Source organism: Thermobia domestica, chromosome 6 (assembly GCF_964235325.1).
Source record: "Thermobia domestica chromosome 6, izTheDome1.hap1.1, whole genome shotgun sequence".
NCBI lineage: Eukaryota > Metazoa > Arthropoda > Insecta > Zygentoma > Lepismatidae > Thermobia > Thermobia domestica.
In genome coordinates, this window is record NC_137459.1 from 34,379,150 (window position 1) to 34,523,328 (window position 144,179).

General features: G+C 36.8%; 1 protein-coding gene across 2 annotated transcripts; it reads right to left on the reverse strand.

The window, feature by feature from the left end:
- Positions 1-7,607: 7,607 nt before the first annotated feature.
- Positions 7,608-118,630, reverse strand: LOC145687924 (mitotic checkpoint protein BUB3-like). 2 transcript variants are annotated; one of them, XM_081761485.1, is made up of 10 exons: positions 118,441-118,630; positions 107,132-107,331; positions 97,648-97,717; positions 91,058-91,209; positions 79,733-79,891; positions 72,066-72,205; positions 42,475-42,620; positions 28,045-28,159; positions 24,049-24,155; positions 7,608-15,115 (listed from the first exon to the last, which is right to left on the reverse strand). In XM_081761485.1, exons 2-10 carry the CDS (start codon positions 107,327-107,329, stop codon positions 14,919-14,921), a joined length of 1,284 nt encoding a protein of 427 aa, XP_081617611.1. In that variant the 5' UTR covers positions 107,330-107,331; positions 118,441-118,630; the 3' UTR covers positions 7,608-14,918. The 2 variants fall into 2 exon arrangements, with proteins under 2 accessions (XP_081617611.1, XP_081617612.1); XM_081761486.1 differs by lacking the exon at positions 107,132-107,331.
- Positions 118,631-144,179: the final 25,549 nt, after the last annotated feature.

A 144,179-nucleotide genomic window follows, 5' to 3' on the forward strand; every position in this document is an offset into this window, starting at 1 on the left:
CGAGCGCCTAGTATAGTGCAAGTGAAAATTGGATTATGTCCCAATACTAGATAAGAAGAAAACTATCAACAGTTCTTTGTAATTGATTAATCTCAAGATAGTTATGATAATCAACCAAATCAATCCCCTTCAAAGTCCCGAACGAAAAAAAATGGACTGATATCGCAACGAATTGTTCGTAATTTTTAGTTCTCTCTATAATGCCGATTTTATTATCTTTCTCGTTTGTTTCCTTTGTTTATATATAACCTCGTTTAGGTCTGGCATTTCTATTTTCTCAATGTTCCTGGAAACACTTTCTGGACATCGCATTCGTTCTTGGAACTTAATACTTGGTATTATGTTAGTCGTCATTTATTGCTCTCTGTCAAGTACACCAAATTGTACATCTGAGTTTTAGTGGTCATAATTGTGTTGTTATGACCATCAACTTACCCGTCAGAAAGTTTCTTAAGAGCAATCCCTTCTGTTTTCTAACATTTTAATTCTTACAGAGCCGGAATATCAGTCTATCATTCGAACAGAGTTGTCATCGTTAGTGCAGGAAAAATCCAGATATACAGATATTCTTTTCGGAGAGACGTGTTAACCCCGTGTTGCGCTCCATCAGTAAACAATACAGTAGTCATAGTCATCAAACCTATTCTCAGCTGTTACGGTATTATGTAATGGTGCAGGCTTAAAGTCTACCTGAGCTTGGGGGTCTGGTCAAATACACCAAATCAAAGCGCATCTCCTCTCTATGCATCGCCAAATTACGCACTTTCTTTGCAGTCAGATTCCTCACTCTGACCCCACAGGAAATATGAGCACGAATCACATACAAGACGAAGCACAGGTAAACAACAACTAATTTTAAAAAATTAGAGGCCCAGATGGGCATTTTTGTTAGGGTTTACACGAAACCAAAATTCTTACTCATTATTATAAACGTCTGTATGTCAAATCTTTGTTGGGAGTCAGATACTCCTTTGTTTGATTATGTGACGACATCATTAACAGATTGTGACAGAAAATATCTAAAATCCCTTCACGATAGAAGAGATCAAAACATCAATTAACTTGAAAAGAGAAATTCACTGCTGTTGACAACTTGCCTGTAGAATTTTACCTCAGCTTTATCGATATTCTTGCTCTTTTTCTCACTTATTCTGAAACGCACAAAGGCCCATTCTAAAATGCTCATGGTCAGATCTGACTCCTTTACAAAGCACTTTAATATTCGAGACTTTATAGGATATTATGAACATAAATGCAACAATACACTGGTTATTTTTGCAACAAATTATTCTAAAACATTCGATAGAATTCAACCTCAATATATGTTTGACGTGCTAGCTCACGTGGATTTGGTGAACAATTATCTATATATATATATGGCTATTTCCAGACGACAAACTAAAGATCAATGTTGGTTTAAGTATCGCAATTCCCTTTAATAATGGCATACTTTACGGTGATAGTATGTCCAGCATCTTATTTAGTTTACCTTTGGCTCTACAGGTATTTGATATTCAGCGTAAATCGAGCGTTCACCTCTGGTGCTAGGGGTCTCGGGTTCAAACCCTGCTCCCGCCAAGTGAACTTTGTGGTGGACAAACACCGTGTGCGTGGGTTTTCTCGGGGTTCTCCCGTTTCCTCCCACTTTCTTCATTCCACCATTTCATTCATTACTCATTATCACCGTCTCCTTTAGCCTAACCGGCATAACCATGGGACGTAAAACTCAAAAATTTCATTTCATTTCAGCGTAAATCGAGGTTCAATCACACCTAAGCTACGATTTGTTTTTATCGAATTATACCTGTATCAGATTCATGCCCATGCTACGAAATGCCAATAATTGGATAATCGAGAGATTAATAAGTATGTGTGTAATCATAATGCATCAATAAAATTGTTCCATTGTTAATGTATTGATTTTTCCTTTCCTTCACATTCTTCCTCTCTTAGATCTCGTAATTCTCTCTCCCTTTAGTTGTCTTTCTCCCAGTGTTTATATTTGCTTATTGTATCGTAAAATAGGGAGAGAGCATATGTGTTAAACGAGAGAGATGGAGAGGGAAAGACAACTGTGGTGTTCCTACATACAAAAGTAAATATTTCTATCTCCAATCTCCTCTGCCCCCCTCCCTCCCTCCCTCTCTCTCTCTCTCTCTCTCTCTCTCTCTCTCCATATATACAGGATGCGGAAAAAGTAACGGAACGGTCCAATATCTCGCGAAATATACAAATCAGCAAAACGAACAAAAACAAAGGTATCCAATGATACCAAACGCAAACCCCTATTTCTTATTGCACATTTCGATTCTCCAGAAAAAGGAACAGTAATTTGACCCACAATTGAAAATAGTGTTTTCACGGATGGCGCTTAATCAACACACAAGAAAGGGGTACCATAACGTTATTAAAATGCGAAATGTCAGTCCCATACTCTGTGACCATACCGTTAGCGTACTGGACTGCGGAGTCAGAGATCCTGAGTTCGATTCCCGCCCAGAGGAACAATTTATGTATTTTTTGTACCCAAATAATGAATTCATAATTTTAACTTCGATAAAAAATAATGTATTTGTTCATAACTTATTTACTTGCAAGAAAATACAAAATTGCGACAAAAATGGTTTGTTTTTGTTGTAAATAACCCTATGAACTCTAACCCTAATAACCTTGTTACTAAGAACCACTTCATAAAGCTAGTTTGCAAAACAATTATCAAAATTTCTATTCTATGTAACTTGAATAAAATACTAATTGAAGTTAAACTGTACGGACTTATTACCTTACCACTCGGTGCTACAGCCCTATGTGGGCTTTAACCTCCTCAACTGTTAGCCTACATTCGTCTCGGTTCTTCAATCTCTTAGTCCATCCTTTTATCTTCGTCTTCTCCAGATCTCTCCTTACCTCATCAATCCACCGTGACGTGGGTCTTCCTCTTCCCCTGTTTGTATACATTCTTTCGTGCAGGACTTTCTTCGGCAGTCTGTCATCCATCATTTTTTCCATATGTCCAAACCATCTTAACCGCTGAACCTTAAATGAATCTAACTGTATCCTGATTCCCCAGTATATCAGCTATTTCCTCATTCGTTGTTCTCCATTCGTTGCCCTCTTTTATGGCGATTTTTTCTTATAATTCTTCTTTCAAATATCCTAAGCATGTTATCATTTCGCTTCGTCATAGTCCATACTTCCGCCCCGTAGGTTATTACCGGCCGAATCATTGTTTTAAAAATCTTCATTTCTGTGCCCTTACTAATTAGTTTACTTATGGACTTATTATTTGGGGAAATAACAAAAGAAAAAGGTTGCCTTGAGCGGGTAGCGAACTCAGGACCTCTGACTTCGCAGTCTCGTACACTAACCGTATGACCATAGAGTACGAGACTGATATTTTATATTTTCATAATGTTATAGTGATCCCCTTTTGTGTTTCGATTTAAGCGCCATCCGTGAAGGCACTGTATTCAATTGTGGGTCAAATAATTGTCCCTTTTTCTGGAGAATCCAAATGTGCAAAAAGAAATGGGGTTCCCTCTTAAAATTTTAAGGTACCCGTACCACCGAAAGGGGTGGAGATAGAGGGTTGCCTTGGGTATCACTGGATACGTTTTTAAAAGCTATTTAACATGTGTTTTTGATCTGTATATTTCGCGAGATACTGGACTGTTCCGGGACTTACATTGGCATTTACAATGTGATGCAGAAAATAGATAATATATCATTAATAGTAACTGAAAAATAACTATTAATTTTGCAATTGCAAGTTAAAGTTGAATTGTTAATGTCTTTTGTTTAAATAACGAGATTCGTGAATGCAATGTCAATTATTAGTTTGTGATATGCCACAGCGCGTTTTATATAAGAAGAAAAGAACTTGATATATTTCTAGCTTAATTTCAAAGTCTGACTCTGTGTTTTTTAAGCCACTATTTACTGTCTGCATGCAGAATTAGATAAGGAAATGCGTAAAAACTAAAATAAGGAACTAACAATTAATCTAACAGTAAATAGTACAGAAGGTTGTTCGCTTTATATCCGACATCGCAGTTTCCATTGCAGCAAACTCCGTCTCTGGATAGGCATAGAAATTCTGTTTCATTCCTCCCTGCAAGCTTTCCATGGATCAAACAGAGTGCGCGGGCGACGCTGTTCAAGACGTCGTTTGAACAGTCCAAATGTGAAAAAAATCCATTGGACTGGGATCTGGGCTTTTCACAGGAATGTCTTCAAACGGAAAGACCCGAATTCGTACTTCCTCTGCCATTTCCTGATAAAAACGTAGTGATGTTCAGGCGGTATGACTTGAAGCCTTGTCCATATGAATAATCACCTGGTTCGCGTCAATTCCATACAATTGCGGGATGTCTCTCCGATAGATAGGTGTCAGAATGGAGTCTTGAAAGTATCTTGCATTCACCTTCACCTTGCGCATCATCAACTTACCTTCATATCCGAGTCACGTAACAACAGTGAAGCCACGAGGGAAACTTTTCCTGGACTGACGAGCAAAGTTGCTGCGCCCCTTTAAATCAATGTCATGGTTTGTGATAGCCCGAATGTGACTACCAGCACGATGAACATATGATTCACCCATTGTGACAACTTTCTTCCATTTGGAACCAGACAGGTACTTTTCATACATTTTCGTGTAGTTCGTCTTACGTTCGGCAATGTGACGCGGTAGCAGGAGATGTACACGGGGCTTCCACACACACTTCAATCTGAGGCACTCGCGAATTGTTTTGTTCACAGTTGACGGTGCGAAGTGGAATCTGTAGCCCATATCACGTTGCGTCGGAGGATCTTCCTTAATACTACTGGTGTCACTTTGCTTGCACCCCTCCTACTGGTGCTTTTCGTGGGTGAATGCTTCGCAACGGGAGTCTGTTGTGTGTAATGGGCCACAATAACATTCGCAGTCATCCCCCGAGTGTTACCCCATTCTTCCGATACTGTTTCACAATGCGTACGTACGAAAACTTAGCATGAAAAAGGACCATTACATAATCCTCCCATTACCGGTTGATTTTCGGGGTCACTTGATAACACTCACTACCGCACCTACAAGGTCGGACACAACACTACTCCCGTCACCAAACCCATAATTCCAGCATGATACGCCAGGTGGCAGCACCGAATCGAAACTTGTCGGATATACAGCAAACAACCTTTTATATAGTAGGAACTATAATATTAAATGTAAGATGGAAGTGGGACTTAATAAACAGAGACCAAGTCATCGACATGCGTTAAACTTTTGTTGTCGTAATGTTGTGTAATGTCAGGAAGCAGAAGAAAACTAAATATACATATATGCATAAGCTACTACCTTACTATTTATAGACTTAAAGTTAGAGTATACTATACATTAAAGTCAGTCTTACCAATGTAAATAATTTATTGATTATAATTTATTCCAAATCAAGTCGCATTGCCGTCACGCGTGTAAAGATGCATTATGAAACACGCTTAGAGTGGTTGGTTAAACTAACTTTAGATTCTTTTAGAAACCTACTTTGCAGATTTTTATCAAACTTCGGTTTCTGTTTAAAAAACAGTAACATATTCTTAGCTTCTGCGAAAGAAAGAAAGCAAGAAAGAAAGAAAGAAAAAGAAAGCAAGCAAGCAAGAAAGAAAGAGAACAGAGAAGTTACAAAAGATACGTTATGTGATATTAGTGTAACTTCTTTGGTGAGCCGAGAGCGACCCCTCTACATTTTCCTCACAGTGAAATTTCCTAAAGATCATAAATAAAATAATACAATTATAGGAGCAACGTAACTGACAATGTTGGAAAATTACGCTGTACCTCGCATACCCCAGGGATACATGTTCCAACAAGACGGGGCTCCTCCTCATTATGCCCGTTGCGTGAAAGAATTTCTGGATAACCATTTGCAGGACAATTGGATAGGAAGGGGAAGTCCTATTCAATGGCCCCGAGGTCGCCCGACTCCTCTGGCCTTTTTCGTTTAGGGATACGTGAAGACTCTTGTGTACCAAACCCAAATTTAAGATTTGGATGATCTAAGTCAGAGATTTATCGATGCTGGTGGATTCTTAACACCTCAAACACCTGAAATGTTGTTGAAGTGAGGTTGAGTACCGCCTTGATATTTGCCGAACAACATAAGGGGCACACGTAGAGGTATACTGAGGTGAGTTGAGTGATTTTTTTCTGGATATAAAATTGTACTTTTCCCTCTTCCCAAAAAACAAAACCCAGACGATTCCATCACTATTGATTCTGGAGTTATTCATATTTCTTGATATATTTTCAACCGGACACACTAACAGCTAGATAGATAGCTGCTGAGAGAGAGAGAGTGAGTTGGAATAAAGGGAACCTGAAGCAGGAATATAAAATGAATTGCATACCAGAAAATAGTGAAAACATACACAGAAAAAAAAACACACAAAGGAAAAAAAAACTTATTTCGTAAAAGCGGTTCCTAGAGAGGGGAAGAGATAGGATGAAAAGAAAAGAAAGAAAAACTGTAACATAGGCAGTGGTGCCCCCCCCCCTTATGTCCATGACGCACCCTCCCCCCAATTGTCTATCCGTAGGTGTTCTTCCATGAAAAAATCTTCTTTTCGATTAATTTTACCCCCCCCCCCCATCAAACATATTTATATAGATTTTTAACCCCCCAAATATTTCAATGACGCAGTTTGCGTCATAGCCCCCCCCCCCTTGTGGGCACCCCTGACATAGGCAATAAACATGTACTTATTTGTTGGAAAACCGAGACTGGAGACAAATATTAGCGCGTGTCTATGAATGGAAGATTTTCATGCAGTCATGCGACTAAAAACTTGAGTTGTGCGACTAACTTGTAAAATTTTTGTAATGTTAATAATTTGTAACCTATGAAAAAGTATCCTGAGTTTCCTTACTGGTCCAGTGGCTAGCGCGCGCCTTTAGTGCACACGATCCCGGGTTCAATTCTCTATGTGAGAGCAATGAACGCTTTACAATGGTTCTGATTCCACTTTTGTAGCTTCACGTCTGATATAGCCTCGGCGTGGAAAAGGGGCGTTAAACTTAAAGCAAACTTTTATCCCTGGCTCTTGCCCTTTATATGATGAAGCTTTTTTAGCGAAAGCGCGCATAGTGTACTTTTAAGTGTTATGATTACATTTGCACTATTTCCTGGCATAACTTCAATAGAGAGAAAATAACGAATTAGTAAACTGTGAAATACTAGTACTGTTCAACTTCAAATAATCGTCCAAATATATGCAACATACTAATGTATTGAAAACGAACATTCGAATAATTTTAACAGAACTCTGAAATACCTTTAACATCTCTTAGCTTAGTGTATTGACAAGATACTTTTAAAAGAAAACTGAATCTTTTGTTTGGTTAGTTCATAGTATAATGCTTAGTTATCAACTTCTATAAATTATATTAGTAGTGAAAGTTTTCAAAACGTCACTTCTGTTTCCAAGAAACTCCGCCATAGTTATTTTACAGCAGCTAGCAAAAAAAAAAAAAAAAATCTTTCTTTCCAAGATTATTAACAAAAGAACACACAGGGTGCGGGTAAAAATATTTGCTGGCAACTGTGCACACATTATATTACACCTCTTAGCAATTTGGTACTTTATAAACTTGTCATTTATTCTCAAAAAATATACATTATGGAACATGCTAATATAGTAAAATGTATCATTAAAAAAAAAAATGTCAACTTGGAACTTCAGGTGAAATGTCACCTGAAATGTTTATTATTTCTGGACAACAACAAACGTAAGTACAACTTTTAAACAAACTACCTCTATCACGTAATTTGTGCCTAGAAGCTACCTAGTTCTTACACGACACGTATACTTTCAAAGAAGACGAGGTCACAGGCATGGTTCCATTTTCACACTAATATCACACTATAATGCATAACATTATCACTGTTTTTAGGTTTGCTTCAATTGCATTTGGTTTACTTTGGTTTTCTTTTAACATTTGTGGTATTGCAATACAGAATCTATAATTTTTTTCATCATTATAACAGTGTGCTGAGCTTCTGATATTTAGACATGTTGTGTTCTTTATTTATTTCGTCGTACATTTCAAGAATATTATCAACAAGGTAAATGTAAAGTGGTTCCTCATCCCCCTCGCCCCCCCGTACATACATATGTTATAAATAAAGGGTTAAGATAACAAGCCATCACAAGAAAAAGAAACGATACACATTACTAATAAACAGGAATTGATAACACGAGATCAGGTATTACGATTTCTGAGACTTGGAAGTCTCCAATGCCGTATCATTCTTAAAATACTACGATAATATTAGATGTAACAATAAAATAATACAATTACACATAATATTTTGGCATAATAAGTCGATATTTTACACTACATATTAAGAAAAAAAAAGTTCTAAGCATTTTACAAAATAGCTTTCACTGATGTTTTAAACACATACATGTTAGAAAATGCATTAGTTTACAACCTATCACTCTAGATAATCATATTTTAGCCATAAATTTTAATACAATTACTACATAGGTCTGATCTTGAGGAAACAAAGTTTAAATGAAAAGATCTTTAAAACTGATTTTGCGTTCACATTATAAAATGGAATATTTCTACATCTTCATCAGAGATAAATAAGACTCAACAGAAAATTGAAAATAAGTCAACGAGGTAGGCAGAATGGCAACTACAATTCCTCATCCTAAATCAAATTACTTTTTTTTATTTTTTTTATTTTTTTTTTTTTTATTTTTTTAATACGATACTTTAATACTGCAATATCCGTAGATTACGCTTAACCGCTGAAACAGAGGTAAAATGAAGAAGCACTTAATAATTTAGAGGAATGATACTCAGATGAAGTGGAAGTAAGCACAAAAAGATATATTCATAAGCTCAGTGGCGGCTCTAGTATTATACAACAGTGAAGTCACATTGACAATGGCGGTGAAACTGGCTCTGCACCCTATGCCCGCGTCCTAAAAACACCCCTTTATTTCGGAGCTTTCAATGATAATTTACTTTGAAGGCATTCTTTAAATCTTAATATTAGGTACAAATATTGTAGGAACAATTTAACATTGTACAGTCAGCGACAAAAGTTCTTTCCGTTTGGTAAAATGTATTTTGGGAATAACACTGGAACGTACGCCGTTTTCACAGAGTTTCAAGGCTGGAAGGTACAGAAAATTACATTCTTTTTAGTTTACTGAAAATTGTACTCAAGTTGTCCTTCTATTCTGAAGTTATTTACGAAAATAATTTCATCAAATAAAAATAACTTTTGTTTCTGACTGTACAATCATATACCCTATACATACAGAACTATTTAACTGAACTTTACATACTGTTTTAGCACAAAGAATCCAAGTTATTCACGAAGTGAAAAACAACTGATGTTGCGAACGATACTTAACCTATTGCCAACAATAATTGAATTTTCTCAATCGATAATGTAAACGAAATCAAATTTATACTTTTACGTCTCATGCTACTGCCCTTTAGGCTAACGACACGGATGAAGTGAAATGAGAATATGAGAACGGGAGAACCCGGAAAAAACCTACGGACACGACATTACACTGCCCAACACAAGCTCGCGTGGATGGGAATCAAACCAGAGACCCCTCGCACCAGAGACGAGAGCTCTACCCCTGAGCCACCGTGGACTCCTGTCAAATCGATTCTGTAAAAATCATTCAGTTACATACCCATTAACAAACATATTAATATATATTACAAGTGTATCACTCACATACATATTTGTCTGTAACTTCACATACTTCCTTTTACAGTAGCACTCTCAGTGATAAATCAATTTAAATGTTAGTTCAGGAGCATTCATTCATTTCCAAAATGATTAAAAGGAAAAAAAGTTACGTAAACATACTCTGGGTGTTATTAAATTCTAAAATTGTGAAGTGCACTAAGAAAGTATTCTGATTTTGTTTTACTTTATAATAATTTGAATGAGCGTCGCAAACAATATTTTGAATTTCTACTGTGGATTCTTCTCGTCGTTGATATGAGTCATTCTTTTGTATAGAGAAGCGGAACAAATCCAGTCCACTTCTCTTGGGTTGAGTGCGTCTGTACAACCCAGCTTAGGCTCCGCCCTATATTCTCTCGCGGTTCAGTCTGCCGAGCGAAACGGATTCTTTTTTTTTCTGTCACGAAAAATCTGTTACTACATTGCACGTAAGGGCAAGCGTTTGAACGGCTGTTACAATGAGGCAGGCGATCGCTAGATAATGCCAAGCCAGAACACGTGAACAGAAAGTAACATCAAGCATCGTGACACACTATGTTGCCGACTTTCTCATAGACATCAATCAGGGTTGTAAACTAAACATTAAAATAACTAAATATTTTCTTCGGTCGTTCCTTCTTCGTATACAAGAACAAATATCCATACATTTTTCTTAATTATTTTTATTCGTATTCATTGAGAAGCTTTGTGACTATATTAGAGAGCCATCCCGCACCAACTGGGTTGTTTTAAAAGTACACTCAAGGATTGTAAACTTCAATATTTATTTGAATCACCGCCACCAGTTCTTAGCTTACTGTAAATGCACTTCATATACGTCTTTACCTCCAATGCACAGCTACAAGTCAATGAAATAATATGACAGGGGAACAATTGTATCCTCGGCTTAAATAAAAATTCTACCTCGTACATATATCAAAACAGAGATTTACAAATTGATTAACATTAGACAAAGAGTGTCCAGATTGTAAAAAAGCTAAATGAACTGCATATGATAAGGGAGGAGGGAAAAATATTCACCTCTAAGATACAAATGAACACAATGCATTTAGTTAATTAAATTATTTACGAAACTGAAAGTAAACTGATCTCAATAGTATTTTTTTCTTTCTTTCTGCATGGCTTCCCAACAACATCAGACAAATTTTATACAGTTCTAAAGAATCAAATTTGAAGTATATATATTTCTAATAAAACCACGCATTCTTTTTCTGGCTTTGCATTTAGGTTTTCAATCCAAGTTGGGAAACTCAATTTCTGTCACACCTTCATTAGATATACATATATCTTCTTTGAAAGTACACTAAATGTTTACCCCACTAACTAGCCTGATACATGAAAGAGTATGGACACATGTATCTTCTAATGAAAATACTATATATAAATAAAATATATATCACAGTATAACCTTGGAATTTTCGAAACAAATTAGAAACCATAAATTCAACATTGCAGTTTTCCATTTTTACTCTAAGTGAGAGCACATATAGTGCGACTATAATGACTAGAATGTTGCCAAGCACAGTCAAATTAAGAAAATAAAAATATTCTCTTGAGCTTAAGATCAACATCTCTCTGCAAGAAACAAGATTTCTGAAACGAAAAGATAAATAATCACCATCTATCTATCTATATACATACATACGTACACACATATATTATGTGTATAGTACGGACTATAACTCGCTTCACACTGGCAGTTTTCTTGTTCTCAACTGACTATAGTAGCAGTAGTTTCTGACGTAATCAATGCGTGCTTCGTGAATAATATCGTTGTAAGAAGTAATTTTATAAAGAATTCAAACCTTGTTACAATTGTAATTAAGTAAATTTGGAATGAATAGAAAGTTAACCAAGAATGAATGGTATTCGCACTTCAAAAGTGGTAATTACATTACCAAAATTACAAATGGAATTTTCTGTCTGCGGAATAGTGAAAGAAAACTTTGTTTCTGAAAATATAGTTGTGGATCTAGAGCATTTAAGAGCACATTACTTTTAAAATTGATAAATTATCATTCAATAGGCTCAGTGATGATGTAATATGTTCTTAATATAATTAATATAATTATATGCTTAAAAAATATAATTAGTGGACTGAAGGTGATGGAGGAAACATCGAACACTTCATTTAGTAATCTAACTTCGTGACTTACGTTGATGTTATAATACAACTTATAGTGATTTCATAGTTGATATATAATTTTATTTCAAATGGATTTCTGCCAACTGGTTTATAGCTCACCTTATATATATCAGCGTTTTTTTTAAGAGATATCGCATCGCAGTTCGCGATACAAAATCATAGAAATGCGGAGCAAACCAAATACTGGATCGCAAAATGCAACACACTGCCCACACTGCCGCTGCCCACTTAAAAATGTGTCGGGGTGTAAGAACTACAGTATCATATGGATGCTGTAGACTTGCTCGGGCTGCCAACTACTTGACTGTGTCACTAACCACATCAAAAAGGCCTCTTACCATGAGCTGTTGCAGCAACATGCTATTCAGTCCCTACGCAGAAATCAACTTTATGCAAACATAAACTTTGAAAGTTCTTTATGTTCTGCATTGAGCACTAAATCCATCAGAAAATAGTATATCTTTTCTGGTCTAAACTGGTCTCTAAAGAAAACAATCAATTTTGCTGTAGTATTGTGTACTAGACACTTTGAAATTACAACATAACTGAATGATTTGTTTCTGTTTTTCCTTTATAGTACACTACAAATGGATAAACAGTAGCTTGCTCACTGGTCTAGTGACAGCTTTACGGCTCATCCTGTGGCACAAATGTGTTCTTTGATGAAAAGTCACAGTAAACAAGCAGCTCTGATTCTTCTATATTTCATGTATGTTCGTACGCTAAAACTTAACCTTCTTTCGAACGTAGCAATATCAGCTTCTGTTATGCGTAACGCTCTGAATAACAAACAACCGGTTCCTTTGCTTGTCAGTAACACAATTTATAAGTTTCAAAACTCTCATCTTCTTCTTATCTTCTAAACAATTCTATTCTCTTTTTCCTTTTTCTTCCTGTAATTCTTGTATTTCAAAGTATATTCTGTTTAACAATCTGTAAACTGGTAATATCAATTTTGGAGTGAACAACTAACTTTCCATGAGGACGAATATCTATGCTATGTCTCAGTTAAATATTTTGTATTGATACTGACACCGATTTCACTGATTGGGTTGGAGTTTGGCATTGCTTTCAGCAGTGAGGCTATATGAGACGTAGACCTACAGTTTAACGTGGAATTCGAATCATATTAGCTCTCATCGGGAATTGAACCCGGGTCTCCCACACCAAAGGCACATATGCTGACCATATACACTAGCCATGATAGAGCTCAACGATACTTACAAACACATTTGCACACATAAGCTACTTTCACTTTTTTTTCTTTCTTTTTTTTTTTTTTAAATTGTTAATGATATATGGACTTTCCCGAAATCTAAAACAACGAAAGATTACAAAACGATCTGTACTATGACATTATGATTTTTTGGTACTATGACATTAACAGTCTAATCTGTGCATATCTTCCTCTAACCTTAGACACTATTGTGGGAAACCAACTAAATATGCTACGAAATTGTAATAGTACAAACATAATTCCAAGTATACGTTCCTGAGGGAATTGTCTCGGATTTAGGCAACAGATACGCCCGTATTTTTCACAGTCATCTAAATTCGATTTAAAGCTAATTACCATGCAGTCCATTTCCAAGATAGTACTTAATCCAACAGTAGACTTCACAAGCACTGTTCTTAAAACAAATATAATTGCATTTTACACTGGACGACGACTACTACTAACGGGTTACAACTAAAAATCTGCACAAAATGTGCGGATTCATAAAATAAAACCTATTGACACAGTCATCTCTATTCTTTGGTATGTTGATAGTACACTCTTTGTCTAATTCACAACATGTTTGCTTTCTTTCAGATGCGAAGTAACTGGTGGAAAATGGCGTCAAAGGAAGAAGTTCTCCGTGCACGCATTGTAAATTTCCATGAAAAACATCATGAATTGGGGAAATCATATTGCGTGAAACACTTTGCTGCTGAAGGTGTGCCAAAAAGATCAATTTATGCGATACTTAAATCCGGAACAATAGAAAGAAAAGCAGGAAGAGGTTGAAAGGCAGCAATTATGACGAATAAAAATAAACAAAGACTGAAAAGGATGTTTGACAAGAGAGACAACATTAGTCAGAACGACACAGCAAAAACATTTAACTGTTGACAACAATACATATCTAAAACATTAAAATCAATGGGAATAAAAGCATGCAAAAAGGAAAAAACTCCATCTTATACAGACACGCAAATAAAAACTGTGAAATCAAATTGTCGTTGGATGGTCAGAAATTACAAAGGAAAATCGTTTGTTTTGGATGATGAAAGTTACTTTAGCCTTTCTAAATCCCAAATGCCCGCAAATGGCATTTATTATTCCTCAGACAAGCAACACACTCCTTCTAATATAAAATATAAAGGCAAGCAGAAATTTGAAAGCAAAGTGATGCTTTATTTAATTTTATTGGACAAAGGTGTGTCGCAGCCTTATTTCAAACCTAGTGGGTTAGCAATCAATCAAGATGAGTACGTGAAGCAATGTCTTCAAAAGATCTTAGTTCCCTTTATACGAAATAATCATTCTGACAATAATTTTATTTTCTGGCCTGACAAAGCCAGCTCTCATTATGCGAGAAAGGCTCAGGAGTACCTCATGTCCCAAAACATCCCTTTTGTGCCCAAAACCAAAAATCCAACTAACTTGCCCCAGTGCCGCCCAATCGAAGATTTTTTTTTTAACAATTGAGTGACAAGGTGTACAAACATAATTGGAAGGCAAAAACTGTTCAGCAGCTTCAAAGAAGAATACGCAAATGTTTAAAAGAAATTGACCCAACTGGCGTCCAAACAGCCAGTGCGTCTATTCCAACACGTTTGCGGACTGTAGCTGATCACGGACCATTTGCAATGTGTCATTAGCATTTTCTTTTCTGCCTATGTATATACTGTAAATAAACATTAAAACATAGTTTCCATTTGTCATCTGGTTGCTTTTATCTTACCTCACATTTTGTGCAGATTTTTAGTTGTAACCCGTTAGTACCATAAATACCATCACAATTTCGTTATATACGGTACATGATCACGCTTGGTCTATGATGAATGTCTTCTGCTGAAATCCTGGGAGGTGGAGGTGTCTCAACCGGAGAATTTACTTCATGAATCATGATCCTTGGCGCAGGAGGGGTCCTTTCCCTATAATGGGTTTCACAGTGGTTTATTTGTTCTCTTACCCATTTTCCGTGAACACATTTTGATCTTCCTGAAAGAATAAAAACACACTAAGTAATTTGTACTGGTGCTGAACAAAATTATGAAAATCTGTTAAAAACGTAGAAGATTTCGCATTTAATACAATCTAATTTTGTAGATGAAATCGCAAATGAGTTAACAATACTGTTATTAGTGATGTAGGAGAGAGAAAGTACTCTCACGTTTAAGTAACCTTCTTTGGAATTAAGGAGATATGGCCACATAGAACATGATTTAAGGTTAGTTTAAAGGGACAAGTTTTGCCGATAGATGTCACTACAGTCTTCGTATCTCTCATGTATTTTTTACCTTTCACGAAAATTCACGATTTCTCTTACAAATTTCAACCTAGAGATTTCAAATTTTTAGAGAAGGAATTCTCTTCATGGTTAAAATGGCTTGTTTGTTGAAAGGGATATCCAAATCTTTAACAATATAACTGTTTTAACAATGAAGAAAATTCTAAATAAGAAATCGGCACGGACTGTTGCCTTCGATAGGTTATGAAGTTCCTTCTCCAAAAATTTGAAGTCTGTACGTTAAAATCTGTAAGATAAATTGTCAATTTTCGTGAAAGGTAAAAAATACATGAGAGAGAGACGAAGACTGTAGTGACATCTATTGGCAAAACTTGTCCCTTTACACCAACCTTAATGCACTACTTAAAGACTAACACATTTCTCAGGCTTAAGGACTTCATACACTACTAAAGCTTATGGATGCGTTAATATATCAAGTAATACTTTTGATAAAGTGGATATTTTCAAAACATCTATGATCAATACTAACACATCAAAACCATATTCACGAAGAAATTAAATGTCGACTAAAAGCAGGGAATTCGTGTTATTATTGAGTTCAAAATCTTTGTCGTCGCGAATTCTGTCGAGGAATTTGAAACTTAAAATATATAAAATGATAATCATGCCTGTTGTTCTGTATGGTTGCGAAACAAGATCGCTTACTCTGAGGGAAGAACGTAGACTGAAAGTATTTGAGAACATCCTGAGACTAATATTAGGACCCAAGAAAAACAAGAATGGGGAATGGTGGAAATTACATAACGAAGAACTGCACGATTTATACCGTTTACAGAACATTATTAGGGTCGTCAAATCTAGGAGGCTCTGGTGGGCAGATCAAATAGCCAGAATGGAGAAAAGTAGGAACGCTTTCAAAGTCTTACGTGGAAGTCCAATCGGAAAACAACCATTAGGAAGACCTACGCGCAGATGGGAGGACAATATTAAGATGTATCTGGCAGAAATAAAAGTACAAAATAGAAGTTGCATCCAGTTGGCTAAGATGGAATGAGAGAAAGATGGCGGAAAGGTGTGGTTCGTGTGAGGATGTTATCCAGAAAAAAGAATATTTTCTACGGTGCAGTGCGAGTTGTGGAGGAAAATTCCACATTGAATGTAGAAACATTACAATTTCTAAATTTAGAAACATGAACAGTGCGACGAAACGAAGGTGGAAGTGTGGAAATTGTATGCTTAATATCGAAGACATACAAAAGGGGAAGTCAGTGACAAGAGCGTCGACTGAGGTCAACAACCAGAGAGGGATGGAGGAAGCGAAGCAGATCCAAGCCACGACCATTTCAAGAAATGGCCGTGCCCAAGCATCAACTCAATCACCAAGTGAAAGTGAGCTAAAAGCGGGGGAGCAAGAGGGAAAAAAAAAACCTGAAGACATCATAAATGATCCTATAGACAACCTTGGTGATAGTTCTCCCGTATCTGAACTTCTGTCAGCTGTGCGGGCATTAAAAGAAAGTGTAATGTTTATGAGCCAGAAGTATGATAAAATATACGAAAAACTTTTGGCATTAGAAAATCTAAACTCTGAAATTGCTAAGGAAAATACAAAATCAAAATATGAAATTGTGAACTTACAATCAGAGTTAGACAAGGCAGAACAATACAACCGACGGGAAAACCTGGAAATAAAAAACGTCCCTTTTAATAAAGGTGCAAATGCCGAAGCAGTTGTAACGGCAATTGCATCTGCTATCGGGGTTGAAGTAGACATTGAATACAACACGCATGCAGTACATTGGGTGCCAGTTCCTTCCAAACCCACACACAAAAATATAGTGGTGCAATTCGTCAACAGACGGAAGCGAGACCAGTTCATGAGGGCAGTAAAAAACAAAAACAAAACTAATGAAAAACTCACGACTCGTTCCATTGGTTTTCAGAATACTGTGCCAATTTATGTGAATGACCATTTGACACAAGCAAGGAAAAGACTACTGGGTATGGCTATGGCGAAAAAGAAACAAGCAAGGTGGCAATTTGTGTGGACTGATTCAAATGGAACGATATATGCGCGAAAATCTCCACAAGACAGAGCAATTATAATTGAAAAATGCAGTGATGTGGAAAAAATATCCTAAGTGCATCTTTCGTGTTTGTATTTAGCTTCAGCCACATGTGTTTAGTATCAGAAAGTGTATTAGTAAACTTGTAGAAGTAGTATAGTTGCTAATTGTTGTATTGCTAGTAGTATTAACAGTAGGAAAATAGTAGTATCGTAGTAGTAGAAATATTGTATAGAATAACTATAATCCTTGTATAATAGACTGTGACATTGAAGATCCAATATTTGACTACGTTCATCCGTTTTTAACCTGTAAAAGTGTAGAACCAAATGAGTTCGACATCCCACATAACGATCAACTTTCACTATTACATCTAAATACACAAAACTTAAATACTAAATACAATGAATTTCAAACATTCTTAAGTCAAATAAAAACTGAGTTCAGCGTCATTGCTTTAAGTGAAACTCATCTTAAACATGAAGAAGAAACAAATTATGTAATTTTGCCTAATTATAATTATGTAAACAAATTAAGAAATTATAATTGCAACAACATCCGAAAAGGACATGGAGGAGTAGGCCTGTACATTAGAACGTCATTAAATTATTTTATTCGCGAAGACTTAAACGAAATTAATAACGTTAACTTATGTGAAATGTTATGGATTGAAATAACCAATCCCAATTTCAAAAAGAGCATTGTCATAGGAGTTATCAATAGGTCACCTGATAAAAATTATGAGGAATTCAAAAATTGTTTAAATTTAATACTAACTAAAATTAATAGCGAAAATAAATATTGCGTATATGCAGGGGACATTAACATTCACTTGAATGATGAGCACGAAAGCGCAGAGTACATACATATGCTAAATAGCAATAGTAACAAAATGTGTATAACGGTTCCCACCCGTATTCAAGGAAATACACGTAGTATAATAGATCACATTGGGACGAATATGATAAATAGTAAAATAGTATCAGGGGCAATAACAACATCCCTTAGTGATCACTTTCCTGTTTACATGTCAACGTCACTGACATTAGGAAATTTAAACAAAAGAGTACAGGAAGTTACTACTCGGGATTACTAGAAAATAAAGCAGAAGATAAAAGAAACAAAATGGTCCGAAATTGGAGTGTACACTACAGCATGCCCATCAAAAGCCTTACAAATTCTTCAAACAACAATAGAGAAGTATATAGAAGAATGCACTGTAACGAAAAGGTGCACTAATAAATACAACATACAAATCCAACCGTGGATGACGATGGCTATACTTAACTCAATTAAAAGAAAGGATACTCTTTGGAAAAGAAGTACTCAAAATCCATTCAATTTAGGGCTTCGTGAAAGATACAAGCAATATCGCAATACTTTAAAGAAAGCTATCTAGAATGCCAAAAACACCTATTATATGAATAATCTGATAGAATCAGGGAATAATATCAAGAAAAAATGGGAGATCATCAAATCGGCAATAAATATTCAAACAAAGGGAAAACATGCGGAAATAAATATCATTAATGAACGTGGAACCCTTATTAATGACCCGATAAAAGTAACAAATGAGTTCAACAGTTTTTTTCGTAGGAGTTGGGACGGACTTGGCGCCCAGTATAAAATCATTACCAGGGGACCTTTCTCACCATATATCTCGAATGTTGAGGCAAGTCTATTTCTCAGGCCTGTTAGTGAAATTGAAATATGTAGCATAATTAGGGCTTTACCTAACAAATCAAGTACAGGACATGGCAATATAAACACAAAAATTATCAAAGATTCTAGTAAGGAAATAGCACCCATTCTTGAACATACAATTAATAGAACTTTAGAAACAGGAATATTCACTGATGGATTGAAAATCGCGAAAGTAATACCAGTGTACAAAGGCGGTAAGAAAACATGTAAAACTAATTACAGACCAATTTCGATACTCCCTATTTTGAGCAAGATATATGAGAAAGTAATCTATTCCAGATTAATAGTTCATAACAAAACATAAAATAATAACTCAAGAACAACATGGGTTTCAGAAAAATAAGTCTACACAACTTGCCATTAATAGTATTTCAAACTACATCTCAGATGCTCTTGACGAGAGTTGTTATTGATCTTAAAAAGGCGTTCGATACCGTAAATCACAAAATATTACTGCAGAAACTACATTGTTATGGAATACGGGGAGTCGCTTTCAATCATATGAAAAGCTATTTAAAGAACCGGTTGCATTACACTAGTATGAATGGACACACATCAACCACAGCACTTGTAAACTGTGGAATTCCTCAAGGTTCCATATTAGGGCCATTACTGTTCCTTTTATATATTAACGATTTGCCATGTGTATTGAAAAATTCCCAGTGCTGTTTGTTTGCGGACTATAGTTATATTCATGAAAGGACCAGGGCTTAAAACAATACAGAAATCGATTAATTTTGAGTTAGACAGATTATCACAGTGGTTTCGAATTAATAAATTAACTTTAAATGTTGACAAAACTAAGTGCGTATTTTTTAGAAACAGACATAAAATGCAAAATATAAATAACTATCCTATTACAATAAGCTCTCAAAAAGTAACAGTTGTTGAAAATATAAAATACCTAGGTGTTTGGTTTGATGAGCACTTCACATGGAAAACCATTGTTCTGAAATCAGGAAAAAAGTTTCGGTACACACTGGGTTATTGTTTAAAATATCAAAAATGTTTCCGGAATATATCGCAAGAATATATTACTATGCATTCATCCACCCATACCTTTCATACGGAATCGAAGCCTGGTATGGAAACTTAAGTGCTGAGCTTAAATATAAGCTCCTTGTTCTTCAGAAGAGAGTAATAAGAATAATAAAAAATGAACATTTTCTTGCACATACAGAACCGTTATTCCATGAACTGAACATACTAAAATTAGATAAACTTTATCTTTACAGGATAAATTGTCTAATGTACAGAATCCTCAAGAAAGATGCAATTATATTTTCAACACAATTTGTTGAAATAAAACACACAGTTAGTACACGTGCAAAGACAAACAGAGAACTTGAAAAACCAAAACCACGATTAAATTATGGCATCAAAAGCATCAGGTACACAATGTATTAAGGCCTGGAATGTCCTTCCCCTAGGTATCAGAGAACTACAAACTTTTAGCAAATTTAAAAAAAAAAAAAAAAAAAAAAAAAAAAAAAAAAAAACAGCTGAACGAGTATTTAAAAAATTGAGACAATACCATGTTAATGTGTCATTATTATTGTCATTATTTTTATTATGAACTAATTAAGTATTTATAACCTCATGTAACTTTGTGTTATATACATATATTAAGTATTTACCCGCCATCCTATAATATGTAAATAAATTCTGAAAGGGAGAACCACAAACAGCAGAAGCTCGGCCTCTCCCTGAATCGCTATAAAGATTGTTAAGTAACTGTTTTGTACTCATATACATATTAATAAATTCTAATTCTAATTCTAAGTCAGTGGAGAGTTTTGGTGAACGCAGAATTGAACCTCCAAGTTCTTTAGGCCATAGAGTTAGTTAGTACATAGAGAATAAGTCAAATGTTCGTTTCTGAGTTTTTTTTTCTTTCTTTTTCTTTTAGATGTACCTTCTATACCTGCAGTTTTAGAATGGGGATTTGTTCTACCTTTTAACGTTTAAAAATATTTGTAAACAAAAATCCTAACGTGAATATTCGGATCGAAGAGGAATGAAAATGAGGAATTACCAGACCTTTACGATTTGCAACTTCTTGACTTGCACTGTACACCTAATATCGTTAGGGTTATTAAAGTTAAGGCCTATCGTGTAGCCAAGATAGAAAACAGAAGAAACTGCTTTATGGTATTGATTTAAAGGAAACCTAAAAATGAAAATACCACTGGGAAGACATAGACGCGGATTGGATGACGTAATAAGATGGATTTGAGAGAAATGGGAATAGAAAGTAGAAACTGGATTCAATTAGTCAAAGGTTAATAGAAAGCTTTTCTAAATCCAGCGTGAACCTTTAAGTTCCATAGGCTATAGGGTTAACTATGTTTGTTTTTGATCCACGGTCAAGTAACAATTACGTTTAACAAAGAAAAAGAGAAAAAAAATCTTATGAATGTAGAAATAGAAAAGTACGGACGTAATTTCCGTGCGTGTCCTTGGCGCTGTTAACGCTAGATAAGCCATTGCGTGAAGAAAAGGAACATGCAGAGGAAATATAAAGGCATTATTTGTACTTTAGTTGTAACCTGAATGACGCGATAGGGCTTACAAAAAGTTGCTGGATCTTTGCTATATTACCTTCTTGAAAAAAATATTATGTTTCTGACTGACAGCTGACTGCTTTGCGCACTACAAGAAAAGCAAATTTAAACAGTTTGTGCTTCCTTTTGTTCTTTCTATCATTCATTCTGGATATCCGGAAGTGAGTATTAACCTGAGGTAGAAGTATATAAATGTTATATGCAACGCTCGAAATGGGTCGTGTACTCCGACACATCTTTACATTAATTTTCATACCAGCACGTTTCATAGTAAGATCGTATAGATAAATATTTTAACTAAGTGATACACTTGTAAATTCATACACACAAAAAAACATATACTGGCACTGGTGCTTCATATTTCTCGTTTCGAGCACTGGTTACACATGTAATGTTTCGAAAGTTAGGGCAATAATGATTTTAATGAAAAGAATAGAAACGGAATACCGTTCCTTTGAATTTGACTACTCATATTTGAGGTGTTTAGAGCACAAGAGAATTAGTCAGAAAAGATTAAGTACGGTAGGCTTACGTGCATGGAAAACTTAACACTTATTTCTATATTATAAGAGTTATTTACAATATCTGGACACAAATCTTGTATACCTTAAAAGGAGCTTCAGATAAAGATAAGCTTTGAAAGTATTTTCAGATAGGGATAAGCTCCGAAAGGATCTTCAGATAGAGATAAGTTTTGAAAGGATATTCAGATAGAGATACGTTTTGAAAGGATTTTCAGATAGGGATAAGCTCCGAAAGGATCTTCAGATAGGGATAAGTTCTGAAAAGATCTTCAGATAGAGATAAGCTCTGGAAAGATCTTTACAAGCTTTGAATTGATCTTTAGATAGAGATAAGCTCCGAAAGGATTTTCAAATAGAGATAAGCTTGGAAAGGATCTTCAGATAGAGATAATCTTTGAAAGGATTTTTAGATAGAGATAAGCTCTGAAAGAGCTTCAGACAGAGATCTAAATGGTGAAACACCGTAGTTACAATAATCAAATAGGCATATCTCAAAATTTGCGATTTTGTCTTAACACCGGTGATGATTTTACGAGATCTTACAATCGCTCCACCTTCTAATCCACTCGATATCTCAGGAATGAAGCCTCCATTTCCTATGACTTACAGATTCTTACAGACAATAATCATAATAATAATAATAAAGTATGATATAAATTTTCATCATAATATTTAATATCTTCCTCTTTTCACTGATACAATATTTAATTCCTCATTTCTCAAGCACCTCATGTAAATATTTACAGTGTGCTTAACGTAAAATTCTTGAATTCTTCCTCTTTTACATTAGTTTCCTAGGTATCTACTATTCAAACACTTATTTCGACATATACACACACACACAAATCCAGAATCCCTTGGAATGAAACCACCTTGACAATTTACGGAAAATTCATTTTCATCTTACTAAACTATGTCATGCTTATATTAGTAAGTGACTGAGAAAACTTAACACTATCTCGTTTTCCCACAATACAGGACAACATCGGGATGCACAAGAATATCCAATTGTTCAAGTAGTGAAGAACTGAATTCCAGTCTCCCATATGCTGGATAATATTCCATTCCAGCTTGTGCCAAGTAGACTTTGTGGTGAACAAACACCGTGTGCGTGGGGTTCTCTCGGAGATCGCCCGTTCGTGCCCATTCTCTTCATTTCATTTATTTCTTCTTTGAAATCTTTGAGTTTAACGTCCCACGATTATGTCTTTCAGACTAAGGGAGACGACGATTACGGCAAGTGAATGATGAAAGAATTGGTGGAATGACAATGTGGAAGGAAACGGGAGTACCCCGATAAAACCCACGAGCACGATGTTGTCCACCACAAACTTACTTGACCGGGGATCGAACCAGGGACCCCCACACGCCAGAGGTAAACGCTCTACCACTGAACCATCGTGCCCCCAGACTTTCATTTCTCATCGGCACCGTGCCATTTAGCCCATACGTCATAACCACGGGACGTAAAACTCGAAGATTTCATTTTTTTTTTCAAATCGTCACAGCAGATTAAAATCGAGAAAGTGCTTGCACAGTAGCGACATACCAGTATGTAAGCGTTAAATAAGCAAGCGACAACGAAGATGACATCTATTAACGTGACTCTATTAGGAATTAGTGTGACCGTTTATAAATAAGATATCGAATTCAGTAACAGTGTTCTAGATGTATGAAACTGACGCGAATAAAATGTCCGATTTTGTTGTACGTGTGATCTCACTCGGTTCATTCACTTGTTGCGTTACAGATGGTGGTTTCTCGTAAGACGTAAAAAAGCACCAACCCATAATATAACTTTCCTTTAGGTTTAAAACTAACTTACTAGAACTGTGGTTCTCAATCGCACTGCTAGTTTCCCTTTCCGGGACTGTTGATCTTGCATTTTGCTGCCTGGAGCAGGGCTCTGGTCTCCAGTGATCATGACGCTCCCTACAATACCATACGAAACAAATTTGAAAATACATTAATATTTAGTATTACAAGAACGAAAACTTGTTTAAGTACTATTACAAACTGTGGTCGTTATACTGAATAACTGTTAACTCAGACACGTATAAAACACATGCAACACAAATTATGTATTCTCTTATGAAGAAGGAAGGGATATATATATATATATATATATATATATATATATATATATATATATAGATAGATAGATAGATAGATAGATAGATAGATAGATAGATAGATAGATAGATAGATAGATAGATATAGATATTGCTGTCAATCAGTTGGACTATGTTACAAGGAAAGTCAAAGATATATTAATACTGAAAGCAAGATTTAATGTTTGAAACGTTCAAAGATTAGGCAGAAAAAAAAATCAAAATTCTTTTCATACAGTAAAGAGCTCAAGCCGGATTTTAATTATGAAAAAAAAACAAGCTACGAGAAATACGAAATAAAACCTCATTGCTTGTAACTCCTCCGTTAACCGATAAAGTATCTTAATGATAAAATACGAGGGCGACTCAAAACTTATCTACACTTTTGTCATAACTTTTCTTACATTGCTCACTTTGTCTTCTGTCCTCGCATATTTTATTGTTTTACTGTTGTGGTAATGCTGTGAAAGTGTGATCTTAATTCTTCCATTTTTCTTCCTTCTGTTGCATGGCTGCTCCATTAGAAGTTTGCAGCAAAGAGAAACAACGAGCAGTGATCCGGTTCCTCTGGTCGGAGGGTGTCAAAGGGCAGACATTCATCGCAGACTATCATTGCAATATGGGAGAAGTGCACTAGCACTTAAAACTGTGTTTTTGTGGCTCGAAAAGTTTAAAAGTGGTCGAACAAGTGTAACGAATGAAGAGGTAGCAGGACGGCCATCAACCTCTACTACAGATGACAACATTCAGCAAGCTTGAGAGATGGTTCTGGCGAAGAGGCGAATCACTATCGATGAGGTAGCAGCTGCTTTGAACATCAGTCATGGCTGTGCCCATCAAATCATCCACGACGAGCTCAGATTTCATACTCGTAAGGTCAGACTTAGACGTGCAAAATGCGGTGCAAAACTGGCTTCACGACCAACCGAAAACCTATTTGGAAGGAATACGTAAGCTCGTTGACCGTTGGGCCAAGTGCATTGATACGGAGGGAGATTACGTAGAAAAATGATGTGCATAATGTAACCCTAGCTTCATGTAAATAAACTGTAGAATGAAAAGTGTAGATAATTTTTGACTCGCCCTCGTAGTAACATGGCCAGTTTCTTTATGTGTACATGCAAATCATATTAAATATATTACAAGTGAGTTTCGTTTCACAATGTGAATCTACGACAGACTTCCAAACTATGCGCATTCAATACTCAAGCTTCAAGTAGTACATCCATAACTACTGGTTGCAATAAAGGATTAAAACTAACACTATCCGAAGGAAGGAGCTGAAATGCGTGCTGTAAATGAGGAAAAATCCTAGGGAAAATCCTCACTCAGGGTGAGCAAACTATTGCACGCATTTCATAGTGTCCTTACCAGAAATCGAAGCCGAGACTGCTCGCACCAAAGCGAAAGCGTTAGCGACTACGCTAAGCGGGTCCACTCTACGGAAACAAATATTGAAACCGGCAGTACTACTAAACTTCAGTAGTAGTAGTAGTAGTACTAAACTTCAAGCACTTCCACTTTTCGAAGTGTGTTGTGGGTAATTGGTAAGTTCTTTTGACATGCTGAATCGATTGCAAGAAACGTTTGTCGCTATTTTGTACCGTTTTTGTTCTATGACGATAAATGTTGAAGCTGGAAATTGTTGATTTCAACCACTTACGGATTGAGTGTTAACGGAGGAGATGGAACCTATTTTTAGGACACTGGATCGACTGCTGCAAAAACAAAACAGCTTCTCGATCTCTCTCACGTTTCTGCTCTGATACCTGTCGACACATGAACGGATATACCCGTTCTATAAGCCTTCCGACACTTATGCATAGTATGGCGTGGAAGACCCGGGTTCGATTCCTGGCGGGAGCTCATGTGGTTCGGATTCCACGTTAATCAGTAGGTCCACGTCTCATATAGCCTCGCTGCTGAACGGGACGTTAAACTCAAAATCAACTCAACTCAACTTATGCATAGTAAAGTTGGGAAGTCTAAAAGTGATACAATCATTAATTTATTTACTACTAAAACCATACAACGTTGTTAGCACTCCTACTGTTATTTTATTTAAGGGAAAATGAAGAATAAAATCGTGGGGTCAAAATGCCTTATAAATTCATTACTCTCTTTAAATTTTGCGTTGACTCAAGAAGGAAGGCGAACTCGAAGGAATACGACCATTTTTTTTTTTTTTTTTTTTTAATGTTTACGTAGATATTGCACTAAGATATAGGGGCACTTCTCTTAATTTTTAGGTACATTAGATATACTGAATTATTACCCTAATCCGTGTTACAGATACACAACGTTACGATACGAGTCCTTAATAATATTTATCAACTCGTATCTAATAATATTTATCAGTTTATATATGGGGCCTCATCTACTTCGTTTACTCAGCCATTATTTTGCTATCTGACGTAGAATTAATCCGCTTTTTTTATTATTATTATTTTATTTACTTATTATTATTATTATTATTATTATTATTAAGGCCAAAATTAGAATTTGATTCTTTAATTTGGAACAGCATTTTCAAAACTTTGACAAACAAGACAGAATTTGTCCAAAAATGTTTTATTCGACTGCTATGTTTTAAGATGAAAATGAGCTACTATTCACATATCTATGAATATTGGAATGATTATTAGAGATTGGAAAGTCTTATGAATAGAAGAAAAAAAATCGACACAGTACGCATGCAAAAAATAGTAGATAATGCTTATATCAGTGAATATTGTGTACAAAACAGGTTTTAAAGTAACCAATCATAGCATAAGAAACAGCACGATTTTAGTTCCTCTGAATTCGAAATCTGAAATTTTGACAAGATTGACAGATTCTTTAAGCTCATTTTAGACTTACTGTATAAAATAATGTGAAACGTTCATGCGATCTGACTGATAGTGTTTAACCAATGACGTTTAGAAACATTCAACCAAAATGTAATTTTAAGATTGCCGTTCTTAGCTTGTCGATGTTTTAGATATATGGAGAGGAGTAGTAGTAGTAGTAATAGTAGTAGTAGTAGTAGTAGTAGTAGTAGTAGTAGTAGTTGTTGTTGTTGTTGTTGTTTTAATTCAATCGCAATGTAAGGCTCTGATACCACGTGCTGTACTTTTGCCAAAAGCTGTTCGCGGCACTAAAATAAAGATTATTATTATTTTATGAAAGATATTAAGGTTTAATGTAAACATTTTTAATTAAACGTATACATTCACAAAATAAAATGACAAAATGTAATATAGTAATATTAAGGTGTAAAATCAAGCGTAAGAAAGGGTATAATACAAAAGCATGGTAGGTTTTGTTATATCTATCATTCAGTTAATACTACAAAAAATAGGGATTGTTATTAACTTTTCTTTAATAGTTTGATAGTTATGATTTAAATCTTTGTGTCCTTCATATTTTTCAAACATGCTGTTTCACTTGCTATTACACGTTTCGTTCACAATGAACGATCTAGCAACACGTGTGGTGGAGCCAGTAGTTTCCACTGAATATCCTTGAGTTAGCATAGTTTACGCAAACAACTCTGTCGTACACAACTGGTAATAACTCATTCTAATACGTCTTCTATTGATTATGGATTCTCCTACATACATCAGGGTAAGCAGATACGTACATACATAGTTCACTGACACACATATAAAGATATCACTGAACGTAAATCTAGTCTGCAAGCAAGTACTCAATAACAAATGTAAAATTACCTCACTCGCGTGTACTCATCTGGGATGTTAGTGACGAATATATCGCACGGTGCAGCATTCTTCATCGTACTTCTATTCTGACATACAGGCATGCACCCGATTGCCAACGTGGACCCTACAAAGAAATAAACAGAAAGTATCCCATGAAGAACAAAAGTGTTTCGGGTCTGTCGTTCTTGACTTCACATTTTTTCTCCCTAATTTTAAGCGACATATTACATCTACACCAGTGCCGGATCTATAAACCACAAGACCCCGCGGTGGGGGGGGGGGGCCGGACCCTAAGGGGCCCAAGGGCTTTCAAAGGTTCCCCTGCACCATGTCTGTAAATACTAATTTTTAAAACACTTGAAAAAGAATGATATTTTCACAATAGCTTAATTACTTGAACTAAGTAATGAACTGCTAGAACTGACACCGACGCACGAGATGTCTTTTACTTTCAGTAATCAGTCTACCCAAAGGCCAGATTACCTAAGTATCTCAGCAATGATATTTAAAATCAAATCATCCATTGCCTGTCTTTCAACTTAGAAGCTAATTTGTTGAAGGGAATTAGAAGAGTGTCATTTTTCTCATTAATCATTAATTAAGGGTCAAACGAGTTTCATTATTATCTATGTAAATTTTACAGAAGTAAACGATAGCTTAGAAAGCGAAATTTCTAGACGGGTCGAGATTGAAGAAGTGTTCTTAGGATTTTCTCTTATAAGAAATCCAACTGCATCCAGACTTGCAACTCTAGCGTTAAGTCATTTGGAGAAATTGGGTTGTCTATGAGAAAATGCAGAGGGCAGGGATATAACTGCGCTGCTGTGATGACTGGTGCTTACTCAGGTATTCAGAAGATACTTCAGGAAATTAAGGAACGAGCTATATATATTCACTGCGCAGTACATAACATAAACCTTGTCATTCATGATGCCATCACAGATGTAAAGAAGTTGCCAGTTACTTCACAACGCTCCAGGATTTGTATATATATTTTTTGGCCAAAGTATAAATAGGTGAGATATTCTGTCATCATTGACAGGAGAATCAGATGTCACTTTGAAAAAGCTTAATCCAATCAGATGGGCCTCACAGTATGAGCCCATTGTAGCTATTAGGTTGAGGTATGCTAATGTAATGAAAACTCTGAAAATTACCACTCACAAGTAAGAAGGTTAACGAGGTATTAGAAACCGAGTGATTTGCGAAAGTCATGGGTTCCTTCGATTTTGTGTTTCTGACTGGTGCTGTCAAAAATAGTTTCACAACTGAACATCACATCACAACATCTCCAAACTAAGCAAATTGACCTTGATAAAGCTTTATGCACTTTTGAAGAGAGCCGAGAGGAATTGAAGAAACTGAGAGAAAAATACAATCAAATAAAACAAGAGACCACAGCTGTTGCTGCGAAGTGGAAAGTCAATTGTGTGTTCGTAGGAAAAAGGCAACCCAAAGTGAAAAAAACATTTCGATGAACTGGTAGATCATCATCAGTTTTCGTACACGGAGGCTTGCTTCAGGGTTAACGTTTACAATAGACTTCTAGATATCGCGCACAATGAAAGAGAGAACCGTTTTACATCGTTACAGAGAATTCTTGATGAAATTTCAATTATATTCCTGTCAGTACTTGTGAACCTTTCAGACGAAGAAATTTTAATTACGAGTGAAAAACTACAGAAGAAGACATTGGTCCGTAGGTACCATTGGAACTAATTTCCCTTCGCACTGGACTTGAAAACCATATTTCAAAGTTCAACACTGTTGTTGAATTGGCGGTATTACTATACGTCGAGTTTAAAACTATTGCCCCAAGTTATCCTGAAGTTTTGACTACTTTTGCTTTGTTCCTGACTTTACCCGTAACTGGTTTCCGTTGTAAGATCATTCTCAGTCGTAAAGAGCATCAAGAGCTATTTAAGGTGTTCAATGACACAGGAGAGAATGAGTGACTTGGGAATGTTGGTAATCAATCATGAAAGGCTTCAACCATTGAAAAGAGAGATCTTATACGGGAGTTTGCAGAGATGAAGTTGAGAAGGAAGGAGTTCTTGTAAAACGCAAGTATTTGAATCTCTATTCCATAGCAAATAGAGCAGTAGGAATATTTCATTAAAATATACCATTAAAAATGTATTAAATATAGAGGGGGACCCTTTCAAATATTCTTGCGGGTGGGGGAGCGGCGAAATTTATAGATCCGGTACTGATCTACACACATGGTTTTATAAAGAATCAAACACTAAAAACAACAGAAATATATTATTTTCTTCGCTTATAGATAAGAAATAGTCCAGTCATACTGAAAGAAAAAGAGATCGCCGTGTCAGGGACTGTATGACTTATGACGGTGTTTTTAGTAGCTGCAGCAGAGGCTTCCAACCTCTTCCTCACCTCTTTCTTCCCTACCGAACAAAAAACCTGTCCCTATCGAAATCAGATTCCTGTGGTAATTCCGGAACAAATTTTATAGAGGTGGTTGTTGTGTACTTCAGATTATATGCCCGTAGCCAAATTGCTTCTACAAAAATTGTTGCGTGAGTACCTTATGATTCTTATACATGTATGTTTGGATAGTGCACATATTGGTTCCTAACTGGAAGTCTTGACCTGACTACGGTAGGTCCCATAGTTTTGGAGTTGTGGACCTTTAAAGTTCTTTTTTTTTTTTTTTTTTTTTCGTGTCTTCGGCAGCCTATAACTCCCAAACGAAGCATTTGTGCACCCATGTTGGTCTATACTTTTTGTCTTATCTCGGTGTCAGGAATCACCTTCCAGACGTTGTCGGTGTTGTTTTGAAACACCCTGTATATCCCACGGCGAGCATACTATCCGGAGAAGGGACAAAGGAAAGAAAAAATAGGGGAGGCAGGAAGCGGCCTGGATTCTGTATGTAAGACATCATCCCAGCATTTCCTTGTGTAAATTAAGAAAACCCAGGAAAAACCTGAACAGCTGGTCTGAAAAAGCAGTTACATCTTTTCGACCAAGAGTCCCCACCGTGAATCGAACCCGGGACCGCTTCCACCAAAGACGAGAGCCTTAGTGACTACGCTACGCAAGGCTACTCTAATTATCCTCCAGATGACTGGCTAAATACCATGGTCACAAAATTTGGAAATTTCAAACTACATATGAATATCATTCAGACTCCTAAACATTTTACACCGTAATCTTTCCACAAAATCTTCCCTATAAATAGGTGACTAAATAACTATATTCGCGATCTCACAGCAGGAGCTCTTTGTAGCATTAATTTCATAACCTAAAGTGAAGAATTTTAAAGGCAATCAAATCTTTATTTATTTATGCAAAAAGTTTTAAAATATGTTTTGGCATTATTTCTCAAATAAGGAAGTAAAGGCTTCGCCTTGTACTTCTATATTAGGAAAGCGATCTTGTGACCTCAAGATGCGGAATTCAGAAATAGCTCTTAATGAATACATATAGCAACCAGAATTGCATATATATAGCAGAGTTAACGCAGCAAAAAGGGTGGCTAGGCAGGGACACAGTGTGGTGTCTCTCTCTCTGACAAAAGATTCAGACTGGTCGCGTTCGTCTAACTTTATTGTATATCGTTGTTGAAAAGTCTTTCAGTTGCCGATTTGTGTGAAGAACACTGACGATGGATAGGTATATAGCGTGATGTACGTAATATAAAGTATTTACCTTTGTTTTGCAGCAATAAGTAAGTCTATGCGATACAATGTAATTAAACGTCTGCTTAGTCTCTCGACAGGCACCTTATTATTTCATAATGTAAGCTTTACTTCAGTCATTAGAATAAATATGCTGATATCTCTGGTTTACGGTAATTCAGCATATTTTATTTCCCATGTGTTAGCTCCTCCACTATTTGTTTCATATTAATGTTTAAGGTAATTATTGTTATTAAATTCATCACTTCCACAAAAGGTACTAACACTACTTACAACCCGTCCCCTAATTTAAAACTATTTCTCTCCTAGTTAATTAATATGCAACTCTTATTAGCGCAATCCCAACTATACAGTGTTGGCCATTTCATTATGGTAAACGCGTAGTTACGAGATAACCTGAGAAATAACGTGAATTCTAGAGAATAATTTGTAGTTACATAAACATTTATTTGAATATCTGCATAGAACAATAGTAAACTAAGGTAGATACATATATTTGGTACAGTTAATACTTAATATGTCCGCCTTGGGTCTTGATAATGGCCAATATTCACTGTGGCATGCTCAACGTATTTGTTTGTATTGTCTCCTTGATTGTATCGTTGACTGTCCAAATTTCAACAATCCTGTGCATTAATATTCTTTTATTTGTGCAAACTACATCTTCGTTGACAGTATCCTTTAAAACTTTCCATACACTCTCGATTGGATTAAGATCTTGGCTATTGCCAGACGAGAGAAGCACTTCCAGACCCATGTCCTGAAAACATCGTGTGATATTCTTGACGGTGTGGCACGAGGCGACATCTTGCATGAAGACGCAGTTTCCATCTTGATATCATTCTTCTAATTGTGGAAGCATGATATTTTCAACAAAAGTTAGGTACTGATCACTATGCATGGTGCCTTGAACCTCATAAAGCCTGCCAGACCCCTTACTGGAAATGACACTCCACACCATCACTTTGCTGGGATGCTTGACTTTCTGCACTGTGCATGCTCCTAAGAGTTCTAAATGTTTTCTTCATACAAACCCGGTTTTGCAGTTCATTAGTTCAAGAATTGTTTCGTCCGAGAAACATACCTGTGAACAAACTAAAAACATTCTTGTGTTGAACCTTCCAATACTATGTCTGCTATCAAACAAACCGCAGCAAATTTGACTATTACCTTCCCCTACAAGAAACTGATAAAACAGTGATAGTACTCATCCTTTCCCAGTCCTCTGAAGTCCAGTTTTTGAATTGTTTTGCCCATTGGGGGCGCTTCTTCTTTATAGCACGTGTCAACAGTTGTTTCTTTCGTGGTTTGCGGGCCGGCATACCACGGGTGACATCCAGAAGTCCTAAAATGCAGAAGTCCTAAAAATATGGGCACTAGATCTAAATTTTAGGACTTCTGCACTTTAGGACTTCTGCATTTTAGGATTTCTGCACTTTAGGACTTCTGCATTTTAGGACTTCTGCACTTTAGGACTTCTGCAGTTTAGGACTTCTGCCATTTAGGACTTGTGCCTTTATCATTCACTTGCTTTAGTTCTGAAATTCGCCACCACCACACGAAATTGGGACGATGCAGCAACTAGTTGGCAATAATGTTACGAACGTATCTAATTCCAACAGTAACAGCTATATTTGTACTACTAAGATCGTTATTATCACTATCTGTTCTGCACTTATACACGAATTACAAAATACAACCTATTTCATTCTAAGAATTAATTACATAATTTGTTAAGAAATTCGTTTCTTTTGAATGGAGATACGAAAATCCCAAGACAAATTCCTAAAACAAAAATAAATAAATAAATAATAAAAAAATGTTTAAAAAGCATATTTTACCAGACTTCTGAAACCAAGCAAACATTCAGAATTGCAATATATACTGTGCGGAGCGTATTTTATTAAGAGTAGGACAAAAATCCACCAAAGTTTACTTAATTAGGACAAAAGCTCACTAGACATTTCACGAGTGAACATTAAATACCAACTGTATACATAAAGAACGCAGTAAATTTAAAATTGAGCAAAGAACATTTATTATGCAATACAGTGGGTGACATTAATAAGTCTTGAACGTGTAATGTAATTGTTTAAACCACCAATATAGGATTCTTCGTTTGTTTACTGTAGACTTGAAGTGGTGATATCACCGTTGAACAGCAGATGGCATTAGTAGAGGGGAAAGAGTTCTGAAAGTGGTATTCACCTTAGACAGCTGTTGTGATTTCGAACAACAAGTTACAATCTGAAGTATTGTGTCGTAAGCGGTTACGACATTCAAAGCCTTCAACAGTTCGTATGGGTCAGTTAGAAATGATCTTGACGTGTTTTGTGTATTAATCTTTTATTCTATGAAGTCCTGTAATCGCGGCATAATTTGTAAAGCCAGAGACCTTTCTTCCCGTAAAGTGGAAGTTGTCAAAACACTTCTGGTGAAAGGAAGATATACACAACAAATTGCTATTAGAGTTGGGGTAGGGCAAAAATTTGTGAGTAAAATCTCCGTTGCGATGAGCAAGAAGCAAATGTGTCAGCAAAATAGGCTTTGGAACAGTGGGTGAGATCCAAAGCTATTGCTAAGAGGTATCAAAATACTAAAAAAGATTGGCTCTGGGAAACAGAAACGTAACTTCTAGAGACTTAAACATTAAAATGGCTGAGTATGGTGTAGACATTTAGCCTGAAAATGTTCGAAGGGTTCTTTGTGTTAAGGGAATAAAAGCACTCAGGCCAAGAAAGAAAGCAAAAATTACTCCAATCATTACAAAGAAGCGCCTCGAATGGGCACGTGGCAAAGAACATTGGACTGCTGACGATTGGAGATTAGTGATGAATCATATCTTCGTGTCTGATGAATGTTACAATATGTGCAACTAGTGTTGCAAAGGTCTAGAAAAAACAAAAAGGAAATTTTGGGTAAAAAAACAATTTTTTACCGTTTTTCCCGAACCTGAAAAAAACGAAAAGATTGGGAAAAATTGAAATATTCGAATGTTTCACACATTATGCTTTTAAAATGAAAACTACACTATTTAATACTAGCAGCGTTCACCCCGCTTCGCTGCGGTCACCCCGGAACGCAATAAACTTTGTTACTTAGATAATTTTTACTTTTTCGCTTTCAAGTGATATGATAAAAACCATAGAAGATTGCAGTAAATCTTAACATTATATCGCCTGTCATTTATGTTAACCCGCCCCGCTTCGCTGCGGTCATCCCGGTGCTGGCATATTGTAAAAGTGTCTGTAAAAATAAGCAAATCAATTAAAAAATTTTAAACAGAAGATTCAAGCTATTTTCCGCTGTATATCGCCTGTCATTTATGTTAACCCGCCCCGCTTCGCTGCGGTCATCCCGGTGCTGGCATATTGTAAAAGTGTCTGTAAAAATAAGCAAATCAATTAAAAAATTTTAAACAGAAGATTCAAGCTATTTTCCGCTGTATATCGCCTGTCATTTATGTTAACCCGCCGAGTGACACGGTCATGCGGGTTGCATATAAATACGTTTATTTTTACCTATGATGAACTAATAACAAAGGATTTGTACGTTATGGACACTTGAATGGTCAATTATCTCAAGACACTGGTAATTAAAAATTAAAGTGATATGATAAAAACCATCTAGGGTCCAAATCCTAATAACCCCCCAAAAATGAAAGAAATTGGTTCAGCCGTATTAGCGTGATGAGCGGACAAAGAATTGTACGTTCTCTTTTATATATATAGATTTACTGCTTTACAGTTAAGATCATTGAGTAGTTATGTTTTTTGTATTAGAATAGGGAAATTTAATGGCAATAAATATATTTACACCATTCCTTTAAAGTTAGCACCGTGATAGAATGGAGTTATGGCTACAAAAAATTCTGAAATATAATCGAAGTTAGATTAAATAATATAGACGCATTTAAATTATCTTAAGTAATCTTATAAAGTTACCGTTTCATAGCAGGGAAGTGTTAAAATAACAGGGCCAGAATCATTTTAGTTAATACCAGTATGTTAAAATCAAATATCTATTTTATGGATACACGTATCTTCCTTGTGCTGTGTAAATTTTTGTAAATTTTGAACCCATTGGAAAAAATCTTTTGTTCGGAAATATTGGCAAAACCCGGATAATGTAATTTAAAAACTATTTATTCGCCTGATGCTAATCTTATTTGCTGTAACGTGTCTGCAGCATCTATACATACAACGTATTTCGCTAGCAGGAAAAATAGTTAAAGCAACATCTTTTAATTTTACTTTTTAGTTTTCTGATAAAAAATACCTCTTTATTATTTGTATACTTTTCGAAGAACTCAAAAAGAGAAACGATTTTCTTTACCGCATAAGTGCGTAAATTTGAGCAGCGACAAATATATTAAAGAATATAACATGTGAAACTTCCGTTCGTTATTCTTAAAGACTAGCAGATTACCCGTTCTTCATACGGGGAGAATAGTTTCATTTTCGGTATAAGGAGCGTCAACACTGTCACCAGTGAACTTAGGGACCCCAAAACTATGAGTTTGACACTAGTATCAGTCATTTTGACTTACTATTACATGTCATCCTCTCCCTTTAGGAGTAATAATGGGGGCTGAATTTGGATTTAAACGGCATCGGAAGTGTCACTGTTCATCTCAGCCACCCAGAAAAGTATGGATTCGACACTGATATCGACAATTTTCGACCACTTTTATATACCCACATCTTCTCCCGCCACAAGTTGCGGTGCTGAATTTGGATTTAAATGTCATCGGAAGTGTCACTGTTCATCTCAGGACCCCAAAAACCATGAATTCAACACTAGTATAGATCATTTTGGATCATATATATATCCGCCTCCAAGTTGCGGGGATGCATTTGGATTTAAAGTGCATCGGAAGTGTTACTGTTCATTTCACCGACTCTAAAAACTATGGATTCGACACTAATATCGGTCATTTTCGATCATCTTTATATATCTCTCCGCCTCCAAGTTGCGGAGATGAATTTGGATGTAAACGGCATCGGAAGTGTTATTGTTCATCAAAGCAACCCCAAAAACGATGTATTCGACTATAATATCGGTCACACACACACACACACACACACACATATATATATATATATATATATATACTATTTCATATATATACCCCTCTCCTCTGTCCCCAGGTCACGGCGCTTAATTTGGGTTTAAACGGCATTAGAAGTGTCACTGCTCATCTCAGCAATCCCAAAAACTATAGATTCAACACTAATATCAGTCATTTTTGATCATTTTTTTATATATCACCCCCTTCCCCTCCCTAAAGTTTCGGCGTTGAATTTGGATTTAAACTGCATCGGAAATGTCACTATTTATCTCAGTGGCCCTGAAAACTATGGATTCACACTAATATCGATTATTTTCCAACATTTTAATATACCACCCCCTCCCTTAATTTGCGGGGAAAAATTATTTTTTTTTAAACAGCATCGAACGTTAAACTCAGAATCAACTCATCTCAACTCAAAGGAATTTTGTTGAAAAAAATATAATTACATAGAATCACTCAACTAAGAATCTAAAATTGTACACAATTCCTTTTAAGACTGTAATCACATCATCAGATTTGTAATTTTCACAAACGTTCTTCGTAACACCGGCGTATTTTTTCTTTGTTCTGACTTCATATCCGCCAATTAACTTATTTTTTCCATTTGAACAGCACTAACAAGGAGACTTATGGAAGTGTAATTTACTGATTTGAATGAAACTTTGCATACTTGTAGAATATCAAAAAATAATCGTCACTTTTTTTTAATTTTATTTTTGGCAATGGTGCGGGTTTAAGGGTAGAAACCACTCTTTGAACGTTAGAGGTGGCCTCCAAGCATAAACAGAAAGCAATCATTAAAATAGAAGATTAAATGATACGACCAGCTTACTGTCAAGGAGGTTTTAGGACAGGTGATTCAGAACCTGACGTTGAAATTACAAAATTCAAATTGGCGGATCCAATATGATGATTACAATTACAAAGTCTTCTGGTTTGAAATGTTCTGCATTTAGCCAAGAACAATTATAATTGGCAGGGGCTACTGAGAGAAGGTGCAGACTGATTTGAAACCCCTTTTTGTACTTATTTTAACAGGACGTTTGATTAAATCTATAGCCAAAAAGCTAGAAGCCAGTGCCAATGCACTTGTCGCGAATGTGAAGCAACACATATTGGAAAATTAAATATTTATAACTCTGATCAATAGGTTTAATTTTTAAATGCAGACGGGATGTACTCTAGTGTTTACAGGGACACAAACAGTAGAAAGTGTGGTACAGTCAGTAAATTCTATGACTCGTAGCTACATCATACAGCCTTCAATTTCTGCAAATAGTGTTTTGTTATCACCACTTTTAATTGTTTTGTAGGAAAACAATGGAACATTTGGTCTTATAGTCCAACACAACCTCTTTAAATTTGAAGATATCCTTGTAAAAGCATCAAATCCGGAAAAATTAACATCAAGTCTTGTGAGATCATGGTTCCAAGAGATTTTTCTTCAAGCGTCTAATGCAAAGTCCTTTTTGTTATTAGTTTCGTGGAGTGGTCACAATTCAACTTTGACCTATTTTAAGAACAAAAGAGTAACTCATAATAGAAACAATTTCTGCAGGAACAACTGGTAGGATTCAGCCTCTTGTTGTGTTCTTTAGGCCGTTAAAAATTTTCTTGAGACATTTTTCTGACACTGTCCTTCTCTACAACTATAACATGAATTTACATCTCCGTAATAATATAATTAAGATCTCATCACTGATTCATAATCAGTTTTCTTTTCCTAGATTTGCTAATCTTATTGGGTATGCATGATATAAAAGCGGTTATTGGAAGAAAAACCATCTGTGTTTGAAAATTTTCTTTCAAAGATTGTGCAGCATTTTGCGATTTGTGCACAGTTATTGCCGTAATAAGGTGTGTGTGGTGTACACAATGTTTATGCATCACACACTTTTTTACTATATATCATTACCGTAAAACGTTTTCCCAATCAATTAATAATTATAACATTTGAGGATATAAGAAGTTCTGACATAGAGTGAAGCGAGGGGACTCACTATAAATAAGTAACCCTTGCCAATTACAGAAACATTTAATTTTTATTTTATTTATTAATTTATATATTCTACTTCGTGAATTTATTTCTCCCTAACGAATAATTTTCATTTTGAAGAGTGGACGTTTCGGTGTAAACATTAGAACTTTTACACCGAACCAGCCTCACACCTAAACGTCCTTACACCGAGCAATCCGTACACCGAAACGCCCTGCACCAAAACGTCCTACACCGAAACAGCCGTATCCCAGGAGTAGTTAATTACGAATATGACAATTATTTGCTACAGAAAGACTTCTGTACAAGAAATATATGTGTAAAAATAATTTACTTCAAAACAACACAAGGAAAGCAAAATTTATGACGTACATAACTAAAACACAATATTATGTTACTAATATGAAGTCAATGGTGTGGAAATAGAGAAAAACAGACATTATGAAAGATCTGGGAATCACATTTGGTAGAAAGTTAAAATTTTGTCAACATAGAAATATATCATGGAAAGAGTAAGAAAGGACAATAGGCTTCATTTATTTATTTATTTATTTATTATTTCAGAACGATAGAATATGTATTTATACAAATAACTTGTAAGAACTAAGGCTCTGTAAAATGAAACAGTATATCTAAAACTTTGACTAACAGATTGACAGTATTCTTCTTACGGACGCGATGGTAGCGCCACAAGAGATTTTTAGGACTTCTGCCTGGGTATGATTTTTAGGACTTCTGCCTTTTAGGACTTCTGCATTTTAGGACTTCTGCACTTTAGGACTTCTGCCATTTAGGACTTGTGCCGCGAAATAATTTTTAGGACTTGTGCATTTTAGGTCTAATGCCGTTTAGGACTTCTGCATTTTAGGACATCTGCCATTTAGGACTTGTGCATTTTAGGTCTAATGCCGTTTAGGACTTCTGCATTTTAGGACTTCTGCCATTTAGGACTTCTGCCGCGTCCCCGCATACCACTTCCACAAAGCCGCCTTCGTACTGTTCTGCTACTCAGTTGCATTCCGAATGCTTCAATTTTGAGTTTGAGGCGTTTAGAACAAATTTTCCCCATTTTTCAGGCTTAGGTGGAACAACACACGATCATACTCTGGGGTAGTTACTCGTTTTCGTCTACACTTGCCTTTCGGTTTGGGCTCCCGGAACCCTCAGATTTCAGTGAACGGTTCAATTTGGACACACTTGTTGCGAAACAGACATTGTTTGGGTATTTCACTTTGTGTCATGAAGGTATTCTCCAGCAGAACCTTGATCTCGCCGCGCCTTCTTGGAGGAGGGTCTGCTCTCTTACCCATTTTAATGTCAGAACGTTCAGGCTCTATAAGAAGAAGAAAACAGTTCTTTCCTTATGAGCTTTTACTTGCACACTACATGTAATAAACACCTGCATCAACGAGAAACACCGACAATTTCACAGCACCATCTACCTTGCACCATTTATATTTCTCGACACTTGCTCACTTGTTCATTTAGCCAGGAATACACTTAACCTTGCCAATGCCGTGATGTTTGTAGCATTATTTCTCTACACAGAGACCCGTCAGCCAGCACACATTTCATGGTGGAACTGATGTTTCTGAACGAATTATTCTTGAGGCAATTCGTTTGATGCAATGCTTAGAAACGACGACGAAATACATAAACAACACATAAATTCATTTTACCATAACAATTTGGCCAAGACTGTATATAACACAAATTAAAGGGGTACTTCCGATTGATGTGGAAAGCTGAAATTTGACATGATTGTAGCTTTCCGGGTCTAACCGATAGGAAAATTTGCCAAAGTGAATATTTTTAATTTTTATGGGTTCTAAAGGAGGGATGAAGAATTCCCCCATGTTATTTAAATGGATCTTTTTTTTTTTTTTTGTTTTTTTTGTTTGACCTATAATTTCATATTTCAGGTACTTGGAATTAGAATAGAAACTTGAAATTCGGTATGCGTGTACGTTACCGTTAGCATTACGTAAGTAAATCAGTAACTTTAGAGTAGTTTTATGGAGAACTGAAAAATCTTTCCCATGTTATTTATATGGGACACCATTTACATCTCAAAATTATTGGGCACTTCCTGTAGGACTACAATGATCAAATTTGACATGATTATAGTCTTCTGGGACTAACTGACAGAAAAATTACCATAAGAGAATATTTTTAATTTTTAGGGGGTCTAAAAGGGAGATAAAGAAATTCCCCATGTTATTTAAATGGATCTTTTTCTGGACATATAATCTCATATTTTAGGTACTTGGAATACAAACTTGAAATTCGGTATTTTTGGAAGTTTTCGTTAGCGTTACCTAAAGAAATCAGTAAAAATAAAAATTTTCAACTTTAGAATGGTTTTATGGGGAACTGAAAAATCTTCCCCATGTTATTTATATGGGACATCTTTTCCACCCCAAAATGTTTAGACACTTCCACCAAGATTAGAATGATTCGGCATTTTTGAAGCCTTCCGGGAATAACCTACAGGAAAATGGTCAAAAGTGAATATTTTTAGTTTTTAAGGGATCTAAAGAGGGATGAAGAAATTCCCAAGTTATTTAAATGGCCATTTGGTTGGGAAACAAAATCTTATTTTTAAGTAGTTGAAATAGGAAAAGAAACTTGAAAATCGGTAGAATTGTGGTTTAAGAGGTACGACGTTGTAGGCCGACCAAACGTGGGAGTTTGGGGCAAACCCCCAGCTGACCGAATTCAGGAAATATTAAGAACAAATGCACGAAATTCACTCTTGATGCAAAGGCTGATACATCAGAGATGCGAGGCCGTAGGCCGCGCAAACCGCGTTGATATGGGCGCGGAGCCCCGATCCAGACAATCACATATATATAATTACACGACAAATGACTCCTTATCATTAGAGAATGGAAGTGTCAATTATTTGGAGTGTGCATATATTTAAATGTCAAGTTTATAATGTGGATCTCCTTCAAGTGACATCAAACATCCATGATTAGCAGCATAGGAGAAACATAAATAGCTGCAATCATAAGGCGCCATGTAGCTTTCAAAATTCTAGTTATGAATAATCTTGATGAAAATACAACGCGAAATACAATAGTTCAAACATTGAACACAAATATTGGTGCTGCAAATTACAGCATAAACCAGACAATTGTAAAATGCAAAAACACAAGACAAATCGTCTGGTAATTACTCAAACTAATAACGGTCATATAGAAAATCCAGGCAAAAGGATAAAGGTAATAATTAGAGTCATTTTTCTACGAGCTACATACTGGTACATTCTATCATGTACCTACCTTATTTATTTTATCCATACAGGGGCTACCTTTCAACCCAACGATCACGCGTCAGCGACTCTCCTAACAACGATAACCCGTCAGTGCCATTACCCACACCCAATTCGTTTTTTTTTTTTTTTTTTTAACCGCCTCGCGGGAGTTTTGAGCCAATGACTACCCCCGCAAAACACATTAGTATTGAACCTAGTACAACTGGTAACACACAGGATAGACGTAAACGTATAATCTATCTTTGTTCCGAATTTAGAAATATCCAAGCAAAAACAGCCTACATTTCATCTACCTTTAACATATGGAAGGGCAGTTATGTTAAAAGGCTGTATAGTTAACATTTTTATAGTTACATTAAAGTTTCTTATAGCTGATACATATGCATGTGGACATTTCATAGGCACAATAACAAATGTAACTTACCATCATCACTAAAACACAGTGAACTTATAGGATTTTGGTATCGTTGGAGCTGCGAGACTCGTTTCCTTAGCACGGGATCCCAGATACTTACAAATCCATCAGAACCGCCGGTGGCAAATACATCATGGCTGGAGTTAGGCAAGAATCTGGAAGAAAGAGTGAAGTCAACTTTCACGAACGAACAATTGCTTACATTCTCTACAATTTTCTCGTTATTAGCTACATATTTCATTAAAAAAAAAAAAAAAAAGTAACATTACTAATAACAGCAAATCATAAGTTGCGACTATTTTAAAATACGTGTAAGTTTAACATCTTTAACGAATTATCAAAAACCAAATCATATAGATTAAACCAGTGACTTCCCACCGATATGATGCACAGTTCCAAAGGGTATGCCACGTAATTTTAGAATTTAAATATCATGAAGCACGTAATAATTACTTAAAATCAATTTTGAGACAGACTACACCAGTCAACGCCTCCAGTGGCAGCCATAATGCTTAATACTACATAAAGTCACTATCTTATGGAAACTTGTCTTACATTATTACAATAAAAATTAAATAAGTGCGGTGCCGTGGATGTTCAGTAAAGTGTGTCGCCAGTGAAAAAGGTTGGGAGCCAGAGATTTAAAAATGAAATGAAATCTTTGAGTTTTACGTCCCGCGGTTATGCCGGTTAGGCTAAAGGAGACGGTGATTATGAGAAATGAATGAAATGGTCGAATGAAGAAAGTGGGAGGAAACGGGAGAACCCCAAGAAAACCCACGCACACGGTGTTTGTCCACCACAAAGTTCACTTGGCGGAGGCTGGGATCGAACCCAGGACCCCAAGCCCCAGAGGTGAACGCTCTACCACTGAGCCACCGCGGCCCCCACAATAACTTAAAATCGCTGCAAGATCTTTTAGTAGAATTTTAGCACTGAGTATTTGGTTGTTCATTGCATCCTTCTACCAAATCAGTCTGGAAAATGATGTCCGTGAACCGAGCCCTATTGAGATGAGAACTAATTTTAAGATGTATGCCAAACATTAGCGCCGAATTAGTGATTACTAGGGGCACGAGTTTTTTGCACTAAAAATTTGAAAATGTCGCGTTTCGTTTTTCATATTTCGCGTTTTGTCGCTTTTTCCAAATAATGTTTCTCAGTTTGTAGCTCTAGGGAAAAAGATATTCCCTGACATTCTTACAATTGTTTCTTTTATTCATAGATCATTGCAGAAATAAACCATTAACTACCTAAAAACAAAATACGCTGAATATTTCACTTGACACTGTAAATTTCACTTATACAAAATTGTATTTTGTAAACCAAACTGAAGGAAAATCCTTCCCATCCAGCCGCGATGGTGATAGCTAACGCGTAACATATTCTCTATAGTCGTGTCCTAATCACTCAAAATGCACCGTTCATGCCACGTCCTACCCTTCCGTAAGAGGAAAACTGGCATTTTCAAATTAATGAAAACTTATTTAAAAAAAAAAAAAAAAAAATCGAGTATTGTTAGAAATTTCGCGCAAAACTGTCAATTTCGCGTTTTATTGCACAACGGAAACCAATGAAAATACCCTTAAAATATCATAAAATGTCAAGAAACTGAAAATTAATTAATTCTGACGCATTTCGTTTTATCGCGCATTGCGAAAAACTCTTGCCTCTAGTGATTACGACATACAAAATTAAAATAAGTGCTATTACACCAAATATCGAAAATTATGGAAAATTTGGAAGGTCAGGTACACTCCTAAGTCCACCTATGATTACTGAAAATTTAGTACCGAATGTGTACTTGTACATGAGCACAAAAACGACATTTGTATCACTAGTACAATAAATAAATAAATAAGCTTTGAAATTGTAATATAGCGACACAGGAGGGGGTGGGGGAACTACCGTCCACTGAGTAAACCGACTAGAATAAAAAGTGCAATATGTCAATAAAATAATATAACTCTGAATTTGTGCTGATTAATGAACTAGGAAATTAATGCTATTAATGGAAAGGAGAAAATTGCGCATAATATATTTAGCAGATTTTAATTATATTTATTGTGCAGAAAGCTACTGTACTAGTGCTTATTTATTTACTAGCAGAAATGTCCGTTCTCCGCACGGGTCAGATAAAATATCTATGTACATAAACTGAACAACGAAAGAAAAACTAAACATTTTTAAAATTGAATCTATTTTGTGTGAAGGCATATCCGACAAAGAAAATGTGTTTCCATTGGGATGACTTTAATAGCAAACACGGTTTATACTTAATACAACCATTAACTAACCTGTTTTTAACCATAATAAAACCATCTACTAATAAACAGAAAAAAATGAAAGTAGACAAAACTATGGATTTCACACAAATATTGGTCATTTCAGATTATTTTTACATGTCTCGGCACACTTTTTAGTATGTTCCCATGTCCCCGTTTCTTAGCTGATGGGGACTAAATATAAAAGTAAACACTTTCTTGCGTTTCACCATTGAGCTCAGCGACCCCGAACTATGGATTTAACTCTAATATCCAGCAGGTGGCTCTGGCCTGCATATAATAGTAGCTTAATTTGAAAGTCATTGGTAATGGAAGCGTCACCACTGATCTCAGCGACCGCGAAAACTATGGATTTGACACTAATATCGGTGATTTTGGATTAATTCTAAAACATTCTGGAATATTCGATCAATAATGATTTGTGTAGAAAGAAAAGCAACATTGAAATTGAAAATAAAAATGCACGCATTGTCGTTAAAATTTAACCTTTTTTTTTTTTTTTTTTTTTTAATAGCACAGTAACACCGTTGCTAGGGGTTTTCTCCCTCTAGGACCCCTGCTGGTCCAAACCGAAACCTTCTTCATGGATGGGAGATACAGGGCTACAATATCATATAACTCCCATGGGACTCCGGGTCTTGGTTTCGGGGCCTTTGTGGCACGCACGGACAAACCACACTTACTTTTATTATATATATTGATTTATACTTATTTCTGGACATTATTGGCATCTATGGCCTTACGTCCGTCACGTATGACGGATAACATCCCTTGGCAAGCCCACTATCCGGGAAAAGAGGGAAAGGAAAGAAGAGGTCTAGGACTTCCAGGTTACGTACCATCCCGGCATTTGCCTGGTGTGAATGACGAAAGTCAGGAAATAACTCACTCAGGATGGCTGTCCTGAAAAAGCTGTTACACCTTTTCAGCTTATCACCATCACCATCGGCAATCGAACCCTGGACCGCTTGCACCAAAGGTGACAGCGTAGTGACTACGCTACGCGGGGTCACGTTTAATAAGTTAGTAGTTCTCCCAGCAGCTATTAGCTTGACACTGTAACTACAAGGGTCGGTCAATATATTTTTGCCCTCGTATAGAAAGGTTTTAGCTATTTGTATGCAAATTATGTACGAAATGCAGCAACATCTGATGAGACTAATTGTGTAAATTTTATGCTTCTAGGCAGGGTTGGCTGGTTTAAACCAAGGTGGTTTAAACCATGGTTTAAACCAAAAAACGAAAAATGTTCGTAAAAGTGTGTGTTCGTAAAATCTTGATGAACACACATTTGTGGGTTATCAGTTTTCACTCCCGTATATTATTCGTATTATATTCAGACCTAAATTCCCCATTAATTACTCAAAAAGATTATACTACAAAAGCAACTTTTTTATATAAGTTTATAAATGTTCGTTTTGTGATTTTTTTGTAGCTATTATTATTGTTGTGTAATTGCAATCACAGAAAAATTCTAAATATTGTTTCGTTTCAATGTTTACTATTGATAAAATACATCGAAATGCCGTACTTTTTGTGTGTGTGTGGGGGGGGGGGGTCATACAGACCCCACGAGAGGCATTTAGTGAAATGAGAAGTATCTTTGGTATCTATTTATGTATAAATGAGTCTGAGCCAAAGTGAACTCAAATAATTCGTGTCTTTAGTCACTTTTCTAACTGATATGCAAATTAAGTCGTTGTATTTCTTTAATTTGGACCAATAAAAGTCGTTGTTAACTAACTTGAACTAAATTAGTTCTTCTGTACTCCGTAGTACTTTGAAATTGTCCATATGTAATTCTGTATAATGGTTTCACTTGTGCAACTGTTCATCTTTTTGTCCTTCTGAAATGACTCTTGACAGTTATATTAAGAAGCATGTAAGATCAGTACAACGTATTTTTATCAGGATTTCTTCGTGAGTGAGTCGGCAGACGTATCGTATTTGTGGCCAATTAGTCCTGGTTCCGAGTTCAAATGGAGGACAATTTCTCTCGGATGTAACTCGAGAAGCAGTTTTTATTACGCTTTAAGCTTATGTGACCCCTTCCAGCATAACCCGGATGTTACATCATAACATCAAGGCGAAACAAACTTATTTCTGACCATATATGATATGAATACATAGAGCAAATTATTTAAACCAAATAAACCTCATTTAAACCAAAAAAACCTGGTTTAAACCCAAAAAAACTGGTGTTTTTGGTTTTTTTAATAAAAACCATGGTTTTTGCCAACCCTGCTTCTAGGTTCAAAACTGTTGAAGATATGGCGTCTGGAAAGAGTGATAGTGTATAACTGACACTGGCAAAAGTGGAATATCGCGCGGTCATGAAGTTCCTCCGTCTAAAGAGGATGAAAGCCAAGGACATCTATGCAGAGATGAAAACTGTTTATGGTGAAAAGTGCCCATCCTTAAGCACTATTATAAAGGTAACAAAGAAAGTTCTGTCACTTTTTCACGCACCACTTTCGAACATCGATATGTCACCTAAGACGTACCTAGAGATCAAAAATAGTCCCGATCAGCATTGACGAATTTCTCCTAACGTTCCGGAAGCCCATGGATTCCATTGCGGCAGAACTTGGCGGGGCCGTGAAGCGAAAAAGGTATCAAGTGCATTTTGCACCTCTACTAGGGATTTGAACTGGCGTCCTTTAAGGTGATTGTCTAAGGAATGGAACAGGTGATAATCGGACGGTGCAATGTCCAGGGAGTATGACGGATGCAATAGTGTTTCCCATCCAAAGCGTAGAATGGTTCCCGGGTCATCCTAGCCACATGGGGCTTAGCGTTGTTCTGTAACAGGAAGAATCCTTTACGATTCAGAAATGCTGCCTCCAGAGTTTTGAGTTTTTCTTGAACACGGCTCAACGGCTGACAGTACACAGTTGCACTGATGCTCTGACCAGCTGGTAGCAGTTCCCGATGCACGATGCCACGAGCAGTCTACCAAATACACAGGAGTGTGGACGGCAGACAGCTTCTTCGCGTGCCGATCGTCAATTGGGACACTTGACGAAGCGGTCACCAGGCGGCAGCACGGATGACCACTGCAGTCTTCTCACATACCAGCAAGTACTCGCCCCCATTGTTGTGAAGCAGTCTTTCAAAACAGCAGCTCGACAGCAACCGGCATCAGGCAGAGGACTCCAGCCAGACAGAAACCACCAGATGGCTTATCACCAGGAACTTTTGGACGCACGTAGCTAACCTTTTCTTTATATATATATATATTTACCTGTAGTCAGGGCCCTCAGTTCCCAATAATTTGTAACATTATTAACGAAAAGTTTTTGCTCATATAAACTTTCTCTCATCCAAAAATTTGTTTCTTTTTCAGTAAATGATTCTTGCCACTGTGTTTGATTATGCGTATTGGCGCAATTACTTGTGCTTACTACTGAGGCAAGTGCACCCTCGTATTCACTAGAATACGACGGTTACAAAAAGACCTTGTTCTGGTGCGCTGCTTGATTCGGCTGTTTTGGAACCGGTTCACGGGATGCTAACCTATGATGACGGCGCCGTGAAGTTTCATATAGGACCCACTTCTCATCACATTATAACCCCCCTGTCCAAAAATTAACCCTCCTTCCTCAGACGAGATAGCAAAGAAACACAGATGTCTGCTCGCGTTGCCTTCTGGCCCGGAGTCAAATCATCATCGTGCATTGTCAAATCAACCCATCGATCCAACTTTTACTGCTTCCTAAGTTGATGGAGGTGCTGCCGAATGGTTTCTCCACTCACGGCGTTTGACCAGTTTGAACTCGTAGAGCATACACGCCCTTATGACACTCTGTGGAGGTCCCATGTTCACTTTGTCCTTACGCAAGTTCACGGTATAACTGAACTGCCACAACCACGTAGTATGTTGGATATACCCACACCAACAATTGACCTTCATCTTATCTCCATTCGCATTCAACTCACGGTGTGAGTGCTAATGGAGCACAGAACTCCACAAAAAGCGACAGCACTTTCTTGGTTACCTTTATAAAATATGGAAAAGAGCGGAAATGTGGACGGATGAGTTTGGAGGACTCATCTAGAAAGGGAAGGCCGTATTCAGCGATTGAGGACGATATGATTCGGAAAGTGGAACTCCTAGCGATGGACAACAGACGAATAACCATAAATACTATTGTTAATGAGTTGATTTCCCATGGATCAGTATTCACTATCTTTCATTATCAATTGCACCTATCCAAAATGTCCGCACGGTGAGTTCCCAGGTTACTCATTCCTTTTCAAAAACAGCAACGCGCTTATTGTGCATCGGAAGAGTAGGCTCTCTGTGTACCCAATGAGAACAACTTTTTCGATCGTCTCGTGACAATGGATGAATGTTGGGTATATCACTTTGACTCAGAGACTAAAGTGATAAGTAAACATTGGAAACATAGCAGTTCCCAATTCCATAAAAAAGGCCCGTATGCAGCCTTCTGATAAGAAGGTCATACTTGCAGTTTTCTGGGATCGCAAGGGCATTATTGTTACTTTTAAGAGCTCCTTCGTGGGTAAGCGGTTAGTGTACCCACCTTTGGCGTGGGAGACCTGGGTTCGATTCCCGGCGGGAGCTCATGTGGTTCGGATTCCACGTTAATCAGTAGGTTCACGTCTCACATAGCCTTGCTGCTGGAAAGGACGTTAAAATCAACTCAACTCAACTATTCTTACTATTACCTAACTTATGGCATAGTGTAACAGGAACATATTACAGAGGCCTGCTGGAAACACTTCGCGATGCCCTAAAGAAAAAGCGCTGTGGCATCCTCACCGAAGATGTTCGCCTGATAGTTGGCAATGATCCCGCCCAGACAGCCCAGGAAACAAAGAATCTTGTCCAACGCCTATGATACCGATTACTTCCCCGCCCTCCATATTCACCTGACCTCACACCGTCAGATTTTTTCTTGTTTCCAAAACTGAAACAGTCTCTGAAAGGACGGCGTTCTTCGTCAGATGCGGAGGTCATTGCTGCAATGGAGCACTGGTCTTCCAGCCAGTGTGACACTCTGTACAAAGAGGGGTTGTGGAAGCTGGAAGACCGGTTGCAGAAATGTGTTACATTGGTTGGTGACTATGTAGAGAGAGACTAATCATATGTCTGCATTTCACCCTTTTCCCTCAACCCTTTCACAGTAAGGACAAAAACTTATTGACCGCTCTTCGTATTATATAAAAGAGTAGAAATGTGTGAATCATCGCCCAAGCCATACTACTACGGGTATTAACGTGAAATCGGGGAGAGAATACTCATTTTGTCACTAAAATAAAAGGTAAGGAAGGATTTTTGGAAATACCCACTCTAAGTAGTTAATGAGAGTAAGAATAGTGTCTCACGACCCATCCACCTTATAAATGAAACTAGGAATACGAACTTTTCATTAAAAATAAGGGAACACGTATTTCAGTGTTTTCGAAAATTCCACTCCAAGAGGAGGAAAGGGTGACATTTATAAACTACTTAAATTTCCTTTTGTCCAATCAAAAAGTCCCAAATGTGAAGATTCACTTAAGACAGAGATACGAAATTCGGTATATAACCTTTTAATTTAAAGCAAGGAAGCGCGTATCCCAAAGTTTCTGAAAATTAAACTTCTTAGGGGGAAAAATGAGCCTTTTGAATGAACCTCGCAGTGGACGACCACATGCGTTGGATGACAATGCCCTGAAAGCAGCCATCAAGGAGAACAGTGGTCTAACGTGTGATAAACTTGCAGAAAGGTTCCATGTTTCCGCTGAAACAGTCAGACTGCAGCTGCGTGGGATAGGAAAGTCATACAGGTTACGCAAGTGGGTACCTCACACACTGTTGGCAGCCAACAAGGAACAACGAGTAACAGCATGTTTGTTCTTCCTCACTCGGCACCTAAACATACGCATCTTTGATCGCTTGCTCAGTGGTGACAAAAAGTGGGCCATCTATGACACTTCGAAGCGTACCAGACATTGGTTGTCGCCACGCGACCCTACTCATCACACCTCAAGACCACCTCTACACTCACGAAACGTTCTCTCTTTATGATGAAATTGTCGGCAAGTGGTGCATTACCAGCTCCTTCCACCTGGTCAGACCATCATTGATCATCTCTACTCTTAGCAATTGCAGAAAGAGGCACTGTGCATTGCGACAAAAGGGGCTGGCAGTGGTGAATTGCAAGTGTGCTCTTCCTGCACGACAATGCCAAGTCACATGTGCGTCAGAGCACCCGGGAGACCCTTCAGCAACTTGGCTGAGAGACACTGTGCTACATTCATCGGACCTTGCGCCAACAGATTACCACCCTGTTCCATTCCCTTGAAAACCACTTCCGTGAAATACACTTCGCAAATGAGGGAGACCTGCGGAACGCATTCACGAAGTCCTTTGCATACACGACCGCATAGTTTTATCACCAGAGTATTGTACAGCTGCAGAACGTTGGCAAAAGGTGTTGGTTGCTGATGGAGATTACTTCGAAACCTAAAGGTAAGTACTGTCCACTCTATTGCTCTTTGTTTATCACTGCTCTAGAACAACAAGAACTTTTTTGGTTACTCTGTAAAATACATGAGCATTATTGTCTCTTCAGCAATATAGCAGTTAAGCAGCGCTCCTAAAATCGTCAAAAAATAATTTTAAAAGGAACCCTAAGAATGCTGTATTTTTATAAAAGCCATTGCTCAATGTATCAGTATTAACCGGATCATTAACATAACTTTAAGACAGAAGTGGTGTTAGAGTGAAATACACCAAAATGTGTTCAAAAAGTAAAAGTTCTCCAAAACCCAAGTACAAATAAAACCGTTTACTTGACACTTTATACAGATTACTAGCATCCAAAATACTAGCTAGACAACTGAACATAATAGTTCAGTCTTAATTGCATTTGCATCTACAATGCTCACTTATTCAATGGGACGCTACAAGACAATACCAAACATGCGATTGTTACTTTTCACATGATGATGATGATAGTGATGATATGTTGAGGAGGAGGGGGAAAATGAAATATATCAGTTTAACGTCCTACGATTACGTCCGTTAGGCTAAGGGTGACGATGATTAAGGCAATTGAATAATGATGGAAGAATTGGTTAATAAGATGTGGGAGGAAACAGGAGTCCCCCAAGAAAACCCACGGACCGAATGTTGTCCACCACAAACTTACTTGGCTGAAGATCGAACCAGAGACCACCGTACCAGAGGTAAACACTCTAAGTGGGAGGAGGAAAAGGAGGTGATGGTAGTGGTCAGGATTAGCATTAGGAATTAGATTTCTGAACTTTCCGCATCTATGGCCGTGTTAGCCCATCCTCGGCGATCACACTACCCAGGGAATGGGACAGGGAGGAAAGACGCGACCTGGGACCTGTATGTTATGCACCATCCCGGCATATACCTGCTGTGAAGGAGGAAAACTCAGGAAAGCCTCACCCAGAACGGTTGGCCTGAAAGAGCTGTTACACATCTTTTGACCACGTGTACACACCGGGAAACGAACCCGGCATCGTATGGGGGCGCGATGGCTCAGTGATAGAGCGTTCATCTCCGGTGCTTGGGGTCCTTGGTTCGATCCCAGCTCGCGCCGTGTAGACTTTGTGTTGGACAAACACCGTGCTCGTGGATTTCCTCGGGGTTCTCCAATTTCCTCCCACTTTCTTCATTCCACCATTTCACTCATCTCTCATCATCACCGTCTCCTTTAGCCTAACCGGCCTAATCGTGGGACGTAAAACTTAAAGATTTCTTTTTTTCGAACCCGGGATCGCCTCCAACACAGACGAGAGCGTTAGTAACTACTGTCCGTGGGGCCACAGTTCCGCTACTTCGGAAGCCTATAGTACACATCCTATTTCCGCCATCCCCGTTAGTGAGACACATTAAAAACAAAATAATTCCAGCACTCGTGAGACAGTACCACGCCGCTAGTAATCCCCTAAAGAAATACACAGGACTCATAGTGGTCTGGTCTCTTGTAAATAGTTGAAAAGTGACCAAAAGCACACGAAAAATTGACCAAACTCTCATCGTGCTCCTTTTCTCCTTTGTCAATTTCTCCATCACCTCTCTGTTTGATGTTTTGTTTCATCTTTTCTTCTTTTTGAGCTTCCTAGTTGAAAAGTGACCAAAAGCACACGAAAAAGTGACCAATATCTCATCATTCCTCTTTTTTCCTTTGTCAATTTCTCCAACACCTCTCTTTGTTTGTTGTTTTGTTTCATCTGTTCTTCTTTACTTCTTTTTGTGCTTCCTCGTTTGTTAGGTTTTCTAAGTATGGCTTTGTAGTTACGATAAGCAGACTTAGCAGATGTAAAAAGCTTCTGAGTAAGTGGAACCAGTTCTGGCATGTTTCGGAATTTCTTCATCCCAGACATTATATTTAACTTAGCATTGAGAGGTTCTCAAAGCCATGAAATATTCAAATTCACCTATTCTTACGAAGAACATACAAAAAGCATAACACAATACGAACATGATGAATCACACAAACACACACTCACAACGTCGAGCGGAGCGTTAACTATTACGAGAGAAAACTAAAAGACTATTATGATAGAAGAAAGAATAGACACAGAAGGGTTCTCAACCCCACCTTGAGAGCTTAAGCATTCACCAACCATCCACTGTGCTTTAAAACGAATAAAAACTGAAGTGAGAATAAAGCTGACTCAGGGTGTCTACTAAACTTCCAAAATGAAATTTCGCGACTTTTTTGTGACCTTTTCTTTACCAACCATAAAATTTGTTAACATTCTCAAGACCAAATTTGGGTGCGAATTAGGCCGAATTCCTATGCATGCGAGAGAAGCGTGCTTTGCTTCCAGCGTCTAAAGCCGACAATATACACTTCTGGTAGTGAATTTTGACGTTTTATAGAACAAAATTTTCCAGTCTGTACTTATATTTGTACAGATTTTTAAAAAATCGTGACCGAAAAGCTAAATTTCGTGACTTTTTCTTGACTTTCATGACAGTTTTCTTATTTCGTGACTTTTCCGGGACTTTAGTGATTTTCGTAACCGATAGACGCCCTGTGACTGTTTCACATGTGGCAGCAGGTACTGAAGCTTTCAGAAGAGTAATGAGAAAGAAGTTTCTGCCTTTTTCCATTTATTTTTATACTATTTCTCTTAATAAGGGTAAATAGTGTTTTGCCAATGCAAAACATAAATCACACGAAAAAGTCACTTTACCTCCCAAAAAAGTAACTTTTAGTGACAAATTTTAAAAAAAAAGTAACTTTTAGTGACCAACTTGCAAAAAAGGAACTTTTAGTTATTAAAAAAAAAAACTGACTCGCTATGAGCCCTGAATACATTAAATTCACAATAGAAATGTTACAAAATATCTGAACAAAGCTCATTACCAGCAGTCAACAACCTTAAGTTTTGCAGCACAGTACTATGGTTAAAATTCACACATTAAATTACACTTATACACAAAGTAATAATAGAGCTAAATAAAATGTTAAAATCAAAACCAGCTAAGAATATCTCACTACAAGTGCAGAACATTTAAAAATAAATAAAAAAATAAAAAAAAAAGAGATACAAAAAGCACGTATATAAAACATCAAATTTGACACAATACAAAGGGTACTGGTAAAAGCTAATCACAAAATTTTGTAGTAAAAACAGAATCAAAACCTTTACACAAGTAGTGACAAAACCTGTTTAGTAAAAAAGAGAAAGAAAAGTCAACCAAATTACATAAAAACTCAAAAAATCAGATGTGATTGAAAACCGTACCACCACCGTATTGAAAAAATGTACTTACTGTTTTCATAAGCTAAGTAAATAATACTATGTACCATATAGTGTAAAAATAATGCAGCAATTTCCTAAAAAAGAAATGTAATTGATTAACGTGTACATTAATTAAAAATAAATAAAATCAGTATGATTAGCGAGAAAAATATTTAAGTGTAAATAGAAAGTACATTCTTTCTGCTTTATAATAATAATAATAATAATAATTATAATAATATCATCAGAATTCACTAGATAATTAATACTGTAATGCATAGTAAACGAATATATCACAACCAAAAGGGTTAACAATATATTAGTTTAAATTTGATTTAATTATAAAGCTGTTCTCAGTGCTATTCTTAAATCAAGGAGGCAATATATCGCTAAACATAAGGCGTTAAAAATTAGGTTATATAAATACAAATATGCTATTTAAAATGCCCGTTCTTCAAACAAAACAAAGTTATGGAAAACACTTGAAAAATATATTTTAATAACCTTACAATGTGTATTTAAATCACAAGGAAATGAATGAAAGTAAAAATACTCAAAAATTAATTTTAAACGGTTAAAATATTTTCTTACGTTGGTCACAAAAATTGCTCCTCAGGTGGTCAAAGGCATGGAGATGTGGAAAGGAAATGGGAATACTACCGCATTATCTTTTTCCCAAAGGGGACGAAAGATCACTCTTAACTAGCAGCCTTAATATTGGACTAAGGAAGAAATTGGTCAAGTGCTATATATGGAGCATTGGACTCTATGGTTCAAAGACTTGAACATTACGGAAGTTAAAGAATGAATATTTACAGAGCCTCGAAATGTGCTGTTGGAGGAAGATGAAGAAGATAAACTGGACAGAAAGAGTAACAAACGAAGACGTCTTAAAACGGATAGGAGAGAAGAGAACGCTTCTAGCCACTATCCTTCGTAGAAAAGCCAATTGGATTGGACACATCTTGCGAAGAAGTCTTGTTCATACTGCTATAGAAGGAAAGATGGAAGGAAAGCGAGGAATAGGAAGAAGAAGAACACAACTGATCGATGACTTGAAAAATACAAGAAAATATTGGGAGTTAAAAGAGAAAGCAGAAATTCGAAAAATGTGGAAGAAACATTTCAGGTGACACTAAAAATTAAGGTGAAGAAGAAAGAACTTCATTAGATCCAGGACTTGCCAAAAGAGAGTATACTTAATAATTATAACTACTTTTAAACTCTTGGATTTTCGAAAGCGGTCGGCCACATAACCATTATTTTTTAATAAAAACGAGTTTACATACTGAGTTTCGTCTCCCTAGAATATTCCGCATGACTTTAATTAATTTTGACGCGCACTTTTTGTTTTTATATATAGCTTAAAAAATAACCACCAAAACCAGGTATGTCTGCAGCTGTACTCAGTCAATAATATTGGAGTAAATTAATCCCATCTAGCACTTTTGCGAATATGCATAGTGTGGCAACAAGCCAATCTTTAACAATATATTTCGCAGATATTTATAACACACTACTTTTACTTCTTTCCAGGTTATTTCCGTTGCTTAAGGTTAAAATCTGTCTAGAACCGAAGGGAGTGAATTACCATGCATCTTAAAAAATATGTTTTATAATAAATTTCATATAAACATTTGTCGGCTTTCACGAAACACAGTGAGTGTTTTCTGTAAGATATATGAATTATCGCTATTGTTTGTATTTGAAGTCATTTAGGAGAAAAAAAGGTATATTAATCTCTTTTTTCTTATAGAAACCGAACGATAACGGAAAAAATTACCTCCTCTAAAATTAATTAATCTTTTATGTACGATGGCGTATGTTTATTTTTGAGGCTTAAAAATTACTTCTATTATCTTGGATTCAAGTCAACCAAAGCTAGGATGGAAAGTGAACTCCCATTTTTAAGTAAAAGTTTGTAGGTAATGTTCCTAAATTTTTTTCCGATTTTTATGAAAAATGGTGCTCTAACTTTTGACTTGAATGAACTCCCCGATTCCTTGGGATAAAAATCGGTTAACGGCGTAAACTTTCCCAACTTAGAAACAAAACGTCTCCCACTTGCTTCCATTGTTCACGCCACCCTACATATAACTAGTGCTTATCTGAGTTGGGTAAGATTTACGGATATTGCAAAATGATAATCTATACCAGGGGTGGGAGAGTCGCTTTTCTTTTAAAGCCACATAATGACAATGCTTATATCCCAAGAAATTCGCATATGATAGTTTTGAACAAATCTAATTTTTTGTAACTATATTACTGTTACTAAATAGTTACACCCATATATGAAAATGTGTAACACAATGAAATATTAAAATGATAAAGGAAAGAAGATGATCATTCATTAACTTTCTGTTCATATGTTTCTCGTATTTTTCATACCGCTCATATAATTTAGCATTTTACACAACAACCCACAAAGCCACATTTTATGACTCTGAAGGAAGTCGCCTCTCCATCGACTCTATACTCTTATATAGGTCAAAAAAAAAAAAAAAAAAAAAAGTCAATTTAACTAACATGGGAATTTTTTTTTCATTCCCCTTTTAGACCCTCTAAAAATTAAAAATTAAAATTCACTTTTGGCAATTTTCCTGTGGATTACTCCCGAAAAGCTACAATCATGCAAAATTTTAACTTCTTAGTATTTCCTGAATTTGGCCCAGCTAAGGGCTTCCTCCCCTGACCCCACGTTTGCACGCTCTACGGCCTCGCACATCTCAAACTCACACCTCTATTGAATTTCACGAGTCTTTTCCTATCTTAACTATCTAAAAGACAAGATTTTTTATAACCCCCCCTGAAAAAAACGCCCATTTAACCCAAGACAGCCCATGCTAATTTTACCCTGAAAAGGCCCAAGGGGTGCCTCTGAGAGGCCCAAGGGTTCTCCCTGCTGCGTATACAAACTACCTGAACCCACCGCGACCATTTTTATTTTCCGTTATAAATAGAAAAGGCTAGTCTTTACTTCGCTATGAAATCATTTTGTCAATGGTAATAAAAAATGAACAGTATCAAATAGTTAGAAAAGTTCATATTTCACTAGAAGCCTCAGGGACCATTGGGCTGTCTCGGGTTAAATAGCATAGGGAATTTCCACATCACCTTTTAGACCTCCCAAAAATTAAAAATATTCAGTTTTTGCAATTTTCCTCTGGGTTAGTCCCAGAAGGTTAGAATCATGCCAAATTTCATCATTCTCATCCTGCCCGAACTGCCTAAATATTTTGAAGTGTAGATGATCTCCCATATAAATAGCATGGGAGAGGTTTTTCAGTTGCCCATAAAACCACTCTAAACTTGGAACTGTTTTATCATTTAGTGATTTTGTTAAATAATTCTATAGAAAATGTACAAACATACCGAATTTAAAAATTTAATTCCGAGTATTTAAAACATGAGATTATAGATTTAAAAAAATCATTTAAATAACATGGTTAATTTCTAACAATTAAAAATGTTCACTTTTAGGAATTTTCCTGTGGGTTAATCCCGAAAAGCTATAATCATTACAAATTTCAACTTTCCATGTCAACCGAAAGTACGCGTTATTTTATGTCTGTCAGTTCATATAGTTTTATATATAGTTAGAATATAAAAGAGAAGTTGCTTAACTCATCATCACCCAGACCATACTACTATACGCAAAAACGTGTATTTTGGATTTTGATTTGATTTGATTTTAGAATTCATTTCAGCAGCGAGGCTATATCAGACGAGACCTACTGATTAACGTGGAATCCAAACCACATGAGCTCTGCCGACTATCGAACCCGGGTCTCCCACACCAGAGGCGCGTACGCTAACCGCTTAGCCACGAAGGAGCTCACTTGTAATTTCGAGAGGAAATTAATTTTGTTACAAAAGCAAAAGATAAAGAAGAATTTATAGAAATATCTATCATAAGGAGGTAAAGTAATAAATAAATAAATAAATAAATAAATAAACCGACGGAGTATATCACGTATCTGACGAGTTTATATGAAATTCAGCATATACACTTAAAGTTAAAAATAACTCAACCTATAAATTCACCGTTTTTGAAAATTCCACATCTAAAAGCGGAAATAGGGACAATTTCTATATTAAATGTTTATTCTGAAAAGGCCAAATGTAAGAATCCACTTAAGATGGAGGTGTGAAATTTGCTATGTAAACTCTGAACTAAAAATGATGAAATGCGTGTTCCAGCGTGTCCAAAAATTCCGTTCCTAAGAGAGAAAAGAACGAAATTTCTATATTAAAATTTCACACTATTTATTCAGAAAGGGCCAAAGGATTAGCTAATGATTCAAATTTAGTCAGAATGGTTAGCTTAAGTTGGAGGTGTGAAGTTCGCTACTTTCATTCTTAACTAAAAATTAACGAAACACGTGTTTCAGGGTTTTCGAAAATTCCGTTTCTAAGTGGGGAAAGGGGGCAATTTCTATAATATTAAAATTTCTTATTGTTTATTGAGACAATGCCAAACGCAAGGACTTGCTTAAGTTGGAGGAATGAAATTCGGTATTTAGACTCTTCAACTGAAAATATCGAAATATGTGTTTTTGAGAATTTTCGAAAATTTTGCTTCTGTGTAGGGAAAAGTGGAACAGTATTTATAATATTAACAATTTCCATTATTCAGAAAATGCTTAATGCTTAAGGTTAGTGTAAAGGGACAAGTTTTGCCGATAGATGTTGTACAGTCTTCGTATCTCTTCCATGTGTTTTACTTTTCACGAAAATTTACAATTTCTCTTACAAATTTCAACCTAGAGACTTCAAGTTTTTAGAGAAGGAACTTCACAACCTATTAAAGGGAACAATCTGTGCCGATTTCTTATTTAGAATTTTTTTCACATTTGAAACAGTTGCATTGTTAAAGGTTTGAGTATCCATTTCAACAATGAAGAAAATTCTAAATAAAAAATCGGCACGGATTGTTCCCTTTAATAGGTTATGAAGTTCCTTCTCTAAAAATTTGAAGTTTCTAGGTTGAAATTTGTAAGAGAAATTGTAAATTTTCGTGAAAGGTAAAAAATACATGGGAGAGATACGAAGACTGTAGTGCCATCAATCGACACAACTTGTCCCTTTAAACCAACCTGAAGTTCGAGGTGTAAATTTCGGTACATAAACTTTCAATTAAAAACCAGTTGAGAATGCTCCAAGAGCACTGCCAGAACAAAGTCAAAAAGAATGGAGAGATGCAGCGGAAAGGATAACTGTGATTGTTCCTACATGTAAAAGTAAATCTTTTTATCTACACCTTCTGTTTCTCGCAAAATTTCGCTAAATATAATCTCTCTATGACTTACGGTACCTGAGATATAGCTTCTTAAATGTCCCGATTTTTTTTTTTTTTTTTTTTTTTTGGTGTGTGTGTGTGGCCAATATATGGTGAACGGTGGCAAGTTAGCCAGTGGCCAACGCTTACTATTTGGTACCAAAATGTTCACCATCCTCTTAGGTATTGATCAACACTAATATGATCTCTCCATAACTCATGGTTCTCAAGATATGGCTCCTTAAATATCTGGAAATCGGCCAATATCACGAGAACGGTAAGTCATAGAGAGATGATATTGGTGTTAATCAATACCTCAGAGTATGGTAACATTTTTGGTATCGATATTAATTGGTGGGTGGCCACTGGCCAAACCAGTTCGCAATTGGACAGTGGCCACCGGTTATTACTTGGTACCAAAATATTTACCATCCTCTTAAATATTGATCAACACCAATATGATCTCTCTATGACTTACGGTTCCCGAGACAAGGCTCCTTAAATCTCTGGAAATCGGCCATTTTTTGGCCAATATCTCGGGAACGGTAAGAGTGACGCGAAAAATTCCTTCACTTTCTCAAATAGTTTTTGACGCTCTATCGAATGGGGGACTCAAAATTGAAAAACTCACAAATAACAGACAGACACACAGACATAAAGAATTCAGTAACGAACTTTTTAAAGTTCGTTCGTTGATAAGAGAACATTGTTTCAGCATTACCGGAAATTCCGCTCCTAAGAAGGGAAAAGAGGACGATTTCAATATTCCGATTCTTTATTCAGAAAATACCCAATGTAAGATCGTGTTTAAATTAGGGGTATGATATTTAGTATATAAACTCTTCATGAAAAATGGGTGAACAAATGTTTCAGCGTTTTGGAAAATTCTGCACCTAAAGGGGAAAATTGCTGTAGTATTTTTACTTTCCATTTTGTGTTCATAAAGTGCCGAATGTCAGAATTCGCATTAGTTGGAGGTTTGAAATTCAGCACACTCTTTTTCGTTAAAAATAACTGAAAATATATTTTATTTATTTAAGTACCTTTGAAAACTGCTCCTAAAAGGGCGAAATGGGGACAATTCCAATAATATTACAGTTCCCGATTATATTAAAGAAACAGCCTCAGATATTGAAAATGAAATGAAATCTTGAAGTTTTAGTCCCACGGTTATTCCGGTTAGGCTAAAAAAAGACGGTGATGAGGAGAAATGAATGAAGTGATGGAATGAAGAAAGTGGGAGGAAACGGGAGAAAACCGAGAAAACCTTCACACACAGTGTTTGTCCACCACAAAGCTGACTTGGCGCGACTTGGGATCGAAACAAGGACGCCATGCAGCAGAGGTGAACGCTCTACCACTGAGCCACCTCGGCCACGCCCCAGATATTGAAAAGATACGTTACCGATTTCTGTAATTCCTGAATGTTGTTTGTACTTTCGACTCTCTCCTAAAAGTTCAGATAATATTCAAAAACTACTGAAATCTGTAAGTATAATGATAGAATTCCTGAGCGAGGTTTCAAGGTACGTTACGTTTGCATTAAAAAAAAAAAAAATGATTAATTAGAATCTTACGTAAGAATTGGTTCGCATTCAACTGATAAATCTGTCCGTATACTACCACATAAAAGTTGATGATTCCTTAGTTACTAGTAATTTAATAGGGGCGTTAGCTACGAGCATTTCTCCCCGTCAAAGCTAATGGTTGTTACATTCTGCACATTAACAATTCGAATCAAAAGTCCCTAAAAAGTTGAAGAGGAAAACTACGGAAGCCTAATGGATGAAAATGACGCCAGTAAATACTTTTGTGTTGAAATCAATTTAAATGAATTGATTTCATATGTTATTGTAAAATAAATAAATAAATAAAATAGAAAAAAATAAAAAAAAGAGAGAAAATCCTAAGTTCCCCGTCAAACGAATATGCCAGTTAGGAAATGGTGGAATGAAAAACTGACAAGAAACGGGAGAACCCCGTGAAAACCCGCAAACTGTATTTGTCCACCACAAAGTCCACTTGGAGCAAGCTGAGATCGAACCAGGGACCCCACGCACCAGAAGTGATTGCTCTACCACTAAGCCACCGCGGCCCCAGATGTTATTATAAGTGTTACACGGAAACTTATGCTAAAATTAGACACTCAGACGGGTATTATTCTTAAAACTGAAGCCAAAAGATTGATGTTTTTTTTTTTTTTTTTTTTTTTTAAAAATCGATGTTGTATTCATAAAATACCCAAAGAAAGGAAACATTTTAACAATGTAAAGTAAGTTTTGAACATAACCCTTGGGTCCACCTGGGATTTTATCACTTCACTTTCATTAAAATCCGTATGCTAAGAGAGATAAGGGTGGGATGGAGGGGGTGGGGCGGAAAGTTTTTCGCAAAGATTAACATCTGCACCGTATGAAATGTAGTTTTGAACATAGCTAAGACTTGGATAGGTCTGAGTATTTTTATTTCACTTTGGTTGGAATACACATTGTAATTGGGAGAGAGGGTTCAAATATGCATTTCGAAAATATTCCGTAAACCTATTCTTCTCGTTTGAAGAACGGGAATTTCAGCTGGTTAACAATATAAACGAAACATAAAACTTGAATATATACAACTAAAATTAAACAATAAACGAAACAAAAACTTGCACGTTACGCAACATTATTTCAAAGCACACTAGTTAAAAATTAGACATGAACATCCAGAAATCAAATTCCATGTGAATAGAATTTTATGTATACATTATATAGGTGAGCACTAACAAATGATCATGAGCACAGGTTTTCATATCCATGGATAGAATGCATACAATGTGTCAAAATACCATTTTAATACGTTGCACATCTACCTCCATATTCAACGCTGGTCTGTTCAGTGAATCGTATATATATGGAATCATGGAAAATTGCTTTTCACGTTTCTTCCACCTGGTGGCGAAGTTGGCCAAGACTTGTCGAACAAGCAATCCAATCGAGTCAAACAGATGTTCAAAGATGCAGGTCTGGTGATCGTGTTGAACAATTTGGGCGACGCCATCAGTGTGTGGATGGAAACTGTTCTGTTAAAAGAACACACTTTTTTATTTTCCATTGTGAACGAACAGGAACCGAAAGGCTTGGATAGTGCTTTGAATATACGCTGCACAAATCAATATTTCTCAAAGACGAACATCGATCGGTATAGTCTAATGGCTCTTTCAATTTGATCCTGCTTGTCGCTGCTGTATACAGTGTGGAAGGTGTCGCTCACTTGATCGACATTACTCCCGTAAACAATCACAACTAACACAGAGGCAGAAGCGTCTCTCACCGCTAAATACAATGACAAACTTTTCATCCCTAATGCGACATGTAATGAATTTATAATTTAAGTTTGAAGAAGCTCATCTACAGTACAGCAGAGCAAGTTTCTATGGCAGAATGACATTAGGTAGCGTAGCTCAGGAACCGAGAAAGTTATACTAATTGTCCATCGATTAAACAAGAGACAACACTAGCATTAAAAAAAGGGGCTTGGAATTCATGTTGCTGGATTTTAGAACACAATTACATAAAATAAATCTGCTATATAAGATTCGTTAACAAAAGTATAAAATAATAAAATGGAAAATAAATTCACACATTAATTGAAGCTAACAAGAGTCAAAGTTAACCAAGTGTTTCCCATTTCGTTGCCATTTTGCTAGTTCAATACCATCTTTCGCAGCTTTTTACATGCGGCAGAGTTGAGGTCCTACATAAGACAGACATTTGTATAAAATATTTTCTTCTATTTTTCAAACCGTCGATCAGTTAGTTGTGTTCTCCTTCTTCTTATTCCTCGCTTTCCTTCCACCTTTCCTTCTATGGCGGAAAGAAGACGACAATTTCTTCGCAAGATGTGTCCAATCCAATTGGCCTTTCTACGAAAAATGGTGGCCAGAAGCGTCATCTTCTCTCCTATCCGTTTTAAAACATCTTCGTTTGTTACTCTTTCTCTCCATTTTATCTTCTCCATCTTCTTCCACCATCACACTTCGAACTTCTCTAATTTCTGTAATGTCCAAGTCTCTGAGCCATAAAGTCCAACACTCCATATATAACACTTGATTAATTTTTTTCTTAGTCCAATATTAAGGCTGCTAGTTAAGAATGACTTTTTCTTGTCGAATGTTTCTTTGGCTGTGGCAATTCTCGACCTGATCTCTTTGGTACACTAAGCGTCTCTCGTCAAAATACTTCCCAGATACTTGAAATGACCGACCTCTTCAAGTTCTCTTTGTTCTACTCTGACACGTAAGGGTGCGTTTTCGCGGGATATTCTCATACATATATGTAAGTACATCTTGCCAAAGTTCATAATAAAAGTTGCTTAATACTTAGTCAACTGGATGCAGTTTCTACTTTGTACTTTTATTTCTGGGAGATCCATCTTAATATTATCCTCCCATCTGGGCCTAGGTCTTCCTAGTGGTCGTTTTCCGATTGAATTTTCAGCTAAAACTTTGAAAGCGTTCCTACTTTTTTTTTCATTCTGGGTACATGGCCTCCCCACCTGAGCCTCCTAGATTTGATGACCCTAATAATATTTGGTAAACGGTATAAATTATGCAGTTTCTCATTATGAAGTTTCCGCCATTTCACATTCCCGTCTCTCTTGGGTCTGAATATTCGCCTTAGGGTTTTATTTTCACGAACTTTCAATTTGTGTTCTTCCGCTAAAGTAAGGGATCATGTTTCATAAACCGCACAGTACTACAGGCATAATTATTGTTTTATATAATTTAATCTTCAAATTCTTCGACAAGACTAGCGAAGACAAAAGATTTCGGATATAGTAATAACACAAATTCTCTGTTTTCAGTTGACATTTAATTTCTTTGTGGATATGGTTTGGGCCTATTAATATTGATCTTAGATATTTGAAAGTGTCCACTTTGTAAAAAGTATTATTTGATATTTTAACGTATCCATAATTTGTAGTATTGCAGTCATGGCGAACTTCCACGTATTCATTTTTCTCTACATTTACTTCTAAACCTAAGTCCCTAAAGGTGTTTAACCCATTAGTGCATGAAGTTTCTTAGAGGTAATATTTGCATACAATTTATTTTCGGTTATGTTTAGAGCACTTTAAAAGATTGTAGCGAATTATACCTGAAATTTTCAATTGTAGTGGGCGGCAAACGCTATAAAAATATCACACGCATGGAAAATACTTGACTAATAGGCCTATATTTCACCAATGTTTTCATAATAAATAACATTTTATTCTTCATACAACATTAACACTTAGTTACTTTGGTTAACGGTTTTAGTTATTGACAACGAATTCACATTTCTTTTACAGTCGTGTACTTGAAACATTATTGATATTTCAATAACAATGGCCGCCTTTGAAGGATTTGCCCTCTAAAACCAAAGTGCAAGTTTTTCGAGAACAATGACACACTCTCACGACTGTTAAAGGATCAAGCAACAAGGTTTTGTTCGCAAAAGTTCTGGATGTGAGGTTATAATGAATTAAAACGTAATTAACACAACATCCGATTTTTCGGATCATATGCACTAATGGGTTAATAAAACCTCTGCATTTCTTTATATTGTCTTTATATCACCTCCTATCACAGTGACATAATCAGTATAAGCAATAACCTTGAGGAGTGCCATTTAGTTCTAAAGTATTGGTTACTTTAAATTTTCATTATAGTGTATTTTAGAACAAAACTGAAAATACTGGCGACAACACACCTTATTTCAGGCCATTCTGTACGCGAAAGCCTGAGGATGAGTATTTTTCTGCTCGGACTTTACTTTGGATTTTGGATTTCATTTATACATATCTCTATTAATCTAACTTTTTTTTTTTTTTTCGGTATTCCAAGTTCGGTACGAATGTTGTACAATAATTGCCCTCCTAACAGAGCAGCAGAACTTTCTGAACTCAGTAAATAACTGAAATACAGAGAAGATGTATTCCCATTTCTTTTTTACTGTTTAACAAATGGTAAATATCTGGTCGATACTTACCATCAAAACCCGCAATGATATTCTACAGCAATTTCATCTGTTTATGGGGTCAATTTTGCTAGCATAATATTTGAAAAGATTTTATAGATTGTTGACAAAAGAGGAATGCCTCGATAACCATTATAATCAGTTTTATCCCCTTTCTTGTGAACTGAAACAATGATTTTTTTTCACTCTTGTGGTAATTTCTCCTTATTTCAGGTGAGGAAAATGAGCTTTACTCCTTTTCTCGATTTTCTCCTGCTGTTAAAATTAACTCAGGGGAAATTTCGATTACACACGGATATTTGTTTTTCTTTAATTTCCTTATACAGGGTGTTTACTTAAATTCCAACATGAAATTTCATGATCTTTCCTTTACCATACCATAAAATTTTGTAACATTCTCAAGTGCGAATTTCGGTGCGAATTAAACTGAGTTTTCATGCATGCGATAGTAGCATGCTTTGCTTGCGATTTGGTAGCGTCTAAAGCCGACCATAGACATTGTTGGTGGTAAATTTTTACGTTTTATAGAACAAAATTTTCCAGTCTGTACTTATATTTGTACAGATAAAAAAATTCGTGACCCAAAAGCTAAATTTCGTGACTTTTTCTTGACTTTCATGGCAGTTTTCTGATTTCGTGACTTTTTCATAACTTTCCTGACTTTCGTGACCGATAGACACCCTGTTATAGCAATTTCTATTGCTATTCGGTTAGGCTCTAGAATATACAGCTCTGCTATATGCATTTCACTTTCTCTTCGAATATTATTTTTTCGCTGCGTGTTTACCAAATTAACAAAGAAACCTTTCCATTTATTCAAAATACTATCTGCATCCGTGAAAATTGTTCCGTCACTTTCTTTAAAATGTAAGCGCAAGGTTGATAGCCTTTCTTAAATTCGCTGATGTCTTTATACATGGTCAAAATAGTTTTGTTTTCACTGTTTTCTTTGAGTCCAACAAGTTCAGCAGTCAAAAAATCACGTTTCTCTGTTCTAGAAGATTTAAAGAATCCAGCCTGCTACTGACGAAATTTTGTGCACTTCTATCGTTCGGATTCTGTAGCCAACGATATTTTACCCATTTTCTCTTCATTGCTAGTATAGTGAATTCCTGATCGAACCATAGTTTGTTTTTATGTATTTCGCGTGCCCCAGTTTTTCTTTTGCTGAAATTTTAATGCTTTTGCTAATTTTAACCCAAGTATCCTCAACATTAGTACATTCCAAGGCTTCTAAAACTGAGAATCTATTCGACACTTCAATCTAAGTTCCTCTCTTGTTTGACCCTTCTTTGATTTCTTTACATTAAATCTCTTTGTTATCAGGTGCTGAATATCTTCTTTTTTCAATGATAGTATACCTCTTATAATCGCCTGCTACCAGTGGGCAGCATCACAGTCAGATCAGTTACGGCAGACTGTTTTCGGTTTACAAAAAAGTACCAATTTGATTAAGACGACTTGTTAACTACGTTCTTAAAATTAGCTTATAATAAAAATACAAATGGAACAGTTTTTGATAAGATTTACTTATTTCATTAGAAAAGTCAAAATTACGTTCAGCACCTAAGCCTACAGGATTCCACCCGAGAAACCATCAACCAACTCATTCAACACGTTCATGAATAGAATTCTTCTTCTCTTCTCTCTTAAATTATTCGAACTGTCAAAATACAATGGAACTATGTTAAATCCCGTGTTCTGCTTTTGTGAATGTTTCCTAAGTTAGAAAAGTTACAAGGAACATTGAAGTGGGATTGTATTGGTTGGATTTTCGAGTCCCTTTCAGTACCGAGGCTACAAGTAACACGGACCTATTGCTTAACTTGGGATCCAAACAACATGAGCTCCCACCGAGAATAGAACCTGGGTCTCTCAAACCAAAGACGCTATGAGGAAGCTCTATCCAAAGAACACTGAAGACAGAACACTAACGTCTCTTGCTAACAAAACTGTTTCAAGTCTATATATATATATATATATATATATATATATATATATATATATATATATATATATATATATATATATATATATATATATATATATATATATATATATATATATATATGTATATATATATATATATATATATATTTTCGTGAAATCAGTCCACACCTCAACGTGATGAACGAAAGAGACCCGACTTGCAAACCACTGCCAACGACTCAGAAGGCTAGAGATAAGCAACTTCCTGTCTTTATATTGGGTTGCAATAGCCTTGAGGTGTTGACAAGTCAAGAAATGTTAGTTCTTGAAGTGATCTCATGCTGTAGTAATCTTGAGAGCAGCTATTTGCCACAATTCGCTTGGTAAAGGATTTTCACTGAATTTTGGAGATCATTTTAATAATAAAATTTATTTTTCCATTATTGAACTAATATTAAGAATGTGTTCTCATTTTCGGCAGAACATTTAGTTCCAGTAATTATCGTTAATGAAGATCGATTAATAGCATTTTTATATATATATATATATATATATATATATATATATATATATATATATATATATATATATACATATACATTCACACATTCACCATACATTGTTTTATTGTTTGCTTGGAAATCCTGGTTTTTCATGTAACAATCGGCAAAGATTTTAAACCAAGGTTAAAGACCACTCTCCTTGAACTATTGAGTATTTTTCAATTATTTTTTTTTTTCTTTCCTTTTTTTTTCCCCCCAGAATTGTGACGGAATTGTAAGTGTCAGTTTCCCTCATGTTCCTACAATCTCGATACGGATGAAGCTGGGCATATGTTGCTGTTTAGAAAGAATTATGCAAGATAGAAGAGGTGGAATGTCCAAAAAAAAAAAAAAAAACTGAACTCAAAAGTCGCGTATATGAATGTGTCAGAATGTTTTTTTTTTTTTTGAATTACAATTCTGGTCTGAGTTTACTCATTCTTTACCAGAGTCTCGTGACGGTATCTCGTTTGGAATTATTTACTATTTAAAGCTAAATGAGCCATCCTTTTCTAATTTAATAACATGTGGGCTTCATTTAATGTTCCCTAATTTTAAGTCCCTGCGTAGGCTGCTACAAGGGCTGAAACTGGACATAATAGTCACAATACGAGGTGTGTTCAAAATGTATCGAACCTTTGGTTGGAAAAAATACATTTATTGATTTGGAAATCCGAAACTCTAATCCCCTTGAAAGTAGTCTCCTTGATAATCCATACTCTACTCCAGCGCAACCGCCATTGTTGTTAAACACTTCTGGAACGCAGTTTTTGGAATGGTGGGCAACCGTGCCGTCGCATTTCGCATGATTTATTCTCTTGACTCAAATCGGGTCCCTTTTAGTACCATTTTCAGCTTGGGAAATAACCAAAAGTCACATGGAGCCATGTCGGGTGAGTAAGGAATCTGATGACACACAGGAATGTTGTAACTAGCGATGAAAGCCTGAATCAAATGTCGCAGACACTCTCCTCATGCCCAAATTCTTGTTCAAAATTGAATGTACTGATCGGATTGAATGGTTTCTGATTGGGTATTCCCAAGCTTTTGGCAGAATTTGATGCAATATCGCTGCTCAAGTTTTTTTCTGTCATTTTACAAAAAAAATAAATCCGATGACCACTAACTACACGTCTTCACTCGTTGGTCGATTGCCACCAACTGCCGCTTTCTGCAGGCGGGAAAAATTGACGGCTGAGCATGAGCGTCCCCTCTACATCTACACTGAAGAAAGTCTCCCGCGCTTCATTGGTTTATGTGGGGGGGATAAGGTTCGATACTTTTCGAACACACCTCTATTTTTATCTGAAGAAATAGATTTTTTTTTTTTTTTTTTAATTTTGAATAATAATCCCTTACAATTTTCTTTCTTGACTTACATAATGAGTTCCTCCTGAAGCTGACTTGTCCACCTGGCGTGCAAATTAATGTTCCAATTATATTCGGCAGGAGGAAGTTATCGTCACAAAGGCTGATAACTTGCACTAGTGTCGAGAAAACCATGACGCAAGATAATAGCCATCCAGTGTTAACTGTAAAAGCGGACTTATAAGATCTGCTTACATTATACGTCTATGACTTAGTACAGCATGCACAACAGTACCATTGCTTAGCATGAGTTCAATTCTGTCTATTGATTGCATGCACTCAAGTTGTATTCATAATATGCATGTCAGTTTTTCTATTGCTACTTTTACTTTATGATTATTAAAGAAAATGAAATACTAATAGTAAAATTTACAGTCAAGCACACGAGATTATCACAGCAGTAATATACTTTTGAAGAAATACGTTGATACTAATGACAGCAACAGTACACTAATAAAATCACACTATTTCCAAGCAGAAATATTATCAAGAAAGCATAAAAATGTAATAGCAACAAATGTACTTTTTAAAGACAATCATTGTTAATTATAATCAAAACCTAGTAGCAGTTCATATTAACAAGTAGAAATAAACAAATTTTATCGTAATATGAAATTGTACAAATATTGATTAGTACAGCGCTGTAATAATGAAACTTTGCTTCAAGTTAAACATATAATCTAGCATTTATGAAAGAAGAGGACATCAAATTTGTATACTTTTTTGGGGGGTGGGGGTGGATCAAAAGATCCAATATATTTCAGGCAAAAATTTTCTCGTAGGCCTTATATCTCGAGAACTACATATACTGTAACCAAACCAAAAGTAACTATTTACTCAGTATGATGTCCTTATTCTGTAAAATATACGAAAACTCGATTTAGGGGCCGTTCAAAAATTTTGTCGCCCCTGATCCACAAAATTCAATATATTTCATTCATCAAACATTTTCTTATACGCTCCATATTTTGAGAACTACATATAGCGTAGTCAAACCAAAACTAACAATTTACTCAGTGTGATGTGTTTATTCCGTAAAAAAATATGAAAACTTGATTTAGGTGCCGTTCAAAAATGTTGTAGATCCTAATTAAAAAAAAAAAAAGAAAAAAACTTCACTTTAGATTAAAACATCATATTTGGAGACGGTTTCCCCTCTTACATTCTGTTGTAATTCTGATAATAACAGAGTTACCCTATGTCAGGGAACTTTTGAGACACCCTATATACAATAAAGTGTAGCAAAAATAAATGATGGTTTAAATAATTTCACATATATACCAATTTAATGGGAACATCTGAAAACAGTACAACTTATCACATTTATATAGCGTTGGACCATCTTTTTTCACCTGTAGAACAGTTCTGACGCGACGTGGAACGGAGTCATAGAGGTAGCGAATGATAGCAAGTGAAAATACTACACAGTTCCACTCGGAGTTCATCCTTTAGTTTCGTGAGAGAGGGGGTAGAAATCTGTGCCGCATTGAAGTCTGCAAAGCGGACCACAGATATTCAATTATGATCACGTTTGGGAATTGGGAAGGCCAGAGGAAGTAATCAACCTGAAGCAGATATTCCTCAACTCCAGCTGTGTGAATGGGCGCATTATCATGCAGGAATAGCCGAGAACAACGCCATAAGGGTGCACATAATCCCCTAAAAAGGCAACATAATCACGGACAGTGAAACGACAGGTAAGCGTCAGCACAAGATCACCTGGAAACTAACATATTGCGGCCCAAATCTTCATTGAGCCACCAGAATGTTTTATGATTTGGCGGAAACTATGGATCATACGTTTCTTTGGGCGTTCGCTAGATACAAACGTGGATTGTGGTTTAAAATAAGGTGAATAATAACTCGTCCAACCATATCACACTTTTCCAGTTATCAACGGTCCATATTCACGGCACATTTAGCGTCGTACTAAAGCGTTATGATCTGGTCCCTTATCAGCAGTTTCCCCCGTGCAGCCCGACCTCGTATACCCACATCATGTAACTCGCGACGGGTCGACACATACTGTGAGAGGTGCTGTTTCAGTTTCTCTGTCATTTGCGTCGTAGTTGCGCGACGGTTCTGAATGGCAATCCGCTTTAATTCACGGCGGAAGTTGTTAGTGGGGATTTTCTTCCAATCACTATTCCTCTTCGCTTATATGGTCTTACCGTGAGTTTTGTAGATCGACATTATCTTGGACACTGTTCCTCGTGATATGCCAACACTTTGCCCTCTTTGGAAATGAAAGAGGTTGCCCACATTACACAGTTTGCTTCACGCTGCCGTTCTGCTGCTTCTCACGTAGTGCAAACTTTGCCTTAACACACCCAGCAACACCCCGGCGCTGCTATCCCCGCCTGACCGTTATCAACCCAGATATCTGAAATGTTTCTAACTCCATGTGTCTCATTAAATTGATAAATATGTGTACATAAGCTATCTGAGCTGTGCATACCTTACAGTATTTACTGAGTATATATTCTCAATATCTTCTTGAAGTATTCGGTGACATTTAAATGAAAATGTTTTGTTCTGCTGCTGTGGATTTAGGTGCTCTATTGCCACTCGTCCCTCTACACTCCCAATTGCGTATGCCTAAAATGAACATATACAACAAAGTCAACGAAAATTTTTAAAATGATATGACTTAAGTACATATTTAAAAAAGAATTGTTCAATTACTACCTTGCTTGACCAACAGAAAAACTGCATGTTCCTCACATTATCACAATTTTAAAACTAAGTAAAATACATGTATAAGAAAGAATGTTCACACGGAAGTGCTCTAGTACACCAAAATCTGAAAGATACTTATAGCTTGACAGTATGAGGTTATTACAATCAAACTAATCAATAACAATTTTGATTTTTTTTTTTTTTTAACTTGAATCTGTGAAAGGAATCAGAATACAAAATTTAATGAAAATCTAAGAGTGACGAAGTACAACTGATTTGGTGAGTGCTAAGTTAGCATACTGATATGCTAATCACAATGCTACCTCGTCCTTCTCCAGATAATTCCCACTTTCAACACCAATCAAAAGAGTAAAATTATATGGACTGTCTGGGAAAGATCTGGGTAACGTAAGTTATCGTTCCAGCACGGTAGGCCGGAGACATGGATTCGATCTCCATCTAATATATTTTTTTTTTTTTTCTACATCTTAACTCTTTGAATTCCATTGAATCTCTATCTCCAGAGAATTTCCTGTTAAAAGTATCGAATGTTTTCTTTCAAATGTACAAAATTAGAAAATCTTTAAAGTCAGTCATAGACAATTGTCGTTTTTGTCGGTAGCAGAGCTCCTTTGTGGTTATATGGTAAGTGTACGCGTCTTCGACGTCGGGAGCAGGGTTCGATTCCCGGAGAAAACTCATGTAGTGCTTATTGTTTTCTTGACCGGTCAGCTACTGGCATACTTTCATAAAGTTGATGACCCGAAATTGTACTGTAATTCACGTACCTATACTGAATGTACGTTACTATGAACGTAACAGCATTATTACCTAGAACAGGATTTCTGAACCTGGGGATCGCAAAGATAAGCGGAAGAGATAAATAAGATTAGAATCTAATACCGGAAAATATGTTTAATTATTATTTAGAATTTAGTCCTGATAGGCATATTTTTATTTTTATAATACTGTTAAGAACAACAAAAAACAGGTCTATTAAACACTTTCAACAGGTGCAAGTTGTTTAAAAATCAATTTAAATGAAAGAAGTACGATATGAAACTAATGAGAACTGGATATTGAAATACCAGAAAACTACAAATGAAACAAAACTTGCATATTGAAATACAATTAAAATTGAAAGTTAATGAGGCATCTGACCATGGTGCGATTTCACTAGTGTGGCAATATCTAGTTCAACCTTCGTGACGCAAGTTATCAAGTTATTTAAAATACTCAATAACTTTTTTTTTAACAACTCTCAAAGTTTTTTTAAACCAAAATTACGAATCAGTTTTTTCTTATCATATGACTCAAAATCAACGGAATTATGAAGTTTTAAATTTTCAAACGGCCCATTTTGAAGCAGTATGACGGATCGGATTCGATATTTGTAATATCAATGAACTGACCAAATTTGGTTTTAATCCATTGGCTTTTAGGAAAGTTACTGTATCAACTATATAAAAGAAATGGATTTTACTATTATAGAAATAGATGCATATTGTGAGATCTCCGCAATAGGTATATTAAAAATCCCACACAAGCTTATTAAAAACTAGAAATTAAAAAGAGGGTCGCTGGCAAGAGAATGCGATAAAATGGGGGTCGTGATAGGAATTAGATTGATAACCACTAACCTAGAAGTTACTACTACAGGATTTTCTTAACTTACGCTTTATAACAACCTACCCTATCCAATATAGGTTAGTATTTAAAATTCATACCTTATACGGTCAAGAGGTCGCAGCTTTCAGTGTGTACTGTGTATTTTGAAAGTACTCGAAATTCGAGAAAATCTGAAGATCAATTGCGTCTTACATCGGATATGGAATAAATAAATAATCGTTTCATAAGCTATACACGAGAGAAAAATAACTTATCTTTCCTATTCATTTCTTGAAGCACGCTTTTATTATTCGATTCAACTGGAATTTGTGTGTTCATCTGCCCATCTGTCGTCCACTCCTAAATTTACCCGATTTTAATTGAAAGCCGATATGTGTAGTTGCATGTTAACTACAAATGAAATGAAATCTTTGAGTTTTACGTACCACGTTTATGCCGGCTAGGCTAAAGGAGACGGTGGTGATCCGAAATGAATGAAATGGTGGAATAAACCACGTGGGAGGAAACGGGAGAACCCCGAGAAAACTCACGCACACGGTGTTTGTCCACCAAACCACAAATGAGAAATGGGGGTACGGTGGCTCAATAGAAGAGCTCTTGCCTCTGGTGCCAGGGGCTTTTGGTTCGATATCAGGCCATGTGAGTTTGTGATGGTAAACGTCATGTCCACGAGTTCTCCAGAGGTTTTCATCGGGGTATGATAACTGTAAACCTACATTAGAATGAAGTTTAATGAAGGGAATATGCAAGATTCTTAATATTATAAAACATTTTTTGTCGTAGTTAAAGAAGTAAAATTTTTGTTGTTAACTGATCTAAATATTTTAACTATTTTTTTTCTCTACTCCCCCAAAATTTCGGCATCCTGTGGAAAACACCGCCATTTCCTGTAATTCTACCGAGGGTAACTACAAGACTTTTGGAAAGTTGTACATAACTTCTTTTTAAGCGCGAAATGAACAAGGACAAATTTAATTAAACTCAAAGCAAGCCATAAGTAAATCGTAATATAACACAAATAGTTTACAATCTGACATATAACAATGGAATTGAACGTGTTACTACTATAATACGACGCTTCCAAGTCAGCAACGTTTCAGTAGAAACTACATTTTAATAGTTGGTACTGTATATTGTTGAGATTTTTCTTCTTATGAGACATAGGATATTACAAGCGGAAAGACAGGTGGTTAACGGAAACAGATAACTAAAAACGGCCTGCAAATCGATGGTGCTGACTCAGAAGTCTGTCCTTCGATAGCTTTTTTTTTTTTTTTTTTTTCTTTTCCGGGTACAGGGCTTACAGAGAGAGAGCCAAATGAAAGAGACTAGCGTCTATTGATTTACTTACTCCATACTGCCTGCCGGAAGAATGCCTCATAGCGTAAGGCAGAAACCGAAATTAGCCATTAGCTGTCAGAGTCAACGGAAGTATAATCTCGTTAAGCACAATGTAATATAATCTAGTATACTTTCTCTTTTCCAAATATATTCTTAAAAAAAAAATATATATATATATATAGGCAAAGACTTCACATATTTTAGTAAGTTTTAGCTTCAACAAATACACAAACTAATTCTACATACACAGTATATCGGAAAAGTAACGGAACTTTTCTCTTTACAAATAACCACTAGCGCCATCTATTGAAGCATAAAATCATCGGAAAGCTGGATATCTGCTCAACAAAATGAGACCACAATCATGAGAACTGATTAACAGAGTATTAAGTTATAGCTAGAAAAGTGAGTGTATCTGCTGTCACGTTGTCACGATGAAGCAAATGGCCAATATTGTAAATTTTGTTTCAAGCTAGGTAAAACATTTACACAACAAGTGTATGGTGATAAGTGCTTATCTAGCACATGTGTGTTCGAGTGGTATATGCGATTCCAGGACGGTCATGAGTCCTTGGAAGACGACCCAAAGCCAGCCAGACCGAAAAACAAAAATAGCGAGAAGTTGGTGGAACAAGTGTGTGAAATGATCGCCCAGTTTCTCACATGTCTGGCCACTGTTCGCCTCAATTGCTGCCTGAAGATCTGCATTTTCTACATATGTTGGTCTTCCGGCATGTGGTGCGTCTTCGAGTGGTTTGTCACCGTCCTTAAATTTGTTAAACCTCCGCTGCACTGTCCGCGTAGTCACGACATCCTCACCAAAGGCCTGGTATATCTTCCGTCCCGCTGCAGCGGAGTTTGTCCCAGTTTGAACTCTTATAGCATGCATGCCCTTTATGACGCTCTCTGGAGGTCCCATGTTCAGTCTGTCCTTACGCAAGTTCACGGTGTAACTGTACTACCACAACCAGGAAGTATGTTGGATATACCCACACTAACAACTGATCTTCGCCTTATCTTAATTCGCATTCAACTCACGGTGTGAGGGCCAATTGAACAGACCTCCACAAAAGGCAACAGAACTTTCTTGGTTAGCTTTATATTACAAAGTAATTAAAAGAGAAGACACCAAAGAGAGCAATAGGCTACTGCAATACAAGAAGCCAATCACATCAGTCAATAACACGTTTTTTGTTATGATATTCACCGTTTGATTTTGTATTTTGTTTAACACATTATATATATATAAACTCGTATATGAAAATTACATGAACTATTACATCCTTATTTTCTCAGAGATGCGTTTGAACTAGCCAGGAATCATTAGAAGCAATTAAACTATGAATACTCAGTTGGTAAGACCACCCCTAGCACTACACATTGATTGTCTTGACTGACACTAATTATTTATACATTTTGAGTATTACTAAAAATATTTAACTATTCATCATCATAATACTGGCATTACTATCACTGTCAACATCACCACAACTAATTTATTATTGTAACCGTAGACTAAAACCGCGAAGACTCGTTGTCGCAGAAACGCAAGAGTTCCATTAAATCTTATCATTGAATTTAAATACTAGAATGTGCAAAGCTAATCCATTCAGTTATTCTCCCCGTTGTCCTAGTGCCCAGTACCTACACCGATGTTTAAATCCCGGTAGATCATTGAACGCAATTCGGCGGTTTGCATTCCACCTCCACTCAAGTCCATTCTTTTGTAGAAATGATGATAAAAAGGGGTTCAACAACCAACAAGGGAGTATTGTTACTACCAACCTCCCTACGATCCATTTTATAATTTAGTTTTACTAGGCCTAGCCAAGTAACTCTGCAAGTAACTCCGCAGGGTTTGTGCGGAAAGTAGTAGGACTGAATTTAGAAAAAAATATATTTACACTTTTGACACATCGACTTAATAGTTTTCAAAATATACCCCTTGTGCATCAACACAGCGTTTCCAGTGACTGCCAATTACGGAAGGTTCCTTAGAACGCAGAAACTGGAATGCTCTTCAGCTCCGTCGTTACAGCCTCTTGAATGGCCTGGACCGAGCCGTGGTGCCGTACTGTCATGCCCCTTTTCAGTCCGGGGAAGAGAAAGAAGTCTGCAGGAGAGACATGTGGGGCTGTAGGGTGGCTGGAAAAGCTGTGTGATGCCATAGTTGTTCAGGAAGTCCATGACAGCAAATACAGTATGGCTCGGTGCATTGTCGTGATGAAGCTTCCATGATCCAGCGAATGCTGGCGATTCGTTTTCCGAGTCTTTCAAATACTTCCATGTAGATTTCGCACCTTCCCTTAAGTATTCGTCACTTTTTGCCGTTGAAGGTCGTCCTGATCCTTGCTCATCTTCAACTTGCTCTCTTCCCTCCCGAAACAATTTATGCCACTCAACACTTGATCGACCTATGGATCACTCCCATAAGCAGTCTTGATCTTGTCATGGGTCTCACTTGCAGTTTTACCCAGGTTGACGCAAAACTTCACCGCGTAACGCTGCTCTAATAAACGATTCATTGTGGAGAAGACAAAGCACCTTGAAAGGGGTTCACCTTAAACTCGATCTACACTCCGTGAAGGCTTGGAGACGACTGGTGCGCTGGTAGCGAAGATCTTTCACCACCCAACCAGTGCAATAGCATCTCCCTCCTTCACCACGTTTTGGCGGGAAGAAGTCAGTCCTACTACTTCTCGAACAAACCTTATGTGTCTTTCATTTAAAGGCAGCTCAATATAAGAGAATCAACTCTGCAGCATGTTTGTATAAATCTTATAAGACAATATACTGCTTGCATCAATGTCTTCGAAACTCACAATGCTCTTGTATAAGTTACGAAAAAGCAGTTCGTACTATGTTGGGTTTTGTTTCATAAAACACGATAAGAAGTCTACCAAGTAATGGAATCTCAAACGCCCCCTAAGTAGTCTCTATCGCCCTTTGGGGATGTTAACGCCCACACTGAGAACAATTGGTGAAAGGAATAAAGATCGCTATATTTGGTGTAGGAGCTCGGCTCGCATCGGATCACGTTATACGGGGTACTTCATTTTTCGGTAACTACTGGCGGATCTGAACGAAATGTGGGGAAATAGTCCATTGTCCAAGGAATAAGGATCGCTACATATGGTAGCCGAGTTCGAGGCTGAATTCCACAGCTTTGGCGCAGAAGGCTTCCGAGTTCGAGTCACCCTGGCTTGTTATTTTATTTAACCACTATGATATTCCACGTATATTTGAAGTATTTTGATCAAAAGAAATGCGTTGTGTTAGGCGGGAAACTATTCCGATCGGAACATTTTCTACGACATCACTGAAAGGTACTTTTATATTCTGGCAACGCTGTTTAGTCAGCCTACACATATTCGCACATGAAGTGAGGGTAGCCCTTCTCGGAACTGCTTTCACTAGAAACCATTACTTTTTCCAATGTATTTTGCAATCTGTGGATCAGGGTTGCAGCAATGTATCCTCAAATTACTCTCTGAAGTTTCCAATACTGATACGTATTAGACATACATTTTTGTTCATTATCTAGTCTTCCTATTAGGTACGGTACTGACTTTACATAGTGAAGTGTCAGTTGCAAATGAAATGAAAAAAAAAAAATATATATATATATATTGAGTTGGCAGCACTAAATTACTTGTAACATTATTGGTAACGTTTATGAATAATCTGTCCTGTGTAGCAGTACAATTTAGCAAAATTTCTTATAGATTACCGTTTTGAAGATGTTTGAATTTATCTTAAAATTTCACCAGTGTCTGGATTCGCCTTATATCTATCTGTCTCAAAAGTCCTCTGACATTGGGTAACTCTGTTATTATCAGTTACAACAAAATGTAAGAAGAAAAAACGTCTCCAAATATAATGTTTTCAATCTAAACGAAGGATTTTTTTTTTTTTTTTTTTTTTTAATCGGACGAGCCGTTTGGGCTGTAGACTCTTTATGCGTTCAATGTTAAATGAAAATACAACATTGCCATTAATAGAAGGGCTGGGCGGGAGGTGGATAAATTTTGTAAGAATATGGTGAATGGGGGTATATTTGAAATGGGGGCTGGCGATCGACACGTTAGCATAAAAGACAATATCTTCATTCACTTATGTTGTGGGTCCAAATGAATGGAAGCGTTGCATTTTCATTTAACACTGGGCGCATACAGAGTGTACAGCCCAAACAGCTCGTCCGATTTAAAAAAAAAAAAAAAAAAATCTTCACTTTAGATTAAAAACATACGTGGACACGGTTTCCCCTCTTACATTTTGTTGTAACTCTAATAATAACAGAGTTACCCTATGTCAGGGTACTTTTGAGACAGTCTGTATATATATATATAAGTGCATTACTTATTGCAATTAGCATTTCCGACCTACGAAAATGTTACATCGTCAGGGACACTTCTAAATCTGCTTTCAGATTTATAAAACCCATTTTATAGTTGGAAAGGATATTTTGCTAGTTACCTGTCCACTTGGGAACGAGCATATGCACCGTGTCTTGTGTTTCAAGGGAGAAATCTTCTCTTCCAGAGGGCGCGACACATTTCGTATGTCCCATATACATAGGTTTCTTCTACCTGTTGCAACAACCATCCTTAAATCACAAACAGCTAAAGTGTATACCTGTAAAAACGAACAAGAGATAATAATAATAATAATACTCGTTTGTAAGAAATTTACTTAGTTAATGAAACGAAAACATAACATAGAAAATAAATGCTATAAAAGTATAAAACTTGAATATGAAGTGGGAACTATTTCTTCACTTTGTAAACTGTTTATGTCTTCTACATAAAGAATGGCATTAGTATTGGAGAAGAGAATAACTGCACTGAAGGCACTTTGTAATAATAAGGTTCATACAATAAATAACAGGAAAAGTTGTATAAAAAATACAAAACTTCGACTTCTTTGTTATGTTTTGGCGGTGTCCTAGAACTATTATCAGATGGGTCTGGTACACCTGCTTCTGGAACAGGATGCTGGGAATCAGGAAAACAAGATGGCAGCACCCATGGAGGGTTTGCACCAACGTTAAGCAGCGGAGTATCATTAGATTTCTGTTAGCTGTAGGGTTGAAACCAATCGAAATTCACCGTCGGATGGCAGTGCAATGTGGCGAAAAGTTGTTTGAGCCGAACACAAGTGTACGAGTGGGAAAACGAGTTCAAACCAGTGATGAAAATTTTCCGATTCATAAAAACATACTCCACTTATTCCTACATCGTTGTTTAGTCAAGATGTGAGGTGGAAAATTTTCTTCTATTTGGTCTAGGAATTAATTCGTGCGGTTGGTACGCACACATTGAAGCTGTAGTACAAACACAAAATACATAAATACCTTAAGAAAAATATTGTCCATCGCTAGCCACCACTTTCGCCCATCTGTCAGGCAATGTACGGATTCCGTGGCGAAAGAAGTCCTCATCCTTGGAAGCGATCCAGTCAGAGACCCATGTTTCGATATCTTCTGAAGAAGTAAACCGCTGTCCAATCAAATCGTTGTTCATGCAATCGAACAAGTAGTAGTCCGAAGGAGCAACGTCTGGTGAATACGGCGGGTGGGGTAAAACTTCCCATCCGACATTTTCTAAATAGATTTTGACCGGTTTTGCGACATGTGGGCGAGCGTTATCATGTTGAACAATAAGTTTATCATGTCTGTTCTCCCATTCTGGTCGTGTTCTGGCCATAGCTTGCTTCAAACGCATTAATTGTCGTCGATAACGTTCTCCATTCATAGTTTCACCCGGTTGCAGCAGCTCATAGTACCCCTTTCTGCTCTGTCGTTGAAGCAGCAATTCGCAAATGGTTTTTCGTCTTTCAACGTCTCTGTCTTTCAATTCATGTGGAACCCAATGTGACATCTTTTGAATCATTCCCATGGCTTTCAAGCGTTTGGAGACTGCTGTTTGATCAACGCCTAATGCTGCTGCAAGTTGTTCCTGCGTTTGACACGAATCCTGCTCGAGCAATGCTGTCAATTCTTCGTCTTGAAATTTTTTTGGCTGTCCAGCTCGCTCTTGGTCTGCCAAGCCGAAATCACCACTTCTAAACCGTGCAAACCACTTCTGACACGTTCGCTCAGCTAGAGCATGGTCACCATACACTTCCACCAAAATACGATGACTTTCAGTCGCACTTTTCTGCATGTTAAAGTAATGCAGCAGGGCACCCCGCGAAAACACTTTATCAGGCACAAGTTGCGCCATGTTCACTTAACTACAAACTGGTGTTGTTGACGCTTTAATCCACTGCCCTATACTACGAACGATACGCGATGACAGGGGTTTGCAACACATGTGTGGATACACGGAACTGTGGGACGCTCCGTTCGTTGCGCCATCTCTTGTCCACCCGCACGAATTAATTCCTAGACCAAATATATTTTACCGGAAAATTTTCCGTTCTTAACAAATTTCAGTGATTAAGTAACAATTCGTCAGTGTTCACAAAATTGATTGAATTCATATATAGAATATGTTAAAAAGTGAAAGATCGTTTAAAGAATCTGAAAATTTTCATGGCTTAGACAATTTTCAGTGCTATGTAGGAACAAGTGGAATATTTATGAATCTAAAAATTGTCTGTCCTGTACAGTGATGAAAATTTTCCGGAAAATTTTCCGATTCATAAAAACATACTTCACTTATTCCTACATCGTTGTTTAGCCGTGATGTGAGGTGGAAAATTTTCTTCTATATTTTTCCGGAAAATTTTCCGTTCTTAACAAATATCAATGATCAAGTAACAATTCGTCAGTATTCATAATATTGATTGAATTCATATATAGAAATGTTAAAAAGTGAAAGATCGTTTAAAAAATCTGAAAATTTTCATGGCTTCGACAATTTTCAGTACTATGTACGAACAAGTGGAATATTATGAATCGAATGAATAAGTGGAGTATGTTTTTATGAATCGGAAAATATTCATGACTTTTAATAAATTGAAATTTTAAATAATAAAATGTGATATTTGTACTCTACGAACTCGATGTATGTTCTCTGCACTTTGCGTACACACACACACACACACAGACACACACACACACACACACACACACACACACACAGAGTAGTTGAATTGAGTTAATTTTGAGTTTAACGTCCTTTTCAGCAGCGAGACTATATAAAACGGTACCAACTGATTAACGTGGAATCCGAACTACATGAGCTCCAGCTGGGAATCGAAGCCAGGTTCTCCATGCCAAAGGCGAGTATGCTATCCGTTTAGCAACGAAGAAGCTCGCAGAGCGAGCGAGAGAGAGAGAGAAACACTGTAAAATTTTATTTCCCAACTTGAAATAGAAAATATTCCGGTTCCCGAAAGCTAATTGGAATTATAATTTGTTGCTGACTAACTTTCCTCTACTGAAATTCAATTTTGTAGCTCTATGCGCAGTTAAATATAGTGGAAAATTTTCCACGTAACATCACTATACATAATATCCAAAATTATCCGGCCTATAAAAAGTGTTTTCCACTTGTTTCTACATCGTGATGAAAATTTTCCGATCTATGAAAATTCCTTTCACTTGTTTCTACAGAGCAATAAAACTTTCCGATTCACAAAAAAAGTTGTTTTACTTTTTGCTTCAAAATGATGAAAACTTTCCGACTCATTCTCTTCAATTTTTCCATGTAAGGCAGAAAATATTTCAATTCATAAAAAATTGTTTAAATTGTTCCAACATACTACTGAAAATTGTCTGAGCCGTAAAATTTTCAGATTCTTTAAACGACCTTTCACTTTTTAACATTTCTATACATGAATTCAATAAATTTCATGATTGCTGAGGAATTGTTACTTGATTACTGATATTTTTTTAGAACGGAAAATTTTCCACCTCACATCACTAGTTCAAACAAGTGTTGAAGATTCGCCACTCCTACGACGCTATGTTTGTGCAGTCATGAAGAACATCATTGTGTGAGTTGATACGGGAAAATGGGCGTATTACGGAGAGTGATATTGTAGTGCATTTGTGTTCGACTCAAACAACTTTCACCATATTGCATTGCCATTCGACGATGAATTTCGATTGGTTTCAACCCTTCAGCTAACAGAAATCTAATGATACTACGCTGCTTCACATTGGTTCAAACGTGCACGGGAGCCACCATCTTGTTTCACTGATTCTCAGCATCTTGTTCGCGAGGAAGGCGTGCCAAGTCCATCTGATAATAGTCTTAAGACACCACCTATTGAATGGACCATGTAGTTCACCTTAATTTTGTTAATTTATTTATTTATTTATTTATTATTATTATTATTATTATTATTATTAAAACCCTATTTACAACAGTGTGCAGTGTGTAGAAAGCTTTTAAACTAGACGAGTGTACTTTTTTTTTTTTTAACGGATGACCAATCTCAATCTGATACCATATAATAAAGAATTTATGCGTGTGTGTCTACATAGCAATATAGAACTATTCAGTCAATTTGAATCACTATTTTATTGGAAAATATATTATTTCCGGATCGGTATATTATTGTGCTATGACTCCATGGGACTGAATAATGGCCAGGGATTGTTAATAGAAATGTTTATTCTTACTACATGTTCTTCTCAACTACTGACCATAAATGTAGGACATTTGTACATGGGAGTATTTTGACACAGAATACAAATGCACTATCCGCTAGCATTATTCAATATGGTGAACGCAAAAGAGCCGGGAAAAAAGGTTTATTGAAATCTGAATGAAGAGGTACAAAACTCGTTAAGTACGCAAACATTTTACCCATTAAACGAACATCACATTCACTTTCTCAAATTTTTGAAATTCTATCCTGAAGAGCTGCAAAACGACAGCAAAATAAATATGGGATCTCAGGGTAAAGTTTTGTTTTTCTTCTTCGTTGTTTTTCTGTTGGACATGGAACTCAGGAGCTTCTGATGTCCAATATTCTCTTCACGACCAACGGCTCAAGGGTCTTATGTCAAGGACGAACGGCACTTTGAAAATGAAATGAAATCTTTTGAGTTTTACGTCCCACGGTTATGCTGGTTAGGCTAAAGGAGGCGGTGATGGTGAGTAATGAATGAAATGGTGGAAGGAAGAAAGTGGGAGGAAACGGGAGAACCCCGAGAAAACCCATGCACGCGGTGTTTGTCCACCACAAAGTTCACTTGGCGAGGGCTGGGATCGAACCCGGGACCCCAAGCATCAGAGGTGAACGCTCTACCACTGAGCGACCGCGGCCCCGAACGGCACTTTAAACCTCAGTAGCTCAACTCATAATTAACCTAGATGTTAATCTCCTCGGGAAGAAGGAAGCTTTCCAATGATGTCCATTTCATCCATATCTGGGGACCCGCGGCAGAGGGGCAACGTTGGATGTTTTTAGCGCTCTCTCTCTCACCTCCTTAGCATTTAGGGGGCAAGTTTCCCCAAAGGAGCTACAAGCATAAAAATTGGTATCAATAGAGCTAAATGAATTTACTAACTACTGATACCCTGTATATGGCCATTGGGCTTGCGATGGATGAATAGGAGGTATTGAATTTGCCCTTTCTTCTGTGTATATTTTCTTATGAGAAAACCAGATATTTAAATTCTGTGAGACGCTGGCAACAGTCTTATTTGCCGTACGTACGAAAAATAATTCTCACATGTACGCCAGATATTCGAAACAATCATATAGAAAAATATGAAGGGCGAAGGTGCAACAGCAAGAGAGAGAGATTCGGAACGTCGTACCTACGACAGTCACTGTATATTTTTCGATGGACTGTGATCCATATTGAGGTTGGCAACCCTAAATTGTGACAGGGACATGAACTACACCTCGTTGGAAACATGGGACACATATTCCAGCGAGATAACTTTTGTACCCCCGTGCCCAACCCGTAAAAGAAGAAGAAAGTCAATTTAAAAAAAAAAAAAAAAAAAAAAACACGTTTCTTTGACCTTTTTGGGACTCTAGCAACACTGTTGTTTGTCGCACGCAGGAAAAAATAATCTCACATGTTGGGCGAAGGTACGGTAGGGAAAGATAGAAAAATTTCGGAACGTCGCACGTACGATAGTCGCCCTGTATATTTTACGAGGGACTTTGGTCTAACCTCAGGTTGGCAGCCCTAGCGACACCCCTAATTGTCACATGAACATGAACAATATCTCGTTGGAAAGCTTAAGAAACACAGATTGCAACGAGATAACTTTTGTGCTCCTTGTATCCAACTCGTAAAAGAAAAATGTCAAGAAGAATTTTAAAACATGTTTCTTTGACATTTTTAGGACTCTGGCAACACTATTATTTGTTGTACGCAGGAATTGGGAATTTCCCATGTACGCCAGGCATTGGGAACAATAATATTAAAAAAAAAAAAATGAAAAGTGTAGGTGCAATAGCAAGGGAGATAAGAATTCGGAACCTCGTACCTACGAGAACGAATATGATGCATTTGTTCTTCACTTAATATTGCCCACGGAAAGATCATCCCATGAAAGTAGGAATTTCTGCTCTCTGTGGCTTCGACACAGAAAGATTTCCTATTCTAAAAATAAATAGAGGGACAGAGGTAGGATTTTGCTTCCTTTATGGTCCATTGGTCACGGGTACGTGCTGTCAGCAGCCCAAAATAGAAAAAAAATTAAAATCTTTAAGTTTTACGTCCTACGCTTATGCCGGTTAGGCTAAAGAAGACGGTGATGATGAGTAATGAATGAAATGGTGGAATGAAGAAAGTGGGAGGAAACGGGAAAACCCCGAGAAAACCCACGAGCACGGTGTTTGAGCACCACAAAGTCCACACGGCGCGAGCTGGGATCGAACCAGGGACCCCAAGCACCGGAGGTGAACGCTCTACCACTGAGCCACCGCGCCCCCCAACCCAAAATACAAGTTTGGGGAAGCGTTTTTTTTTTTTTTTTTTTTTTTTCCTGTGTAGTTGACATTGTGAGTCAAGTTTCAGGGAGGTTGAAAAGCAAGGGGAACAAAGAACGTATGGCCTACCACATCTTATTTTCAAACTCCTGCAACCACCAATCACCCCTCTTGAAATCACTTTTGAACTTACTAGTCCTGTGTGAAGCAGAGTATGTGTGTGTGACTTGTACTTTCAATTTTTAGAAACGAAGTTACAGCAAATTTATGAAGAAAATTTGTAATTTACTATACATTGTTGTTTGTTGTACTAAAATGGAAGCAGAGTTACTCATAGTGTAATTGAGCAGTGGCATATCACGTTTCTACCATCGAGGGGTACTTTTTTTTTTTTAATGGAAATTGTAAGGTCGAAGATGGCGCGGTGATATCTCATCGAAGGACACTGAGGATGAGGATCAACCCAAGGGGATGGATGAGGGTGAGGAGAGCTATGTCTCGGTGAGGGGGAATGGACAATGAGGTTGAGATGGATGATGTTAATTATGAGGACAATGAGGTTCAGCAAGAGACAAAACCGCTGCCCTCCACTAGTCGTCCCTCGGACTGGTGGAAGGCAGTGGGAAGTCTCTCAAAAAGAATGTCAACTGTTGGACCGTTCGGTGGAACAGTTGGATTTTCTGTCAGAAATCTGGCAGACAGTAGTCCTCTTGGGTTTTTCTTGCTGTTTCTTTCGAAGCAGTTCGTAGAACTTGTGGTACGGAAGACAAACAGGTATTGTACAGCCTTCTGCGACAGTTCCAGTATCGCTATCGATGCACGTGAAGATGCCGTTTCCGTTTCGGAGCTGTATCTTTTTATAGTTGTTGTACTTCACATGGGACATCCAGTAAGGCTTACTTTCAAACATTAGTGGTCCACTGACGCATTATATTACCTGCCATGGTTCAGGCAAACCATGACGCGTGATAGATTTCTTCATATTCTTCACTTCCTTCATTTCGAGGGCAATCAGAAGGCTACAGATCGCAACAGCCCGAACATACACAAGATGTGGAAGTTCCGGAGAATCTCTGAATTGTTCAATACTTCGTTCAAATGGGTCTTCAAATCTGCTGAACACCTTTTACTTGATGAAGCTATTGTACCATTCAAAGATCGTGTCGAGTTCGAACAGCATATTCCGAAAAAGCACAAAAGATTTACAATAAAAGTATTCTATCTCGAACAGACATCAAATAAAGAACATGCAAAATGTCTGGGATCAACCCACGATCCAGCACTCGAGATGAGCGATTTGGGAATAAGCCTTCTTGGTCACACCATTAATGTTGGAACTGTAAATCATCATCTATTCATTATATACTACTAAATGAAAATCGTTCCTATTCTTTCCACAACTATTTTTACGTTGGCCAATTATTTTCCGTGTCATTCCGCAGTGCTTCTCGATTTCGTTACCTCGCCTTTGATCGTAATTTCCTGTAGTATATCCGACCAACTGTTATTTTCACAACATCTGTTACCCCTGTCATGTTTCTAATCTATGTGATTATTTTTCTTTCGTTACAAAGTCCTTGCACAGACTTCCCAGTGCGTTGTGTAACATACACACGATGCATGTCTGATTTTGTTAGTATCCGCGTCTCCGATCCGTATGTCAAAGCAAGAAATACACATTCATTAAAAATGTTAAGCTTTAAGTACATTTGCACTTTATTTTTCTTTCTTCTTTTGTTCTTCCCAGTTAGGACCAACTAAACTTTGTGGTGGACAAACACCATGTGCGCGAGTTCTCCCGTTTCCTCCCACTTTCTTCATTCCACCATTTAATTAATTCGCATCATCAGTCGTCATAACTGTGGGACGTAAAGCTTCAAGATTTCATCTCATTTCATTTTTCTTCTTCCTTACAAATGCACTCCGCCCCAGCTCCATGCATTACCTTTGTTGATGACGTTTAACGTCGTTTCCAGCACCGAAGCAATACATGACAAAATCCGAACGGCGTTCGGTTTTTTTTTTTTTTTTTCCAATGCTCTCTCTGATCGAGCATCGAACGTGGATATTTTATGGTCCTGGTAAAAGTATTCTTCTTCCGAAGTTATTAAGTATCTCCTTCGTTTGCTCTCATATTCATTTTCAACCAAATTTCCAAGCTCTTCTTATCGGCAGTTCAATAACAATGTACGAAGCGATGTGTGTATATATACTGGTAGTAAAGTTTAGTATGTGTGGGAGCATGCCCTACTATTCTGTGTTTACAACAGAGATTGAATCATCCGAGTTTAGTTGCGCAGTGTGAGTAGCAGTAAGGTGAAATGGCAACTGTGATACAAAATCCCGCCAAATATGAAGTTAGATTATCATAAAATTTCTGAGCCCCAAAATGCAGTTGACATCCATCGGGAATCGTGTGTCATTTACGGACCGATAGTAATGAATAAAAGAAAGGTCAGGCGATTGTGGAGAGAGTTTCGGGAAGGGCGTTCAAATGTTCATGACAATGAGCGTAGTGGAAGGCCCAGTGCTCAGATGAACGATCTGGTGGAACGCTTTCACGAGAATGTGCGATCCAATCGCCGGTTCACAATAGCTGAACTCGCCAAAGAGTTTCCAGAAGTGTCTGCGAAAACAGTCCATCGAATTGCGTCTGAGAAGCTGGTTGCTACAAACTGTGTGCGAGGTGGGTACGAAAAATGCTCTAAAAGAATGACAACTGCATGAGACTTTTTTTTTTTTTTTTCTTTTGGCACGCTGGGAGAATGGAGATGATCTATTTTCTTACAAAGTGACGGAGAATGAAACCTGGATATCGTATACCACTGGGGAGTCGAAGCATCAGTCAATGCAATAGCGACACTCTGGTTCTCCTAAAGCGAAAAAGTTCAAACAAACACCATCATTTCACGAAATCATGGCAACCGTGTTCCAGGACCAAACAGTATGATCATTGTGGAACTCTTGGAACCAGGACAAACGATTACAGCAGATATGTGTTGCCAATCACTGAATAATCTGTGACGTGCTATCCAAATTCGGCAGAGAGGAATGCTACGTTCTGAAGTTTATCTGATCCATGAAAACACCTCCTCACACACAGCTGCTCGAATTGCTGAGACAATTCGAAGATTTCGATGAGAACTATTCAATCCCCGAAAATGCTCTAGTCGTTTCTTCTTTTTCTTCACCTGAAAAAGTGGCTTGCACCAAAGTGTTTCAATGACAGTGAAGTGGTCAAGACATTAGTTCTGGATTTGGGTACACTCTTAGGAGGCAGATGATTATACAGAGGGTGCACGAAACCTTGTGCCATCTACCCGAAATGTCTAGGGGTTCATGGTTACTAGGTCGAAAAGTACTATTTCTCTCCAAGACTTTTGTTTTGTCAGTTTTTTTTGACGAGAAAGCCAAACCGCTGGTTTCCCCACACTCTGATTCCAAGTAACAGAGTAAGTGTCCGTTGACGTACATCTTGACGTTAGGTCAAATACGCTACAAATATTTACAGTGCAGAGGCTAAAAGTTGTATTATGGCAAAAATTTGATCATTTATGCGTTGTGTTGCAGCGCACATCGGATAATGATATTGTTCTCTTACTTTCATTACTTACAAAGATACCAGGGTTCGATACCGAAATTTGAAGGCAAAAGTTCAGGAACTTTTTCCTCGAATAAAGGGGTACTTGAACGTACTGTTACATCTTTTAAAAACTTTTTTTTTTCGTTTCCTGCCTACCTGCTTTTAAATAGTACGAACACCTTCATCAGTACCACAGTTAAATACAACTTAGTCTTTCTCTCCATATATCGATATCTCGAAACGAAGCCGAATCGATTCAAGATTCATGTAGACTTTCTTGCTTGTAATTGTCCGTATTATAATTTCTCAAAATACTGCTCTTTTCTTCTCGGACATTCTATTGCAGTTTTTGAGATTCTAATGTAGTGTTTTAGCTACGGGCTGCATAAGTGCATTTTTTTTTCTTTTTTTTTTTTTTTTTTTTTTTTTTTAAACAATTGTACTGGGAATTTAAATGCCTGTAGAAGAAAAATATAATTTGAGTTTTGCTCCGACTGGAATTTTTAATAAAAGCATTAAAAACTAAACTAAATAACTAATTTTATTGAATTTCCATAAACATGAAATTAAATATTTGAATGTATATATAGCCTATACATATGTCCAACAGGCATAATTAGACGGATGATTAATTGAAAGTGATGATTACAAAAGGAATTGGGGTAATGAAAATGTGGGACAAAACAGGAAAACCCTGAGAAAATCCACGTACACGATTTTGTTCACCAGAGACTCACATGCCTTGGCATCAAATCAGGGCCCCCAAGAATCAGAGGTGAGCACTCTAGCAGTAAACTACTAGGTCCCCCAAAAGTCCAATTATCACGTACTTTTCATTCATAATAGAAAAAAATATTTAGTTTCTGAGCTTCATGCTCAGACTTAGGTCTACTCTCCTCAGATAGGTTTGTAGAATCCTTTATAAAATGAGTAGTTAAAAATTTTGTATTTTAAGTAAACTTTTCCGGAGAACTTCGACTGGTTTTATACTAACATTAAAGTTCAGCAGACTATTTTGCAGCAGAGTGAAGTTTACGGAATGCAATCATATCTACACAATTTATAATGAGTCAACAAACTATCTGAAGTTCCATACTAATGAATGGTACGTCATTATGCTACACTTAGGAGGCCAAGGTAGGTCAGTGGTGGAGATCTTACCTTTGGTGCGTGGAATCCTTTGTTCGATTCCAGCTCGGGCCAAGTGAGCTTTGTGGCGGACAAACACCGTGTACTTGAATATCTTGAGGCTCTCCCGATTTCTTTCATTTTTTCATTCCATTATTTCGTTCATCATCGTCATCACCGTCTCCCTTATCCATACTGCATAACCGTGAGACAAACTAAAAAATATATGGCATACTTACCTGGTCTGTGTGTTCGTATCTTTTGATACACTGGGAACTTCGTGGGTCCCATAGCTTTACACTGGAATCATAACTACCTGTCACGATTCCATGAAAGTGGGGTACACATTTCACACAACTCACGGCACTGTCGTGGATTCCAAGAACTCTGCCTGTACAGGAGCAAGAAAATAAATACATTTAAAGCACATTATCAACAAGACTATAGTATTTTTGTTAAACTCGAATGCATAATGAAGGTGATCAAGAGTATTATCTTCAATAGCACTTTTGTACATTGTCATAAATCAACTCTGGGCATCACACTCAGCATTATATGGAAATTACTACCTCTATTACACCTGGATATTCATTAACAAATCCACATTACACAGTAACACATGACAGTGAATTAAAAAAAAAAAATAAAAAAAATGATTATGAATGGGCAACCAGGGCCTAGAGCTGAATGACACCCACAATGTTATGACTTGTGCTTATGGTGTAAATCTGACAGGGGATGATATGAGGACAATAAAAAGAAATGCAGTGGTTTTATTACACGCCTGCAGACATGCGTTTAGAAGTAACTGCAGAGAAAGTTAAATATATGGAGGTTCGCCGGGATCGTAATGCTGCAAATTTATCGATACGTTAAAATATCATATAATACATTCGACAAAGCGGATACTTCCAAATATCTACGACCAATATTAACGGACGAAAGCCGTATCCACAAAGAAATTAAATGTTGATTAAAAGCAGAGAATTCGTGTTATTATTCAGTTCAAAATCTTTTGACTTCGCGAATACTGATGAAGAATTTCAAGCTTAAAATACATAAAACAATAATTATGACTGCGAAGCATGCTATTTGCAAATAAAAGCCTAATGCAAGTATTCAGACCCAAGAAGAACTGCATAATTTATACGGTTTACCTAACACTGTTAAGATTATTAAGTCTTGGAGATATAGGTAAAGGAGATTATGCAACCAGAATAGAAGAAAGCAGAAACACGTTCAAAATTTTAACTAAAACCTAATCAGGAAAAGACCATTAGGAAGACCTAGGCGCAGATGGGAAGACAATATTAAAATGGGTCTCACAGAAACAGGAATACAAAGTAGAAACTGAATGCATTTGGCTGAAGACAGAACGCAATAGAGAGCACTTGTGAATAGGGCATTGAACCTCCGGGTTCCATAGTCTTAAGAGTTAGTTAGTTATGAGTGGATAAGTTATTTTTAATTAAGTTCCATCTAGTTCTAAAAAGAGAATGAGCAATATTTAGATGAATGGATAAGTTTTATCTTTCCACAAACCAATCTAGTAAATAAATAAAACTACAGAATTGAAAGCAAAAATTAAACCTTTATTTTGACATTGTTTGCACGTATTAAAAAAAAAAAAAAAAAAAAAAAAAAAAAAAAAAAAAAAAACTATTTTAATGTTAAGTCCTCGTACTAGGTATGATGATATAGCGATAGTTACGAAGTGAAACTCTCTTCTTGCTCTATTGAATTGTTACACAGACAATCGGAAATACTAGAAGGCAATTGTAGTACATGGCACTAATACTTCATGTTCAAAAGAATTCGAGGTTAAATACGTTAAATATTAGAACCATGACCCTTCCTTTGTCTATTTATTTAAGTTTAGGAAATCAAGTAACATCATATAGTTCACAATAAACTCTCCATAACTACTCATTCAATGACGCTTGTGTTATTTTTTTTTACTCCAAATTACTATATCTTTTCTAACATAATATAGCGAAACCAAACACAGACCATTACCGAATATCAATCTTCCCTTACCAGCTGTTTATTTACCTTGGCAAAGTATATCTAACTTAACTGCTTATCCCCACATCACTATGAAATGTTCTCTTTCCTAGCAACATCAATCCTACCAAAAAAATAGTAAGTTTACACTGGCTCAGACAGTTTAAAGCCAAAATCCGGAATTATAACTATTATTCTACTTATAGATTTGTACACTTCCTGAAGACTACCTGCACTTCCCAGGTTTCGTCTCTTCTCTGGAGTCTTGGTCGCAGTACATTATTTTCTGTTCTCAAGGGTCGGTTTAGTTTTTAAAAGATGATTTTACTTTCTGCTTTTTAGTTTCTGTTTGAAGTTGGTTGTTTTTCTTTGCTTCTTCTTTCTCTCCGTCTTTTCCCGTCTACGTCATTTTAACGATTCATCTCCTCTTCCACTCTACTTTTATTAGCATCACTCTTCTGACCAAATAGTCGTTTGTTCTCATTAAGTGACCACTTCATTTCAGTCTTTTTTTTTTCTTGGATATTTTTCAGATATCTCTACAACCTTGGTTGTTTCCCCCTATTCTCTCATTCCTCACTCTCTCTCTTCTTGTTATCCCACACACAGCGTAGCAGTCTCGTTTCGATAACACTTTTTTTTTCATGTTTCTGCTCCGTATATCACTGTTGGCCTAAGAATTGTTTCGTAAATGATCTCTAATCTTCACCATAATCCTGAGATCACGCAGAGCGCCACGAACCTTTTTCCTATTTCGCCGCCCCTGTTTCATTGTGTCTGTTATTTTTACGTCCGAATCACCATTCCTGGCAACACATGAGCTTAATTATTTGAAGATTTTTTAAATACTTTTTTTCTTCTTCTAGCCTTACTTCGCCATTTCCTTCTCCGTTAAACTCGAAATATAGTTCTTTTTCCTACTAATTTTTAGGCCTCTACCTCCCAAAGTGAACGTGAAATAAAAGCAAGGATAGGAATGGCGAAAGAAGCCTTCATGAGGAAGAAAACACTATTTTGTTGGACCTTGAATATAGAGTTGAGAAAAGGACTGATAAAGTGCTTCGTGTGAAGTATTGTGCTGTATGGGTCAGAAACATGGACATTACGCAAGTGTGATGAAAAACGACTGGAAGCATTCGAAATGTGGGTGTGGAGAAGAATGGAGACAATTAACTGAGTCGAGCAGAATGAGAAGATGTTAGAAATGGTGGGGGGAGAAAAGAACAATTTCAGATATTATTGAGAAGAAGAAGAGAAACTAATTAGGATATTGGCTAAGAAGGAACTGTATCATGAGGGACGTGCTAGAGGGAATGGTGGCCGGAAAAAGAGGAAGGGGGGAAAGAGACTATAATTAATGGACGATATCAAAACGGAGAAACTATACGTGAAGACGGAGAGGTTAATAGAACACTGTGGAGCATGGAAGCTTCTCAGCTGCGGCAAGTGACCTACAAATAATGCCTGAATACCTATGATGATCTGCCAAAGATTTTCTCCAGCTCTCTACATTTCTTTAAATTCCTTTCCTATTTGTATTGCCTACCATCACACACCAGGGGGTCTTGATCCATCACATCTTGACGTATAACATCCATGACAATGTTGAAGGGTTACGGGCTTAAGGCTGAGCCTTGGTGTAATTTAGCCCTAACAAAGATTTGGCGTGTTAATCCCACACTGCTACTTTTTTTTTTTTTTTTTTTTTTTTTTTTTTTTTTTTTTTTGATCGTTGCTTCTGTCTTGGAATACATATCTTGGAATATTTTAACATATTTGGAGCACTCAGTGCAAGAAAGATTCAAGTCCACTTTTTTTCAGTCATTTTAGACGTATTTCACATTTAAGATCATTATATGAAGCTCTTTTAGTGCTAGGAAGGATCATCCCTATAATTTAAGAAGCTGTGGTCATTTTTCCATCTACGGAGGATACAAGCTTTAGCCCTCTTTTTCTCTCAACTCTGGTTGAATCCCTTGTGTTCTGAACGCCCCATTTCTCTGACACTCCTTTCTTCCTCAGACATCTTCATACTTGCTGACGTAGTACTCTGTTGTGGGCCTTTCTAAATCAATAAAAAAAAAATGCAATTATTTTTGTTTTGCCTTGATGTTCTACCATAATTTGTTTTAGTATAAACATTGTGTCTGTTGTACTTTTTCCTGGCATAATCAAAATTGTTCCTTTCTATTGAGGTTTCTTTCTGTAGTCACCTTTCTACAATTTTCTCCCAAATCTTGATCGTAATCGACATTAGTGCGAATCCTTTGTAGTTTGATTTCTATACATCTCTTTTACCGTTGAAAATAGGTATAATAACACAATCCCTCCATTACCTGGCATATTTTCCTGTTTATAGATTTTCTACATCAGATCCCATGTAATATCTAAACTTTTCTATGCTTCTACTGGTATGCCACCTAGACATATCGTTTATCCAGTCTTCATTTTCTTTAATGCTTTCTCTACCTCTTCCCGGCTAATTCTTGATGTTACTTCAAGATATGGTTTCCATCGCTGAAACCTCGGATTTCATTCATTTGAAAGCGTTTTGAAGTGACTGGACCATCTCTCTTTGAACCCGTCTTCATCGATACGCACCAATCTTTGGTCATCTTCCATTTTTCTAATATTACTAATATCCTTTGCTATCTTATCTCTATTTTTTTGCTTACCTATACAGCTTCCTCACTCCAGCTGGTGTTACAAATTCGCCATGCATTTCATTCCACGCTTGTGCCTTTGCTCTGGCCACTGCGATCTTTTCTGTCTTATTAGCCGCTTTCAAGCTACATTTATCCTCTTCTGTTCCAGAAACATCCCACTTTTTCCTCGCTTCTCTCTTTGTGTTAACAGCTTCTTGCATGTCCTCGTTCCACCTTTGCTTTGTTCTTTTCCTGCAGGGGGACACTTTTCTGATGTTCTACCCACAGTCTTCTATGCGGCCATTAGTATGTTCCTACTGTTTCCGCTCTACAATTTTTGTGTATATTCTCTACTTTCACCCTTTACCCTTTACCCTTTCCACAACACCTTCTATGAACGATCTCGTTAATTCTTCCTCTTTCAACCTTCACTACCTAATATTCAACTGTTTACTTTACGGTCTCCTATTATATCTACTTGAAAACTTTTGGTCTCAATTGAGCTTAATTTTTCCAATTTTCGATTATGTCCAACGTGCTTCTCACATTGGGCGACCAATGATAGAAAAAAAAGTATATGATATTCTCCCAAAAGTCTAGCACGATCGGCATGTAAACACTCGTGACATCCTCAGTGACCTAAAAACATCTAATTACCAAACAGTGTTAAATTATTTGGAGAAAGTTGGCTAAAAGATGTTCTAACACCTTCGTCATATGCAGCCCACCTTACTTTGTTGTAATTAATTGACGCATATTTTAGGATAAGTTTTCTTTTCATCTCACGTTGCAATTGTTATTTGATTTTTAAATTAATTCAACACATTTTTTCAAATGTTTTACGTGAGAACCTTGCTTGGGAACAGCTTATTTTATTAGTGAAAACCGCATCAAAATATGACCAACGGTTCTCGAGATAATCGAAAATATACATACATACAGGTCAAACTGAGACGACCTTTTCTTGCACGTCAGTTAAAATTGTACCGGAGTTAGGATGCCTCTGTTTAGAGAGAGAGAGAGAGAGAGAGAGAGAGAGATAAATGGTAATCACGGGCACAGACAGACTTGGTAACACAACTGAGTCAGTACTACGTGTATTAACAACAAGTTACATGCTTCAGAGAGGAGTTGCTGTTTTAGCAGTTGATGTTCTGTCTGTAAACGGTGTACATAAAAGACAGACACAATCTCCCCCCCCCCCCCGTCAGGGGAACGCAAACAAACACAATGAATAATTTGTGACGGTCACCCTTTCCGGCTTTCTTGCCACAGGAGCAGAGGGATGGTCGTATCCGCCACTGCATGTAAGTACCATTTTCAAATCTAACACAGTAATGACAAGTGAACAATGTAAAATACACACACACATGTTATTTGCGCTTTTAGTTGTGGCTTCAATCGCAATTAGCACTAACAATTAAACGTTTCAATTGCTCCTTAGCAATTAACAATTAACAGTTCACATTATTTTAATTGCAAATTTTAGGATGGAATTCAATCACAGTTAATACAGGGTGTATCAAAAAATACTTTAAAGCTTTCAAAACTCGTATTGATTTATTCATTTATGTTAGAGACATGGTTTTGGTGTCATTCTGTAGCAAAATACATCAAGTTTTGACTCACGTAGTACAATAGTTCAGAAACAAGCCACCGCAAGCGCTAGCGGCAGTTGCAGCAAAGATGGCTGCCTTTACTGGTCCCGAGCGCGCTTGCTGTATGTTTTGGTTTGAAGAATCGAAGCCTGCGACAACTGTGCAACGTACTTTCCATACAAAGTATGGTAAAGGTCCTCCCAGTAGGCCAACTATTTATCAGTAGCATAAGTGTTTTATTGAAACTGGATGCTGGGTAAGACAACAAAACTTCAGGTCATCCCGGTACGCTCGGGACCAGTAAAGGCAGCCATCTTTGCTACAACTGCCGCTAGCGCTTGCGTGGCTTGTTTCTGAACTAGTGTACTACGTGAGTCAAAACTTGTATTTTGGTATAAAATGACATCAACACAATGTCTCTAAACTAAATAAATAAATTAATACGAGTTTTCAAAGTTGTAAAGTTCTTTTTGATACACCCTGTATTAATTGCAAGGGACAAATTTAAATAAATTGCAACTGAAATCAATTACAATTAAATGAAGAATGAGAAAGTAAAAATAAATCTTAAATTACACTTACTGCTGTTCTTGTTTATATCGTAGAGTTTCACAGCATTGTCCATACCACCAGAGGCTACATGACTATTGTCCTAAAAATAAATGTAAAGTTCCCATAAAATAATTAAGTTAGGAGCTGCAGAGAGAATTGGTAACGAAAAAAAAAAAAAAGAAAGAAAGAAAAAAAGAACATATTAATGCTGTGAAGACTAAAACTGAAAATCAAACGCCACTTTTTTAAATGCACAATTGCGAAGACAAACATTACAAAGTCAACTCATATTTTAATCATATTGAACGCTAGGAACGCTAAAATCATATTGATATCTCGAAAGAGCTTGAACTACACACTTGAGCACAAAACTCGTCGATACTTATTACCTGTATATTTATTACTGCCTTCACATTACATGGAAACGACTGTTACTTTACGTTATCAAATAAAACCATTAAGGAGAAAAGGTAAAGCACACAAAGCATAATCTTTAACATCCCGCTTTATACCTTGTGGACTGAAAAAATCCATAAAAATGCACGTAAGTAAAGATTTTAAAGAAATTTGAGTACGCAAGAACAACTTATGTACGCGATATTCACACAATAGGTTAGCTACATGGATGCAATCAAACCTGTACGTTAAAAATGGACATCCAAGCATTGAAGCACTCTGCTGCCTGTAAAATAATAAAGAATAATAAAATAAATAATATATACACCCGTGCACAAAATATCTTCCACATATACCGTAATTTACGATTTTCCCCAATTATTAAATTACTTTTCTCCTTTGCGTGGTATATAAATGGAACGGTAGAAAGCATTCTGTGTATGAGAATGTCCTCAAAAATACTAACATATATAAAAAATAGATACGAAAAATTTTAATAAAATTTGCTTGGTGAAAGATACCTCTAGGAAGAAGTCAAGCGTATTTTGTAAGTTGTTAAATCAGGGTTCCTACTAATCTGGAGAAATCTATTAATCTATTATCCTGACTTCTTCCTGACCTTTACCAGGAAATTCCCTGACTTTCATGACAGGTGTCGGATGACGTTGACATATAAATAAGGAATAAATAACGGTGAATATTTATATATAAGGATATTTATTCTATAGAGACAAATAATAATCAATTACTCTTACGTACATCCCACTTACCACCCATACAAATCTGAGCAATGTTTCACACAGTGATCATTAATGGTTGGCTAAGCTGAAATTGTTGTACAATTAATGTCAGAAAAAAAATATATATATATATTATAAAATTTCCCTGACTTTCCCTGATTTGTAGTCTTTTTCCTTGAGTTTCCCTGACTTCCCTCACCAGTAGGAACCCTGCAAATAAAGAAGTACCGAAAGTATTAATCAAGTGTTTGGTGAGGAGTACTCTTTATTTCATGTTTGCACTTCATATCGTCACTAAAAATACTACAAATATTCAAAAATTAATCAACTGTTCCATTTTCTCCCTTTCTACTTCTATATATTTGACACTGATTGCTTCGTTCAAAACACCATGGCTTTTGTCTTTCTAACATTCACTTTCATCCCATATTCCTCACAGCCCTCCCTCAAGTTTCCTAACATCTTACTGATTTTCTTTTCAGATCCCACAAAGCATCTGTAAACTGTATACACCTAATCATTCTATCTCCTACCGAAATACTGTCTACATTATGTAGGCTCCTTTTCACTACATCTTCTAGATAGATATTAAATAATGTAGGCGAGAGACAGTATCTCTATAGAACTCCTCTTCCAATTGCACTCTCCTCTGTCATTTCCTCCTCTACTCGAACACTTACTTGTTCAATGCAGTTCGAATCCATTTATCTCGATACACCCTTGTAACTTTTAGACTAATAGATACAGGGTGACTCAAAGAAACGGGAAATTTTGAAAGTTATGTCGGCAACAATGGGTATTTGGTAACATTGAATAACGTACGCCAGCCTGTCAACGACACCCTGCCATTTAGTTATCATGAATGTTTGGAGTGGTGCACAACGTGCTCTTGCGATCAAAGCGTTTCACAAGAACAATGACAGTATGGAGGGAGAACGTAGAGAATTCAGCCGTCATTTTAATTTAGGACGCCACGATCGTGTTCCATCAGCACATGCAATGAAAACATGGATACGCAATTCCGAGCAAACTGGTTCGGCAATGAAGAAAGAAACCTCCAGGCCGTGTGCGAACCGTCACGTCAAACCAGAGACTGCAGGAATGTTTGCGTGAGGAGGAGTTCCCCTATAAGATGTCATCTTCAAAAAGATAAATTGCACTGTAAATATTCTAAAACAGTTTTATTTTTACTATTAAATCAGATAAATATCTTTTTAAAATTGTTTTCATGAAATTATTTAATTTTCAATATTACACGTTTTTTTCAATCACCCTGTACAAAACGCTGAAATCTCTAGCATGCAAATATCAACAGAAGGACATTGTTTGACATACATTTCAATACCAGCAGACCACAAAGTTGTATTTTTTCTTTCTTTTTTTCCATATTGTACTACGTCAGGTTATTGCCTATTTCAAATTTACGCGCAGGCTTTCCAATGCTAATGAAAAAAATATAGAAAATCATCACTAAAAAATTAGGAGGTTTCGTGAAGCTGAGAAAGGAACATTTCAATTATTTCCTAGAACATTTTGAAAGAACAAGGAACAAAATAACTCATAATAATTCTACCTATTGGACGGAGCATTTCAATTATCCATTATTGGTAGAAATAAAGAAAAAAAAAAAAGTCACACGGAAATTACACCAACTGTTATATGATCATACATACAAAACGCAGAAATTACAATGGAATACTGAAAACGCTACGAGGAAGACACAGAAATACTGTTCTACCCTTCCCGGAAAAACCATCTGAAATGTAAAATAAAATGTAAAATGTAAACATTCTATAGCTGGCGCTTTTAAAGTAAGATTTTACTATGTGTAATATATTCTACAAATATTTGCCTACAGTTAGTGCAAAAAGTATTGATACGCCTATTACTACGCCATAGAACTTTTTAATAAATATCACGAAACTAGTTTATTTTTTGTTCCATTTTATACGTGTATGAGCACTTTTTGAGCTACTTGTATATTGTTTGGTGCAGGAAAGGACGAAACACAGAAGAGTCTCCATTTAACCACCCTACTGTGGAAACAAATGGCCCTCCAACTACCCACACCTTATTTCTTTATGATGTTATTTTTACATAGACCGAAAGTATTTGAGAACAAGATCCTGAGACGAATATTCGGAACGAAGAGGAACGGGAATGGGGAATGGCGAAAACTTCATAACGAGGAACTACATAATTTATATGGTCTACCCAACATTGTTAGGGTCGTCAAGTCTAGGAGGCTTAGGTGGGCAGGTCATGTAGCTAGAATGGAAGAAAGTAGAAACGCTCTCAAAGTCTTGACTGGAAGACCCATCGGAAAACGACCATTAGGAAGACCTAGGTGCAGATGGGAGGACAATATTAAGATGGATCTCGCAGAGATTGGAATACAAAGTAGAAACTGGATGCAGTTAGCTAAGGATAGAAGTCAGTGGAGAGCTTTTGTGAACGCGGCATTGAACCTCCGGGTTCCATAGGCCATAGAGTTAGTTATTTTTACAAGTGGAAGTAGCAATGCCACAAAAATATAGGAGGTTTCGTTAAAATGTAGGAAACATAGGAATTTATAGGAAGAGACGCAGGAAAAATAGGAAATATAAGAGCATTGGAAAGCCTGTACGTCTAAAATGAAAAATTATATTTCCACACTCATTGTGCAGTGTTGCAACCTAAGGACGCTACAATATCACAAACAACGAAAAACAACCGAATTTTAGAAGGCTCTACAACAGTAATAACGCAAGTGACACGGACGGGATAACGCGCATCCAAAATAGATAACTCAATTTCGAATGCTACGGTCATCATATGACATATTTTCAACAAATAGAAACAAAGTTACAACGAATGAAAAATTTGTTTCGAAAAAGTGCTTCGATAAGTATCACATCCAATTATATAGTTGGTATGGTTAGTATTATATAAAAATCATAATGCCGTTTATAGCAATTTGATCTCAAACCATCCGAGAAATGAAAGAAAATGGTTAAATTTTATATATTGCTTAAAAGGGCGTATTTGTAGGAACTTTTTAAAATAATCTTTGATTTACTTTGTTTCGATGAGATTACAACAATATTTTTGTTAGGTATAATTACAATAACTTTTAGGAAATACATAATTTTAAGCAGCGTTGCCCACTTTATCACTATTTATCATATCTCCAGAACAGTTTGAGATATCAAGTTGCTATAAATGACGGTATGATCTTCACATCCACTGAAAGCTATTTATGTGATTGAATGAAGTACTTAACTCAAAAGATTTTCGAAATAAAGGCTTAAAATAAAAAAAAAAAAAAAAAAAAAAAAAAAAAATTAAAAAAAAAATTCAATCCCTTGTGTCTATCTACCTGTTCGTTCGAAATCCGACATATCATGATCACAGTATTAGACACTTAAAGTACTTCTGACGTTAATTGTCTCGTCCGTCTTACTTGCGTTGTTACTGCTGTAGAGCCCACCAAAATTTGGATGTTTGTCAGACTGTAGCGTTCTTAGTTTGCAACACTGAAAACAAATCTGATATTGTAAGTTTTTGTTTAACATGTTGATTTGAAACGTGCAATAACCTCACGTAATGCCACTTGAAAATATACAACTCAATGTTGGGCTGGCAACACTGTTAACCTGATGGTATCACAGAGTATGCCAAACAATATCCCCCTGACGATATTTGCATGGCACAAAATTTTATTACTTTTGTCTATTAGTTTAAAAGTTGCACGGGCGCATCAAGGTAAATGGTTCATCCTGTATAAGTTTCTTATGAGTATTCGATCTTTCCATTCTAACCCAACCTTCTTTAGAACTCCCAACAAGGATTCCCAATTCACACGGCCAAAGTCTTTTCTAGGTCAATAAATACAACATAAACATTGTTTTTTTTTTTCTATAAATCTTTCACTGATTATTACCCTTAATAACCCAATTCTATCTTTCTTTTTCTTACCTTTCCATACAACCTTCTGTTTGGTGTTCGAAGCATATATATATATTCCTTCTACATGCTATATGAGGATTTTAACCATCAATATCATGATCTTCAGGAAAATTTTTAGGTTACCCTCATGCCTTGTCTCCCATATTCTTAATGAATTTGATTGCTATATTATCAAACCGTGTTGTCTTTCCAGTCCTAATCTCAGATATAGCTTTTTCAAACTCATCCCGAAAAATACTAAATCCTATACCATCTTCACATACTTTATTTTCTACTTCAATATTTACACCACTCTGTCTATCCCTACCCTCAGACTAGTCCTCAACATATTCTTTCCATCTTCCTAAAACTTCGCTCCTCTCCCTGGTTACCTTCCTATTCTTATTTTCTACTGCCATCGTAACAACCCCTTGTTTTCTTCGCAGTTCCGAAGATTTTACCTCCTTGTACATTTCACCATACTTCCCAACTTCTATATTTTCTTAAACTCTTCTCTCGCTCTGTCTGTTTCCTTTTGTAACTCACGCCCTCGTTACCTTCATTTTCTGCAACATCAGTTCTGTAACCCACGGTTTCTTAGCCGTTTTGTGTTTCTACTACTTCTGCAGCCTGCTGTTGGCTAAGTATAATATGCTCTTACTACTTGAACGTATCCTTTTCTCATGTGAGTATATTTGTCTTTCTTTCTTTCCTCCTAATTTTTCAATGAAAGATTTCTTACTTCCTCGTTTTTGAACTTTTCAGTTTTTAACATCTTGTTGCCTACTTTTCTTCTGCCTACATTTTTCAGCTGAATATCCACTTTGGCCAGCACAAGGTTATGATCAAAGAAAATGTCGGACCCGGGACTAGTCGCTGCGTTCTTCAAGCTATTCCGATACCTGTCCTGAATCATAACAGTGTACCTGGTATCTTCGGCTGTCTATTGGGGGTTTCTATGTATATCTTCTTCTCTTGTGCTGATCGAAACACGTGTTCCCAATTACTAGTAAATTCTGCCTACAGAAATTGACAAGTCTCTCTCCCCTTTCATTTCTTTTGCCTAAGCCATATTTGCCCACGAAACTATCTTCCTGTTTTCCTCCCACAAGCACATTGAAATCTCCCATCACAATTACGCATACACCCCCTCTTCTCCCTCTCAATAATGTATTTTACTTTCTCATAATTTTCTTTTACTTCTTCAGTTGTATGCCAAGTGGTCGGTAAGTATGTCTGCATCACCACTAGATCCTTCCTTTTTCCTTCAGGTCTTAACATCACAACTCTATAATAAACAAATTCTACTTTCACTACCTTTTTACGCATTTACCAAGAATTATTCCCACACCATTATGACTGCCCTTTTAACTGCCTAAGTAAAAGATTCTATATCCCTCGCTTGTCAATTCCACATTACCTTCGCATCTAACTTCATAAACTTTTATCAAGTACAGAGGTTGTTCAGCCTACGTTTGGCCTATTTCGTTCCTTCCCCCTCACGGGCAGAAGGGACTCACCCGACCTGGTTCGTGACGTCCTGCAGTGTTGTGCAGTGGCTTCCTGGGAACGGAGTTGTTTTTCCGCGCGGACGACAATAACACACAAAACAAGACCATTGTTGTGAGTGTTGTGTTAAATTTGTTTCCAAGTGTGTGGGTTTCCGCTCTGTGACCAAAATGCCGCCCAAACCAAGCCGGTTTTGGGAAGGCTATGTTGCGGCTCTTTATGACGCCCACTTTAGTGTTTCTGTCATTAGAAAACAGTGCAAGAAGAATGGTTGCAACATCACTTTAAGTGGAATAAAAAAAATGTTATTAAAAAGTACAAGGGTAACGAAGCTCCGCCATTTGGATCACCAACGAAGTTGCCTAGGAAGCGGGAATGCACCAACGCCACCTCCACCATGCAGAGGAAACTTCGCAAAATGGCAATGCAAGAAAGTCCGCCAACACAAAGTTGTATGGCTAATCGTCTTGACGTGTCTTTGGGGACTGTGAGCCGGACCTTACACCATCAACTTAAGCTGGAAAAAGTCATGAAAGCTCGCGGCCACCTTCTCACGGATGCCCACCAAAAGAAACGAAAGTGTAACGCCCGGAAGCTGTACGAACGGCATCTGGCAAAACAAAGGTGGATGTACATCGTAACGCTCGATGAAGCATGAATTTACCTTTCCGACGGCGGCAAACCGAGAGCCATCATGTACTGAGAGAAAGGCGTCAAGAACTTCAGAAAGTGAGTCCGTGTCTGTAAAGAATCCTTACCAAAAGGGTTCTTGGTCGTTACTGGCTACTGTTACCGAGTCCTAGGGTGGCGAAGAACTGCAAAATAAATTCGCAGTATTTTCAGAAGCATATCATGCGGCCGATCCACGAGCATGAGATTCCAACAATGTACGAAAATGACGCCAATCTGATGCGCATTCACATGGACAAGGCCTCATCAGATACCTCACGATCGTCCCTCGCATTCTACAGGGAGATGGAGGAGGCAAGTGGTATACAAGTGATATCTTTCAATGAGGTACCTGTTAAATCTCCAGATGCAAGTCCTATGGACTATTGTGGATTTGGATTGCTGAAGCGGGCTTTGGGAAAACGGCATGTGACAATTGTGGAAGGACTTTGGAAAGCTGTGCAAAGGGAATGGGACAAGATTCCCCTCCCAATTCTTCAGAGAAGCCTATTACAGTGGAAGTTACGCTTTCAGGCTATTGTTAGGAACCAAGGAAAACACATCGAGCACTTACGAACCTGGCGCCATGGATTCTTCTAAATTTTTAGGTAAGTCGAAAATGGCCAAATGTAGACTGAACAACCTCTGTATAGATTATTTGTTTAACTTAGTCTTCAAGATTTTCTAATTCCATTCCCTGTAACCTGGTACGTACGTTTATGCTTCATCCTAAATCTTCTTCTCTTTCTTTCTCTACCTATAATCCTGGGGGCACGGTGGCTCAGTAGTAGAGCGCTTACCGCTGGTGTGTGGGGTCTCTGGGTCGATTCCCGGCGAAGTAAGTTTGTAATAGTCAACATCATGCTCCTAAGTTTCCTCGGGGTACGCCCGTTTCCTCCTATTTTCTCATTCCACCAATTCTCCATAATCATTCACTTGCTTTAATCATCACCTTCCTTAGTCTGAAGAGCATAATTGTAGGACGTTAAACTCAAAAATTTCTTTTTTTTTTCTTTTTCTTTTTTTATCTATCTTCCTCACATTGCTACTTTCTCGTCCAACAGTCCTTACTAAGACATCCTCCTCCTGGAGATACGAATGGGGGATATTTTACTTTTGAAACTACATTCTAACTTGTGAAGGGCTCTGTTTCTGCTGTCAGCAAATTAGGGGAAAATAGTGGTGTTTATGAAAGCCGTTAAAGTCACTCTGACCACGCCTGGCACTAATGTCCAAGTTGCCGTACCAATCGCTATGATTTCCGCCAATTTGGCTACTGGAGAACCGCTGCCTTCTCCCAGAACACCCTTCGTCTGGCTACTCCATTTCGACCAATTCGGTTGAGGTAACCCTTCTAGTAATGAACTACCGCCGATATAGCTCTAAATTTCACTGTAGCACACAATCCTCCCCACCCGACATAACGGAGATATTTATCGTAGCTCAGTGATATAATTTATTCCTAATGTGAAGGATCTCTGATTGAGTCACACACCAAAATCTATTGTGGTACATAACGTTTCGAATTGAGATCTCTCGGGACTTGCCATGTCCTTTCACCAATTCAACATCTAAACTTTGTACCAGTCTTTTTTAATCCACAAGGTATAAATGTAGGACGTTAAAGATTTTACTTAATTATATTGTAAGTCAACATCTTCAGAGGCATTCTTTATGGAGGAAGAGGGATTAAAATAAAAATAACAACTTTATATGTAAGTTTTGAAATTCACAGAATATACAGACAGAATCATATGTATCTCTAGCTACTTTAATACTCTCTTTGCCAAGCAAGTTACTGTCAGGCCAATATCAGTAGTGCAACAATCACCTATCCCAACCAACCGTGGGCCAAGTTTATACGTTTTATAGAGAGGCCAGTCTTACTAGAATGTACGCTTTAGTCAATTTATGTCCACGGGTGAATCATGCGGCTCAGAAGTGTAAGGTGTGTGTACCACTAGTAGTATACGTGGTTCACAAAACCGGTGGTACACGCGACAGCGAAAGTGTTAAAGAAAACAAAACATTGGGAAAGTAGTAGTAGTAAATCAAAACATTGGGAAAGTGCAGCGTACAAACGTAATTTCATTCACTAGTTTCTAGCAAGTAATCATTAGTTCACCAATTTGTTCTTCTAAGTACTTTATGTGGAAAAGCATACATTATTATTATTATTTTCATTTTCAAAATCAAGAAATTCATTTTACATTAAACTAATGACCTACTATATACCAAAAGCAACAAGTGTTTCTCTTAACTGCTACACTTACCCGAAAGCAACAGTCTAATACAGCCTTGGAGTGGTCATACTTCAACTCCAAGCGGTTTGTTTTAACATTGTATAATCGTACAGTTTTATCCAAGGAAGATACTAACAAAAGCTCCGAAGATTCTGGCATAAAGGTAACATTCGAAGGTCCAGCCTCTGGCGGCGATTCAAGTTTATACTCATTTCGTTCGCTACTCATAACTTTTGACATGAAATAAATAAAAAAAAAAAAAAAAAAAACATTAAAATGAACTCTATTCAATTTACAAATAGCATTAAAGAGTATGCTTTACAGGACATAGGGATACTTCAAAACCTAAAAGTGTTAACTTCGTTAAAGTTTAGCGTCGCTAATTAGCGCCGAGGTTACATAAGACATGGGCTAAGCCCACCTAAAAAAAAATACTTGGGTTCTTGAGCTTTTAATAATATAGTATTGGTTGATCCCAGCTGTACGACATTATTATTTTTTTTTTTTTTTTTTTTTTTTTTTTTTTTTTTTTTTTTTTTTTTTTACGAGATTTAACTGTGCAAACTAGAGTAGTATTAACACGCCCCTACTATGTAAATTTGATAAATACTAACACTGTTCTAAGATGCTCGGGAAATTCTGAATATAGTGAGTGGATGAAAAATGGTCTCACTTTAGCTTAAGACAAAGAACAAAGTAATGTATGGAGTATGTTTATATTTGAAACAACATACGTAACTTTACATTAGCCCTCCCCGCTGATCTACTCACAGATGCGTTTGTCTTCATTCCTGGGTTCAATTCCCCATGAGAGAGTATATTGAATGCACTACGATGGTTCGGATTTTATCATAACCTATAAGAGTACATCTCATATAGCCTCGGTGCTGAAAAGACAGACTAAACTAAAAAAAATAAAAACGAACGCAACTTTACATTCATTATATATATCGGCTGTTCTAAAAATGGCACTCACGGACAACAGAGCACTATTCTTCAGGTCAAAATAAAGCGAAAATGTTAGGAAATGTGAAAATAAACGAAAATATATAATGGTATACCCACGGAGCCTCCTTCAGCCGCCATGGGGAATCAAAATTTCACTATGTGGCAAAGTCACAGATTAACTTGGAACCATTAGTATTACTCTATGTATCCATCAAACAGTTACATCGATTGTTACGCTAACAGATGGTGCTAGTGTCAACGAATATCAGCTTTAGCTGCCATCTGGAAAGAATCGATATAACTATTTGATGGATTGGTAGATGTTCTCTGAGGCTCTTTATCTGCGACGTTGCTACATAAGTGCAACTCGCATTTTTAGACGAGGACTCGAAATGTATACAATTTTATATATATATATATATATATATATATATATATATATATATATATATATATATATATATATATATATATATATATATATATATATATATATATACTGTGTATATATATGTTTTATTTTGACATGTAGAATAGTGGTCTGTAGTCCGTGGTCGCTATTTTTAGAACACCTGATATCTATCTGTTAGCCAATATGCAAGAATAAAACTTCGAGAACATAGTGGCCTAGAATGTAAAAATTACCGACTTTGGAACATTATTAGCACAGGGAATATACAGGGTTACAAATTTGAAATTAACATCACGCACTTCTAACGTAAGTTTAACCCCCGACCCTTGAAAAATTTACGTATATTTAAATTGGCGTGGAAGACGGGTGACTAAGAAGTTTCTGTGTGGTCAAATTAAAACGATATAGGATATATAAATATTCATATCAGCACGAGAAACGAAGGAGACTTAAAATTCAAATTCAAAAATATCTTGGAAAAAAAAAAAAACAGTCGAATTTGATCGTTCTTGATACAAAAGTGGACCTTCGGCTTGGGAAGTTCATAAGCATATATATATATATTAGGGATCGCCAAAATTTTTCGGAATCGGAAATTCCACATTCAAGAATTTTTCCGATTTTACTTTCGCGCTAGAATCAAAAGGGTTAACTCATAAAAAAAAAAAGAAAGAATCCATAAAATTTAAATTCACCAGCGTCATCAGGATGTCTACTAAAATTCCAAAATGAAATTTCGCGACCTTTTCTTTACCGAACCAGGAAATTTCGTAACAATCTCCAGAGTGAATTTGGATGCGAATTAGACTGAATTTTTATTCATGCGATACAAGCGTTCTTTGATTGTGATTTGGTAGCATCTAAAGCCCACCACAGACATTTGTGGTAGTGAATTTTCACGTTTTATAGAACAAAATTTTCCAGTCTGTAATTATATATGTACAAATAAAAAAAATCGTGACAAAACGCTGTTTCGTGATTTTTTTTTATGACTTCGTGACCGTTTTCTGATTTCGTGACTTTTTTCTTGACTTTCATGACCGTTTACTGATTTCGTGATTTTCTCTTGACTTTCATGACCGTTTTCTGATTTCGTGACTTTTTCATGACTCGTGACTGATAGACACCCTGGTCACGCAAAACCGACTCTAAAGATCTGTTTTCGCCACGTGTTCGAATCTTTTCTCTTGGAAAAACTAAGAAATTTCTAACAAATAACGGCCAGATTCGTGTTACAAAGTGTAGAAAAAATAAATCTAAACCCACTTTCTGCTGGTCAGAACCCAGTAGCAAGATAATCAATTTGTGTATTCTAAAAGTAAGAACCAGTAGAAGTTAGACTTGAGATGATCCAGTTTATCCTGGAACTGACGAGCTTCTCTGCATCTATTGTCGTAGGTAGAATGGAGACAAGATTTTAAAATGTGGTGTAGCCTTCTCTAGGTAATTAGCAGGCTGAAATTAGCACATTTAAATCACAAAATGCGAACGGCAAACTAAATGTAATGTTTTCATATTGCGCAAGTAACATTTTACCAAGCGCCACTGGATTGGCGGGTTCTGAGTGTAATATTTCTGTCAGCACTTAAGTTACATGAGACGCGCTTAACGTAGAAAAATTAAAATGAAATAATTAAGTTTTACGTCTCACGACTATGCCGGCTAGACTAAAGGAGACCGTAATAATGAAAAATTAAGGGAATGGTGGAATGAAGAAAGTGGGAGGAAACGGGAGTGTTTGTCCACCATAAAATTCATTTGGCGTGAGTGGGGATCGAACCAGGGACCCCACGCACCAGAGGTGAACGCTCTATCACTGAGCCACCGCGGCCCCAGCTTAACTTAGAAACTCCAGGGAATCAAATCTGGATCCTCCGTGCCCAAATTACGTACACTAACCATGAGGGAACTATAAAAGATATCATTTACAAGAATTTTATATGCAGCTAGTAAGTAGGTTTTGTATTTGAAATAGTTATTATTGTATTAACGCCTCAAAATATATTTCTCTTCTGTAAGTTGGCCACTTTTCAATCGAACTGATATGGCGAACATAAACAGATTTCACTATACTATCAAATGATAAAACTTCATATTCTGATTGCTTATTACTATTTTCCATATTATTTTGCATATCTATGCCGACCACTCATATATAATAACTACTCAAAATATAAATTCTTTAAAGTTCAAATAATAAACCATGCCAAATTTTACAGACTTTGCTCTATACGAGTGAATTTCAACTTTTTTTTCTAACACTTGAAATAAATATGCTGACCCTTGCGAATAACTTATAAAATAACATAAATAATTTGAATTCCACTTTTCACCACTCAATGTAATACGATATGAGGATATATTTCTTTCTTTTTAATGTTATGCAGGGGTGCCCACAAGGGGGTGGCTATGACGCAAACTGCGTCATTGAAATATTTGGGGGGGTAAAAATCTATATAAATATGTTTGAGAGGGTGTAAAAATTAATCGAAAAGATTTTTTTTTCATGGAAAAACACCTACGGATAGGCAATTGAGGGGGGTGCGTCATGGACATGAGGGGGGGGGCACCACTGTGTTATGAACATCTATTTTACAACATATTTAAAAATATTCTTCTATTACGCAAAACACTACAATCGGAAATTTAAACGTTTCTAGAATTGTTTTATATTTGTACTCAAAATCGAAATAATCATAATGTCACACATAAATAGTGCAGGTTACGTTAAAGAACACCACATGCTGCAAAATTTTCAGGGAAAATTAAACACTTTGCATATAAAAGATATATTTATAAGAAACGAATTTTTGCAGCCGACTAATGCAAACAGTAACTAATACAGGCATATTTTATGTTTGCTCCTGTAAGTGTACGGGATACAGATTTACAACAGCGATTCATACACAATTTCTTTTATACATATATATCATTTTCACTAAATCGACCCCTTGTATGTTTTGGCGAATGAACTTCCATTTCTCGCTGCAAATTTATTTTAGGAGAAATATTTCATAAAAACTATTATCAAAAATACTAACCAACTACTTACGCTAGGGTGCCACTAAAAATATCGAAAGCTATGTCGGGACAGAGTCAGGACAGAACGAAACAGGAGACCCCCATGGTAGCGTCTGTAGGGATCAGGCGCATCAACGATGGTGGGTTAAAGGTATAAACGATTATAATTGATTTTTAAGTTTAGCCTCCCTTTAAGAATATATGAGACATGGACCTACAGCTTAACGTGGGATCCAAATAATACACGACACTTTTTGCGGCCATTTTGAAAACGGTGGCCCAGATCGAAAATTGTTTCCTACAAAAGATGTTTCGTTTCTCAAGTACTATTGAATGAGGTATGATTCAATACAGGTTCCCATTTGAAAATTTGAAGTTGGCCCCTGGGCCACCTTGAAAGAGGGCCCTGTGAATCACCACAACAACACCATGTGATGCGCCCTATAACATTTTCCTATCTCAGTTTTTGTTTCATCTTTTTATTCTCAGCCATTTCGGATTTATAAGCACTGGACGGGGCTCGGGGGAAAACACGATAACTGACATTTTCGGTATTTTGAAATTTTTAGATCTCTGTGTTCTTCATCATAAGAACAATCAATGGGTCAATCCTCCAATAGATGGCAGAGTAATACGCGTTGAAAGTGCTTCCTCTTACGACTTCCTGCAAGTAAATTACGGTAAATAGCAAAATATATGTACTCATTATCTCGAAACATGATTTTGTCAGTTATCGTGTTTCCCCCCCCGAGCCCTTCAAATATATATATATAGATAATATATTTAAATAAATGCATATATACAAATAAATAAAAATGAAATTGACATCGTTTGTGACTTAATACCTCTTGAGCCACACGATCGATCTCAATCAAATTTTCAACGTAGATGAGGTTCGGGACTGGATGGTTTTTATCATTTCACTTTGACGGTGTAATTTAGGGGAGGGAGAGATTGAAAATGATCGAAAATGACTTATGTCAGTGTCGAATCCATAGTTTTCGGGGTCGCTGAGACGAACAGTGACACTTCCGATGCCGTTTAAGTCAAAATTCAGCAGAGAAACTTGGGTGAGGAGGATATATATGCTCGAAATGACCGATATTTGTGTCGGATCAAAAGTTATTGAGGTCGCTGAGATGAATAGTGATATGAATACTTCCGATGCTGTTTAAATCCAAAATAAAACTATTCTCCCCGTGCGAAGAATGGTATTCTGCTAGTTCAATATAAAAGTTAGCTCTGGTGCTTGTTCTTTTATATTGTTTCCCCTCACTGCAATCAGATTGTTTCTATCGCAAATTAGCAGGTTCCTGGAGTGTGTGTGCTTTGTCTTGGTTAATAGCGATTTGGCGGCGTTAGCACTCTTTTGTGATGACCCAAGGTTTTAAAGCAGTATGATTGGTTGGTTGTGTAAAAAAAAAAAAAAAAAAAAAAAAAAAAATGGAATCTGTTTTACGTCACACGGAAATGCCCGAAGGCAAAGGAGACGCCGATGATGAGAAAGAAAGGAAATGATGGAATGAAAAAGTGGGAGGAAACGTGAGAACCCCGAAGAAACGCACACACAAGGTGTCTGTCCGTCACAAAGTTCACTTGGTGCGAGCTGGCATGGAACCAGAGACCCCATGCACCAGAGGTGAACGCTCTACCAGTGAGCTACCGCGGCCGTGGTTGGTGGTGTAATGTTTTTACCCAATTATATCTATGTTGTCTGTGTATTTTGGTGGTTGTAAGTTATTCGGTCATGGGATATGATTAACACGTGGATTTTACTTTTACTGTTTGTCAGAGGTAGATGTCACTTTTTTTTTTAAAGTATTTTTAAATGATTTTGATGGTTTATTCGCAACGTGAAATGGTTCTACAGATACTAAAATGGAGTAATAGTTGTTTTTTTGAAAGGAGATCGACTAAAACTAAGGAAGGAAGGGTCACATCATAGCTGTGTTACAAACCTTGCATTGCGCTGATTAGAATTAGTTCGTTTTTTGTTTTTTTTTTTTTTTTAATCCTTCTCCTTTCTATTTTCCATTTTGGTGATTTTTTCAAAAACATGATTAAACCATCACTGCGTCACTCTTAGAAATCTTATTTATTTTCACAAAATACCAATAAACAAAGTTTATCTTAAATTTATTCTGTAAACTTTACAAACATGTGGATTCCTATTGTAAATCTGCACCGTGTACTACTATTAAAACCATTGCAAGTATATATGATGGTTAAAATAGGTAAGCGTATATGAAAAAAAAAAAAAACTATTAGGCACTATTTTCCGGAGGCGTAGTATTTCTTTATAGTTACCGGGTGCACGGCGGCTCAGTAGAAGAGAGCTTACGTCTGGTGCGTGGGGTTCCAGATTCGATCTAAGGCCTAGGTACACCCGTTTCCTCCCACTGTCTCATTTCACTAATTCTCTGATTACCATTCACTTGCTTTATTCATCGTCTCCCTTAGCGTAAAGGACATAATCATGGGACGTTAAAGTGAAAAATTTTCTGCAGTTACGAAAGCTGAACTTTATCTTATAAAAGTAGCGTTATTAGTGTAAAACCATTACAAGTACTATAGAAACTCGTATTGTTGCAAAAACCCACATTAAAGTAGGTACAAGCACTAAGCTAACACATTCTGTTAATCTAACTTAACCTACCGTGCTTTACTATCCATTACAATAAAACAGTCCGATAGGTAAGGCATCTAATAACATAGGGAACACAGTGTTTCTACTATCCTCGCTTCTCCCACCAGCTTCGCCTTCCCCTCACTCGGTAACATCATTCGTGCTTTTTACTGTACACCTCGCAGAGGCTGGTTTGTGTTCTTAGCCCTGTAGTTTAGTATATACTCAGATGAACATATATACAAATCGTGAAAGGAATTGTTTCGGAAATGGCCTCCAAAATTACGAAGTTTACGGGAAATTGATATAGAATTAAATGAAAATTTAACCATTAGACAGATGAAAAAGGCAATAAAGGCCATCACTGTAAAGATCAAACTACACTTTTCTCTGTAATTAGTTATAATTACAGAGAAAAGTATAGTCTAACCTTGGACTATATAACGGTGCGTAATGAGGCCAAATTAAGTAAAGTAACAACACAACATAATGCTTCAGAGTTTTAAACTCACTGTCTTAATAACTAACCTAGGAAGAGTACCGTACTTTACAGTGTTCCACAACGTATCACCTCTTTGGTGCTGGGTGCTCTCCTATTTTAGAGAGGTATAAATTTGTACAATCTACAGAAGAAATAAGTGAATTAATTTCACAATAGGAATGTATAAGAAAACAAAATATATGGGGATCTAACCTCTCTTAGGTATAACAAGGTACAAATACGAAATGAAAAGCGTAGTACTTTTAATGTAATAATACTGTTGTACACGTATTATTAACATATAGTTGGTGCTTTGTTCAATTTTGTTTTATTGATACTGTTCATAAGGATTATGAAGTGACCATGGAAATGTCACAGGCCACGGTGCTTTTGTGCCATATGAAGTGTTTTTCTACTATTCTCGGTTATGCGTATATCAACCATCATTGATGCTCCTGCTTCATACAAAGCCACCTCCGCAAGAAACATCCTGCTACGCATTAGCCCTGACTCGGTTAGATAGGATTCGTGCAACTTATTGAGCACCTAGCACAAGTTGTTTTGTGTTTTAAAGTTGCTTCGTGTATTACACCATGTGTCCACACGTAATATGTATATATTGCCCCACTAAAATCAATCTGCACTGACTGATACAATGCCTGTTTCTCAGTGATAACGTAAGGAAACAAGATTATAATTCCACTGAAACATTGTTTTCGTTATTTTTCAATACGAGAGATTTAGGATTTTGATTTCTGAGCTTTCGGCATCTAAGGCCATTTAGTCCGTCACGATTGAGGGATTACGTCCCTCGGCGATCACACTATCCGGGGAAAGGGAAGGAAGAAAGCTGCCTGGGACCACCCCGATATTTGCCGGGGCAGGACGTTTGGGCGCCACCATTTGGGCGCGGACGTTCCGGCGCAAGATACATAGTAAAAATCACAATTTACGTAATATATACTAAGCTAGGCACTGAAAACTAAGCGCGAATCAAGATATATACATTTCCTACACTTCTATCTTTATCTCACCTCATTTATCTATTTTCTCTCTTATTTATTCATCTAAATTAAATAGTTTAATGCGTTTGTGGCATTTGTTGCCTAACCTCGTGATGGATTGATTTTTCGCTTGTTCACGATTCTTGTACTTCTGATCTAATGTTGATATAATTTTTGTATAAGAAAGCTAGGAAATGAAGGAATCAGACGAACTGTTAACAATTTTCTTAATGATAATTAAAGCATATTGATTTAATTTTTGTATTTTTTTATAAAAGTTAATAATTACATAATATTAAAATTTTCTTTCTTTCGTATTACGTTTGCCAAACTCTTCTCTTAAGTCCAATAAAGAACTACCAATAAAAGATTTCCGCGCACTCGAGTTGAGGGAAGTGGCCACACGTGGCGTAGTCGCTAATGCTCTCGCCTTCGGTGCGAGCGGTCCCGTGTTCGATTCTCGGTAGGGACACTCGGTCGAAAAAGTGTAACACGCTCTTTCAGGCCGGCCACCCTGAATGAGGTTTTCCTCATTCACACGAGGCAAATGCCGGGGTGGTACCTAATTTATAGGTCCAGGCCGCTTCCTTCCTTCCCCATTCCTTTCTTCCTTTCCTTTCCCCGGATAGTGTGCTCCCTCAAACGTGACGGGCTAAATGGCCTTACATGCCGAGAGCCCAGAAATCTAAAAATCCTAAATCCTAATCGATTTGAGGGAAAGCTGTTAATACAGGGTGTCTAAGACATTGAGTTTAGGAACTGTAGTGTGCTGTATTTCTGGTATCAGTTTTTTTTAATTAACATTCCAATATAAAAATCAAAACTTAACACACTTTTTTTTCGTCTCATTGTAAGCATTTAATCTGCACTAAAGAAAGTGGCGAAAGGAAAAATAGAACGATTTCAAAGTGAAACATAATAGTTAAGTGTACATATATTGGTCATTAACTACTAGAAATGTGTTTGACATTCACACTTATTGCATAACTACAGTAGAAGTCCTGCTTTAATTTTTCTAATGGAATAGGTTCACTATGTGCGTAATGCAGTCAATCATATCTAGTCTGGTCTACTTACCTTTGGCTTGAAAAGTTATCAAATAAAAAGCATACTTAACTTTGGTTGAAACTTAAATTCACAAAATTTAATTGTTAATTCAGCTTTTAGAATTTTCAAATTTCAGTATTTCTAGTATGTAAAACAAAATCCAGTATAATTCAAGGACTTCCACTACAGTAGACACCTTGTGATATCTTGATTCCAACTTAGTACTCAGCGCCTAACAAAATGACTTTTTAATTTAACTCGCGCCCAAACGTCCAGTGCCCAAACGTCACGTACTGATATTTGCTTGGTGTGAATGAGGAAAACCTCATTCAGGGTGGCTGGCCTGAAAAGATTTTTACACTTTTTCGACCGAGTGCCCCCACCGGTAATCGAAACCCGGGACCGCTCGCACTGAAGGCAATAGCGTTAGCGACTACGCTATGCGGGCCACTCAATACGACAGGGTTTGTAACACTGAACAGTTGAAAGTTACTACATTTTCGAAGTAATACAATATGGATGTATACTTAGTCAGAGAGGAATAAAGGAAGTAATTGTACGCAAGGTATATTTAAAAAAAAGCATAAGAACGTAGTGCCGTAGGGTAGATGGTATACACATAAACAAGGATGTAACATAAAACATTCCTTGTGCGGGGCACAACTTTGCGGCATTTCTATGATCACTTTGCACATTGCCCTCACATAGCACTTTACTTAATTATGTCTTTCTCATGGAGTACTACGTGGTAAAGAGCAAACTTTCCATTCCGTATTTCTACCTTATTATTCATGTAAGAAGTAAAATCTCGTTGTATTTTGACTACTTGTACAATCCTATTGTGAAAACAAGTAACAAATTTCCTGCGCTTTATGACTCATAAAATGGGTTAGTACCCAAAATTTGGCTCCATTTCACTACATTTGTTTCAGATACAGCTTCCCTTTTATTAACCTACGCTCAGCATTTTTGTATTTCCCTCCATTACTGCAGCATTGACTTCCTAGGTTAATTAATACTATTATGCCCTATTGTCTGTTTACCTTATATTGCATTAATATGCGAACTCATATAGTCCTGAATGTAACTTTATTTACCTCCCTAATTAATCATCTTATACTGATGTCCTACAATACTTTTCTTGTGTTACCTTTACAATGCCCGCTCCAGTTGGTATACTCACTCAGAAACTAAAAATTACTCTCTATTAATTTTATGAAAATGGGTCAGAACTTTCCTAATCCGTTCCTTCCCCTATCTTACTTTACTCTACTAGCGTATATTGTGATGTTTACCCCTATTTTTATCACTCTTATGTGTTGACATTTCGTCTGATTCTATTTATTTCTCCGTAAATTTTGTATTTCAACTTGGCCATCGGAAGCAGTTAACCCGAAATCTAATACTTAAAAAAAGTTATTTCTTGTGGTCACCTTGAACTTTATCTATGCAAAGTGGATACTTTCATGTCGCACAGTGCAAATATTTTGGAGAATAAGAAAAAAACTAGAGATAAAATTTAAACTCTAAGAATTAGTTCGAGTGGTGTTTTTAAACTTAACCTGCACAACATAAATTCTGTTTTTACTAATAATTCTATACCAACCTCAAATAGGCAGTAGTCAAGTTGAACAGTAGCTTAGTCAATAATCCCAGCTGCTTTAAACTGATCAATTATAAAACTGATAGCTAACAAACTATTTACGTGTTCGTACTACATTCTATAAGCACTAATGCTTTAAGTAAAAACTATATTTGGATGTTCGTCAAGCACACTTTGTCGGACATAGAAAAACTCACCTAATTCTTTAACAAGATAACTTTTCCAATGAAATGTGTGCCCACTGGCACATACCAAATCACAATGAGCAAATAACTAAATAAAGAATTGCACGAAACGACTTTATTTCTTTATCTACAACTGAGAGCGTTGCAGTGCTTCAACCGGCCTTCTTCCTTTGTTTTTCTCTAATCCGTGTGCGTTACTTGTCATTACTTGTATACAAAATTCGTCGCAAGGGGTTCCCGGTTCAGCGTTGCCAGACTCACAGCTCGGAATTATTCCAAAACCTTATCGAAATTATGCTAGATTCGGTCAAATTATGCTAGATCCTCATAATTACTAATTCAGGAGTTTTAAAGGAAAAAAAATAACGTAACTTAAAATACGCAGAGCGCAAGAATGCATGGATAGAACTCAATACTTCACGCACCAAAGCTTTAACTCAACTAAACTAGTGCAGTTGTTGGCAGACTCAATGGCGTATATATAGTATAAATGACTGTAAAGTGTTTGTTTACATATTTTGAAAGAAAATTACCTCGCAGCATAAGCGGAGTTGGGAATTGTCTGCTGGGGGGCAAATTTTTGGTCAGTCTCGGACCTTTCATTTCAGGAATAAAGATGGTCATGAAGTCAGAAATAAAGATGGTGAAGTCGTCAAAAAGTTGGGGGGAGAATGGCCCCCATAGCTCCGCCCATGCCTTGCAGTTAAAGAGAAAACCCTGGCTGGAGCCACAAAAAAAAAAAAAAAAAGCCGTTTCTAACTTACTTCGGAAAATGAGACTGCCTGTATGGTTTACCAACAGTATGAATCATCAATGGGAGCTGATACATTTCAACCGTTCTTTTTCTTCCCACGACCAACTTCTTTCTCATGTCCAGGTTTTGCGGCTTTTTGATAAACTTGCTGAAATTATGCTAGATTTGGGCAGGATGCTAAAAGCAAGATGCTAGATGCTAAAGACATGCAAATTATGCTAGATCTACCATCATTATGCTAGATCTGGCAACTCTGTCCCGGTTTCTTCAGGTTCAGGTTCAGGTTGAAGGTATGTTCCTTCCTTCTCTTCTGTTTATTTACAATGACGCCAGAACCTAAATTATGAAAATCCTCATAACATTAGCAAATGCACGTTTGAGTATATAGTTTATTTTACTTAATTTAACGTGAGAAACGAGCCATTCCGTACGATTTCCGTAAACGCAACGCAACATTTAACTTTTAAATTATGATAAACGTCATTATAATTGTTTTTTTCGCATATTTTACAATGCTATTTGCAAGTTTTTTTTTTGAAGACCGATGCGGAATGAGGGCTATCAGAGACACAGAGGAATTGGTGGCCACATTCTGTAATAGTTTGCGTCAACACAAACGAAACATTCCCGATTTAGTTGGCAATAATCGATATAGCAGTTCTAATGAGTTTTGTTTTTTTTTTTTTTTTTTTTAGTTGCGTTGCAGCAGTTAGGCTTTATCGAACGCTGGTAAGAAATGGGGCCAATAAACACAAGTTTGTCCATGCACATAGATTATTTAAGTCACCACCCAAACGCAGTGGTTCCCGATATTGGCGATAACACCCGATAGGGGCCAATCTCAATCAAAAGGGAGCGCTGGAACAAAAAGTTCCAGTAGACTATTTAGGGGTAGTTTGAGAGACAATAGAACAAAATTTTATATTATTTAGTAAACTAACCAACATGCAAATAATGTGAATCTGTGTCTCTTCATTTTTTTTTTTTTTTTTTGAGAAGCCACAAAATAATGTCTAAGTTTTTTCTCCATTTATATCCTTAATTTTATATCAGTTAGGTTCTTTTTTCATTACCTTTAAAAAAAAGTAGGTCATAGAAACGCTCGTTGGCCCCTTTCTTTTGGAAAGCGAGAAGAGCGAAAGTACGTTAAAAATAAACGAAAAAAATACATTTTGGGGCAAACTTAAGGGGCTAATATAAGACAAATTATTGAAAAATGTCAACTCACTTTATATATATTTGGGGGGACACGAAGGGATTTCAAAATAACTTAACTCTTCACGTTTGTTAGCAATATGGCTGAAGTAGATGGCGGCCGCTAAATGCAAAATTTACAGACAAATGGATAGAATCAGACAAAACGTCAGCACACAAGAAAGGTAATAATGATCTTCAGTGTAGGGAGATTAAGTAGAAAGAAAAAGGAAGCTAAACTCTTGACCATAATAGCTCGCAGGGCATGGTGGCTCAGTAGTACAGTGTTGACCATTGCTGCGTGGGGTCCCTGGCTCGATCCCAGCTCGCGCCAAGTGGTCTTTGTGGTGAACAAACACGGTGTGCGGTGGTTTCTAGGGGTTCTCCCATTTCCTCCAAATTTCGTCATTCCACTGTTTTATTCATCTCTTATCACCACCGTCTCCTTTATCCTCGCCGGCATAATCGTGGGACGTAGAACTTAAAGGTTTCATATTTCATTAATTTATATGGCGAGGTATGAGCTATACAAATTCGCAGTGGGGTGAAATACGTTTTTCTGTAAACAATATAACTTTTTATCTATAACAGCTACGGGGCTCATATTTGATATATACGTACCTTAGGTCGATACCGAGATTCAACAACCGAACCAGCCATTTAGGGTCACTCTCAAGGTCAAAAGTTCCAATTATTGTAAAATTTTCTAAAATCTATAGAAATATATTTATACGTGTACCCTACAGTGTCCTTAAAAAGATATGTATAAGCAGATGACCCACACTTATCTCCACAAAATACAAACATCCATGGGTCACATTGAAGAGTAGGAAGATTATTTTTTTTCTAGGACATCACTATTTGTACTTGAAAAAAGTATTTAGTGTCAATTATTAATAACGGTGTACAATAATATAAAGACAACGGATGATTTTCAAGTTAACAAATATATACATCACGTTTATAGTTGTATCGTACCATTACAAATTTGTCATTATTTTGAGACGATACTGGTGCATCTGGTTATCATTTAGTGAGAAAGGTATGTCGCGACCAGTAGCTGAAAAGTTGCGGAAAGGATACAATATATCCCACAATCATACTGCCATCTATGTTTGTATAATAGCTTACTGAGTTGAGGGACAGATATTCCAGATCTTGCTCTGAGATACAACTTGTGAATTAGTTGCTTCAATCTTTCGATGCGTGTGTTATCTGCTATACCATACGAGTCGATTATTCCAACTCTATCATGTCGGTGATCCCAAAATCCTAAATTAAAGTGTTCATAATCGGTAAGGGAGGAAGATCAACTGTGAGTGGAGCATCCTTTCATCACATTACTTATGTTTGTCATCGTACTCGAATGTCGAAACATTGTACAACTTCATCAGCAAAACTTCGTCGAAGACAGAATAAATAATATAGGGCAGAGTGAAAATGGTCGGCCAATTATTCGAACGTCGGGTATCGTTTATATATCCGCTCAGCATATAAAAATAAATATTGATCACAGAACTTGACACTTCCCGGTTTGGATCCAGGAAAGGTAAAACCTCTGAAATTGAAGGAGCCACTCTTACGTCATCATAAAAGTAAGGTGTAATTGCTGTTAAAATTGAGTCGTATTAGGCAGTTGTCCGGTGTGTTGTGTGGATACTAGCTTTTTCTAAATAAGAGTAGAAATTTTGTACTAATTTATGTGTTTCGGCGTTATATTCATTGATAATATCAATTTTTTATAGAGGATCTTATGTATATATTTTCCTCAAATAGTTTAAAATTTTTATGGGTCGTAGTGCATGTTTCGTTTGTATTTTTCTTGGTTTTGAAGGTGTTTGTCTACATGTTTGCGCCGGAACTCATATCTATCAGTCGGATATCGGGTATTAAAAATCCTAAACTTTCTTCATATTTCCGATGCTGCAGATAATGTAAATATTTTCAGTAAAATGTAAATGTTTAACTTACATGTATAATTTTCATGTAAATATTTTTTTCCTTCGGAGTTCAGTGAACATTAAGTCGAAAAAGATTCAGGATAATGTTTAGTATCTACTTATGGCAACATACAGTCGCTCTCACAATTGAGCGTACACCTTATTTATTAACATAAAAATGCACAAAAAGACATCTACATAAGTGGATTATGTATTTCAAACTTAAAATATTACTTCCTGAACAGATCTGGAACAAATTTGAATACATTTTCTTCGTAAACAATATTTAAGTAATGAGTAAGAAAAATAGAAACAAAATAGTATGTGTATTTGAAGTCTCAAAATTGAGCACACACTTGAATACACATTTAAATATTGAGCGTACACATTTGATTATTGAACAGAAAAAATATTCAGTATTTTGTGGCACGACCTTTGGCTTTTATTACAGCAGCTAACCTATTAGGCATGGAGTGTATATATTTGTGAGTCATTGAAGGAAGAATTTTGCTCCATTTTTCTTGCAGAACCTTTTTTTCACTCAGTTTTATTCGTTATTTTATGTTTCTGCACTTGTTTCTCTAATTCCCAGCACAAATTCTCAATTGGATTTAAATCCGGAGACTGTGGTAGAGTTTCCAACCTTTTTGGAGTGTTATATATTAACCACAGTTTGACAATATGGGCAATATGCTCAGGATCGTAACCATGCTGAAAAAATACAATGACCCCATCCAAGTTTATTAGCACTTTCCTTGATATTATTATTTAACACTGACAAATACCCGTATTTGTCCATTGTGGTATCAATAAACTACAAGTTACCGACACCAGAAGCGGACATACAGCCCCACAACATTACGGAGCCACCTCCGTGTTTGACAGTAGGTCGTAAATTTTCCTGTTGTTCGGCTTTATTGGGTCGCCGCCACACATACTGCAGTCCATCTGACCCGAACACATTAAACTTGCTTTCGTTACTGAATATTACTGAATCCCAGAATGTAAGAGGCTGTGAAATATACTTTTTAGCGAACGCCAATATTTTAACTTTGTTAACTTCACTCATTCATGGCTTCTTTCTGGCTATACGACCATGATATCTAGCTCTTTTCAACGTCCTACGTATCGTTTCACATGAGATTGCTTTTCCCATCTCAAATAGAATTTTCGTGGCAAATTTTGGGACACTTTGTCATGGCATTCTTCTTATTTGCATAACTACGTTTCTCTGCTCCCGCTTATTTACAATAGATTTTCTACCCCTCCCTCGTTTATTGCGCACTGTGACTTTATATTTAAATTTGTTAACAATTTTGTGCACTGTAGAATGCGTTTTATGCACAAGCTGTCCAATTTGAAGCAATGATTTACCTTTAACCATTAAAAGGAAACATCTTTTTTACATACGCCAAAGGAAACACGGGTGAAAATTCACCCAGCAATTACGTATACAGAGTAAACAGAAAGCAGTATAAACAGGTTTGCACCACGATCATAAAGCTACTGCCAAAGGGAGAAACTTAGCATGGAGAACAAAGTTCAACACAGTGTTGCCAGTCTGCAGCAAAGAGAAATAACTTTCATCTGGGTGAATTTTCACCCATGTTTCCTTTTAGGGGTTAAAGCGAACTTCACTATTAAGTTTTTGACTTCCATAGTTGTCCCTTTTCTTCCAGTCATTTTGCTCTTGTTTTCATACAAAACACATTCGGCGCATCAAGATAGATATTGATGATGCACAACGTTCACTGAGTAAGGCCTATTGCACCTTTGTACCCCCTCTACAATCTTGAAGTGGAGACAAATACTAAGGTGTACGCTCAATTCTGTGTCTTTGTTTTTTAGATCCTGCGGGCCCTAGTATGCATACATCCTTCCAAACACAGCAAATTCTTACTTACATTGGCTAAATAAGCTTCAAATTCCTTCAACATAGACCCATGCTAATTTATCGAAACAAAATATTATATACGTAGACGTTATAGCAGTTTTAACATAATATCTACAAGTGTACGCTCAATTGTGAGAGTGACTGTATGTTAATCCCAGGCTAGCTTCTCTGTTACCAATGTCTATTACGGCTCTGTCAAATCTGATGCCTTTAAATTTTCTGATAGATCAAGAATGATCTTCAACCGATGCCGGGAGGCACTCGGAGGATCAATTGACAAACACGTTCGAGAGAAGTTGATTGAACTCAGGAAGTGATAATGAGAAATATTTTATTGATGTGACTATCTTTTATTTTTACGTGTTTCAGGTTGGAAATGTTATTTATTTAAAAAAAAAAAAAAAAAAAAAAACTACACTCATACCTTCTGCTATGGTTTTAATGGGGTTTGAATCTATCACAGGGATCTCGCCATCCTCGTTCCACGAGCGCCTAGTATTAGCTAGCGTATTGTTGCGATATTAGGTAAACAGGAAAAATAACATATGTGATACGGTTTTAAACCCACTGTCTTATTAGCTAACCTAGAAGGTACAGTAATGGAGGAAAATACAGAAATATACAGCAGACCATAACAAGAGAGGAGTTCCATCTGAACAAAATGTGGTGAAATGGGGCCAAATTTTGGGTGCTATCAAATTTCATGGAGACATAAACTTGTGAAAACCACGGAACTGGCGAATCTTACGTGATTTCACAATAGGGTTGTACAAGTAACCAAAACCTTATCTCTTATCTCTTACCGTATCTCTTACTTCTATAATTGGAAAGTGTGATCTTACCACTTAGTACTCCATAAGAAACACATGATGAAGTGAAGTGCTATGTGAAGGCAGTGTACAAAGTGATCATAGAAATGCCGCAAGGCTATGTCACAGTCAAGGCATGTGCTTTATGCCATATAAGGTGTTTTCCCACTATCTTCGTTTATGCTTATACCCACGGTTGCTGATACGCCTGCTCTCTACGGACGCACCCGCTAACTATCTCTCAGGCCGCCTTGCTGCGCTTCTGCCCTGACTTGGTTAGATAACATTCGTGATTTTAATGTCTACCTAGCACAAGCTGCACTGCTCTTTTTTGCAACTTGTGCACACGTTGTTATACCCTGTCGTCTTAAGGTCACTTTCAGTGCCTTTAATGCAAATTCTCCCTTAAGAGACACTTTCTGAGGCGGTAAGAGTTCAGTTACTCCTAAGAAAACTTCATATTTCATGAATATAAATATCAGTTTGAGTAGTAGGGGCCTTGTTATATCTCGACAAGTCAGCAAAAAAAAAAAAAAAAATGTGACGCCATAGCTCAAAGGTCAATGCCCTGGCCCTGGGTCAATGACCGAGGAGTACCTAGGACCCGTCCCTGTACATTTTGGCAGGTGAACCTTGGCCCGCCCGAAAATTTTGGTAGGGGACGTAGGACCAACCTTCTTAAATTTTAGTAATTACCAAATCTAAAAATTTTGTATGATAGCCTTGGACCAGGTTATACACATCTATAAAGTTTAGGGGTCCATCTTGTTCCCTTTCATGGGTAAAAAGTTACTAAAAATTTTAATTTCGGAGCTTTTTGACCTAATTTATCCCTATTTCATAAGGTTTTGTTACCTTAAATAATTATATGGGCGTGTAGAGGGGTCTATTTCCTTTCATAAAGCGTGGGTACATTGGTGCACCCCCTTGAAAATTTGGGAGGGGTAGGCTATATTGGCACACCTCTTAAATTTTGGAAATTGATAAAATTAAAAATTTAATAGAGTAGCATAGGACGATCATATATACCACTATAAATTAGGGTGGTCTATCTTGTTCCCTTTCGTGGGTAAAAAATTGCCAAAATTTAGTGTGACCAAGTGCTTGCCATGAGGTTGGTTATTGGCCCTATTTATGAACTTTCGTGAGGTCTTATTACCTTATATGAATGTATGGTCGTGTATAGCGACCCATTCCCTTTCATAAGACAAGGGTATATTGGCGCACTCCTTTGAAAATTTGGAAGGGATACATTGACCTACACCTTAAATTTTAGGAATTACCCATTTAAAAATTTGGAATAGTATTGGACCCTAATAAATACCATTATAAATTTGAGTGGTTCATCTCGTTTCCTTTCATGGGTAAAACATTGCCAAAATTATTATGATACCTGTTAGGTTATTGATTCTATTTATTCCCTTTGATGAGGTCTTATTTCCTTATATGATTATATGAATGTGTATAGAGGTCCATTCTCTTTCATAAGACATAGGTATATTATCATACCGTTCTTGAAAGTTGGGAGGGGTACATTGGCCCACTCCTTAAATTTTAGAAATTGCTCCAATCAAAAATGTGGCATACTACTACTGAAATCTAATAAATACCATTATAAGTTTGGATTGTTTATCTCGTTTCCTTTCATGGTTTAAAAATTGCCAAAAACGTAAATTTCGGAGGCTATTGACCCAATTTATTCCACTTGAGGGTAAGGGGAAACACAGAAATATCCATGTGTGTGCTTTATCGGGTGCTTTGTCCTATCTGTTGATGACTCTTGGTACTATTTGACTGTATATGCCATGCATGCGTAGATGTAGAAATGCCCATGTAAAAAGAGGACTAGCTCAGGACAGTAATGTCCAGGAAGTAGGAACGAAAAACACAGTTCTGATTGGTTGGCGTTATTCATTTCTTCTCACGTTGCATTCAAATAGCATTCATTAATCAAACAATTGTTGTTGTCGGTCTTCGTGGCCGAATGGGCTAGCGGTATATGCTAGTAACAAAAATATCCTTTGGCATGAGTTCAAACCCGGCCCGAGGAAAGATTTTTTACATTTTTATAACACTTTTTAAATTAAAATAATATGGAAATAATACTCAAAAAAGTGATTTACTTACTTTTGTGCAGATAAGCAGTAGTAGTAGTAGGAACGGGTTAGAAGCCCCGCAGGGCTCGTTTTCTCCCCTTGTACTCCATGATATAGGGCTCGTTTTGTTCCCCTTGTGCTCCATGATATAAATTTTGTGACCAACTTAAAACAACTGGCTAGGATAGCGCGTAAAACAGCTGGCTAGAGTAGCGCGCGAAAAAACGTACTTGCGGGAGCATTACTCTCCCGAGCGAGTCGTTTAAAAAGGGGAAAAAGATTTAACTAACCCTATTCTTTTACGCGGTTTTTAATATTAAAACGCCATTATCTCGAAAATACAGTTTTGTGACATTCCTTCTTTTTTCCTTACCCTTCACCTGATGAAGTCTTATTACTTTATATGACTATATGAATGAGAACAGGAGTCCTGGACATGGGTATATTGATACTATCATCTTAAGTTTTTGAGAGGAGTAATTAGGACCATGTTTAATTCTAAGACTTAGGCTAGTTTTAGACGGAAGCATTTATCCTAGCAGGTGTGCTGCCAAAAATCTCGTATAATATTCTATGGCATCAAAAGTATATGGTGCTTTTACACCGTAGCATTTTGATAAGACATAGCAAAAAATCACTGGAGAAGAACCCTATTATGGCTCCGAAACTAAAAACAGAGATTTCAGTCGCTATTTCTTCTAAAGCCCTTTGTCGCGTATGCTTATTATGATACAAAAGACTTAACTTTGTACTATCAACGATGCTCCTCATATTTTTCAATCAGCATAATAATACCATCCCGACTCACACTCATTTTTGTTTACTACAATTCAATTTCATATACAAAATAAAGAGCATAGATATTTAGCACAAAATATTTCGCTTCCTTTTAACACACCACGGCGTTACAATCAGACCAGAAATGCTGGGAGTAATGCTACGAAATAGAGTGGTTTTATCGACAAGAAATGCCATAGGATGTGACATGGAATGGAAAATGCTATAGCATTTGTTACTTTACACGGTAGGATATCGATGATACGATTTTTGCTACGAGAAATGCTACGATAAATGCTTCCGTCTAAAACTAGCCTTACGTATATTATGCGCTCTTGCTAAATTTTGCGAGGGGCACGTTCTTTAAATTTGGGAATTGTGATAACGAAAATGTTAGTATGAGGCGCAAAATTTGAATGTTGTGCTTAAGGTTCAATAAGATAAATTCAATACTCGATTTATATGAAATAATATTTGAACTTTAATCACAAGTTATAGTCTAAGATTATTGGTGGAAAGTTATATTTACTGAAATCTGGATTGATTGATTTTTACCTCAAGCTTTGAATCTTAGAATTGTACTTTGAACTTTACTCATAACTCACAGTCTAAGATTATTGGTGGAAAGTTATCTTTACTGAAATCTGATTGGTTGATTTCTACCTCGAGCTTTAAATTATGGACCTGAAATCTGATAGGTAACCTTAACTCTTTTAGGATTTAGGTAACTTTTGTAACTCTTTTAGGATTTAGGTAACTTTTGTTACCATGGCGTAGTGTCGTTTTTGACCGCTTATTTAGGTTCTATAACAGGCATTTAAGCTCTTTTTCTATTAGTCAAGTCAAGGATGGACCAAAGAACACCTCATATACATTTTGCGACCGGATGGTCAATTTCGCGGCGACAAGTGGCGGCGGAGGGGCGTGACTTTCTTACTTTTTCTTAAGGCAATTTCAAAAATTTTTCACGCCTTTAGTTTTTACGATATCAGATTGGGACTTTGAATACGGATTGTGTGTACCTTCGGGATTTATTAAATGTTTCTGAGATCCCTATGTAAAGCTGGAGCTGGGCCTTAGGGGTGCAAGTGTTCCGAGGGGGTGATATTTTCAAAAAAAAAAAAAAGATTCGCTTTTTCCCAATTTTTGCGGTTCAGGTATACGATACGGACATGTGAGTAATACCATTAGTGCTTGTTATACTGAAGGAAATAACGTTTAAACCACGATTCTAGGCCAAATAATAATAACGCAGTAAGTGTTTATAATATGTACATATATGTCCGTGTACTTATATATGTATACTAGCAGACACCGTTAAAGATACTTTTTTCCTGGAATCTGTAAAGATCTCAAAACTCTCCCTCCTGTTCTTGGAGACATTTGTTAGAGATTTTTGACTCCCGTTACTTGAAAATCAATGTTGTCACATCCCTCTCTTGTCCCTTTCTTTTATCTTTCATTCATTGTTTTTTTAAAAGGTAGTGCTTAGATCCACACCCCCTCAAGAGAGGCAAGAGGATAGAAACTATCAAACTTTGGGTGCTGTGTGATGTCACTATTTATAGCAGCCAATCACTTTTTCCGTATCAAAAGTAGAGGGTGAACACAGGGTTTTACGTCATATGAGAAGGTCACTCTTGGAGACACACCCATGGTACAGTCCGCGGCATAAAATTTGTTACAAAAATTCCAAGTCCAAATGAATAACAAACTCTTGCCCAGTTTTCTTATGCATTCCCGCAATACATGTATCAATCGATTAGTTGCTTCTAGTATTTATTCCAACTCCTCCCGTCCTCCACCTCTCCTTGTCTAAAGCAGGAGCGTAATTTCAGATTTTGCTTGGGGGGGCAAGACCCTTTGATATAAGTAAAATTTTGCGTTTTTCACTGAGTTTCTACTATTCTATTGATAAAATCTATATAAACCTCAAACTCAGGGGGGGCAATTGCCCCTCCATGCCCCTTCTAAATGACGCCCATGCTCTAAAGCAGTGTGTGTGACGTAGTACACTCTTTCCATTCAGCTGAAAAAAAAACAGGAATCAAGTTTACAACGTTATAGCTTTAAAACAGTCCTTTCCATTCGTTTGTTCTGAAATATTTTTAAGAGCCTAAATTAAAGGAAAGTCACACAATCTTTCCAGAGCTTCATTAATATCTTTAGTTTCATTCTTTTCTTTCTTTAAAGAGTGCAAGCTAGTAAGATGCTCCCTAAGAAATCTATGGAAATTGCCAAGAGCTCTAAAATATCTACGGACAGAAACGAGTTTTATTCAATGATTCATTGAATTTCTTTTCAGTAAGTGCAAGCAAATATTTCAGGGGCGTCATTTGGGCAGGACAGGAGGGTGTAATTCCCCCTCTCTTGAGCTTCATAAATACGTATTTTTTGATCAAATGTATAGTAATACACTAATAAAAAGTGAAAATCTTATGTCGCCGGAGAATCTCTTCCCCCCTCCCCCCGAATAAAGTCTAAAAGACACTGGTTTTAACAACAAACCTATAGAGTTACGATACCACATTGCTAAAGAGCTTACATTTGGTTTCAAGAGTCGAAGGTTTGATCTCAAGCCATATGACTTCCTGGGTGACATTGAGAGAGAGAGAGAGGGATTCAAGTATGGAGACAGAGAGGGATGATTTGTATACACAGATTTAGAATTGGGGAAAAAATTATCGGACAGCATTCGTATTATGACGAAAATTCTGATTTTGTGAAAGATAAGAAGGGAAGTTTTCGAACTGCGAGGATCACATTAGGCAGTTGTCGAATTAATGTGGAGAACTCTTTTTAGAGCATCAGATGATTACGAAAGGAGAGAAAGATCTTCAGAACTGAGGAATTAAGATTTTAAAAAATCTGGTTTCGGCGACGGGTTTCGAACCACGAACCTTGTGGTCATCGAACCATGACTTTATCCATTCTGCTACGGAGGATTCTATTACTCGTTCACATACGTTTCCCTTAGCTGCGTTGAAAGCTACCTTAAAGGGATATTCCAAAAGTTGACTCGGTAGATGCGCCGTTCAGTTAGGACGTAAACCTCTTGTAACTTAGTTACAATGTGCAAAATGAACTTCCTCTTCTTTAGGACATTTTTAAAGCTTTAAAATTTGTTACTATTGTTTTAATTAAGTTACATTTGATAGAACCATCTGATAAAGTAGTGCCAAGCCCTGTGCGTCATTGTCTGTTAGGTGAATGGTTAATGTAAGTTACTCCTACGTGGATGGTCCGAGCTTCCAATCAAGACCCTTCTTATTGATTATTTTATTTGAACTACGCTCATACTGTAAATTCCACAAGTTCAAGTTTAAAGTAATGTAGTCACAACTAGATTAATTCGAAATAATTTTCCAATATTATATTTGTTACTAAATTTACATGGCACTCCTCACTTGTTTGATGCCCTGCATAAATGCAAAATTGTTTTAAAAGTATATTTTACTTTAAAGTATTATTGATTTTTTTTTAAATTGTCCTTCAAATTTATTTTATAATTATTTTCTATTTCTTAATTATAACATATTTTCTATTTATATTGTATTCTATGTTACACGTTTATTATTTACATTTTATGTCTTACCTTTGAAGAGGAGCTTTTGACAATTCAGAGCAGCAGGGACATACACAGGATGCAGGCCTACTTTTTTGTTTGTATATATATATATCTAATTTTATAGATGGTGATACCAGGGGCGGATCCAAGGGAGTGCGTTTGAGGTGATCGCATCCCCCAGAATAGGGAACTTTTTATACTTTTTATTTTAAAAATAAAACATATCCTAAGTATTTCTCATCTTTGTATTATAAACGTAAATTAAAACCTCAAGTAGATTGGTCTTACTTTCTTAAGAAAGTTAATTCTACAGAAGAGCTCCTTCTCATTTTCTATTTTTTCTTTTCTTTCTTTCTTTCTTTTTTCTTTACTTTTTTTGCAATCCGCTCTTACCTTGATTTGACTTCGAACGACCGCCCCTCCCAAACAAACATCCTGGATCCGCCCCTGGATGATAGACATTTTAGTAAAATATGCCCTCAATCGCTGAAATAAATTCCTGTCAAGCTTTCGATCGCTGAAATAAATTTCTGTCTACGGCCCTGCAAAACAGTGACAAAACAGTGACGGGTTGGTAAAAGGAATTCTTACGCTGGTGGTCGTGGGTTCGAATCTCTGCTATTCTTGTTACTTTTTTTCTCTTAGCTACACTTAGTTTGTGCATTCCAAACCTCGAAGTTTGGTTTGGATTATTTATGAAAGCAGGTAGAGAATTAATTGTAGTCGAAATTAGTTTCAAATATGAGATTATAATTACATATTTTGTCTTTAACTTATTACGTATCAATTTTTATATCAAATTTTTTAGTCTTTATTTAATTCATCTTCCGGTGTAATACAATGAACATTTGCAGAGCGACGTCAGTCGGACGAAAGTACTATATTCCATTGTTACTCTAATATACCCAGGTATTTGTTCATATATTTATAAATTGTTTACTAAGTAAAAACTTATGGCGGTCCACATTATGTGTCATATAATAGACCGTACGAAGGCGGACATAGCAGAAGGCGTATTGCAAATATCAATGGTGATAAAAACTAGGGGTCTTTTTCACTAGATTCGAACCACTGTTACAGGCGGTTTTGGTTTACATAGCAAGCATAATACCACTCGGTCACCAAGTCTCGCACGTTAGCCTCTTTATTAATGCAGAACATACTGAGACACTTACATTCACTGGTGTCGCGTAATGTATTTCATAAAATTGTGTTAATAAGTGAGTCGAATTAGGTAGCCCTCGAAAGGGCTGATGGTGTTGTAGGCGAGCATTTATTAATAGTGTGTATAGTCCCCTTGGGACTCGATTACAGCTGCCATACGCCGTAGCATTGAATCCACCAGGCGAGAGATATAGCGTTGGATGCAACAGATCGACCATGCATCTTCAACACGCTCCCAAAGATCATTAGATGTTCGTGGAGGATTGTTCGACCAAGTTTCCCGCAATGTTCTTGCAACAGAGGCCCACATATTTTCAATAGGGTTCAGATCTGTTCCATGAGGAACCCAGTCAACTATTTCGACATCAGGTTGCCTCTGCAACCATGTCTGAACCATATTTGAATTATGTATTGAGCTATTGTCCTGTTGCAAATATAATATGCCGTCACCTACATGAGCTTTTATTTCCGGAAGCGTTTCATCCAGATGTTCCACATACTTGTGGGCGTTTAGGCGACCAGGAATCCTGTAGATTCCTCCGAAATTTGCAGCCTTGCATATCCATGCCCAACAGTGGACAGTTACATGTCCCATTCGACCAGAACGGGAAACGTATTCAGAGGCATACCTTTTTCCAGGGGGGCGGTAAACACGCTTCGGCCCGAAGTTTGCACTGGAAATTTTTTTCGCCTGTGAAAAAAACCTCGTCCCACACACGTGCAATATTTAACTGTGCAAACGCCAGGTCTTCTGTTAGTCGCTCCTTAACAGCTACCCTGTATGATCTCAAACCAAAGGATTTGAGTCTACGACGGACAGTCGTAACATCGCCTGGGAAATTGGTTTCCTCTCGTAACTGTCGGGCAGACATGAAAGGATGCTCACGGCATTGGGCAATTACACTCTGGTCTTCTTCGGCAGAGGAAACTCTTTGTCGCCCACTTCCTCTTTTACGTCTTACATCTCCTGTTTCCTCATATCTCCTCCACCAACTCCGTGTTGTAGCACGGTTAACGCCATATCCCGCGCCTGCCTCTCTATAGTTCATGCCCGCATGCTCAATTAAAGCAATCACGCTGCTTTTAACAGAAACTTCGTAGTGAGCCATTTTCACACCAGAAGCAAAATGATAGCTTTGCTTAGGTGTTTGAACGGAACGTGCTTCATGTGACGTCACGTAACAAGGCGGAGTTTCCTCTCATTGCTGTAAACGATATCGTACGCCCTCTGCTGGGTGTTTCATGACGGAAAAAGTGATTTTAAGCAGTTCATGGCGACCGCTTTGAAATCAAATGTAAAGTATGAGAATTAAATTTGTCATATCTGTAGTTTGGTGTAGAGACAAAACAAAATTGGAAACCAAAGGTTTAAGAACAACTCAGATTATTAACATAAAACAAGTCAAAGATTATTAACTTGTATTATCATACAAGAAATGCGAGAATTTTGAAACAAAGAAAAATAACTTAGAAATTTGCAACTGAAGACAAAAAAAACTAACACACTAAAGGGTATGAGTAGGGGGATTAATGGGGACGTCAGCAATGAGGCTATATGTCCCCGTCTCGATTAACGCGAGGGATGGATTTTACCATTTCACTTTGACGGAATAACGTAGAGGATGGAGAGGAGGGGGAGATACATAACAGCTATAAATATAAAAATAAAAGTGACAATGTTCGGTGGTGAATAACTCTTGAACTACCCGATCGTTCTCAATCACATTTTGAACATAGATGAAATTCGAACCTGGGAGGCTTTTTGTTATTTCATTTTGATATTAGAACTTGCGGAAGAGGAGGGGAGGGTAAATATATGAAAATGAATAAAACTTAATAACTCTTGAACAATCCGACTGATCCCAATCAATCAAACATTCAATATAGATAAGGTTCGGACGTGGGATGTTTTCATTTTTTGCCTTAACGGCACAATGTTGGGGAGGGGAAGGGGGGACTATGTAAAAAAATAAAAATAAAAATGCTGTCTTGGTGAGTTCATCACGCTTAAACCACCGAACGGATCTTGATCAAATTATCAACATAGATGAGGTTCAGACCTGGGGTGGTTTTTATCATATCCCTTTGATGGTAGAACGTAGGGTAGGAGGAGGGGAGGGGACATATCTATAAAAATGAATAAAACTTAACAACTCTTGAACCACCTGACCGATCTCGATCTAATTTTCAACATAGACGACGTTCAGGCCTAGAAACTTTTGTTTTAATATTTTCACTTTGACGGTAGAACATAGTAGAGGATAAGAGATGGGGAGATTAATATATAAAAATAAATAGAACAACTCTTGAACCATCCAACAGATTTCGATCAATATTTTCAACGTACATGACATTCGAGCCTGGGATAATTTTTGTCATATCGTGCTCCCAACATGGAGAGGGGAGAGGGATACATAAAATCATCGAAAATGACCAATATCAAAGAGTGCTTTAGTAATAGTAAAACCATAACATATTACTATTTTTCTTTAATTTAGCCCAGCGAAATCGGGGTGCGACTTAGATTCGAGGACGTCTTAAGTTCGAGTAGTTATCGAGAAATAATTAAAGATATTAACGTGTTATTGAATTACTTTGCTAATAATAATAATAATAATAATAATAATAATAATAATAATAATAATAATAATAACTATTATTATTATTATTATTATTAGTAGTAGTAGTAGTAGTAGTAGTAGTATTGAAGATTTGATCATTCAAATATTGAAAGATCAAAATATTCAAATACCTTAAGACAATTAAACGTGTGTCATCGCCGACTAATGATCACCAAAACTTCTAAATTTAAACAAAATATTCACACATGGTTCCAACTTGAGAACCTCCAGATTATTAGCTAGCGCCTTGAGCACAGATCCACGCTCTATATGCGCTAAATGGTATGTTTTAGTATGTTTAAATTAGATTTCCTTGCCTCCAGTTACAAAATTCTAAGTTAGTATTTTTCGTTCTTTCAAAATTTCTTTCGATTTTTTTAAATCATATAAGTCAATAATCTTTGGCATAGTTTATATTAATAACGTGGTTGTTCTTAAACCTTTTGTTCGCTATTTGGTTTCTTCTCCACACCAAACTACAGATATGATACGTTTAATTCTCATACTTGTCATTTGGTTTCAAAGCAGTCACCATTATCTGGTAAAGCAATTTTGTTCGCCACGATTCATGAGTTTTGTAACAAAACACGTCAAGAAATGAGTTAAATGAAGGCTGCAAGAGTTTATATCAAAGTTGAGCATTGTGAGCTAGTGACAAGCATGTAATAACGTCTCGTATTTGAAAATAATGTTAGCTACTTTTAATTCACTAACTGGTATTAGATTTAATTCAAGCTTAAAGAATTGGCATGAACAAACTCAGTGTAGCTTAAAGAAACAAAACGTAAGAAGAACGGAGGAGATTTGAACCCTGGACCACCAGTACAAAAATCCTGTTTACTAACCCCTCACCTAACAAGCCATCAACTTCTACAAGTTTTAAATTTGCAAGCAAATGATACCATTATACGTTTGTGCGATCAATGTTTTGCTGTTTTCCTCTTCAAGAACGTAACATGTTTACGACGATTCGTTTCGTTTTCCATTAGAGCTTCTAGAGAGATGATTTGTGTTTGAGTATAGGATGTTTTGTTTCCTTTAACCGACAGTTCTAGCAAATACAACTCAATTGAAACAGCTGTAAAAAAAAAAAAAAAAAAAAATAGTACTGTCTTAGGAAGTATTCCTAAAAGGGAGAAACTCCATCGTGCACCCTGAACAGTGACGGGAGTGCGTTGAGCGAGGCGAAGAGCAAAATGGGGTCCATTGAAGATTCGTAACTAAACTTTGAAGGGTTTTAGTTAATTTCACACTTTTTTTCAATGTCTAAAATGTAACTACTTAGCCTTAGATGAAAAGGAAGTTGTGAAGGAGCTATAGACTGTGAAGCCTACCGAAAAGATTTATCACGTCCTTGCAGCAACTATTTCCAGCAAAAGGGAATAAGTACATCAGACCTAAGTTTTCAGAAACGCTAAAAAACCTTCCCGAGGCGTATTTGTATTTGTTTCAACACGTGTATAACTGATTAATTGTAGCAAAAGAACTGACAAACTCTAAGACAAGAAGAAGAATCTTGTATTGTAGCACTGCAATTGGTGAGAAAAGCTTAAAAGTGGAAAAAATATTTTTATGTACTTATTCCCTTTTTCCAATCAGTGGTTCAATTATGAGCCTATATTTTTGAGGTCTTAAAAATAATAATAAGAAGAATAAGAAGAAAACTTATTAACTGGTAGGTTACGCTGGACTATTAATTGTGTATATGGAATAATGGAACGTGGGGTTATACAGAGGATTTTGGATTTCTGTTGGCGATCAATTAATCTTTACCCTAGTAGGGAATACTGGTTGGTCCGGATTTCGAACAGTAATGAAGATCAAGATTGATTGAAATTTCAACTTAGAATGAAATAAATAAAAATCTAATCTTATACAACTCTCATTGATAGTAGTGTTCCGTATTTGTTTAGACGCCTATTCTTCTATAACTTTACCTATGGTGCATGGAGTTGTTGGTTAGATCCCAGCTCGCGCTAAATGAACTTTATTATGGACAAACACCGTGTGTATGAGTTTTCTCGGGTTTCTCCAGTTTCCTCCCACTTTCTTCATTAAACGATTTCATTCGTTTCTCAACATCACTCTCTCCATTAGCGTAGTCGGCATAACGTGGGACGTAAAACTTAAATATTTCATTTCATTTTTCTTTTATAACTGTATCTCACTTTTCCTGTGACGAGAGCATCATCTAAGCGAGTATTCAGTGAATTAAACCATTATATTCATAGCACAATAGTACAGAATGAAGTTTAGCTCTTTGGCAATCTCCAGCATGGACAGCAAAAAAAGCCAATACATTGATATTGAAACAGTAGTTAACGAATTCCTCTGCGAAAAAGATCACCCGTACTGTTGTGTTTCAGATGATAATTTATAATTATACTTAGTTGGTTGAAATTTCTCCATAGTTGTGGGGGCGAGATACTGAAAAAATCCCTACCAAGGGGTGAAGGTGACATGTAAAAGTAGTCAAATACGAACGAAATTAGTGTCGAATTCATGTGCAAAGATGAAAAGTGACACTGTGGATGCTGCGTAAGTCCAAAATAAGCCTTGGTTGGCTTCGAGTTGACAATGGGAGGGTGACAGGAATAAAGAATCGAAAATATCCTATATTTGTGTCGAATGGATAGTTTTCGGGATCACTGACATAAAAGGTGATATTTCAGATGTGTATATGTCCAAGGTTGGCCATATTGAAATGGGGTCATAGGGAGAACAAGTAAATACTTCAGAACAGTTTCTTTTTGGTGCGTTTCAAGACACTGAGAGTGAAAAGTGATAATGCACAAATCACATTCTGAATTATCGGAGATATGACTTCTGGGGAAGTGTCGTTGCTCCAGGGAGGCATTACTAACTGATCACTCCCTAAAATCGTCACTGTTTTGCAGGGCCGTAGACAGAAATTTATTTCAGCGATCGAAAGCTTGACAGGAATTTATTTCAGCGATTGAGGGCATATTTTACTAAAATGTCTATCATCCAGGGGCGGATCCAGGATGTTTGTTTGGGAGGGGCGGTCGTTCGAAGTCAAATCAAGGTAAGAGCGGATTGCAAAAAAAAAAGAAAAAAGAAAGAAAGAAAGAAAAGAAAAGAAAGAAAAGAAAAAATAGAAAATGAGAAACAGCTCTTCTGTAGAATTTCTGTTTTTTAAGAAGGTAAGGCCAATTACTTTAGGTTTTAATTTACGTTTATAATACAAAGATGAAAAATACTTAGGATATGTTTTATTTTTAAAATAAAAAGTATAAAAAGTTCCCTATTCTGGGGGATGCGATCACCTCAAACACACTCCCCTGGATCCGCCCCTGCTATCACCATCTGTAAAATTAGAGATATATATACAAACAAAAAAAGTAGTGATTTCGTGGGGGCAAAAGCTCTGGATTGCCAAGGCCTGCATCCTGTGTATGTCCCTGCTGCTCTGAATTGTCAAAAGCTCCTCTTCAAAGGTAAGACATAAAATGTAAATAATAAACGTGTAACATAGAATACAATATAAATAGAAAATATGTTATAATTAAGAAATAGAAAATAATTATAAAATAAATTTGAAGGACAATTTAAAAAAAAATCAATAATACTTTAAAGTAAAATATACTTTTAAAATAATTTTGCATTTATGCAGGGCTACAAACAAGTGAGGAGTGCCATGTAAATTTAGTAACAAATATAATATTGGAAAATTATTTCGAATTAAACTAGCTGTGACTACATTACTTCAAACTTGAACTTGTGGAATATACAGTATGAGCGTAGCTCAAATAAAATAATCAATAAGAAGGGTCTTGATTGGAAGCTCGGACCATCCACGTAAAAGTAACTTACATTAACCATTCACCTAACAGACATTGACGCACAGGGCTTGGCACTACTTTATCAGATGGTTCTATCAAATGTAACTTAATTGAAACAATAGTAACAAATTTTAAAGCTTTAAAAATGTCCTGAAGAAGAGGAAGTTCATTTTGCACATTGTAACTAAGTTACAAGAGGTTTACGTCCTAACTGAACGCATCTACAATCTACCGCATCTACCATCTACCAGCGCATCTACCGAGTCAACTTTTGGAATATCCCCTTAAGGTAGCTTTCAACGCAGCTTAGGGAAAAGTATGTGAACGAGTAATAGAATCCTCCGTAGCAGGATGGATAAAGTCATGGTTCGATGACCACAAGGTTCGTGGTTCGAAACCCGTCGCCGAAACCAGATTTTTTTAAAATATTAATTCCTCAGTTCTGAAGATCTTTCTCTCCTTTCGTAATCATCTGATGCTCTAAAAAGAGTTCTCCACATTAATTCGACAACTGCCTAATGTGATCCTCGCAGTTCGAAAACTTTCCTTCTTATCTTTCACAAAATCAGAATTTTCGTCATAATACGAATGCTGTCCGATAATTTTTTCCCCAATTCTAAATCTGTGTATACAAATCATCCCTCTCTGTCTCCATACTTGAATCCCTCTCTCTCTCTCTCAATGTCACCCAGGAAGTCATATGGCTTGAGATCAAACCTTCGACTCTTGAAACCAAATGTAAGCTCTTTAGCAATGTGGTATCGTAACTCTATAGGTTTGTTGTTAAAACCAGTGTCTTTTAGACTTTATTCGGGGGGAGGGGGGAAGAGATTCTCCGGCGACATAAGATTTTCACTTTTTATTAGTGTATTACTATACATTTGATCAAAAAATACGTATTTATGAAGCTCAAGAGAGGGGGAATTACACCCTCCTGTCCTGCCCAAATGACGCCCCTGAAATATTTGCTTGCACTTACTGAAAAGAAATTCAATGAATCATTGAATAAAACTCGTTTCTGTCCGTAGATATTTTAGAGCTCTTGGCAATTTCCATAGATTTCTTAGGGAGCATCTTACTAGCTTGCACTCTTTAAAGAAAGAAAAGAATGAAACTAAAGATATTAATGAAGCTCTGGGAAGATTGTGTGACTTTCCTTTAATTTAGGCTCTTAAAAATATTTCAGAACAAACGAATGAAAAAAAAAACTGTTTTAAAGCTATAACGTCGCAAAGTTGATTCCTGTTTCTTTTTCAGCTAAATGGAAAGAGTGTACTACGTCACACACACTGTTTTAGACAAGGAGAGGTGGAGGACGGGGAGGAGTTGGAATAAATACTAGAAGCAACTAATCGATTGATACATGTATTGCGGGAATGCATAAGAAAACTGGGCAAGAGTTTGTTATTCATTTGGGCTTAGAATTTTTGTAACAAATTTTATGCCGCGGACTGTACCAATCTAGTGTGAAAATAACAATACATCTCTGTACTGCACATACGCAACACACATAAGTTGCTTTTCTCGTCGAATATGTACATGTACAATTCTTTGATTGCGTCATTACTGTTACGTCATAAACCAAACTGTAACAAGCCTTATAATTGATTAAAAATTATAGCAGACGCGTTATGAATTCAGTCCAGGCTCCGGGGAGCATTAAGTGATGGAAGGATAATTGTAAGTAATTTTAAACATCTCTTTAATACAGTTTTCCACTTTGGCACTTTGGTTTTATAGATAAGTTATAATTTTGAGTGATATATTTTTTTAAATGTTGTTCAAGTATAACATTCCCGGCGGCAAAATAACAATTAATTTAGTGCTATGATATTTGATTGAACTCTAGCTGAATTTTGTTCAGTTTATGAAAGGTTACGGAACTACGGCAACATTGAAGAGAATGACAACGCATCTGCTGCCTAAGATCAGTCCTGGGTTGTGTGTGTGTGTGGGGGGGGATGGGTAGTGGTTGGGGCAAGAGATATCTAAGTTTGTCTCCAACAGTACATATATAACACTAGCCAACAGTGAAAATGTAATTGGAATGAAATAGAAGATTGTTAACTATATCGACCACGCTGATAACGAAAACGACCATGAAAAATTGGAATTACCTCTCGTTTCCAAGTTAAAGTGTGTGTGTATTTAATTATATTTATTATATTTTATTAGGGTTCATTGTCAATCCCTTCCCATATAGGCTTCAAATCCCGCTGATTGTAGACAAAGTGATTAAGTTTCCTGCAGGCAACAATAGCTGTGTATTTTGTCGCTATTTTTAGCCCGGGCTCGTAGCAACAACGGGGAGGGAAAGGAGAAGGGAAGGGAGAAGTGGAGCATGTTTCATTTAAGCGTAGTTTCTGTCTGTTACAAGCTGCGTTGTGTTCTTGTGCTGAAAGAACGTGTTATTGAAGTGTAGTTAGTGCATGTGGTCATTGTAATTTCTGTGATTCAATATGCCTCGCAAATGCGTAAACAGTGCTGACTATTTTTGTTACATTTGCGGACAGGCTACATTGAAATCGCAAAGGAGGCCAATAACGCCATATATATTAGGAAGGTGAACATATTGTACTTTGGATGTGAAATCGGGGACCAGGACAAGCCCTGGGCTCCCCATGTATGTCGCATATCTTGTGTCTCGAGTCTTCATTCGTGATTAAACCGTAAAAGATCTTCCATGGGCTTTGCTATACCCATGATCTGGCGAGAACCATCAAACCATCTGGATGATTGTTACTTTTGTATGACAACTCCGCTAACACATGGTATTTCCAAGAAGAAAAAGTCTTCCTTGATATATCCTAACATACCATCCGCCATGCGAACAGTACCTCACGGAGATGGACTGCCTTTTTCTGTTACACCTGATTGTGATAGTGACGAGGGCGGTAGTGAAACTAGTGCTGCACCATCACCTTCAAAACTCAGTTCTTCGAAAGATCCTGATTTTGTGTGTAACGATGAGTGTACAGAGAATCACAAAATAACACAGTGTGAGTTTAATGACCTAGTGAGAGATCTGGAATTGCCGAAAGATAAAGCTGAACTGTTGGCGCCAAAAACTACAACAGTGGAATTGTCTTGATAAGTCTGTAAATGTGACTGCATTCCGTAACCGCCATATGTCATTCCTTCCATTTTTCGAAAGTGAAGAGAACTCGGTATTTTGTAGTGATGTAGAGGGACTAATGGCAGATATTGGCATTGACTATAAAAGTGATTAGTGGAGGTTGTTTATCGATTTCTCCAAAATAAGTCCCAAATGTGTCCTCCTGTATAATGGCAACGTGCTACCATCGATTCCGATTGGTATTTACCTTACATGAAAGAAACATGATAACATGAAACAATTGTTATTGCGATTGAACTATGAAAGTCTAAATGGCAGATTTCCGGGTTCTGAAAGTCATAGGCATATTACTTGGGCTACAACAGGGCTACACGAAATACTGTTGCTTTCTGTGCCTCTGGGATAGCCGCGCCAAAGCACTTCATTATAAAAAGAAAAATTGGCCTAAGCGTCAATCATTTGAACCAGGACCTTACAATGTTATGCACGAAGCACTTATCGAATCCAAGAAATAATTCTCCCTGCTCTTCATGTAAAACTGGGCCTAATGAAAAACTTTGTTAAGGCCATGGACAAAACTGGGGAAGAATTCCTCTATTTGCGCGAGAAATTTCCACGTGTTAGTAAGGCAAAAATAAAAGGGGGGACTTATGTGGGTCCCCAGATACGTAACTGTACAAAGATGAGCGATTCAACTCCTTCCTAACAGATGATGAAAACTTAACTTGGGATGCCTTTGTTCAAGTATCAACAATCATTTTAGGAAAGAAGAGGACAGAACACTATAAGGATCTTGTGGCAAATATTCTGCACTGCTACAATCGACCGGGGTGTAACATGTCCTTAAAGTTACATTTCTTAGATTCCCACTTGGACTTCTTTCCTGACAACTGTGGTGCTGTAAGCGACGAGCACAGGGAACGCTTCCACCAGCAAATTTCGGACATAGAAATGAGATACCAGGGAAGGTGGAATGCATCAATGTTGGCCGATTATTGTTGGAGACTAATCTGAGAATCACCAGCAGGAAACTACAAATGCCAGGAAAGCCGTTGCGCCTTCAGTGACCTTCCTCCGAGGGATAACAACAAGGTAAGTACATGGATAAGCTTATATAGGCAATAAGGTAAAATTATCATTACTTCAAAACGAGAGCTAATCTTGCATTTTCATTACATTTTCGTTATCAGCACACCCGAAAACATAAAGATTAGCTGTTCTCATATCAGTTACAGAAAAAAAAAAGGAAAATTTTGTTGGCTAGCGAAATTTGTGAATATATACCTAGAGAGCCTAAATTCAGAATTTCAACAATTTTTCTGCCCTTTGTTTTCAAGATAAAAAATTGAAATTTTGCACACGTATTATGTACATAACAATGTATTTTTCGAATAAAATTCAGATTCCTACCCCAAACCACACCTGGACCAGAGGCGCAAAGTGCTTTGGTGGGATTTTCAAAAAAAAATCCTGGTTCTTCCCTAATTTTCCGGTTCAGATGAACAATATGGAAATGTGAGTAGTACCGTTGGAAAGGACTTCTTATACTGAAGAAAATGGCGTTTGAACCTAGACTCTCGCTCAAACAGGAATGACGCAGTACATTTTCGAAGTACGTATATAGATACAGTACATATATAGATAGAACATATAGATATAGATATACATATAAATATAGATATATGAAAAATGGGTCACCTTCAGACTTTCAAAAATTTCTCCCGTCCTCAGTTTTCGAGATACAAGCTTAAAATTTTGCACATGTATTATGTATACACGACTCCAAAAGTGTATTACCACCTGCAATTCTCCCTTTCCTGCAATAGCAGGCAACCCGAAAAGCTCAACGGTTGAGTTGGTTGCGAATTCGACGTTGGACCAAACTTCAATTTTGAAATGAAATGAAAATGAAAAAATGAAATGAAATTTTTGAGTTCTACGTCCCACGGTTATGCCGGTTAGGCTAAAGGAGACGGTGATGATGAGAGAGATGAATGAAATGGTGGAATGAAGAGAGTGGGAGGAAACGGGAGAACCCCGAGAAAACCCACGGAC

Coding starts and splice junctions, on each gene's coding strand:
- LOC145687924 (XM_081761485.1), bottom strand. CDS start 107,329: ATGAGTAGCGAACGAAATGAGTATAAACTTGAATCGCCGCCAGAGGCT. Junction 91,210..97,647: donor CGATATAAACAAGAACAGCA/GTAAGTGTAATT, acceptor GCTCCTGTACAG/GCAGAGTTCTTGGAATCCAC. Junction 79,892..91,057: donor GATACGAACACACAGACCAG/GTAAGTATGCCA, acceptor TCGTTTTTACAG/GTATACACTTTAGCTGTTTG.